The sequence below is a fragment of the Hypanus sabinus genome, chromosome 9 (assembly GCF_030144855.1).
Source record: "Hypanus sabinus isolate sHypSab1 chromosome 9, sHypSab1.hap1, whole genome shotgun sequence".
Lineage (NCBI taxonomy): Eukaryota > Metazoa > Chordata > Chondrichthyes > Myliobatiformes > Dasyatidae > Hypanus > Hypanus sabinus.
The window spans coordinates 132,519,902-132,632,632 of NC_082714.1; the positions used below are offsets into that span (position 1 = coordinate 132,519,902).

Genomic DNA, 112,731 nt, shown 5'->3' on the forward strand with positions numbered 1-112,731 from the left:
GGAAGGGATACAGACAGGGGGTTTGGACAGGAACAATCCAGCAGCCAGAGGCTGAATCCTGAAGCTATTTATGAAGCCAGCCCAAATGAAAATTAGTTGCCTCAACAGAAACAGGGGAAACCCAGAAAATCTGGAATAAGGAACTTGGACCGGACCGTGAACCGGAATGCAGATTTCACGGACCAGACCATGACAGAGAAATGCAGATCTCTGGTGTTAAATAAAGGAAAATTCATGGAAAAGCTCGTATAAAACCTGTCTGATCATTATATATCAGTTGGGTAGAAACTCCTCTAATCATTTGGCCATGATGGAGGTAAATGACCTATAATCTACATTAAGAACAGATATTGGTCTAAATAACCCGCATTCCATTTTATCCTTGCCTTCTTTCGGTATAGCTGAGATTATCGCTTCCTTCCAACTGGGTGGCCTTTGTGCCTTTTTTAGAGCCCAGTCCAGTGTGGGGAGTAAAGCAGGAATTAACTCATTTTAAAATTCTTTGTACCCATATACCCATTTGATCCTGGTGACTTGCTTAATTTAATCCTACTAATTGCAGCTTTTAATTCAACTTCAGTTATGTCAGCAGGCATCGTTCTATTTTGTTCTTCGCTTAAAGTGGGTAACTCTAGAGATTTCAAGAAGGTGTCAATTTGGGTTATGCTTCCCCCGGAACTTTGGAATATAGCGTTTTGTAAAACACTTCAAAAGCTTCTTGAATTTCACTTAGCTTATTTTTTATCATTTTCGTTCTTGGGTCCCTAATTTTATGAACTGTATTTTCTGCTGTCTTTTTTTTCAGTTTCCATGCCAGTATTTTCATAGATTTCGATCCACTTTCATAATGTCTCTGTTTCAGAAATATTAAGTTTTTCCTGATTTCTTGTGTAGCCAAATTATTTAGTTCATTCCTAATTCTTTTAATTTCCCCTTATGTATCCTGTGCCTAATTCAACTTGTGTTTTTTCTCTAGTTCCTTCAGCCTATTTTGTAATTCCTCTAATTCCTCTAACCAACATCCTCAAAAAGTGTATTAACTTTCTTATGTAAAGATTTTGTTTCATAGGTTTTTCTATTGGAAGAGTCTAAGTTTGGTTGTATTTGTAAATTTAAGTCTCCCCCACAAATCAGGAGACCTTCTGTTTCTGTTACCATATTAGTAATTTTCTGAAAGAAACCAATATCACTTCCTGGGGGTGCATATATATTCAATAGAGTAACTGAATTGCTGTCTATATTCCCCCTTACCAGAATATATCTGCCCTCTTTATCTCCCATTTTGAATACTTTTTCAAAATTTAGCTTGCTTGAGATAAGAATAGCAACTCCTCTCCTATGTCCTGATTTATATGAGGAGAAAAACAGATTAGTGAAGCCCATTCTCTTTAGTTTTTTATGCTCATTATCACTTAAATGAGTTTCCTGTAAATATACTCCATGGACATGTTCTTTTTTTCATTTTGGATAAAATTCTCTTACATTTTTTTGGATTTAATAGCCCATTTACATTAAAAGAAATGAATTTTACCTTGTCCTTAGCCATCTGTAATTATCTGTCAATGTATCACTGAAATTAGAATAAAACTTAATCGATCTACTACCTGAACAAATAAGAACCAAGAAACACAAATAATAACAAAAATGGCAATGAACGTGTGACTTCAAGGCTGAAGTCTCTAGTAAATGACCCTGTGTTGAGCTGGAGGAAATGTCTAGCTGTGGGGGATAACCCCTCCTACTTGTGAGTTGAGGGCCCCTATTGCAGTATTCATAAAAGTCAGTGAACAAATCCATTATACTGAAAAGATTTCCCTGTGTACTCCTCCTATATATACATATATATACGCACACAAACATATATCTATATATATATATACATACACACACACATACACATACGCATGCGCTCACACACATATATATACATACATACACCCACACACACATTACATACATACACATATATATACTCTCATTTTGGTGGGGAAAAAGGAATAAGTGAGCGAATAAAGAATAACAACTAAGTAATATAAAATCCACATTATAATAAGTATTTCTCGAGATAGGCATATCAACGTGTACTTTTGCTTCCATTTAGCTTCTCAATATTTTTAAAGTTAGCCAAACCTTATGGCTATTCTGAAGTGGGTGAGGACTGTCTTTGGGAAATTCCTGGTCTCTTCCTGATATATTTCTCTTGGCCTCCTCCCATCTCCTGCCTTCTCGATTCTTGCACTATTTCCCAAGCGGAGTGGGATAATTCCTCAGTCAGGCTTTCCCTCGTTTTGGTCAAGCTGACGGGCAACCCTCTGGCCTTCATGTCGGTAGTCGCCTCTTCCACTAGCTGGTACAACTGCGTCCCATTGTCATAAAACACTCGAAGTTTAGCAGGGTACGGAGTTTGAAATCTAATCTTATTTTGCTTTAGTACTCACTTTACTTCGGAGTATTCTTTGCATTTCTGGAGGACCGCAGGGGGGTTAATCTTGGTCGAAATATATTAATTTATCCTCTAAAAACACTGTCTTCTTACCCCAGGCCCTTCGTAGAATCTCCGCCTTGGTGCTGTACCGAAGGAATTTAATTATTATTGACCGGGCTTTCTATCCTGGGTAGGTTTCAGAACGAACGTGCAGTGCCCTCTTTCGACTTCCAGCTCCATAGCTGGGGGAAGATCCAGTGCGTCCCGCAGTAACTTTCCGACAAACTCCGTCATAGACAAGCCCTCCGCTCCTTCGGGTAAGTTATAGATTCTGATATTTTTCCGCCATGATCTTCCCTCCAGGTCAAGCAGTTTACCTTCTTGGTGATTTAATATTTTTACTGTCTTACTCAGTATCCGTTCCCCTTTTTGAACGCGATCTTCCACCTTCTCAATTCGAGTCTCTGCCAGCGCTATTTTTTGATTGACGCTGGTGAGCTCTGACTTAATATCATGGAGCTGCTGCTTTATATCTTTCTGGACCTCCATTATTTCTTTCAGGATTTCAAAGATATTCACCACTTCGCCTGAACGAGGCCCAGTGTCCACCTCGCTAGCACATGGTCGGGTAGGAGAGCCGCTCGCTGCACTCCTCTCGGACGCAGGCTCCGCAGTGTCACTTTTTTATTTCCAATCTTTTTCCCCATTTTTGCCCCTCTTTTCAGTTCAAATATTTTTCAAAAAATATTATATTTGAAGGGTTAACGGGGCTTAATACGCGTTTTTCCGGAGGAGCTAGTGACTTAAGCTGCCATTCTCGACAATGACGTCACTGGAAAACCTCTTTCACCAGTTCTATCCATCAATGCTAGATGTTCAAGCTTCCCTTTCCTCAGTGCATGTCCCAGAAATTACGGCTGCCATTCCCTGATTGATGATATCAGCTCTCTTCTTATTTCAGCTTTTTGCAACACTTCCTCATTTGTTCTCTGTCCTTCCACTATATTTTCATTATTCTTCTCAAAAGACACATTTCTACAGCTTTAAGTCTTCCCTTATTTTGCTTTGATATTGTTCAACATTCACTCCATATGTTAGTGTGGAATGAATGTAGGACTGCAACACTGAGTTTCTTGCCAATAGAAATTATGTTATTCTTTAGTATCTTGTTCAAACGCTCAAACATGCATTTAGCAATCCCAATCCTTCCCCTAATTTCAACATCAGCTCTGTCATCAAATGTTATCATGCTCCTTAAATAATTGAACTTCCACGTTTGTCTAATTTTTCATTGCCTGCTTTTAGTTTGCATTTCTGTATTTCTTTCTTCTTTGTGACAACCATACATCTGACCTTCTTGTAGTTGATTGTCAATCCTCTCTTTGCACTTACTTCAATGACTTTATCTAGTATTTCCTGAAGCTTCTCTTTAGAAGTAGCTATCAGCACTGTGTCATCTGTGTATTATAGGTTGTTCAGATTGTATCCACTAATTATCATGCCTGGAATACTGCTGATTTCTTTTAGAACCTTCTCACTATAAAGGTTGAACAGGCTGGGTGAAAGAAATCAACTCTGTCTTACTCCCCTCTTCACCTGGACAAAATCACTTGTTTCATTTTCAACTTTCATTCCAGCTCATTGTTCCCAATACAAATTTCTGATGATCCTGATATCTTTCCCATCAATGTCCATCTGTGTAAGCTCTTCACAAGGTGATAAAGTGTTCTAACCTTATCAAAAGCTTTGGTATAGTACATGAAACTAAGGTATAGGTCTTTTTGGACCTCTGTGGTGAGCTTATAAATCATTCTAAGGATGATTTCATGTTCCACTATCTTCAGTGAATTTGCACTGCTCTTGTGTGATCTCCAGCTTCATGCTTTTCTTGCTCTCATCATCATGAATCATAGCAGGACTTTCACAACATGAATCATCAAACTAATTATATGGTGTAACTTGCATAATTGTGCGGGGGAAATACCTGAGGAAATGAGCAAGTCAGTATTTATTGCATTACCAAAAAAAACCTAGATCAATTAATTGTGTAAGTTACATCACACAATTAGTTTGATGAGTCACGTTATGAAAGTCCTGTTATGAATCATCATAATAAGAGAAAGAAAAAAGGCATTATGTATATTGTAAATAGATTATTTGATTAAAAATTATTTGTTGTTTACATAATTCATTGCAGATTATTCTTAAAAGTACATGAATGGCATATGTCATCATGCCACTACACATAAGTGCCCACTTTGCTAAAGTAAAAATGATTCGAGTACGCATTATTCCCAGCAAGATTTTTAACAAAACTGTGGCTATTTATACTTAATGACATTCTATACTTGGATTAATGTTGAAAGGTAGACTGGTAACAATGAAATGTTCTGATGCAATAACATTGCTGCCAATAAAGATTGTGATAAACATGCACAGCTTCCAATGTCTACAAAACGTAATGGTCTACAGATACCTACAATTAGTAGTGGATGTCAACCCAATCCATCACAGGAAAGACACTGAGCACATCTGCAAGGATTTCTGTCACAAAAATGCAATATTCATCATCAAAGACCCATCAAAGACCTTTCTTCTTGCTGCTGCCACCAAGAAGAACATACAGGAGCCTTAGATCACCCACCACCATGTTTAGGAACAGTTATTATCTTTCAACATACATGTTCTGAAACCAACATGAATAACTTTACTCACCTCAATACTGATTGCACAAGCAATGGACTCATTGTTAGAGACTATAGAACTCTTGTTCTCAAGGGCATTTATTATTACTATTTGTTTTTATTTTGTATTTGCAGTTTACCTTCTTTTTCCTTATTGGTTGTTTGCCCATCTTTGTGAGTAGTTTTTCATTGATTCTATTGTTTTCTTTGTATATGCTGTGTATGCCTGCAAGAAAATAAATCTCAGGGTGTATGGTGACATATATGTACTTTGATAATAAATTTACTTTCAACTTTCAAGTTGACCTTTGAACTTTGGTTTCCAGTTCATCAACATCTAAACTGGCAAAAAAAATTGTATCCATCTGGTGTAAGGCAGCACAGTTGCACTCTTAATTGAATACCATCACCTCTAAAGTTGCAGCTTTTTCTGGTTGCAAAGAGTTAGCTTTTGTTCTATATTTGGGATCACACTCTAAAAAGGAGCTGAATTTGTCATTATCACAGAAAATTCCAGAAGGTTGGAATCTACTTTCATTGGAAAGATAAAAAACTTGAAATGTTTACACTTGCTTCTGCAATCCTCTGCCAAAAGATTAACAAATATTTAAATTGTCATTTTTTTCCACAGACAGCTGTATTAAAATAAGTTTCTTCAGCAAATTTTTCCATAAAATAGGAATCAGTAGATTTATCAGTGACAAGCAAGCTAGTAGCAACTGCACAGATACTAATTAAGGTACTAATTTTAATTACATTTTTTACATTGGTTGTAATTTAGAGTGAACCCCTTTGAAATCGAGTGGGACTAAACCTTCCTACTTGGTAATTACTGTCAGCAGGGCTGACTTAGGTCTTTGGAACTAGTACAGAAATGGGAGACTTTTGTCAGCATGCAGAGTAATTTACACAGTGTCCAATTTCATAGAATCTCATCTGTAAAGAACACTAAATAGGGAACTTGACGAGTGGGTGAACATGGTGCTGTGTTTGTACTTTAAAGAAAAATTAATGTTGAATTATTAAGAAGCACCAGTGGTGAAAATCCAAATTGAGAATTTGAAAAGCTGTGAGGAAGTAATAAAAGTATAATCTCACTGCAAATTGAGTGGTGAATACTGCAGCGTTTTTTCCGCTTTAAGACTGATAAAAAGGGCTCTCTCTAAAGTGTAATTCAAAGCAATATAATACTCAGTATGTTAGAATAAGATTTGTAACTGGACTAAATTATAAATAGCCATTCAGAGACCATTATTACTAATTCACCACACTTAATGACTGACATGGCATGGTAACTGAAGTATTTTAACTATAGTACGTAGAGGTCGGTGGAGTCCACTGTAATGCTCAACAGCCATATTTATAGCAGGTTTTCTAATCTCAATAAACTTTTACATTTGATTAAGTACTGTAGATCCAATGGATAGGGTTAGGAAAGTGGGATGATGGATGACAAACAACCTGTTGGAGAAACACAATGGAACAAAAAGTGTCTGAGTGAGGAAAGGGATAGTCAATATTTTGGGTTGGAACATCACAATTTGTTTCCTCCTAGAGATACTATTCCATCTGAATTCTTCAGAACATTGTTTGTTCCTCCAGATTCCAGCAATCTCTTGTATCTCCAGGACTTTGAGTAAGATAGCAACAAGGATGCAGAAGGTACTGTTGGGGGAACTTCAGCCCTTGCACTTGTCCAGCAAGTACACGGTTCTTTTTTTTCTTTTTTATTAAGTACACGGTTCTTGAAGCTGGAGTGAATGAAAGTTAGGAAGGTTACAAGATTGACCACTGTGCAATGGTATTCGGGATCAATCATGTTGATGGAATAAAAAGAATGCTATAGTGATAAGGGATGGTATGGTTAATGACACTAACACAAGTGTGTGTCCCAAATGCTGTGCTGCCTGCCCTGTGCAAGGAGTAAAGATATATCCTCCATGATGGAAAGGAGCTTGGATTTGATGGACAATGATCCAATTGGCATGGTCATTGTAGGAGTGAACCGCACTGTTGTAACAAAGAAATAGGTTTTTATGAATAAGGCCAGCTAAGGATTATTCTAGAGTTATGATGTTATCGATAACATAATAATTGATTAATTAAAATAGATCCACTTATAAGGAGATGCCCTTCCTTTCCGGTCCTGAAGAAGGGCCTTGGCCCAAAACATCAACTGTTTATTCATTTCCATAGATGCTGCCTGACCTACTGAGTTCCTCCAGCATTTTGTGTGTGTTGCTGTGGATTTCCAGCATCTGCCAGAATTTCTCATGTTTATGATAAGGAGATAAAACCTATTAATAATTTAAGTTCAAATGATAGCATAAGGCCAATGTAGGACATTCTAATTCCAGCCATCTCCTATATTAAAACATTGTTAAAGATATATATCCCTGTCATTTACTGCACAGATCTGTTTTGTTAATATTCTTGCTCGTTGTTTATTCATGGATCCACCCTTCAGCACTGTGACAAAAGGGAAATACTTGACTGTCTAGAATTTGTGCTCAGAAACTTTCCAAACAGATATCAGTACTTAATATTCAATGGGGTTCTGCTGGTTGTGATGCACCATCATTGTAAATATGTAATTCTGCAAAGTTACCTGACTCCATTCAAAATATTAAAGTATGTGATTATAGCCATTGAAACTATAGCTAACCATTTATTGGTATCTTTCTGTTGAAAAGGTATAAAGCATTCTGTCAGAAGAGTGAGATTCTCTTGGACTCTCATGGAGGTTTACAGAGCAACTAAAGATCCTTACATTTCTCAGTTACAGCTTCTGAGTGGCTCGGTCTCAGTCACAACAATCAGTACTACACAGGTAATAATCTCTCTCTAGCTATTTGCACATGATAGAAAGTTGAATGAACACTTCAAAGATAGATAGATATTTATATTGATCCCAAAGGAAATCACAGCATTAAGAGTGCACAGCTATACAAATATTTATAGAGAAGTAAGAAAGAATAAAAAAAGTTACCTTAAAAATAAGATGCATAAGATCTAAAAGTCAAAAATGACAAGATTTACAAGTTCACACTGATAAGATGGTAGTGCAAGAATTACCCCACTACTATACAGTAATGGGTGCACATTCACACCATCCAGATAAAAAGTGATAATTTTATTGAACAGTATTGTACAGGGTGCTCATGAATGCAGGATGTGATAAACAGAGCTAAACAAACCTTAAACAGAGGTTAACAACAGTCTAACAGGAGGAGGTTATCACTTCCCCATATAGGTTAACTCATTATAGAGCCTATGGTCGAGGGCAAGAATGATCTCATTTAGTGCTCTTTGGAGTAGCGCAGTTGTCTTAGTCTATTACTGAAAGTGTTCCTCTGTTCACTCAAGGTGGTGTGCAGAGGGTGAGAAACATTGTCCAGAATTGGCGAGCTTTTCCAGAGGGCCTTTTGTCCTACCACAGCCTCGATATGTTCAGTTGGTAAAGACTGGCGTGGGAGAAGTAGGTTTCTACTCATGGGGGAGGGGAGTATTGGTGGCATGTACTGACGAAAAATGAAGAGGCTAAGTTCAGTTCAACTTCACTTGAAATGGGCTGGGATCAGTGTCCTGGCAGATTGAACAACAGCTGTTGATGATGCTTTAGGGTAAGGAATAGTGGGCCGAGGGTTCAACTAAGTGCTAATTTAGAAAGTTAAAGAGAAAAGATGGGCTAATGAAATTGGTAATGAATGTGACAGGAGGGGTCAGTGTACAAATATAAGAGCCTCCCTGAACAGAATGCTAGAGCACAGAAAATAGAAAAAGACTAAATTAAAGGCTCATTGTATGACTTGGTACCAAATTCATAGCAATAAAGATGAACAGATATGGCAGGCATGATTTAACAGCCACGTTGGAAGCATGATTAAAAGGCGAAGAACAAAACATTTCAAGAGAATTGTTACGACTGACTAAAACAGAGCCACATGGAAGCTGTAACTGGGAAATATAAAAGTCTTGATTCACAAAGCAAACTTCCGAGCGAGAGAGAGAGAGAGAGTGTCCAGAAAAATCCATGATAATCCAACTTTCTTGACACAGTGTTGTATACTTCTGCAACACAACAATAAAAATAAACAATTAACTACAGTTTCAAATACTCTAATCACCTACTTTTAACTTTAACCATACGACCATAAGACATCGGAGCAGAATTAGGCCATTTGGCCCATCGAGTCTGCTGCACCATTTCCTCATGTCTGATCCATTTTCCCTCTCAACTCTAATCTCCTGCCTTCTCCCCCTATCCTTTCATGCCCTAACCAGCCAAGAATCTATGAATCTCTGCCTTAAGTATACATAAAGGCTTGGCCTTCACTGCTGCCTGTGGCAATTAATTCCATAGATTTACCATTCTCCGGCTAAAGAAATTCTTCCTCATCTCTCTTTTAAATGTCACTGATCTATTTTGAAGCTATGTCCTCTGGTCTTAGATATTCACACCATAGGAACCTTTCCACAGCTGCTCTATTGAGGCCTGTCACCATTCAACAGGTTTCAATGAGGTTACCGCTCATTCTCCAAAATCCAGTGAATACAGGCCCAGAGCCATCAAACACTCTTTATGTGAAAATACATTTAATCATGGAATCATTTTTGTGAACCTCCTTTGAACCCTCTCCAGTTTCAGCACATCTTTTCTAAGATAAGGGACCCAAAACTACTCATAATACTCCAAGTGAGGCCTCACCAGTGCTTTATGAAGTTTTAATATTACATCCTTGCTCTTATATTCTAGTAGTTTTGAAATGAATGCTAACATCACATTTGCCTTCCTCATCACAGAGTCAGCCTGCAAATTAGCCTTTAGGGAACCGTGCTTAAGTGCTCTCAAATCCCTTTGTGCCTCAGATTTTCGTATTTTCTCTCCCATTTAGGAAATAGTTAACCCTTTCATTTCTTCTACCAAAGTGCATGACCATACAATTCCTGACACTGTATTGCATCTAACATTTCTTTGCCCATTCACCTAATCTAACCAAGTCCTCCGTAGCCTCCCTGTTTCCTCAAAATTAGTTTTTTGAATATAGTCATGAGGATTTACAGAATTACATATTTACAATGGTAGTACATTCTAACTAGTAGAATTGGGGTGGCCTGCATGTAATCAGCACCAAGCAGAACTGAATGTAACTAGACTATTTCAAATTAGTGTTTTATGTTCTGTGTTTATTGCTCATTTCTTTTGTAACCGTTTGCATGGTTTGTTTTTTCTTGCACTTGGGGAGGATGAGCTTGATATTTATTCCTTGAATGGGTTCCATGATTGTCTTTGTTTCATGGCTGTCTGTGGGGAAATCGAATCTCAGGGTCACATACCGCATACAAATTTTGCATGATGTCTGTTCCAAAACCCAGACACCCAATTATGCCCCTTTTGTTAGTGTAATACAACTAAGTAGAAGGCTAAGTGACAAACAGCTCTGTCCTGAACTCTGCCTTAAGAGGCAGAGGTATACCTTTACCAATGTGCTAGTAGCAGGGACATTCTTTTACTCTTTCCCTAGGTAGTTTCAATGGGACACAATCAAATTCCCACAGCCAGCGATTGGTTTCACTAGCCACAGTCGAAAGACAAATTGTGCAGAGGTTTTATTTCCTGAAGAGAGGTTTACATTTTTAATCCATAATCATGCGATCCATAATTTCATAACCCCAGAATGATCCCTAACAATACATGGGTACAGGAGTAGGAGCATCATATGATAATCACATGTATAAATTTTGATGTTCTTTAACAAATGAGGATAAACTTGCTAAAGAAGGATTGTAGCAAAAGTTCACCAGAGAGGTTCCTGGGATAGTAGCCTGCATATTTTTAGAGATTTATTTAAACTAGGCCTTCATTTTCTGAATGTAACAGATGAGGGGTCTGATTGTACTTGCAGCCAGATTTGTTCATAACACAAAGACAGGAGGGAAAGAAAGTTGTGAAGAGAAAACAAAAAGTATGCTGGCTCAGAGATACATGGAAATAGGTGCGTGGAATTGATGAGTAAAGTTTAAAATTAGAAAGAATTTTTCCTCTTAGGTAGGAAGTACAGAGAGAAAAAAAAACCCCAAAATTTATCTAACTGGAGAAAGCAAACTAAATATTACTACACAGAGATTGTTTCCACTTATGAGAGGATAATGTTTCAGAAGAAAGGGCTGTTGATTCAAGAGAGATGAAAATGATTTCTCTTTTTCAGAGGGTTGTGAATCTTGGGAATTTTACCTTTCAATATATCTTAGACCGGGGGTCGGCAACCCGCGGCTCCGGAGCCACATGTGGCTCTTTTACGTCTGTGCTGTGGCTCCCTGTTACTTTGGGAAATAATTGGTCAGTATTTAATTAAAATGTATTTTATGTTAGTTTGTTAGTTTTTGAAATGTAATTCTAAATTTGAAGATTATGGTGATCTTGTACAATCTAAATAAGACGTTGTGGCGACCCATTTCCTGACACATCCGAACCGGCTCACAATTAGCCTGCGTTCAGGCTAAGGGAGATAGCCTACGGGGGTTTGTGAGTACGTGTCTTTTGCAGCATCCGCGCCCATGGGGGGCGGGTTGAGGGAGGCTTAAAAGCAAGGCTGTTTAGTTCGAATAAAGCTATCTTTGACTGCAGTTTACTGACTGCGTGTAGCACACCGCTACAACGTGTTTTTATCGCTGGCTGTCCAGAGTGGAGGTGCTGAAACGCTGTGTCGCGTGTCTGGAAGAAGTGAAAACTTTCCTGGGCAGCAAAGGGCCCACCTTTCCTGAGCTGGAACAGCCAGAGTGGCTGGAAAAGCTACACTTCATGGTAGACATGACAGCGCACCTGAACACGCTGAACACAGCTCTTCAGGGGTAAGGACGTACAGCCCTGCACATGTTGGAGGATGTTTTGGCATTCGAGCGCAAGTTGACGTTGCTTGCCAGAGATTTACAGAAAGGCACATTGATTCACTTCCCCAATTTGAGAGAGTTCAAACAAGGTCATGACATGATGAATTCGGAGTATTTACATTCTGCAATCATCGCAATGCAAACATCATTTGGGAAACGCTTCTGTGAGTTCAGAGAGGAAAAAAACACATTATCCTTCCCGGTCACTCCCCTAAGCATCGATCCATCCCTACTGAATACGACTGCATTGTCAGGTGTGAGTCAACCTGACCAAGTATGATAAATATTTTAATTGCCTATTATTTTACGTATATTCATATGTTTTCATTGTTCAGTGAAATAGTCCTTTTATTTTTCAGGTTGACAGCTGGCTGACGTTATTTTTGGTTTGCTGCTGGCGGCAAATTTAAGTTTGGCGTTTTTCATAAATACAAGAAGGACTCAAATAGACGTTGAGTATTTTACCTAAAAGTAACCTTCAACCCAACGTCTATTTTTCGGAGTTCAAAATGTTTTTGTTGCATGCAGAAATGTAATTTCGTTTTCTCTGCAGGAGTTCATCAATTTCATAAATGCAACACATTATAGTTTGTTTATACATAGCATAAAGGCAAAACAAAACGTTGTATGCAGTGTTATTTCATTTTAAATGTCAAACGGGTTTTGCGGCTCCCAGTGTTTTCTTTTCTGTGGGAAACGGGTCCAAGTGGCTCTTTCAGTGGTAAAGGTTGCTGACCCCTGTCTTAGACAAATGTTTATACAAAGTTATAAAATCATTTAGAGTATTATATCAACATACACATAAATGGGTAATATATTAGGGTCAGACTATCATATTGATGCCCAAAAGGTATTTATTTTTGTTAATCCAAAACATAAATTATTTACTATAGATATAGATATATCAAACTATTTCTATATTCTAATATATTGCTTGCACACATGATTTGATATTCTATGTTATTTAGCATTATTATTATTATTATTATATAAAACAATTTAAATAATGAACAGAAAAAATAATGGAGCTAATGAAAAAAAGATTTCACTTGAAAGCTTGAAGTTTCTTCATCCAATGTACAGGTTTTCAATACTCAAAATACATTTCCATAATCCTTTAATATATTTTGTTTTCACATTTAGATATTTTAGAGAATTCTTACACAGTTCACCATCTTTCACTACATTACAATTTTATATAGCACTGTAAATGCTAATATCACTTCAAAGCATATATTATTCATTAACAGCATTGTCAAAATCTGCTTTTTTGTGTAAATGGTGTTCTCAACAGGCTTTTGCTGACATAGTGATGTTGACTGTACGTATTGAGTCCTCAACCACTAACTGAACAGCACATTTTTCCTCATCACAGTAAATAAAAATAAAAAGTACGACTTGTTCTAAAAAGAAAAAAATGTACAGTACAAAATCTTATTTAATGTTTGGCTATGTTGTTGGGAAGTTAAAAAAAATCAAATACTTATGGCAATTTAGTTTTGGTAGAACTTTTCAGCCAATACATTGTCAGCTGGCAAATCTGACACCAGACTAAATGGTAATTATCCTGCCTGCTGGGTGAACGGATATTTACAATGTAGTGAGTTCTTACTCATCCCACACTTGTACCTCAATATCTCCAAAGCATAAATTAGTATCTCTATTCAAGTAATCTTGGCAAATCTTTTCCCAAAAGGGAGTAAGTAAACAGCCATGTACACAAGGCATTTATGTTCATTTGCTTGATTATAATGAGTTCTATGAATTATTTCAATTATTTCATGCTTTGTTTCAATGGTGAATTTCAAGAAGCCCATGGAAATCAAACATACCTTGTTAAACTTAAAGTCCCAGTGAAAACCTTAATCAGATAATCCTATTTAAATATTATAAGCAGCTACCTGCATATTTGGAAGAGATTCTCTACACGTACTGAAATCTGCTCAGCTAAGCTTCAACTTTAACTTGCCTAATTTAAAATTCTTTGTCACCTGAACCCTGTGTGCTACTTACATTAAACTTCTTTCCTTCCCACTCTTATTCCTATATGTTCGTTAAAATCCATAAATAAAATAGCATATAAAAATCAATATTTAAATAGCTTGAATAAAATCATAATTGAATATTTTACTGATAAATATACATCTTCTCTCATACTGCTTTCATTGTATTACCAATTGTAAAAAATGATAATAACTGGTCAATGAATGACTTCAGTTTATAAAGCTTTTTCCAAGACCTCAGGACAGCCCAAATTTTTTTACAACCAATTAAGTTGTTAAGAACTATATTCCGTGATGTGATATAGGAAAATGTACAATTTGCCAAAAGCAAGGAATAATTAAAGAAATAATTAAAATAATATGCAGTGACCATATTTTCCATTCAGTTCAATAGTGTGACACATATCTTCTGAACTGGTATTCCAAATACATTCTCTTTTTGATACAATTGTAACCCATAAATATGTCTTTAGATACCTCAATTTTATTAATACTTTGTGTCAATTTACTTAAAAATGCAATCAAATGGAGGATTTTTTGAGAGAAAACAAGGAGGTAGATTCAAATATGGATTTAAACATTCTCTTTAAAATGGCAGTGTGAACAAAAAAGAGTAAATCCATTCCCTAGATGTTAAAAATGTATACTTTTCAGTGTTGTACTTATTCAGACTGTTGACAAACCATGCTTAATTCTTTTCCCTTTTCCTTGAGAATTACTTGACAAAAGCAGTAAAAATATGGCTGGACAATAAAGAGAAAGCAGCACACTGCTGATCTAGGAACATCAACGTCAGCAGGCAGATGCACTGCAGGGGGCTGCCTCGGTGAGTGGCATTTGAACTTGTCAGGTGTTCCAATTAAATGCAGCATTTTGTAAATCACACAGATTATTTGTAATGTAAAATTAAATGACACATGCTAGAGAACTGACATTGCAAGGAGTTCTGAGTGATAGTTATTCATTTAGCACAGTAAAATATGAATTATTTACTGTTATTTTGTGCTGTATTTGATCTTTATGTTAATGAAGAGCTCTTTTGAAATAGTTTTTTCACCAACATATGTCATTGGTGCACAGCAATAGTTAGGAGTTGTGTTAAACATGCTCTTTGAAGTTCACTTTGCAGTGACTGTAATTGTCTGAAGACCTTTGTAACTTCCCTATTTTAAATATTAAAGAAGTCAAAAGCATTTGGAAGCATCTTTGATTAATTTCCTTTCCATACATAATGTACCCACAGAAACGGTATAGCTTAAAAAACCTTTAGGAATAAAATTATATACATTTTAGCCCCTGCACATATTATTGCAACTGAGGGCAACGCATCATGCATCATAGAGCAGCTGGTCGACATACTTGAGTGTTTGCTCTGCACAGTCTGCCATCCAATTCAGGTGTATTGGTCATGGGTCACAAGGGGAGTAGGGGAAAAAAACAGGCAAGTGATAAGGAATCAGTTGGTAGGAAGATTATGTCAAGGTATTGGGGATTATGACTGAAAGGAAGAGTATTAAGGATTGTGCTAGGATGCATTAGAAAGACAGTTACCACTTGGAGTAAGTTTTTATGCTAAATTGAACAACTCACAACTGATTCCCAGATCTAGGTCTTCTGATCTGGGACCCATTCAGATAGGTATTCTTTAACATGACAAATCATATATTTTATATACTGTAGGTTGTGGAAGCCTACTTTGAAGGGTCTCGGTCCCGAACATCAACTGCTTATTCCCCTCCATAGATGCTGCCTGAACTGCTGTGTTCCTCCAGCACTTGGCGTGCATTATTCTGTGTGCTTTTTATGGGGCACATGTATACCAACGCAGTTCATGAAATTGGCATCTAGCCATGCAATGCATCCAATTGGATATGACTGCTTCAGTCAAATACTTTTACATTTAACAAATCATTTGTTAAGTGCATGGATGACTTGGAAGGAAAATGTTGAATTTTGTTGACTATACAGTGAGCCAAGGCCAATCAGTTCTTATGAGAAAAAGGTTCAAAATGTGGCATTCATAAATTTAGACTGTTCTTGTGCCAAATGCAGCATGCTAAAGTTCCATGGCATGCTTTTGAATTCCGGTATGTGTTGGCTTGGGCTATTCAGCCTTAAATTTATAACGAAACATAACATCTTTTTCAGGCTGCAGCATTCCAAATCCATATCTGGAAGTGTCAAAGGCTGGAATTTTTGTTTTTGGATCAGAAAGTTCAAAATCAAAGCAGCTTAGCATTAGGAAAACAAACCTGCAAAATGAAAAGAAAAACTGATTTCAGTTACGTTCAATAAGTTATCCAATTAACAATGCAGCTACTAAGAACACATTGACTATTTTGATATAATTTCCCATGCAACTTTGTCACTGGAAAAAAAACCAGAGTGAACAATTAATATTACCAACATACATTGTACTTTCTGATGTTCACCCAGTCTCCTACCAAGATGTCCGTAGACCAGAAGAACATAAGATAAAGGAACAGAATTAGGCCATTCAACCCATCGAGTCTGATCCACCATTCCATCAAGGCTGATCCTGGATCCCAATCAACCCCATACACCTACTTTCTCGCCTCATCCTTTGATGCCCTGACTGATCAGTATACTATCAACTTCCATTTAAAAATACCCACTGACTTGAATCCACTGCAGTCTGCTGCAGACCATTCTACAAATTCACTCTTCTCTGGCAAAAAAAATTCCTCCTTACCTCTGTTCTAAAAGATTGCCCATCAGTAGATTTCAATGAGCTCTCCCTACATTCTTCCATATTCCAGTGAGTACAGACTCAAAGCTGCAAAACACTCCTCATATATTAACCCCTTCATTCCGAGAATCATCTTTGTGAACCTCCTCTGGACTCTCTCCAATGACAACACATCTTTTCTGAGATATGGGACCCAAAATTGTTGACAATACTTCAAGTGCAGCCTGAATAGTGTCTTATAAAGTCTCAGTGTTATCCCTTTGAAATAAATGCCAAAATTGCATTTTCTTTCTTTGCCACAGACTCAGCCTGTAGCTTAACCTTCTGGAAGTCTTGCACAAGGACTCTGAAGTCCCTCTACAGCTTTGTTGTTTGAAACTTCTTCTCACTTTGACAATAGTCCACAATATTGTTCCTTTTACCAAAATGCATTTCCCAACGCTGTATTCCACTGCCGCTTTTTTGTCCTTTCTTCCAATTTGTCCAAGTCCTGCTGCAATTGCATTGCTTCCTCAGCACTACCTACCCCTTCACCTATCTCTGTGTCATCTGCAAATGTTGCCACAAAGCCATTAATTCCATTATCTACATTGTTGACAAACACTGTGAAAAGTAGTATCCCAATATTGATCCTTGAGGAACACCACTAGTCACTGGCAGCCAACCAGAAAAGGCCCCTTTATTCCACTCACAACTTCCTGCCTGTCAGCCATTCTTCTACCTACGCCAATATCTTTCCTGTATCACCATTGGATTTTATCATGTTAAGCAGCCTCATGTGTGGCACCTTATCAAGTGCCTTCTGAAAATCTATGTAAATGACATCCACTGCCGCACCTTTGTCCAGACTACTTGTTACATCCTTAAAGAACTGTAACAGATTAGTCAGGCAAGATTTGCCTTTACAGAAACCGTGCTGACTGACTTATTTTATCATTAGTCTCCAAGTACCCCAAACTTCATCCTTAACAATAGACTCCAACACGTTCCCAACCACTGAGGTTAGGCTAGCTGGCCATAATTCCCTTTCTCTTGGTTTCCTCCCTTCTTAATGATTGGTGTAGCATTTGTAATCTTCCAGTCCTCCGGGACCATGCCAGAATCAAGTGATTCTTGAAAGATAATAACCAATTCATCTGTTATCTCTTCAGCAACCTCCTTCAAGACTCTGGGATGTAGTACCTCTGGTCCAGGTGACTTACCACCTTCAGACCTTTGAGTTTGTCTAGCACTTTTTCCTTTCTAATAACAATGTCACTCACACTCATGGATGGCTGGCACTCTTGGACCTCTAGCACACTGCTGGTGTCTTTCACAGTGAAGGCAGATGCAAAGTACTCAGTAAGTTCACCTGCTATTTCTTTGCCCCTCATTACTACCTCACCAGCATAATTTTCCAGTGGTCGAACATCAACTCTCACCTCTGTTTTACTCTTCATATAACTGAAAAAACTTTTAGTATCCTGCTTTATATTATTGGTTAATTTGCCCTCATATTTCATCTTTTCCTTTCTTAAAGCTTTTTTAGTTGCCCCTTGTTGGATTTTAAAAGCTTCCCAATCATCCAACTTCCCACTCACTTTTGCTACCATATATGCCCCCTTCCCTTAGCTTTTTTGCAGTCCTTAACTTCCTTTGTCAGCCACAGTTGCCTGCCCCTGCCATTTGAGAACCTCATCCTCTGTGGTACATATCTATCCTTTGCCTTGTGAACTATTATCAGAAACTTCAGCCATCTCTGCTCTGTTGTCATCCTTGACAGTATCCTCCTCCAAGTTACCTGGGCAAGCTCCTCTCTCTTGCCTCTGCAATTCTTTTTTTCATTGTGATACTGATGCATGTTGCTTATACTTCACCCCCTCAAACTGCAGTATGAGTTCAATCATATTACGATCACTGCCTCCTAAGGGCTCCTTTATGTTAAGCTCCCTCATAAGACCTGGGTTATTACACAACTTGCAATCTAATGTAGAGGGGGTTTCTTCTTTTCCTTTGTTACTGTGTATGTAATCAAAATGGCTTCTTTGTTTTGTTAAAAGTAGGAATGCTTTTTTGTTGCGAGAGAGTACTAGAAGCTTGTTTGGGTTAAAATTTACTGACAACGAGAATTGTATTCCTTTGTAAACCAATTGGGATTAATGTTATTCTTTCTTCTGAGTCTGTAAGCTATTGTTGGCGGGCTTTTGGGGAGATCAGCGTGAGGGGTTGAGAGAGAGAAGACGCGATGCTGTAAACTGGGCGAGGAACGGACGCCAAGCAGGGGTCCAAGGCCAGGAGGTACTCCGAGGAGAGGAGACGATGATAGATGTGCTTGGTTGACCACTTCGGATGGTCCTAAGCTGTGAGTCGAGGAGTTCGGAGGGGATCGAATGGTGGCCAGAAGACTTCAGTAATTGAGCTCCAACGGTTGTGCACGAAGAGGTTTGGACTTTGATAAGTTTGGCGCCTTTTCTTTATTTTTTTTCCTTCATATATACTGTATCGTTATTAATCACTTAGTTATAGTAACCTATATAAATTGTACTCATTTAATCGCATATGGTGTACTGTCTGTTTTTGGGCGAGGCGGGGACATCACACAGCATCCACACCAGCTGATTACCCAGTTTGGCGGGGCCGAAGGCTGCTCCCCCTGGATGAGAACAAGCTGAGCGAGCCAGAGGCGACTAAGATAGCCTCTAGCACAAGCAGCTCTAAAAAGCTATCTTGCAGGCATTCAGTGAATTCCCTCTCTTACAATCTGACACAATCTGATTTTCCCAATCCCCATCCCTATCTATAATTAAATGTCTTGAGGAAGTTCCAGCATTTATCAGGAACATAAGGCATTCTTATCTAAAATAGGTAATGATCCCCTCAGTACGATAAACAACAAAGCAATTCTAACTTGCCTCTGTTATTAGTCACCTGACTGTGCTTTTGAAGGCTATGGACAATAATGTTTATGATGCTGAGTCGCTAAAGTCACTCTATAATAGCAACAGTAGAAATTTTACAAGTCATAAAGCAGTATCTGTAACAGAGATCAGTCAATGCTTTTGATCAGTGACCCTCAAAATTACATGTGGAGGGAAGAGTGGAGACGTTAAAGCAGAGCTGGGAGGAGGATGAATAAGAAGTAAAACAAAAGATGATATGGAGATCAGTTAGAACAAATTAGATGAGAAGAAGCCTGAAAACTGACGTAAAAAGGGCATTAAAAATAGGGTGGGAAAGGAATATCGCAGGATAATTTCAAACTATGGAAGAGAGTTAGAAAACTCAATAAAAAACACAAATTGCCGGCAGAATTCAGCAAGCCAGACAACATCGATGGGAGGAGGTATTGACGACGTTTCAGGCCGAAACCCTTCATCAGGAGTGAAGTAACATGGGATAGTCGAGGGGGGATAAGAAGAGGGGGGAGGGATGAAGTAGAGAGCTGGGAAGTGATAGGCTGGAGGGAAATGGGCTGGGGGAAGGTGGTGAATTATGGGAAATAAAAGAGAAAGAAAGGTAGGGCTGGGGGGCGATTATAGTGAAGGGGGAAAAGAGAGAGAAAGAGAACCAGACAAAAATGAACCAGACAGAGGAACTCACCGACCTCCGTTGATACTCCTGCCCCCCTCTTACCCCATCCCTATCTATAATTTTAGTCTGGTTCTCTTTCTCTCTCTTTTCCCCCCTCACTATAATCGCCCCCCAGCCCTACCTTTCTTTCTCTTTTATTTCCCATAATTCTCCACCTTTCCCCAGCCCATTTCCCTCCAGCCTATCACTTCCCAGCTCTCTACTTCATCCCCCCACCCACTTCTTATCCCCTCTCGACCATCCCGTGTTACTTCACTCCTGATGAAGGGTTTTGGCCCGAAACGTCGTCACTACCTCCTCCCATAGATGCTGTCTGGCCTGCTGAGCTCTGCCAGCATTTTGTGTTTTTTATTTATTTCCAGCATCTCCAGATTCACTCATGTTGCCTTAGAAAACTCAATGATCATTCTGGAAGTTTGCAAAGCACCTAGACAGAATATAGGATGTTGCTCTTCTAGATTCCATCGGGCAGTGGAGGAAACTGCAGATAGACAGGTCAGTGCTAAGATTTGTAATTCCAAAGACTAATTGAAAATAAAACACAGTAGCTGAGGATAACATGCCTACTTTGTTTACTTTAGTTAGGTGCACAATATGACATGGACGCGTAATGATGTTGCCATTCATGTACTTCTTACTTATGAATTATGTAAACAAACAAAGAATGCTTAATCTTACAGTATATTTATAATATTACTCAAATATTGCTGAAATATTAAATACACAACATTCAGAACAAGGATGAGATTAAGACCTAAGCTGCATGCAGCAGGATACTGAGGATCTCTCCTACGAACTAAACACGAATGCCCTGCAAAGTGATCTGAGTTTGATTTCTCTAATATAAAGGAGAGCACATTGTAAACATAAAATGCAGTGGACTAGACTGAATGAAGTGCTGCCGAACTGCCACTTCCTCTGGAATGATTGTTTTGGCCCTTGAATGGTGGGAAGTGAACGTGTGAATAGACAAAATGATGCATTTCCTCTAGTTGCATGGGATGTTTCATTTTCCCACATCTGAAGCTTTATTCATTTTCTGCTACAGTGTAGGAATGAATTCACTGAGTGACCAATGCGTTTTCAAGAGAATTCTGAAAAAAGTAATTGAGCTTGGAATCACACAAAAGCATCTTGAGATAGGATCACTCAATGTTACGGAGCTGCTAACTTCCTTGACATGCTAAATCCAACAGTTGGCTTGATCTTGCTTTATAGTATTATATAGTGGAAATTCTCAAATTTCAGTGATTGTCGTGCTTTTTGAGGGAAACATGAGATTGGGTACATATGTAGTACATCTATTAAACACTTACATTTTTAGGCTGTTTATAGCAAAGTGCCGCCCAATGCAAACGTTAGATCCAGCCCCCCAAGGCAAATTGTAGTGCTTCAACTGCTTCCCACTCTTGAGGAAATTAGTTTTCTTTGTTCCATCCTGGTGCAAAAACCGGTCATATTTAAATTTCTGTAAATTCAAAAAGAAAATTTTGTTGAATTTCACTTATTTTTGAGTGAAGTGCAGTAATAAGACCACATCACAAAGATGAACTGATTGCTTATTAAGAACAAATGGGTACTTGAATCTACAGTATTGTCTCTGAAACTAAAACTTTTGTGTGATATATCTGATCAGTAATTCATTGTCCTTTTCCCACCACAAGATGCTTGCAAATTGACAGACAGGATATTATGAATATGACGATAACATTAGAGGAGGACAGTGTATCACACCTGAATGGTCTTAGAACAGGGAAGCATTGTAGGGACTTAGCTTCTTCAAATCCAGCATCTTTATCACCTTGAAGGACAGTGATATCAATTACATGGAAACACTCTCAGCTCTAAGCTCCCCACCAATCATACAATTTGGAAAATCACTTCTGGAATACCCTTCGAGACAGTACAGTAGGAATAGCTTTGTCACACTAAATAAACAACATCCAAAAAGATTAATAAAAAACTGTGTAAGCTTACAGATTGAAAAGACTGGAACAAAAGTAGTTTCTAACAAAAATTGGAAGTGTAAAATAGTGCAACTACCTTGAGTAATGTGTGAAAATAATATTTAATGCAGACAAGCACAGGCAATGAGATCTGAGATTTAGCGAGGAGAATCAAAACTGGGGACATAATATCAATAGAAGTGGATTCCTAACAGAACCCAACATTCTTCTCACATGACAGGTAAGAAGATCATGCAGTGTCAGAATCAGGTTTAATATCACCAGCATATGTCATGAAATGTGTTACCTTCGCAGCCGCTGTACAATGCAATAAATAATAATATAGACAGGACACCAGGAATAATCCCCCCACTTTTGCTTGATATGATGGGCTGTATATGTTCCTTTGGGAACACTTAATATCAAATGTGCAGTATTGCTTCTGTCCTGTAAACACTTGGGTCCAAAGGTCACCAGACTTGATGCAAACTCACAACCTTCTGATGTAGACAGAATAATATTACCAGCTGTCCCATGACTGCCACAAACAGCGTCACCAAGCTTGTCGTTAAGCAGATAAGAATTAATCAGATTGCTTGAATTAAATTATGCAAAGTGATGAGTAAATACAGAAACCCATCAAAAGGCAAAAGACTTTGACTCTGGGTAAAAGGAGAGTTTGAATGGAACTTAGTAAGCGATGTGACTGAAGGACAAGAAAACTAGCATGAAAAGTTATATTTTCTAGATGACTGATGGGCTGTAATAATTTTTATTCGAGCTCTGTAAGCTATGGTTTACTTACCATGATTATGAAATGTTATTTCTTCCATTTTTGATTCCATTCCTTACAAAATTTATTAGAGGTAATTTTAACCTGGCCTAACAGATTGCTTCCAAATTGGTTTTGAGTTAAATCTGATCTTAAAAACCTGTTTGAATTTACTTAAGGCCAGATACAAAAATGACTGTGCTGTCATTTAACAACACATGATTCTTTCCTTGGAAGCTAAATGCACAGAAACAAAATACCTTGATTAACGGGCAGAGCAGTGAATTATTAATGATGAGGTATCAGTTGTACTTCTAACTCTACACTGCAGCAAAAGACTGAGGAGGCTTTGGCAGCAAGTGTAATTAGCTACTTTTTATGAATAATTAAATCACAGCTGGCTGTCACTTGGCTTTGGCCATGAATTTCAAACTCAAAAAGTGAGATATTATGAGAAATAGTTTAAGGCAGTGCTGCTGTTCTCAGGAATAAAACATCTGCTTCAGTCTGCAGTGATATATCACCCTGATTGAAGCAAAATGGCGCTTGGGCTGGCCTGGTGAGTGTCCCTCCATTGGCAGGAAGGTCCCAGATGATCAGAAATAACAGAACTAATTACAGCACTATATGTGATCCTGGTGAAAATGTGACTTCTTCCTTGTGGAACATGTATTTGACTTCCTTGTAAAAGAAGGCAAGGTATAATGATTTTCAAGAAGATTAGATTGTTCTGACAGTCTTTCCATATGACCCCCTCATTAAGGAAGACAAGTGTAGAATTGTCACGGGAACAATGGCTTCCAACCATATTCCATATTGACAAATACACATAGGGCTGTAGATGAGTAAGATTCAGGAATTTCCTGTGCACAGTCTCAAAGAATTCACTATCATCAATACAATTGCAATTGTTTAAGAGGAAAGCCAACCAGCATCTTCTCAGAGAAACTCAAGCCAAAGGTACATAAATATGGACCTGGGAACAGACTTCAGGAAATGGATAGGAATGTGTCTTTGTTTATGACCACACAATGAAGTATCAGTTATACATCGTACTTCCTTTCTGATAATTGATCAGAATGCTCAATTCCATTGACTTCAAAGGAACCAAATCCACGAAGGAGCAACAACAGTGAGCTGACACTTTAGCACCTTTTCTAACGCTGGCAAGCATAAAGCTGAGGTCTTTGGTCATCAGTCAGTATCCATCCTGAAGTCAGAGCACCCTTTGAGGGAAACTGAGCCAGGGTAATTGAATGCAAACACTTATAACTGGAGCAGGTGAATTATTTTCAACTTAATCCTGACAATCCTAATTTCAATCAGCTGATTTAAGCAGGTGAAAATTTAAAACCAATAGGGATCTTAATTAAGTATGATATATGCGTTAGATGTTGAAGGTAATTTTAAATCTCATCTATACAAGAAGGCATTTGTATATTCCTCATTGGATTGAACCAGGTCAGTTTTTGTGTCAGACCTAGACTTCACAAGGAGCAATTAGGTTTTCCTTGTGGCTGAGTGGTCCCAGTCTCCACGCACTCCCAACCTCCAGTTTCATCCATATCGTAGATTAACTCAGGAATCTCTCTTGTGCATCTGGTGATCCTGTGTTGCCCTGTTATCCAAATCCCAGGAGCCTCTCACATCAGTTATCCGCATGGATTAAACCAGTAATACGATAGTGTTAATGAGACCTGATGCATTAAAGGATAAAACCCATACATCCATCTACAATGGTCAGACTGTGAAGACAGTTGTCATTTCCTCACATGTGATCAAAAGCCATTTCCTAAACAATCCTTTAGTTTCAGTCACTTTTTATGATACTAAATTCATAACTCTGAATTTACTGATGAACGGAAAATAGTTATCAGCTGATATAGCAGGACTTGAATTCATAACAGATTATTAGTCCATATCTCCGCGTCTAACTATTAAGCATCATGACCCAACACACAATACTGAATTGAATGCTGTTGTTTCATTAGATTGCCAAATGCTACAGTAGGGTTTGAACCAACAATCTCTGCACTAATATATATCAATTGAACCATGTTAAATTTTATTTAAAGCAACCTGCAATGTAATTATACTAAGTATGATTAAATCATGTTTGGATTTTGATTTAACTGCAATCACAGTCAGGAATCATGAATATAGCTGTATTTGTGTCACTTTTTATAATGCAGGTTTATAATAATAAAATAACACTTTTTATAAAGTGTACTGCGAGAAGGTAACTGACCTCATGCTCTTCATAGATTTCGGGGTCCGTCTGGGGACTTAAATAAGGAAAGAGGCACAGTCTGTCTCCCATTCGGAGGTGATACTTTCTGCCATCTGCAAGCTGCAATGACATATTCTGAAGAACTTCTCTAGTAATAAATGGCGCTGCTGTCAGTCGTAGAGTCTCATTTAAAACACTATCTGTGAACAAAGGGAGTAGCATTTCTGTTAAATTAGATCAACCAATCCACCTAGATTGTCCACTGGTCAATTTACATTTTAATTCTCTAGTGAACAACATTTGCAACCAACAGTTTTGTAATTGTATTCCTCTTGGCACAAATTCTTTGGTTCAGAGACTTGGTCTGAAAAAAAAAATGAATGAACCGCTTACATTTATCTGGTGGGAGATTTCAACACATAATCTGTAGAACCAGTATTAATAAAGTTTTATCCTCTTCATGAGTGTAATGTCTTTGGGATTTTGGGATGATCAGAAAGAAACCTGCCCAAACTTCCCAACTTCACTTCTTTTATTAGATTTTCAGCCAATACAGAGAAAATAATTTAAATTAATGATAACGCAAGGGAGTCTGTAGGTCCTGGAAATCTGAAGCAACACATGCAAACTGGAGGAACAGCAGGTCAAACAGTATCTATGAAAAAATCAACAGCTGACATTTCAGGCTGAGACCCTTTATCCTGAACTGTGATTTATTCTCAATTAATGATCTTCACTAAATCAAATCCAAATCATTCAGCTGAAAGGACTTTGTACTAAGTCATTGAATCACTTGGACATTTGTTTAGTTTAGATAAGAATTTAGACACAATCAAATATTAATCATAACTTGACCAGGCACTATCTCAAAAGATAGCTACTCTCACATTTGCCTAAGGAGGTCTTTACATTAATGTTTTATGATGCTTGACTTTCACACTGAATCAGAATCAGAATTAGGTTATCAGAGACGTATGTTGTGAAATTTGTTGTTTTATGGCAACAGTACAGTGCAAAAAATAAAATGTCACTACAAGTCAGAATAACAAATAAATGTAGTACAAATGAAGAATAATGAAGTAGTGTTCATGGGTGGATGAAATGTTCTGAAATCTGATGGCAGAGGGGAAGCAACCATTCCTAATGTTAAGTGTGAGTCTGCACCTTCACTCTGACCATAGTAATGAGAAGAGGGCATGCCCCAGGTGGTGACAGTTCTTATTAATGGACGCCAGCCTCTTGAGGGACTGCCTTCAATGGTCTTCAGTGGCCGGGTGGTGGTGGCATGTGCCACTGAAGGAGCGGGCTGAGTCTACAACCACCTGCAGCCTCTTTTGATCCTCTGCATTGGAGCTTCCATACCAGGAAGCTTTGCAACCAGTCAGAATGCTCACCATGGCGCATCTGTAGAAATCTGCTACAGTCTTTGGTGACATATCCAATCTCCTCAAACTCCTAATGAAGTTTAACTGCTGCTATGCCTTCTTCATGATTGTGCCAATGTGTCTGGCCCAGGATAGGTTAAGAGAAAACTATACTGCTTCGTACTCAAAGAATGTTATTGCACGGAAAACAAATATGAAATTATTTCCCTAACATAATTATGCAAATTTGATTACAATTAGAAACTCAAAATGTATAAAATAATAATGCAACAATGGAATAAAAACTCTATAGATTCCAAAGCAGGAAGGAAAGGTAATCATTAAAATTCAAAGGACATTTGTCCACTGAATTATAGTTTTAGTTGGAGCTTAATGATAAACATTTGTTAGCATATGCATGTGAACTACTGGATTATGAATAAAGAAAACTGTACCTAAAATAGGTGTATTGTTGAGTGCATCTTGGCTAACAATGGGTATTGTCAGGTTAAAAAAGATTTTCTTCATTTCCTCCTGGACTGCATGCTTTGCTTCTGGGTGCTTTAGCAGGAATAGTAGTAGCCAAAATGCTGCAGGCCCATAATTACCCTAAAAAAATCAAAGCAAACGAATGATATTATATCTTTTGACAAGAAAGGCTTTATTAATCAACTGATTCAGTACATGTGTCAATGTCAACTGCTGATGGCTATATTGGACTTCCAATGCACAAATTTATGAGTCTTTGTTGCCAAGATCCTTGATAGAAAGAAAACTTGCAGTGATCCAAACACAGGAAATAATGATACGTCTATGTGTCCTGAGGTAGATAGCAGCTGAAGGGTTCCATATACAGTCTACTGGCTATTTGATTACATAATGTAAAAGATTCTTTCTTTTAAAGAAGATTAAAATTTGTGATGAAAAGGTCAGATTTCTATAATTACATCTTCCAAAAATAATACTTTTGACAATGGCATCATAGTACGTGCAGCTGTCCACAGACGAATTATTATTGCCCGATGTGTACCAGTATCCAGAATGTGAGTTGAGTTGACAGCCTTTTGACTCCAAGATGGATGTAGGACTAACAGAGCCACAACTGATACAAGGGGTAGGAACATGCATTGGCAACAATTCTGACAACAAAAGGATGCTAAATACAGAATGATGCAATACGTGGACTAGAACATTTTTAGGACATCATTAATAACTTTCATATGTTCACCATTTTACACAGATAATCACAGTATTATTTATAGTCAGCTCATATGATTGTGAGTGCTTAATGCAGCTTCGAAGTAAATTTACTTTTCATTGAAAGCAAACTGCACCATAATATGATCTATATATTATGCTTCCTTTTATACCTGGTCCATTAGAATACTGTTGATGTAAAGTTTTGTCCCAATAAATTAGAATTTGCAAATCTTTAAGCTTTTAAATAGTACATTGGATTGAATCAAGCTGAATGATTTTGTTACTAAAAATGTCACAGGAAATAGGTAAGATTGAGATGCTTCGCTTTCATTTTCAATTCATTATCAGATTAGACTGAAAACCAACTCACCACTCAAAATATGTACTGTTACTTGTTCTTTATAGTTTTAACTGAAATAACTATAAAAGGAATTTTAACTAAAATCATTTATTCTCCTAGAAATTGGAAGTGCATACAGTTATCTTAATTTTCAGAAACTTACTAAATTATTCTTTCTCATAGCTTACCATTGACAACAATTAGTCATATTTCAATGACTATTGACAGGGACACTCTTTATTACTTTTAACAAAACTTCTTCCAAAGGATTCTTCTCATACAAAATGATTGAGATATATAGTGCACACTTTTCATTGTAAGTATATTGGAAATTCATGGAAGCCTTAGAAATGTAGTCATTATAGTTAGTCTTTTTTTGAATGGGGATGGTGGGTAGTGGCATTGGTTTGGGCAAGTCTATTAATTTCAAATAAATATAAACATTTTGGTATAATGAGAAAAGCTGAAGTCTTCTTTTCCCTCCCCATCCTTGGAATCTGAATCAAAAACCTTATGCAGTGTCATTTGAGTCTCCCATCATTGTTAAAGTAGGCATGTTTGATGTTCCTGACTCCTACTATGAAGAAATGCAAGCTAATCAGTACCTGTTGAATTTCCATAAAATTCTCTCAGTTACTCATTAGACTTTTAATGAAAGAAGACTCAAAAGCTTAGTGCATAGTTAATCTAAACATTGGTAGATTAAGAAATCACTTATAAAAATAAAATTATTTATAGAAATGTAAAAACATACTTAATTTATACAGTGAGTCTCAAGATGGCTCAAGATATGCCACAGACAATTACGTGCTTGGGAGGTAAGTTTGGTTGCTGTTGTAATTAGGGAAAGATGACAGCAAGAAGTGACAAATGGTACTAAAATAAATAGACAGTGAATCTACTTTTAATGATGTTGGCTTAGGCAAATGTAATGTTAGCATTCATTTTGAGAGAATTAGAATGTAAAAGCAAGGTTATAACATTGAGGGTTTATAAGACATTGGTCACACGACACTTGGAGTACTGTGAGCAGTTTTAGGCCCCTTGTCTAAGAAAGAATGTGCTGGTATTAAAAGCGTCCAGATGGGGTTCACAAGCAAGATTCCTGGAATTAAAGGGTTAACACATGAGAAACATTTGATGGCTCTAAGCCTGTAAGCATTGGAGTTTAGAAGAGTGAAGGGGGATCTCATTGAAAATATCAAATATTGAAAGACCTAGATATAGTGGATGTGGGGAGGATGTTTCCTATTGTGGATGAATATAGAATCAGAGGGCACAGCCTTAGAATACAAAGACGTCCTATTAGAACAGAGATGAGGAGGAGTTTCTTTAGCTAGAGGGTGGTGGATCTGTGGAATTCATTGCCACAGATGGTTGTAGAGGCCATGTCATTTGATAAACTTAAAACAGAGATTTGTAGGTTCTTGATCAGTAAGAGTGTCAAATGTTATGGGGGGAAGGCAGGAGAACCAGAATAAGACAGGCAATAAATAAGCCATGATGGAATGACAGAGCAGATTCGCTGGGCCAAATGGCTTAATTCTACTTCAATTGTATGTCTCAAGGCCTTATAAATATTAGCAAAAAGTATTCTGACCCCCCCCCCCCCACCACCACCACATGCTCTCCTGCACCCTCCCTTTCTTAAAATAATGTTTTGAAGTATTTCCCATTCATTTGGGGGAGGGATGTAATGCTGAGGCTTTATGAAGCCGCACTTGGAGTATTGTGAGCAGTTTTCGGCCCCATATTTAAGAAAGGATGTTCTGGCATTGGTGATTTCCAGATCAGGTTCACAGGAATTTTTCCAGAAATGAAAGGGTTAACATATTGCCTTTTTAGTAGCACAATTAACATATTAATGGTACACTTGGGCCAGGGGCAATGCTTAACAGCAACTGGAAATGGATGAAATGTGAATATTTATTGAATAAACAAAAACAACAGACTAAAGCAACTGTAAATGCGGAGTAGAGATTGTAGCTTTTGTGATTGCATATGTAGCTGTTTACAAAGCATAATAGAACAACAAATGTTGCAATTTACTTCTGAGTTGAGAACTTCTTTCACAGAATTGTTTAATAAAACAGCCCACTTATAACAATGTAGAGAGAATATAACCTATGAAGAGTTTTATGTTTCTTCTTATACAGGGAATATCCAGCTGAAGAAAGACAAAAGGGATTTATCTTTTATTCCATTTTTTGTTTTTATTACTACTATGGCCCTGTACTTCCTTCAAATTCACAGGGAATGGATATGTTACCTAACAAGAAAAAAATGAAGTTTGACCTTGGTTTGCATATTTTTATGTGCCAAAATGGAAACAATAATTCAAATCCTAAACACATGCATCTAGAGGAAGTGTGAATGCATAATGCTTATAATAACAGACAACTGTCATTTACAATATGTGAATACAACTGATTGTTTTATCAGCTGAGAATTCAGCACCATGGTCAAGGGCACACAAATCTATTTCAAAACTTCAAGATTTCACCTGTTCGTAATTGTTCTCCAAAAGAAAATCAGTTTTGCAGTTTATTACATGGATGTAGGAAGCAGGATTATAAAGAAAATGTTCCCCCATTTGATTAGATCACGACATAAATAAAATACCATTGAGGAGCCATTGATGGGATTTGTTAAAGCACAAGTACAGAGCAAAGGAGGAATTGCTTGAAGATTACTAATTGATTTTTCTTTTACAAATGCTCTCCAAGAATCTTTACCACCCCCCCCCAACTTTTGAACTGTAGTGAATTTTACAGAAATCAATGATTAACATTATATAAATGACAAAATAAATTTGACTAGAATGGCCAGTTAATCTGTTTTATGTTTTGTCATAGCTCAGTTTAAAGAGGTTGGCCAGGATGACAAAATAAAGCTCCACTCTCTTATCAGCCAAACAAGATGTGTTGTGATGGCTGCAGCTGATTAGAAACCCAAGTACCAATGGGAATTCGTTAACATCATCAAAAACATAATTTCCTTCTCAGCTTGGATGATAATCTAAAAAGGTTTCGTGCTTACTTAGACTTTAACACTTGTCTTTCAATTTATACCCATCTGGTCCCTTTTATTTTTGTTCTATTTGGCCACATAATATTTTAAGCATCTGAATTTGTTACTTGTGAATCAGTTTAGTGAAATTGTGTGCCTCTAGTGACTCTCTTAGTTTGAATTGCAAGAATGCAGTTAAGTGTTAGAATGATAACTAAATATTTTATCATTTGATGTAATAAATATCTGGAGAAAGAAAGAATACTTCAAGTTTAAAAATTGAGCCTTTCAGTACAGATCATTGGTTGTCAAGACATTCAATCAGAGGATTAGTGGATGATCATCCTATTGATCAATAATTTAGGCTACTAGAAAGTGAAATGTCACACTGATAACATTGTCTATTAACACCTACCTTATTACTTAAAGTGTGGTGCTAAAGTATGGTCATAGCATAGAGTCCACAATTAAAAGATATGATTACCAGCAAAGAACAATCATGGCCAGGGAAAGACCATGATCGCCCACATCATACAGCATGGCATACAATCAATGAACAAATCAAATAAATGTACAAACTAGCAAAAACAGATGTATTTATTTTTATGAAATTACCCAAAATTATTTTATTACATGAAAAATTTTATGGAATGGTTGAACAAGTTAGGCCTTTATTCTTTGGAGCGTAGAAGGTTGAGGGGGGACTTGATAGAGGTATTTAAAATTATGAGGGGGATAGATAGAGTTGATGTGGATAGGCTTTTTCCATTGAGAGTAGGGGAGATTCAAACAAGAGGACATGAGTTGAGAGTTGGGGGCAAAAGTTTAAGGGTAACATGAGGGGGGATTTTTTTACTCAGAGAGTGGTAGCTGTCTGGAACGAGCTTCTAGTAGAAGTGGTAGAGGCAGGTTCGGTATTGTCATTTAAAGTAAAATTGGATAGGTATATGGACAGGAAAGGAATGGAGGGTTATGGGCTGAGTGCGGCTCAGTGGGACCAGGTGAGAGTAAGCGTTCGGCATGGACTAGAAGGGCCGAGATGGCCTGTTTCCATGGTTATATGGTTATATGTTTCCATGTTATATGGTTATATGGAATACATATTTTTAAAAATGGCAAGGTTTTGGGTGTTAATGGTGGTTAGAGTGTGAGCATTTTTTACAGAAGCACTCTCCAGTGATGTAGTTATAGATTGTCAGTTAACTTTTCAGTATGCACAAATACTTAGCTCTATCAATAGAGATATTCTTACACATGAGAGTTGCTAACATCATCTGTCCTCTCAGATAGACATTAATGTTCTTAAGGCACTAAGCAATGAAAAATGGGGAAGTTCCCCGACAGACTTGGCAAATGATTCCCCGTGCAAATCATCTAATTATGTATCTCATTTACATTTTGTATAACATGTGTTAGAACAATAGTTTTTCAAATGGTAGGAAGTGTATTGGATCATCCACCGGGAGGAGGAAGATGAAAAAGTAGTGGATAAAGAAGGAACAAATTGAGATAGATCTATTTTGCCTGCTCCATCTGTGAGGGACTTATTCCCTTAAACAGTAATATCACATCTTTCCTTTCCACTTTCATTGTCTGTTTTAGTGCTAACTTGGCCAAATTATGAAAAATCACTGCAAAGTATATTAATAAGTAAAATTAAATTAGACTATGTATGAAAGCTAGCTAACTCCCCATATACCTACCCTTATTTGAAATGCCCCTATGTCTTACTTCTGACTTTGATACTAGTCTATTGCATGCCTGCGTCAAGGCTGATGACCATGAGTGGAACAGACTGCTGATGGCTTTGATATACGACCTTGAGCAATCCAGAAGGCACCGTTTCACATTGCTCCATTATACCATGTGCACGGAGCTTCAGGCTGGTTTTCTAGCAGCAACAAGGGCACAGGCAAAGCAGCAAGGGTGGAACATGTACACTGTACGCAGCAGCTAGATACCTCAGCACCCCTTTTATCTGTTGAAGGTCAAATTAAGTCGGCTGCTGTGAGACTCTGCGTACTACACTGCACATTGTAGCCCATTGCCACTATACAAGCAGCCTGCACTTTGACTTTGGATGGTTCCTTCAGTGGAATCTGTGCGCAGTTGGGAATCGCTGCTTTATTGTTGGGTCTAGAAGTGATCCCACAGCCACTTCAGAAGTTATCAGATTATTTCTCCAGTGTCTTTAACAGACATATCCTATTCTCCCTCAATATATATGCCTGAAATAATCATGAAACGGAAGAATGATAGGAGGGAAATCTTTAAAGGCAAAAATAGTTAAGGATCATTTTACACTATAGGGGGATAACAGTGCACTCCATTGTAACAGATATACTATTATCATATTTAAAAGAGCATTGGCTCCAGGCTGTTCTGTGCTTTTCATACGTACAGCCAAGGAACAATTTACAATATCACACAAGGTCTTTTTGTGTGCCAGGAAACAGAATCCAGCAGCCTGTGACACTGCATCACTTCCAATGCAGATGAATATCAGGAATCTATTTTAAGGCATGGGCATGATGATCGGTGTGATTGCACTTTAGACACCACAGCATCTCTAACTCCATAACATTGAACTATTTTGGTCTGAATACAAAGCCCATAATAGAAACTATTATCATAATGTGCAAGGTTTTTGTATCAAGGGAGGAAGTGACATGCTGCAAATTTCAGCTATAAAAGGACAACTCAGAAATTGTACAACCCCAGAGAAATGTAAGCAATTAATCTTAATCTTACACTCACAAAGAATTCATCAAATGCAATCATTAGATTTGCATACAGGTGATATTGATGAGATCAGATTCATTTTAAGCCAAATGTTTTTAAAGATTATTTCTTTCTGGCCATTTATATAGAAATGCAAATATTTGTTTGCTCATCTCAGTATAAATTCAGAATGAGCGGTTGGAAGCAATTTTCAATTGAACTGACCTGTTTAAAACAGTCACAGTTCGTCTGATTTCTGAGTAAATGAACTTGGTCAAATGAACAAGATGACAGATTTCTATTTTGATTTGATTTGATGTCTTATAATAGATTAGACACACAGAAAGTAGGTTTCCACCCATTGGAAGAGCTCAATATATTTGTGTAGTAATCCTCTCTGTATGGCCTTCAGACTGATCTTAACTTATTTGAAGTGTTAATGAGAAGTTGAAAAGGCAAAGAGATGAATATAGAATACAGGCTAATAAAGTATTCATAGGTGAGATGTACTTTGATAAATACAAACTCAACAGCACAAATACTCTCCTTATCACACCAAATCCATCTAACACCTGTTTATGCTAATTATAATTTTTATTCTCCTCACATTGATTACTTCCCCATATTCTACCACTCACCTACACAACAGAAGCAATTTGCAATGGCCAGTTAACCTGACAATCCACACATCTTTGTGATATGGGAAGAAACCTGAGCATCTACAGTAATCCCACATAGTCACAGGGACTCCAACATACAAACCTGACATAGATAGCACCCAAGGTCAAGATTGACCCCAGGTTGTTGAAAATACAAACCAGTAGTTCTATTAGCTCTACTGGCTGCACCACTATTCTTAAGTACTTAAAAAAATAATTAATTTTATAAACATGCTAAACTGATTGCAATGAACAATGGCTTAACATTTTCACAGGTTTGATAACCCCTTACAAGTTAACGGGGATCCAGTTCTTACAATCAGCTAATCCTGGTGTGCAGCTGAGTGGCCAGAGACAAACTGCATACTAACCCTCCATTCAATACATCAGAAAGGTGTAATTAGGTGGTTTCTTTCTATGGAATGATTAATTACAGGTAAGCTCTAGCAATGCAACAGAAGTTATAAAATACTACTGATGGGTAAAGATACGATTTTGGAATAATAATATGTATTTAAATATAAGCATAGGCTTGCAGCAATGGAAGGTGTTCCATTCAGTGGGTTGCAAATACTCCTTACCTGTGTGGCCCACAGCTGTAGTACCATTACTCGGGCCTGCATATCCTTGTGTAGACCTAACTTCTGTAGGTGGCTGCAGTAACTTTGAATCCAGCTGCTTCTGTTCACTCTTGAGTTTAAATTCTCCACAGACAACAGTTGCCAAAGATGCTCTTTTACTAAGTTAGCTTCTTTCTTTTCATCTAGCAAAAGGAATATCTGTTTAATAACATGTTGTAATTTGTGATAATTGAAAATCATTTTATCACAATGTCCAAAAATAACAGGTAAGTTTATCAAAGAGACAAAGAGAGACTGCAGGTACTGGCATTCTGGATAACACCCCAAAAATGCTGGAGGTACTCAGTGAGTCAGGCAGCCTCTATGAAGGGGAATAAACAATCTATGTTTCAGGCTGAGATCCTTCATCAGGACTGGAAAGGAAGGTTGCAGAAGCTAGAAGAAAGGGAGATACACAAGCTGACAGGGAATAGGTGAAAGGTTTATCATATCTGTGATATTTGAAATTCTATTTTTATTTGTTTTATTTAATTTTTTTCCTTAAATATTATTTCATTCATGATGTGCTCACCTGCAGATAACATGGAGCGGACTATTTTCATCAAGAGTTGGTCTAGTCTCTTGTATATATTATAGACTTCTGATGAATTAATTTTATCTTTACTTTTGGATGTTTGTTGGTAATCTTGTGCAGCTTCATTCCCATACAGTGTGAGATATCCTGCCCTAATTAAACAACAAAAAATAACATTACATCCGATGGTGATAATGACAAATGTGGACTGCTGACATTAATTTTAACACTCTTTCCTAAATTATTTAAATCTACTTAGGAATCGATGGAAAACATTTTGTTTTCAAATAATGTTCCTCATCTGCAATGCCACTTATTTCTTGTTGTTCATAAATCCAAGTGCATTTTCAAAGCCTTCCATATAGGAATATATGTTCTGGTTATTACAACTCAATTTTCAACATGGGTAGAATAGTCAGTTGGAATTTTGACAGAAACCTCAATTTACTTGAAATTATGATTAAACTGGAACGGTGGTTATTCTAAGTGGTCAGATAAAGCTCTTGAAGAAAAGGAGCAGAACTTATTACATTCTTATAATCACCAGTTATACATTGCCGCATATCATGATTTACAATTTAATAATCTTATTTATATAAAGAGAGCCTTTCAGGAAGAGTCCTTCAATATTGGCAAGTAGTCAGCATTTAACAAAGTGATTCATGTTTTCGGGACTGTGATGTAATCCCTCAGTTTAGTGAAGATTATGGGATAAGGATTCTCATTTGTTTACTTTACTGTCTTTCACAACAATTGTTCAGAAATTTTGACTGAAGGCTAACAATGCAGCCCTCAGAGGAGACCTATCATTTCTACTTTAGTTGCACAAAGAAAAAAGACAAGCAGGGAAATGTACTTGGTTCCCATTTTTACACTCATCCAAGTCATAGGCACCTTGGTACAGCAAAGGAAAACTCTCTTTAGCGGAACAGTATTGTCCTGGCCAATATCTATTTCTCAAGCAACATCACGGATTGAGGCAGCAGTGTTCAGGCCCCAGAACGGATCGGGGGGACCGAACTCGATGTCTGGACAGAGACCTACGTGTTGTACCGAACTGGAGAGGGCCAATCGAAGCGGTGGGCTCCAGGCCACCTGAGTACATCAATGATTGAACCCGATGTTTGAACATTGATTTTGGCAGCGGGCCAGATTGAAAAGGTCAGGGTGTCAGGGCCCAAGCTGCGCAATGGCTGGTTCAGATCACTGCTCGCTGAACTATGGGATTCTCTTTATGGACTTTAGTTCAGAGTGCTATTTGCTTGGGTGATGTGCTTTTTTTTCTTTCTCTGCACATTGGGTATTCGACAGTCTTTATTAAAAATATATATATGATTCCTTTTGAGTTTCTTTGTTTCATGGCTGCCCGTAGGAAGTGAATCTCAAGGTTGCATAATGTATACACACTTTGATAATAAATGTACTTTGATCTTTGAACTTTAAAGCTGATCATCATCAAATCACCTTTTGAAATGACTAATTGATTGCTACTTTTTTATATTACAACATCAGAAAATACTTTGTCAGGTGCACTTCATGACATCATTTGTTTTTTTTAGCCTCACATGAGATGTAGTCGAAGCAGTGAGATTGCCTGGAAGCTAAGCCTTCAGGCAAACTTCATCAATGTGAGCATTGTGAGCAGCTGCCAAGTTTATTAGAGCCCTGATTTTCTCTGTTTTTCAAGAGGATGTCATAAATCACAAAAAGATAGCATTTTAAAAGATCAAAATTGCATGATAAACCCATGGCTCAATGTACTTATGATGAAGTTACAAATAGGGTCAGAGCAAAATTACAATGAAGTCTATATAATTTATCAGATTGGCATTTGAAGGAAGCTTTTCAAATGTAAAATGCAGTGACAAATTTATTGTTCTCTCATATATGTGAGCAGGAGAAAACTTAGCTGCAGGCAGACACTTACAATATTTAGCTTTTAACATATTCATCTGATACTGATGAACATCTAGTTTCCTCAGCAAAGTCCTAGTTTAAATGTAGAACTTATGTTATCAATCACTCAACAGTTAATGCATTTTATTAGTAATTTTAGATTTGTATCTTACATACTGATTAATTTCTAAACATTAGAAGATAGAACATAAGCTATTAGCATATTTTATCATTACTAAATATTCAATAAAGTTCTTTAAAATTATTTAATATTCACAAATCTATTTCAGTCCTTGCTGGTAACTAATGGGCTACACATTCAGATTTAAGAGTGACATCCACATCAGCTATAATATAGCTCCTGAGTACAATAAGATGGACTCGTGACTTCATAATCTACCCAATCTTATCGTCTACCTGCTCTGTATTTTCTCTGTAATTACGGTTATTGTTTTTATCTTTTACTCCTTCAATGCACTGTCTAATGAATGCAAAACAAGCTTTTCCAAACATGCAGCAATAATAGACCAATTTCAGATCCAATTCTAAGGAGACAGCTGATTAAAACACTACCTGAACATTGTACCATAACAGAAGTTGAATAGTCCTTCCTGCTTCCAGGTGTATGTTCTGTCATTTTCATCTGTTAGCAACAATGTTTTAAGATTAGATAGCATTGCATCTGTGAGTGAAGAAAGGTTTTTTCCTTGGAGATGCCTGCCATAACAAAAACATGCAACATTAGCCGTCAAAATAATAGCTGGCAAAAATGCCTGGCTCCCCTTTCCAGTCATGTTACCATATTCTCCCTGGTTCCCATTTTATGCTGTCAATGTTATAAATATTATAATGTTATAAATGCTATGATCTCTCTCTTCTCTTATCCAACTCTGTTGAGATCTTCCACTTCTCCATCACAAGCTTTGATCCCTTATACTTATAAGTTATCAGCCCATCTCAGATGTTCTTTCATCTTCAAGGTCTTTGAACATGATGTCATTTCCCACCATGACTGCCATCCCTTTGAGAAATCAACATTCCATAAAAGTCCGTATCTTAATGTTACATTGAATTTATTCTCCCACCAAGTTGCCAAGGCAAACCAAAGTGACTTTCTATATGATAGTGATTAATTTAAATTATTCCTCTTTGGCCTGGAAATGGAATCATTTAAGCTCTTCTTTTTACTGTGCCAACTCCATACAGCATAAAAGAAACTACTTAATGCATCTTGGATTTCAACAGGGAATAGCCTTGCTGGGTTAATAACACAGGAGACTTTGTGGATGCTTGAAATCCAGAGTAACACACAAAATGCTGGAGGAATTCAGCACTTCAGGCAGCATGTATGGAGAGGAATAAAGAGTTGATGTTTCAGGCTGAGACCCTTCATTGGGTCCTGCATATGACACTGACACAAGGTGTAGAACTTTTGTTCTCTAGGGCAAGTTGGCAAATTGGATCTAAAATTGGCATGGTAATTGAAAGCAAATGGTGACGGTGGAGGGCTGCTTTTGTGATTGGAAATGTGAATGTGACAAGTGATCAGTACTGGGACCCTTACCGTGTGTTCCATACATAGAACATTGAACATTACAGCACAGTACAGGTTCTTCAGCCCATGATATTATGCTGCCCCTTTAATCCTACATGAAGATCAATCTGATAGTTCCCTCCTCATAGCGCTCCATTTATCCTATCCTTAGTAGGCCACGTGCCTGTCTAAGAGTTTCTTAAATGCCCCTAATGCACCTGCCTCTGCTACCACCCTTGGAAGGGCTTTCCATGCACTCACCACTCCTTGTATAAAGAACTTACCTCTGAAATCCCCCCAGTCACCATAATATTATGCCCCTCATACACATTAGAGATCTGTACGTGAATATAGGAGGCATGATTAGAAAGTCTGCATACAAAGTGTATTTGAAGTGAAGAGGATAGCTGAGGCTATAAGATGAAACTGATCAGTTGTTAAGGTGAACAGATGGAATCTAATTCCAAAAAAGATGGGGTGACACTTTTTAGGAGGACCAATTGGTGCACAAAATATATAATGAATGGACAGGCTTTAGGAAAACTTGAGGAACAGATGACCTTGGTATAGAAAACCAAAGATCCCAGAAGATGACAGAAAATTCAGATAAGGCATTGAAGAAAGCATACAGGGTACTCGTCTCCTTTAACCAGTGTTTAGAGGCCAGAAAGGTTATTGTACAAATTTATAAAATGTTAGGCCACAACTAGACAATTGTGTGCAACACTCATAGCAAGAAAGATGTAGTTGCATTGGATATGGTGCAGAGGAGGTTCACCAGAATGTTGCTTGGATGTACTGTTTCGCTTTTGAGGAGAGACTGGATTGCTGATCTTGTTTTTCAAGAAGAAGAAGAAGAAGAAGAAGAAGAAGAAGCTGAAAGAGGATTGTTAGGGTAATAGCCAAAACACTTTCACCATAACAGAAGCATTTAAAACTGGAGTGCACATATTTAAGGGGCAAGGAAGGTTTAGAAGAGATCTGAGGAAGATGTTTCATCCTGATGCTGGTTGTAATCTGGAACCCATTGTATGAGTGGAAGGTGGAGGCAGGTATGCCAACAACATTTAATAAATATCTAATTGAGAACTTAAAGTGATAAACCAAGTGTTGGTAGATGGGATTAGTATACACAGATGGGTTGCAGCACTTGCTTCTCTGTGTATGATACCATAGCCCCATTGACTATGTGCAATTTACAGCCTTCCCTTTGTTAAAAGAAAGCATAATCATGGAGCAGGTCTACAAGAATATCAATATTTAACTATCTGCATCTGTCAACCTTAGCTTTTAATGCTCGGCATATGTCGTGTGCCCTTATTGGGTCTCAGACTTGTTGCAGCAGTACACCACAGATTCACACTGCAGTGATGAGTCAACAGCCTTAGGTTACTTGTGTCCAGGGACCTGAAATGTGCAGAAACTGAAGGGGGGGGGGGTGATTCTGAAGATGTATCCCCTGTTCATTTCTTTTTCCCTTCACAACCTTTTCTGCTGCTGTAGAGTGACTACTATAGAGGAAGTAATACTTAGCTGCTCCTCCAACCTAAAGGCATGAACAATGATTTCTCTAACTTCCAGTAATGCTTCCCCCGACCGTCCTTCTTTCTGATCACCCTCTCACCTCTTCTTCTCTTTACCTCCCTCCTCCGACTTTCCTTTCTTCTATGTTCCACTGTCATCTCCTTTCAGATTCGTTCTTCTTCAGCCCTTTACATTTTCCTCCTATAACACTCCCAACTTCATTCCCTCTCCCCCACCCATCCATTTTCCCACTCACATGCCACCTTGTACTCCTTGCCTTCCCCCTGCTCTCATATCCTGGCTTTTGCCCCCTTCCTTTCTGGTCCTAATCAACACTCTTGGCCTGAAATGTCAACTGCTTATTCATTCATGAACTTTGATCAAAGTACAAAATTCAAAGTAAAATTATTATCAATGCCCATATATGCCACTCTACAAAACCCTGAAATTCATTTTCTTGTGGACATACCTAGTAAATCCATAATAGAATCAATGAAAGACAGTACCAGCTTGGGCAATCAACCAGTGTGCAAAGGACAACAAACTGTGCAAATACAAAAAAAAACCAAATAAATAAAAAGAAATAAATATCGAGAACATGAGATGAAGAGTCCTTGAAAGTAAATCCATGTAAATGTTGTGGGAACATTTCAATAATGCGGTGATGAAGATGAGAGAAGTTGTTTCAAGACCCTGATGGCTAAAGGGTAGTAACTTTTCCCGAACCTGATGGTGTAAGTTCAGAGGCTCCTGTAACCTTATTCTTGATTGCAGCAGTGAGAAGAGTGCATGTCCTGGGTGTTTGGGTCCTTGGTGATGAATGCTGCTTTCCTGCAACAGCGCTCTATGTAGATGCGCTCAATGGTGGGGAGGATATTACCTTCTAATGGGCTGTACCACCACTTTGTGTAGGATTTTCCATTCAAGGACATTGGCGTTTGCATACCAGGATGTGATGTACCTGGTCGATATTCTCTCCACCACACATCTACAGAACTTTGTCAAAGCTTTAGATGTCATGCCGAGTCTTCACAAACTCCTAAGGAAGTAGAGATGCTGCCGTGCTTTCTTAGTAATTGCACTTATGCGCTGGGCCCAGGACAAGTCCTCCAAAATGGAAACAACAAGGAATTTAAAGTTGCTGATCCTCTCCGCCTCTGATCCTCTGATGAGAACTGGCGCATCAACCTCTGGTTTCCTCCTATTGAAGGAATCTGATAGGAAAGGACAGAAGGCCATGGAAGAAAGAAAAGGAGAGGGACACCTGAAGGAAGTGATAGGCAGGTAAGGAGATAAGGTGAGAGGGCAATGGAAATGAGGAATGGTGAAAGGGGGTGGGCATTGCTGGACGTTCGAGAAATCAATATATATGTCATCAGGTTGGAGGCTACCCAGGTGGACTATAAGCTGTTGCTCCTCCAACCTGAATGTGGTCCCTCCCATCAGATTCCTCCTTCTCCAGCCCTGTATCTCTTTCACCAATCAACTTTCCAGCTCTTTACTTCAGCTCTCCCCCTCCCCTCCAGGTTTCACCTTGTGGTTCTCCCTCCCCTCCCCCCTTTTCTTACGCTGACTCCTTATCTTTTTTTCCATCCTGATGAAGGGTCTTGGCCCGAAACATTGATTGTATTCCTTGGAATAGATGCTGCCTGGTTTGTTGAGTTCCTTCGGCATTTCATGTGTGCTGCTTGGATTTCCAACATCTGTAGATTTTCATTTGTTTGTGATTTCACTATAATCTTCCCTGTTTAGCTATGAACTCCATCTTAGTATAGAATGCAACTCTACTCAAATATGTAATGCACTGCTCTCTATCCATGTATATGTATAACATATAAACAGTATATTATCCAAAACAACTACGATATACACATCCACAGTATAGTAAATATTAAATTGTCTCATTCAGGCTTAAAGATTTACTTGCTATGGAGGATTTCTTATTTTTGCGGAATAACATCTTTCCTGATAAGGGGTATCACTCTGTTTGGCAGGTGAGAATTCTGGCTTTGAAGCAATCTCTTGTTCAGGGACATCCTCTGTAGTGGTTTTAGGAGTTGACTTTGGGACTACAGAAAGTGGTTCTGAAAGCACTGGACACCGTTCTTCGGAATGTGTTGGCATCCTGAATAGTGCATGGCAAACTTCACTGGACAATGTGGATCTCAATGTGCGTGTATAGTGTTTGACACTACCATTTCCTTTATCTTTTGGAAAACCACCTCACACTGCTTTGTTCATTGTGATTCCTTTGTGATCTGTAGTGATGAGTTCAAGGGGTGGACACTGTAGCGAGATTTGGCAGGAATCTGTTATAGTAACTGACAAATCCTATAAAGGACTGCAACCGTGAGAGATCCTTGAGATCGTGAACCGTGAACCATGAGAGAACCGTGGAGCATCTACCACTGCTTGAATTTTCTCAGCACATTTGTGTAATTCTTGTGGATCAATGGCATGACTACAGTAAGTGATGGTTGGCTTAAATAAGTTACACTTGTTGCATCATGCTCTGAGCCCATAATCTTCTAATATTTTTAACATTGTCTTAAGATCTTGGAAGTGCACCTCGCCATCTGTACCAGTAACAATGTCATCTTGGTTACTCTGAGGGCTTGGACAGCCTTCCAGCACCTGATCCTTCACTTTCTGCCAGAGTGCAGGTGCAGATGCTACTCCAACAATAAGCCTATTGTAACAATGAAGACCTTGGTGAGTGTTTATGGTGAGAAACACTTTAGAGTCTTCTTCCATCTCCAGGTAGCCCTCAGCTATCTCCACTTTGCTGAAGTGTTTTCCTCCAGAGAAGTTTGCAAAAATATCTTCTATCTTGGATAGAATGTATTGATCTACTTTCGGTGCTGGGTTGATAGTGACAGATTCTGACATATCCATTCTTCTTGGCTACTGGGACCTATGGACTCCACTCAACCTTGGAAAGAGTTCCTTCAGCCTCCATGCGATCTAGCTCACTGGCTGCCTATCATGGCTGCTATTAGGAATCGGATAGGTTTTAAAAAAGCTGGGGTGTGACATTTTCATTTAACACTATTTTACCCTTGATACGTCCGAGTTTTGTAATGCCATCTTGAATATCACTGCGACATCATCCAGCACCTTCCTTAATTTGCTTTCAGTAGACTATTGCAGGGGATATAGCATGCAACTGGCATATTGATCTCCAACATATTGTTGTTATCTCTGTTATTAACAACCTCACAATGCTGAACCCCTGTTTTTACCACATGCTAGCCTAAATGTGGCTTGTTGGTTGCTGTAGCTCACTTTTACAAATGCTATGCCCGCAGGAGTTATCTTTTCTCCAGTATAAGTTCTTAGCTGGATATCAGCAGGCTTCAGTTTAATATCTTTGAAATATTGCCCAAACTCATTTTATGGTATGACTGAAACAGCTGAAACAGGGTATCCAATTCCATTTCAATTAATTTGCTGCTCACTTCTGATGTAAGCCATATTGCTTATCTCATGTGGGATTTCACTTTGTAAATCTCAAGGCTACCTAGTCCTATGTCACTCTCATCATTATCAGATTTTTTATCAACAGAATGCAGATTAATGCTCTTTTTGAAACTTTAAGTTGACTTTTTATCTTTTTCTCTTCCCTCTGCAATCCATTTTCTTTATCTGCCTGACATGCTCTTTGTATGTATCCAACTTTGTTGCATTTTCTGCAAGTTTCGCCTTTAAACCTGCTTTTGTCTGGTGTATATGAGTCCCTGCCATAACGGTAACACAATTCATTCAGACACACCAGTTTCTGTTTCGACATTACAAGTTTGTTTAAACTCACTGCCATTCCTGACTGCAACTCAATTATGTCTCTATCTGCTGTTTCCATTGACACAGCTATTTCAACTGCTCTTTTAAATGTAAGTTATGCTTCAGTTTGGAGCTGTTTTTGAATGCTTTCTTGTAAGTTTCCACAAACTAAAACGATCCCTCAACTCTTTAGTGAACTGACAATGCACAGACAACATCAATTCAGGCACATATGCTGAAATGGAGCTCTTCTTTTTGATTCTACTTATGAATCCTAAAGTGTTCTGCAATCAACAATGATTTTGTTTCTAAATATTTTGTATTACATCAACAATATCAGCAAAGCTCATATCAGCTGATTTGGTTGGAGCAGTCAAATTTCTAAGCAAAATGTAGGCTGTTAAACCCAATTGTACTCAGCAAAACTGGCATCCACTTTTGATTGGCTATTCCATTTGCTTTAAAATACTAATTCATTCTCTTAGTATACAATATCCATTTATAACCATATAACCATATAACAATCGCAGCACGGAAACAGGCCATCTCGGCCCTCCTAGTCCGTGCCGAACTCTTAATCTCACCTAGTCCCACCTACCCGCACTCAGCCCATAACCCTCCACTCCTTTCCTGTCCATATACCTATCCAATTTTACCTTAAATGACACAACTGAACTGGCCTCTGCTACTTCTACCGGAAGCTCATTCCACACAGCTATCACTCTCTGAGTAAACAAATACCCCCTCGTGTTTCCCTTAAACTTCTGCCCCCTAACTCTCAAATCATGTCCTCTGGTTTGAATCTTCCCTACTCTCAATGGAAACAGCCTATTCACGTCAACTCTATCTATCCCTCTCAAAATTTTAAATACCTCGATCAAATCCCCCCTCAACCTTCTACACTCCAATGAATAGAGACCTAACTTGTTCAACCTTTCTCTGTAACTTAAGTGCTGAAACCCAGGTAACATCCTAGTAAATCGTCTCTGCACTCTCTCTAATTTATTGATATCTTTCCTATAATTCGGTGACCAGAACTGCACACAATATTCTAAATTTGGCCTTACCAATGCCTTGTACAATTTTAACATTACATCCCAACTTCTGTACTCAATGCTCTGATTTATAAAGGCCAGCATTCCAAAAGCCTTCTTCACCACCCTATCTACATGAGACTCCACCTTCAGGGAACTATGCACTGTTATTCCTAGATCTCTCTGTTCCACTGCATTCCTCAATGCCCTACCATTTACCCTGTATGTTCTATTTGGATTATTCCTGCCAAAATATAGAACCTCACACTTCTCAGCATTAAACTCCATCTGCCAACATTCAGCCCATTCTTCTAACCGGCATAAATCTCCCTGCAAGCTTTGAAAACCCACCTCATTATCCACAACACCACCTACCTTAGTATCATCGGCATACTTACTAATACAATTTACCACCCCATCATCCAGATCATTTATGTATATTACAAACAACATTGGGCCCAAAACAGATCCCTGAGGCACCCCGCTAGTCACCGGCCTCCATCCCGATAAACAATTATCCACCACTACTCTCTGACATCTCCCATCTAGCCACTGTTGAATCCATTTTATTACTCCAGCATTAATACCTAACGACTGAACCTTCTTAACTAACCCTCCATGTGGAACTTTGTCAAAGGCTTTGCTGAAGTCCATATAGACTACATCCACTGCCTTACCCTCGTCAACATTCCTCGTAACTTCTTCAAAAAATTCAATAAGATTTGTCAAACATGACCTTCCACGCACAAATCCATGCTGGCTACTCCTAATCAGATCCTGTATATCCAGATAATTATTAATACTATCTCTAAGAATACTTTCCATTAATTTACCCATCATTGATGTCAAACTGACAGGTCTATAATTGCTAGGCTTACTTCTAGAACCCTTTTTAAACAATGGAACCACATGAGCAATACGCCAATCCTCCGGCACAATCCCCGTTTCTAATGACATCTTAAAGATCTCTGTCAGAGCTCCTGCTATTTCTACACAAACTTCCCTCAAGGTCCTGGGGAATATCCTATCAGGACCTGGAGATTTATCCACTTTTAAATTTCTTAAAAGTGCCAGTACTTCCACCTCTTTAATTGTCATAGGTTCCATAACTTCCTTACTTGTTTCCCACACCTTACACAATTCAATATCCTTCTCCTTAGTGAATACCGAAGAGAAGAAATCGTTCAAAATCTCTCCCATCTCCCTCGGCTCCACACATAGCTGACCACTCTGATTCTCTAAGGGGCCAATTTTATCCCTCACTATCCTCTTGCTTTTAATATAACTGTAGAAACCTTTCGGATTTGCTTTCAGCTTATTTGCCAAACCAACCTCGTATCTTCTTTTAGCTTTTCTAATCTCTTTCTTAAGATTCCTTTTACATTCTTTATATTCCTCGAGCAATTCCTTTACTCCATGCTGCCTATATCTATTGTAGACATCCCTCTTTTTCCGAACCAAATTTCTAATCTCCCTTGAAAACCATGGTGCTTTCAAACCTTTAACCTTTCCTTTCAACCTAACAGGAACATAAAGATTCTGTACCCTCATAATTTCACCCTTAAATGACCTCCATTTCTCTATTACATCCTTCCCATAAAACAACTTGATCCAATCCACTCTCTCTAAATCCCTTCGCATCCCCTCAAAGTTAGCCTTTCTCCAATCAAAAATCTCAACTCTAGGTCCTGTCCTGTCCTTCTCCATAATTATATTGAACCTAATGCTATTGTGATCACTGGACCCGAAATGCTCCCCAACACATACATCTGTCAGCTGACCTATCGCATTCCCTAACAGGAGATCCAACACTGCCCCATCTCTTGTCGGTACTTCTATGTATTGTTGCAAAAAACTATCCTGCACACATTTCACAAACTCTAAACCATCCAGCCCTTTTACAGAATGAGCTTCCCAGTCTACGTGTGGAAAATTAAAATCTCCCACAATCACCACTTTGTGTTTACTACAAATATCAGCTATCTCCTTACACATTTGCTCTTCCAACTCACGCTCCCCATTAGGTGGCCTATAATACACTCCTATCAGTGTTACTACTCCTTTCCCATTCCTCAATCCCACCCAAATAGCCTCCCTAGAGGAGCTCTCTAATCTATCCTTCCAAAGCACCGCCGTAAGATTTTCTCGGACAAGCAATGCAACACCTCCTCCTCTGGCCCCTCCTACTCTATCACACCTGAAGCAACTAAATCCAGGAATATTTAGTAGCCAATCACACCCTTCCTGCAACCATGTTTCACTAATAGCTACAACATCATAATTTATCTCTTGTGCAATTGAACATGTCAATCTTTCTGATATTTTCTGCATTTTTTATTTTTTGATTATCACTGTTTATGAAGCTGTTTATAAACTCACTGTTTATAAACCTGTGAATTTGTCTGTTTTCTGACTATTTTTAATAAACTTGATCATCTCAGTCTCCTTTTCTAAATAGACACCTGATGGGCTTGTTTTAAAATCATAAATGTCTCACTGTGCTTTTATAAATTGGAATGTCTTCCTGAATTTGTACAGGTATTTAGTTGCCTCGAGTTCGTTTGGAACTTCCTCGTCACCACTTTTATGTATTGCAACTCCAAAACATAAAACTAATTGAAAGCAAAAAGACAGAGCCGGCAGTAACATGTCTAACTTTGTTTTTGCTCTAAGCGAGCTGTCAGGTATGATGTGGCAGCGTGATTACATATGCCATTCATATCCTATTGTATACTACTTGTAATAAATTATTAAAACAAATCAAGAGTGCCCAATCAAACAATCTATTTATAATATTATTCAACTATCACTGAAATATTAAATACACAACAGTTTCTCAGGAGGGAATTGATATTTTTCATCTCCAATCTCTTAAAGCACTTTACCACAAATGATTTAAGTGCTTCTGAATGGTAGTTATTAAGGCAGGTTACCATATTCTTCTTAGGCACTGGTGTAGCTGAAGGCTGGTTAAAACAGGTGGGTACCTCAGACTGTAGAGAGCTTAAAGATATTAGTGGAAAGTTCAACCACTTGATCAGCACAGACCTTTAGTATTTGGTCAGATACCCCTCTGGGCTGGATGCTTTTCATGGGTTTAACCTCCTGAAGGATGATACCAGGTCAGCCTCAGCGACTGAAATCACAGGGTCGACAGGGACTGTGGGAGTTCATGAGGTGTCTCCATGTTTTGGTGATGAAAAAGACACTGAGTTCACTTGGGAGCAAAACCTTTTTGTCACCTATGTTGCTCAGTTTCACTCTGTAGGTGATAGCTTTCAAACCCTGCCACAGCTAGTGAGCATCTTTCAGTAATTCAAGTTTGATCCAGAATTGCCATTTCACAAGTGCAATAGCTTTCTCGAGGCCGTATCTGGCTCTCTTTACTTGATCGCCCTACTTGAACACCACTGATCTGGCCCTCAGCAGACTGTGGATCTTATGGTTCACCCAGGGATTTTGGATGGGGAAGACTGAATGATTTTGTGGGTACATTCTTATCTGCGGCTGTTTTTATAAAGTCTGTTGCCACCACAGCAGATTTGTTCAGATTCTCTGTTGAGTCCCAGTTGATCACCTCAAAGCAATCTTTCTGCCTCCTGTCAGATCTCTTGTAAAATTTCTCCCTTCTCACCTCAAACCTATGCCCTCTATTTTTAGAATCCTCTATATTTGAGAAAATATATTCTGAATTGCTACTCTCTGTGCCCTTCATACGTGTGCAAGGGCATGATTTAACTTCCCTACTCTCCAGTGAGAGCAAATCCGAGTTTTAATACTTTTTAAATTATTTTAGTCTTTCTAAATAATTAATTGTATTTGAATGTTTTTATATTGTCAAGGAAATGCGGCTTTATCATTTATAAATCGGAAGAGCTTCAAAGAAAGGGCTTTTACAGGCCAGCCCAAATGACGTAATTACATCACTTGATTTGCTGCTTGAGGCTCTGCCTTTAGTGCAGGAAGCTCTTTATCTGCAGGATTACCTATCCTCATGTGGGCTAGGCAAATTAAAATTATCAGTGCAGTTCAGCAGGTGATGGGCACTATTCAGCAAAGTCCAGACTATTATGTAACCTTGTACGGAGGTTGCATAATCCATCAGTCCTATGAATGGCAATATGGGATTTGAAAAAAAAATACAAATAATTGTGGATTGCATTAATTTCTTAGAGGGTCCAGGTCAACCATTATAGCTGGATATATTTTTTAGCAGAGGGACTTGGAAGCAAGTTATAGAATATGTATAGGAAGCATGTTTACCTGAAAAAATGCCCTTGTCTTAAGCAATATAGACCTAGTTTCTGTATTTGAATTTGCAGGTTTGGGTGCAAAATGGCTCACAGAGTGTTTTCGAACATGTAAAGATTTAGATGTTTGTTTCTTTGCAATTACTTTCATTAGCAATGTAGTGGAAAGACATAGGTTTGAGAACAGAAATGGCCAGTAAAGTATTGGTTAAGTGTTGGTTAAAGGAATACGACAATAATTGACTGGTTGGACCATAGGCATTTTTACTATAGTCGAACATTGACTAGGGGCAATCACTCCTGTTTCTATTAGTTAGTCAATTCCCAATCCATGCCAAAATCTTACACCCAGTATGTCATTCAGTAACTTTAATGTGACACTTTATTAGATGCCATCTGGAAATCTAAATACCCTAAACTTACATTTTCTTCTTTATCAACCTTGTTCATTACATCCCCAGAAAAATCTACCAAGTATGTCAAATGTAATTTCCCTTTCATAAAGCCACATTGACTCTGCTTGATTTTGTATGATATTATAAATATCCTCCTGCTTAACAAGAGGTTTCGGCATTTTCCTGGTGATAGATGTTGGGCTAACTACCCTTCCTTCTCCTGCCTTTGCAGTCCTTGGATTGGTAACAACATCTGCTCCATGGTGTCCATCAGTACAGGTGCCCCACAGAGCTGTGTGCTTGGCAACTCTCCCCCTCACCCCTGCCCCACTCTACTAGCTTTACACTTTATGTGGATAACCACAATCTTCAATGCTGTATTCAGGTTTGCTATGACATTGCTGCCTTAGGCTGATTCAAGGGTGGTGATGAATCAGCATATAGGAGGGAGATTGAAAATCTGGCTGAGTGATGCCATAACAGCCTCTCACTCAATGTCAGCAAAACCAAGCAGATGATTATTGGCTTCAGGGGTTGGAAACAGGTGTGTATTTAAAATTTCAGTAGTATTTGAGTAATATTGTAAACATATTGTTTGAATAAGCATTCTTGCTCTTTAAATATTTAATTACAGGTTATATGTATAAATACATGAATTGGATACGCCATTACGCCACCACAGGATATGTATTTGTGAAGTAAGTACAAAGTTGGACCCGCATACCCAAACTCCAATATCTTTTGTTAAATTAGTTTAATGTTTTGACGTTACAAAACATAACTGAAGCCAGAGGTCAATGAGCCAGTCCTCATTGGAGGATCACAGGTCGAGAGGGTAAGCAACATTAAATTCCTCGGTGTTATTGGTTTAGAGGACCTGTGTGCAATTACAAAGAGAGCATGGCAGCACCTCTACTTCCTTAGGAGTTTGTGAATATTCGGAATGACCTCTAAAACATGGAAAAAACTTCTATATATGTGTAGTGGACAGAATATTGACTGGCTGCATCACTGCCTGGTATGAATGGAAAACCCTACAAAAAGTGGTCGATATGACTCAGTTCATCACAGGAAAGCCTTTCCACCACTGAGCGCATCTACATGAAACTGTAATGGTTGTTATTCTGTTATGGATTTATTGAGTATGCCCACAAGAAAATGAATCTCAGGGTTGCATATGGCAATATGTATGTACGTTGATAATATATTTACTTTCTACTTAGAACTCTGAGTCCTAAATAGAACCTGGGAATTTCAGCAGAATCCAACCCAACCAAGGCTTCAATTACCTCAGCAACTGCTTCTTTTAAAGATTTCTCAATGTTTAAATTCATAAAATACCAATGAGTTAGCTTTTCTCAATTTCAATTTATCAAATAGCTTCCTAGATTTTAATGACATTAACCTATGCTTTAGAAAATAAGTGTCAGAATAATTCTATGCCCAATAATTCTTTAAGAAATGAGTTGATACCTGCACTATTGAACAATTTCTCACAAAACAGCTTTTCCAAAGTACTCGCATTTAAATTAATGACTAAATCATTGCAGGGTTTTCAAAGTGCATCTGGTGATTTTGATACTGAATTGTTTTGGTTTTTGAGTCCTAGATGATTAACAGCCCATGTCTGAAGTGAGATTCCAGAAACTTGTGTTAAGGAATGGATGACTTACAGATATATTATCTTGACAAGACATATTTGAGAAGATAGGCTTCCCAACAGACTGCTAAATTTGAATGAGGATAACAATAATATAAAGCAGCCATGACAAGAAGCCATAATAGGTCAGGATGACAGAAACCACAAAATCAGCTGCAAGATATCGGCCCGAAACTTCCATTAACAACACAGCTAAGGCAAGAGCTAGAAACATTTGCACAGTTGCATTGCACAAAATTTATATTTTAATTTGTGAATACTAATTATCTAATGCTATGTGTCTGTGATATTGCTGCAAGTAAGTATTTCTGCATCTATGTACACGTGCACATGATAATGATAATGAACTCAAAACTAACTCAGATAGTTCTAACCTACTACATACTTTTTTTTATTTTATTTCAGTTTCAACATCTGCAATACTTGAATTAGTTGCTGTGTTTCTTCTTCTTCCCTCTTTATAAAGTAACACTTTTAATAGTGCAATTAGTCTTTAATAATTTGTGAATGTCGTATGCTCAGCAATGAACATTCACTGATAGTTTTGACAGGAGGGTCATTTGGAGGCCATGGCTTCAGTTTTACCAATGGTTTCAGTGGTATTTCCACTCTACAGACACTTTACTGCTTAAGGTCTTGTCAATCAGACTAGATGGGGGCTGGCTCCTTTTTGAAGATCACACCTGAGGACACATTTGAAGTGAGGATAGTTATAACCTGAAGGCAACTGCTTTTTGAGCAGCTTTTTTGGAAATTTTGGGCTAATGTTTTTTAAACATCTCTGCAAATTCCACATCAAGCATACAGGTACTTGACTGTCAGTATGTTCATGGTGAGCTAAAGGTTCTGTTTTTGTGCCATATGACACCATGACTCTAATTAATTATATATTAATAATATAGACTAATTTTTTTTATCTGAATCTTAACTCTTTGCGAAATCTCACACTGTCGAATAATTTATCTTTTAAATACACTTCAGATTGTATCTTAGTTCAATTCAGAATGCTTACATTTTCATCAAAGATTTCTCTTCATTTGGATCATAGTCAGGAAGCTGAACGTTGAACATTTTATCCATTAAAGTTAATGAGTATTTTGTAAAGTCCAACTTTGCACTGGATTCTGATACAACTGCATCGAATGAGTGAGGATCAAATAAGAAAGTCACGTATCGCCCTGCCATTCGGACCTGCGTGAAAAGAAAACATGATCAAGAATCCTGAGTTAGTAGGTACATAGAGAATGCTACAAAACTTAGACATGTGAATTTAAGTTTCATATAACACTCAAACAGTACTAAAGGCAAATCCATGACCTACCTTTACTTTCAATCCCACATTTGCTCATCTTTAAGTAAAGGAGAAAATGATCACTTGAAAATATTTACATAATATGAATAAAATTGATGTGACACATGTAAATCATTCTTTCTCCAAAATCTTTCATAGGCAGTTATTTTCTGCAAGCCACATTTCCTTTTTTCATGTTTTGTTCTGCTTTTGAGTTAAGTTCCCCCCCCCCCCCACAATATATCAAAAGACAGACCAATGGAAGAGCTCAGCAAGCTATGTTGTGCAGACAGAAGGTATCAACATTTTGGGTAAAGGAACTGCATCAGGAACCAGGTGAGATAGTGGGGTGGTGGTGGGGAACATAAACAAAACAAGATGCAAGACAGATAGATGGATGAGTGTGTGATGAAGAAGGACTGGGGAAGGGTTGGGCTCCCCCACTGAATTAATCCATTAGTTTTTTTGTTTTGTTTTACCATCTGAGGTCTCTTTCTTTTACTTTCTAATGAATGTTCATATATCCCCATTTAGAACTGAAAGCAGCCATGTTAATTTTCCAGATTATTGAGATTCAGGGCACAGAAGGAATAAATCTGAATCATTGTATTCATCATAGCTAACAAAGAATTTTTGAAGCTAGTTGCATTCCCCATCTCTTAGCATGTAGCTTCGTGGTACATCCAGTAACCATCCAAGTACATTTTAAGTAGCTCAGGTTCAGTCATTATAGCAGAGTAGGAAAGAAAATAACCAAATAGAGTTGCCTTTAATCTCAAAGTGTTGTTAACTACATATGCTTTTCTTTTGTTATGTTGATTTAGAGTGTATTGACGTGGAAATTAAAGATAATTTGGTTTTCCTTCAAATAATGCCATGCCACACTCTCAGTGCTCTATTGGTCTTAGCGTTGTCATTCGTGCAGAGTGGGCTGCACACTGTGACTACAGTGCTGATGGTGCAAATTAAGGCCCCCTTCTTCTGCACCTCCTTGACGGCTTCCTGAGAACTTATGTCATTATAAGGCCTTTTCTGCAGTTTCTAATTAATTTTTATGTAAATGAATTCATTTAAAGCTACATTCATCATTTAGAAATTTCAGTAAACTACAATAATGTGAGAAACAGAACCCTCTTCCCTGCTAACAAGTCAGAGGATTCTGTTCAGTTGAATGGGGCTACAGCAGATGCACAAACTATGGCTAGTGGAATAGTAAGGGTTTGGATACAAGGCGCATCTAACCTTCCCCCCCCCCCAACCCCCCAGGTCAGTACAAATAGATTACCTGGGATATGTTGCCACTGCACTTCAGCTAGTCAGGAGTTCCCTGCAAAACCAGCAGCTAAACTTTAGGGTAATATGACCTATTGTTTTGTCAACCAGGGGAAAGCTTTGTGCTGATAAATATACAGCAACCAAACACACTTACCAGCACAGTTTGAAGGAATACTTGTCAAGGGGAACTTTAACCTAAGATACTGTTCTGTTTTTGTAGGTAAAATGAGGTAAAAATGCTTTGGTTCTGAACATGCTATCAGAGGTTGATACATTCCTTGGGAATTTTAATGGTAAGCTTAAGAAAAGAAATTAATAACCCTCTCAATGTATGGGTGAAACTACTGGAATGTTGTTGGAAGCAACTGCGGGAGCATCATTTCCACATGTTTTATCCATTTAGCAGGATACTTTCAGTAGTCATTCACCTGATTCTTGCTTGAAACTTGAGAACTCAATGTTGAAAGTTGAAAATCAAATTTCAGGAAGGTCCTTAATGGGTGCATAACACCCCTAATGGACAAACACAGGCAGGATTGAGAAAGGCCCGCTGAAAAGGAACAGGGTTGCAAGGAAACAGATACTGTAAATTGCACAGGCTTCTGATGCAAAAGTTGAATCCAGTGATCCAAAAGGTAATGCACTAAATGCAGCAATGATGTAGCAACAACGTAGTCCATAACAAAAAGACACATTACTTGTAAGATTGCTGCTAGACTTAGAAGTAGCAAGATGCAGTCATTGTTATTTTGACACCAATGTTAGCCCAGACGTAATAATATTTGTAAAATTTAATCCTACCTGCAATAATCTAATGGGACCCTGAGGAAAACCTCAACCAAAATATCATTGCACGTCCCATCGTGATTTCTTCTTTGACATGTTTAATCCTGCGGTTTCCCCTTTCAAGTGTTTGATTCTTTGCACCACTAGAGGGCAGTGGGAGCTATTATCTTTTTGAAGTATGTTGACCAGCTTTGCAAAGTTTCAAACTAAAACAGTCTCACTAACAATAACAGCAATAGATCTTTATCAATGTCTTATTAAACAAAAATTTACATTTTGTGTGCACTTGCTTTTTCATAATTTTGCACATTAGTATGGTATAAATTAGTGCATGTTTATATTCAGGCGATTAAATATAACTAATTTATTTGCTTCACAGAAGTGGACTGGTTTGCATTTCATTTAGAAAATTAGAAGTGTTGTATATCTAAAAAGGCTATATATCCCAAGGCGATTGCATTTGAAGTCACTTTGAAATGACAATAGAAATAAAAGCAGTGCTCAGGTTCTTCCAAAAGCAACATTATATATCTGGAAGCAACAAGTATATCTGGGTTTGCACATATATGCTCAGAAATTGGGACCATTCTGCCTTATTTTTATTAAAATAGCGCATAAAAGATATTTGATGCCAGTTAAGCATAGTAAAAGTTGTTCCTGCTAAAATAGCAATAATTTTGAATATACCCAGAACACGTCTAAAAAAAAACTAGAAAAAAATCTGCGGATACTGGAAATCCAAACAGTACACACAAAATGCTGGTCAGGCAGCAACTATGGAAAAGAGTAAACAGTCAGTATTTCGGGCCGAGACTTCTCATTAGGACAGGACTTTGTCACAGATTATTCTAAAAACAATTAACCTCAGGCATCTGACTTTTGCTGGTGGTTATTTGCATAGGTATTGAAAGACTACCTGTTAATGTAGTGTGACTGCCATTGGACCTTTAATTTTGTGGCACATTAAAATGGCAGTTGTAAGGCCTGCGCAGAGATCCCAACGGGCATTGATGAAGTTTTCTGTTAAAGCATGTATCACTGAACTACATTTTGTGATTATTTTTCGGTAAATACAAATGGACATTATGTCATCTTTAGTGCACCAAAAAAGAATGAATTTCAATTTCTAGGCAATTGTTTGGACTCAAAATTAAAGGAAGCTTACTGTGAAAATGTCTCCATATTTTGTCTTCATCTTCAATAAAAACTTGGCAATATCTTTCCTAGACTCAAGAGCATGTCCCAGCCAGGGGATAAGGCCTTTATCTAGAGGTGGTTCACTTGGTAACCTAAAAGAACAATTAAAAGATTTAAGTGGCTAACAATTATTATTAGTGCTGTGAGCATGACTAAAAAGGATAATGGATGTGTGGCTTAAACAAAGAACCAACAGAAATAGATTAAAACGTGTATTAAATAATATCAGAATTGACAATCAATTTTAATATTTGCAACAACAGCTGGGTCACTTCAAAGTTCAAAGAAAATATATGTCACCATATATAAACCTGAGATACATTTTCTTGTGGTCAAATTCAACAGCTCCATAATAGAATAATAACCATAATAGAATCAATGAAAAACCGCACCAACTTGGGCATTCAAACAGTGTGCAAGAGACAATGATGCACCATCAATAACGCTCGGAGACGTGAGTTGAGAAAGGCAGTCAGCAGGGGGCGTGTCCAGACAGGTATATGTAGTTCACCACAGACAAACAAATCGCAAATGGAAAAAAAATTTAAATAAATAAGCAACAAATATCGAGAACATGAAGTGTCCTTGAAAGTGAGTCCATAGATTGTGGAAACATTTCAATGATGGGGCAAATAAGTTTTCCCCTTTGGTTCAAGAGCCTGATGGTTGAGGGGAAATAACTGTTCCTGACCCTGGTGATGTGAGCCTTGAGGCTCCTGTACCTTCCTCCTGATTGCAGCAGGAGCATATATTGATGCTATATGCTGACAATATTTTATTACTGATTAGTGACCCTCGTAATTCCTTACACCCACTAATGAAAACAATTCAATTATATTCTGAAGAGTCTGGTTATAAAATCAACTGCAGTAAATCTGAGGCTATGCCAGTTTCAAAATTGTGTTATTAAATTCAATATCTCAGTTTAATTTCAGATGGGTGCCAGTTGGAATGAAGTATCTAGGGGTCAAACTCAGTCAGAATTTGGATGAAATAATTACTTAAAATTATGAGCCATTATTGAGTAGGATAAGAAATAATCTGGATAAGTGGGGGGCACTGAGACTGTCACTCTGGGGTAAAGTCAATGTAGTTAAAATGGTCATAGCACCTCAGCTTAACTATCTTTCTATGGTGCTTCCTTTAAATATTTCAGATTTGATCTACAAGCAATACAAAAAAATTATTAGTGAATTTCTATGGGATAAGAAGAAGCCTAGAATTAAAATGAGTAAGATGTGTATGTCCAGGGACATGGGTGGGCTCAGTCTACCAGACGTCAGGGCATATAAATTATCCTTTGAAATGACCAAGTTAGCTAAACATTGGGACAGGGCTGATATTGATTTAGACTGGGTAGTTATAGACAGAGCTTGGCTGCACCACATTCTCCTGTTAACATTCTCTCACAACATATGGAAAACAAGACTAATCTAAATCCTATACTATTTCACTCAAGGAGTGTGTGGAGTACAATTCATAAAGCTTGTAAAATGTCACATTTAAATCAGTTATACTCCTCGCTCTGGAGTATAACCCTGCGATATGCATTGGGAAAAGAATGGTGTACTGGAAAGAATGGAAGATTAAAGGTGTAAAAACAATAGGTGATCTCTATGAGAATGGGATTTTTATGTCGTAGGTGGACTTGAAGAGGAAAGATAGCTTTGTAGATAAAGAGAATTTCTGGAAGTATTTACAAATAAGACATTATATATTCATATTCAAGAATGGTGGCCCACAAAGTAACCCTTTAACTGAATACTTTACACTACCACAGGAAGTTCATAAAGCATCAGTGTTTTATAAAATGTTCAAGCACTCTGTGGATGAACCGTATAACAATCTCAAAGCAGTATGGCAGAAGGATCTTGGAAGCGATATTGAAGATAATGAGTGGTCAAATATTTTATCAAATTTGGGTAGACATATTAAGGAAGCGAGAGGGAAATTTATTCAATATAAGGTAGTACAGATATTATTGGACACCAACTAGACTCTACAAAATGGGGATTGTTGATAATCATTTATGCTCAAAATGTAAAAATGAGTTGGGCACATATTTGCACATGATTTGGGAGTGTTCCATGGTTCGTCCATTTTGGTGTAAAGTTCTTGATTTGTTGGGGAATTGGTCAGGTCCTACACTGCCCTTGTGCCCACAGCTTTGTCTCCTGGGTGACAGGACAATGATACCCAATGTAAACAATGACAAATTTACTATTTTAAAGGTGGGTCTCATCACAGCTGCAAAAAGCTGGAAAAAGCTCTGATGTCCCACTGTGAGGGAATGGATTGAGTAAATGGTTAAGATTTCATCATATGAACACATGTTTGGAAGAATTAACAGTGAGGAAAAAGTGTAAGACGCATGGGATCAATTTTGGTTGTATGTTAATTTAAACTTAGAAGGAATTAAATGCTCGTCTACATTATTTGCAACCTCAGCTCCCATGGCTATATCTTCTCCATGGTGGTACACCCTTCTCCATCAATTAGCAACCCCTACCATGACACCTCTCAGAATTCTGTAAAGCTCCCTTAGCCAATCAAACAATTAAAGACATGAAGACAAGTAATAACTAGACAGGATGCACTGAAAACGATGAAAGCTATTTCCTCTAAAACATTGCTTTAGTAACTTCCAAACAATAATTTCAGTTTGTTCTTTTTTATTCTCTGCAATAACAATATTCCAAAGTCAAAGAATCATCTATTGAGAAACCCACAAAGACAAACTGTCTTGTAATGTTAAAACTAATGAAGCTAAACTGGTGATATGAAAGAACCATTCTAAGCATACTCAAACATACTTAAGCCAAGCATTCTTAAACTCATTTAAACAATAAACAAAACATATCCAAGAAAAACGAAGCGGTCAACAAAAATATATCATTTCTGGTTGCTTCTAACTCTAACCACAACTAAAAACTGAACTAAAGACAACACATGACTAGCAGCTACCATGCCCTAACCCAAAATAAATACACAGTTCAAAACAGAGTACAGACAGACAGAAAATAGATACAAGGCATCAACATTCTGAGTTCTTTTGTATTTATGGAGCCATCCTTTAACACTACAACAAAAGGGTATATTTTTGGTGTCTGGAGTTTGAAGTAAGGCTGTTAGAACAGGCACCTGTATTGATTATTCAAAGGGATTCTGCTAGTTGGGATATGCTGTCATTATTAATACTGTATGTAATTATGTAAACTTACCTGATGATATTCCAAATGGTAAAGTTAAGTCAGTAATTTTTAGCAATTGAAACTGTAGTTAATCATTGTTATATTTCTGTTGAAATTGAGGTTCTATTGGAGTCTAGGTGAATCCAGCTAGACTCACTCTCCTGAAGGTTTGTGGTCGGAACAAATATTTTTACATTTTCCAGTTACAGCATCCAAGTGACTTAGTTTCAGACAGTTACAACACAATTAATTCCAAAATGCAAATACAATGTTGTAGAAAATGTCATATCCACTTTCCAGGTCTGATTAATTTTGTTTAATTTAATTTGACATTGACTTAGAACATGCCGAGGCCTTATAAGGCATTGGTCAGACTGCACTTGGAGCATTGAGACCAGTTTTGGACCCCTTATCTAATGTGCTGGCTTGAAAACTAGTCTAGAGAGTTTCATGTGAATGTCAGGATTAATGTTTGCTGATTCTCTGTCTGTACTTGCTGAAGTTTAGAAGTTTAGAAGAATGAGGGAGGCTGTGTAAAAGGCACCTGGTTCACAAAATGTTTGATCATCAAAGATGTTTTAAGAATTACTTGAAGGTTTAAATCTTCAATAAGACAGATTCAATTTGATTCAATATGTGGTCATAGATAAGAGTTAAATTGGTGACCGAGGAGGAATACCCTGCCAAAACTATGGCAATCTGAGATTTAACTTTTGCGCTAAAATCCCCTCTTTTGTCATTTTCATAGAGTCATAGAGTACAGCACAGAAACAGGCTCCTTGGCCCATCTAGTCAATGCTGAAACCATTTAAACAGCCTACTCCCAATGACCTGCACTGGGACCACAGATCTCCATATCCCTGCTATCTATTGAAACTTCGCTTAAGCATTGAAATCAAGCTCGCATGAATCACTTGTGCTGGCAACTCATTTTGCACTCAATATCCATTGATTCACCAGAATTCAGGTACTATGTTCATTTAGAAATCTACAGAAATACTGCAGAAACTATTTCTTGTGGCAATGATAAGTGCACTAATATTAGAATCCAATGTTGGGACTTCATGATTGATTCACTCAAGCTGTCTCTTAAAATACTGCTTCGTGTTTCAATATATGTATCACTTATTTTCAGTGGGTAAATTCAAAGAAGGCATTTTAAAGCAGACAGAAATTAAAATGCTGTTCAAAATAGTGTTCTGGGAAATCAATGTTTGTCCTTCTCTGTCCTGGAAGTTTAGTCAAAGGCTTCTTCAGAATAAATATTTGGTTTTCTTGATGAATTTGGAAGAATTACATCAGATAGAAGATAGAAAATCTGAAAACACATACCACTAGGCTCAAGAACAGCTTCTGTCCTGAAGTTATAAGACTATTGAACAGTTCCCTTATAAAATATGACGGACTCTTTCTCTCTGAATCTACCTTGTTGTGACATTGCACCTTACTGTCTGCCTGCACTGTACTTCCCCTGCAACTGTAATACATTTTGCCCAATTTTCTTATACTACATCAATGTACTGATGTGGTGAAAGGATCAGTATGGCTGACATGCAAAATAAAGTTTGTGACTTTATCTCGGTGCATATGACAATAATAAACTAGTTACTACCTACCAATTACCAAGTTACCAGGATTAGTTGCTTACAGCTTCCCTGAGCAATCATGCAAAAACTCCAAAGTGACAAATAGTTATTCCGAATGATATTAGCATATACACAGTGATCTATCAGTATTTACTTATGGAATTCAGTTAAGTGGGACTAGTTTCCTGTAATGATTTTTCCTCACTAAATTCTCATCCAACAAATGAATGTTTATTGGCTTGAAAAGCAGTTAAAGGGAGTTCATTCATTAGGTCAGCCATGAAATGTGAATGATTGTGCAATTGAAGCTTTCTTTTGTTGATAGTGCAGGAAAAATCAAAATGTCAGGCTAGGATACTATTTCCAGTCATGACAGAATACATTTTCTTCCTTCCTGAAATACTTTCAAGTAGTTAAAATCATTGAAACATGGATCTCTTTTTAAGATTGGGAATTCGTGGAAACGAACTGCTTAATGATTCAATATATCCGTTAGTGATAACAGGAAATGCCACATATTAATATTTTGTAACATCTAAGTTAAGAGAACATACGTCATTTGTCAATAGACTAAAATAAGTTTGACCTCATGCTTTCTGATTAGCAAAACGTGCGACTTTCGGAGTGCGAGCTGCCATATCCTGAGGCAACACTGCAAGTGTTCTGGAGGAAAGCTGCCAAGAACCTGTTAACATTTTACCACAAAAATCCATTGGAAAAGATGCAGCTATTAAATTGCCGTTTGTGGGAGTTTTGCCATGTACGTGCAGAATGCTATGTTCCCCTAATAATAACGGTAATTACTGTGACATTATAAAAGGCACCAATAAAAAATACAGGAATTTTAATGCAAACATCAAAGAGTGACTGCATTTCCTACTGTACTTGTCATTAACCCTTCGGAGGCCACTTTCCTTTTGCAGACTTTACGACTACTACTATTTTAACTTCAATAAAGTTAAAATAGATTAAAATTAGTAAAACAAATTAAAATAGATTAAATTAAGTAACTAATTTTTGAGAGGGCTCCCTTCAAATTTACTTTTTTAAATAAAAAATACTTCATTCAATAAACACACTAGCCAAGTCAAGACATTCTATTTCCAATACATCAATATTACTAATGCTTCCCCTTTAAGTAATACACCCATGAAACATTTTGTCACATATAGCAAATGGACAGGATATAATCCGAAGCAAAACAAGAAATTTCAACTAGAAATATGTAATGAGCCTATTTAAATAGCAACACGATTACTAATTAAATTAGAACTAAGAGTATATTAATTCTGTTTTTTTTTTCCAAACATAAAAAACAGCTAATCAGATGTCAACAGGACCAAAGATTGATTGTGGATCTCAGGAACAGGAAGTCAGAAGAGCACACATTAGTTTGCAATGAGGTGGCATTGGCAGAAAGGGTGAGCAAGTTCCAGGGTATCAGCTTCTTCAAGAATCTGTTCTGTATCCAACACTGATGCAATCACGATAAAGGGACACTAGTGGTCTACTATGTTAAGAGTTTCAGGACTTTTGCTATGTCACCAAAGACTTTAGTAAATGTCTACAGATATATGGCAGAGAGCATCCTGACTGGCTGCAACACCAGCCTGGTATGAAGGTTTCAATGCACAGAATCACAAGAGGATACAAAGGATTGTAGACTTAACCAGATTCATCTTGGGTACAACCCTCCCTACCATTGAGGACATCTTCAACAGGCAATCCCTTAAGAAAATGGTGTCCATCATTAAGGATCCTCATCATCAGGGACCTACCCTCTTCTGGTTACTACCATCAGGGAAGAACACAGGAGCCTGATGACATAATACTCAACAATTTATGAACAACTTCTTCCTCTCCGCTATTGGATTTCTGAATGGTCCATGTACCCACAAACATTAGCTCATTATTCACTTTTTTGGCACTATTTACTTATTTTGTAACTTATAGGACTTCCATGTTTTTGTACTATACTGCTGCTGAACAACAACTTTTAAGTGATATTCAACAATGATAATAAATCTGATTCCGATTCTGTACTTTGTCCCTCTACAAACAGGGTCTCCTTTCATGCTGCTCACTTTTGGACATGTCAGTCCATGGCTTTCTCTATTGCCGTGATGAGGCCACACTGAGGTTGCACGAGCAACACTTTATATTCCATCTTGGTAGCCTCCAACCTGATGGCATGAACATCAATTTCTCAAACTTCCCCATTCCTCTTTCCCTCTTTCACCTTATCTCCTTACCTCCCTCTGATGCTTCATCCCCTTCCCATTCTTCAATGGCCCTCTGTCCTCTCCTATCAGATACCCTTTCTCCAACCCTTTATCTCTTTCACCAATCAACCTCCCAGCACTTTACTTCAACCCTACCCCTCTCCCAGTTTCACCTGTCACTGACTGCCTTGTACTTCTTCCTCTCCTCCACCACCTTCCTGCTCATCTCTTTTCTTCAGTCCTGATGAAGGGTCTCGGCCTGATTACTGACTGTTTAATCTTTTCCATAGGTGTTGCCTGGTCTGCTGAGTTCTCCAACATTTTGTGTGTAGTGCACTCTTCTCGTTGATATCTTAGATAAGTATGATTTTGTCGCATCGTGACCCTGATTTGTAAATTCGTGCTCCCTTGATGCAAGTTCGCCTTAAATTCATTAGGAACCTTATCCTACTAAAATTGTTCAACATCGCAGGAGCTGTTGAAAGTCGAAATCAACTCCACCTATTTGTTCATAAGTGGACTGATTAGTGAACGTCAATAAATGTTCAATAAGTGAACAATGACAAATCTTTACAGATTGATTAAAAAAATTCTGGAATAGGAATATGGAGGGAAAGAGACCTTTTTAAAAAAAAATTTCACATTTCAGGTTAGTGTAGTAGTTCACAATTTCCAGATGGGTTTCAATAAAAATCCATGTGGTATTCTGATACCACAGTAATGGCGTCTGGGGCAAAAGTGCCCTGGAATGCTTCTGGTGAGGTTCAAGTCATTCTCAAAAGCAAAGTAGTCGAAAACCAAATGACCAGGGACCTTTCACTCTTGATATCAAAGGCCCAATCCCTGGACCCAGCAGCACTCGAGATTTCTGCACCTTGCTCAAACCTCCAGTTACTGCACTGGTAAATGGTGCATTCACAGCATACAACAGAACATCAAAGGACAGTATAGCCATACCAATTAGATCAAAGTAAATTTATTGTGTGCATGTCACCATATACAAACTTGAGATTAATTTTCTTGAAGGCATTCACAGTAGGACAAAGAAATACTGTCAATGAAAAACTACATGCAAAGACAGGCAGACAACTAATGTGCAAAAAAAGACCAACTGTGCAAAAATGATTAATAAATTGATAGCTAGATCGATAAATAAATAAATAGTGCTGGAAACATGAGTTGTAGAGTCCTTGAAAGCTGAAGTTAAAAGTTAGAATTAGTTTTGTGTTGAGGTGAGTGAAGCTGTCGCCTGGTTCGGATATGGCCCAAGTGCAGAGTAAGAGACACTGAGCAGGTCGTTAGTTCACAGATTTTAATGCAAACAACGCTAAAAGGAAAAGGAAACAATAAACACTAGGCCAAACAGGGCCATTAACTAAAACTCTCAAATGGAAAATAAAGTCCACACTGTGGATGAAAAGAACAATGAAGAATAAAACGAATACCACTAGTCTTCAGAATCAGTTGACTTGATATTCCAATTTCTCAGGCAAGGCGAAAAGCAAGCAGGCAGCGAAGCATTGTTGTGTCCAAGTCATGATAAATACTATGATGGAATAATAGAGTTAAATACTATCACAATGAAATAATTTGCTGACACGTGCATAATCACGAGCGCAATTGCCATTCCTGCTGCGGCACCGAATCCTTGGTTGTGACAGAAGCTATTCACTCTTGTTCAGGCTACTAACTGTTCCAGACCTGGTGGTGTGGGAACTAAGGCTCCTGTACCTCCATCCCAATGGCAGCAACAAAGAGAGAGCACAGCCTGGATGATAGGTAGTACTTTTTTGTGGCAGCACTCCTTGTAGATGTGTTCAATATTGGGGACAGCTTTGCTGTGATAGACTGAGCTGTATGCATCACTTCTTGTAGGCTTTTCCATTCCTGGGCATTGGTGTTGCCATACCAGGTTACGATGCAACCAGTCAGGATACTTTCCACTGAAAATCTATGGAAGTTTATCAAAGTTTTAGATGACATGCCAAATCAGAATTATTGAGCAGGAATGAACACAGTGGAATTGTTGATGTTTATTGACTTAATATTTTGATGGATGATTATATGAAGCTTCTAATGGTATACTGGCAATAATAAATTGTCCGCCTCAGTTTTGTGCAATTCTTTAATTTGAAATTAATAAAATTCAAATTAATAAAGCTGCATCTTCTGGGTGATGCAGTTTCTTCCCACTTTTAAAAGACACATGGGTTAGAAGGTTAATTGGTCACATGGCTGTAATTGGGTAGCATAGGCTTGCTGGGCCAGAAGGACCTGTTACTGTGCTGAATCATTGTGAATAACAGCTTTTCCAAAGTAAATTGTGGCAAATGATCACTGCAAACAATAAAGAGGTAAGTGAAGGCGAAGCATATTCAAGAGGTGAGCCATGCTGGTGTGATGCAAAAGCGACACAGATGGAGTGAGTGAGTTGGAGAGGAAAAGTTGAGGCAGAGGAGATTTGATGCCTGTCCAACTAACCCGGGTGCGAGGTTGGATGACTGCAAGCATTGAACCTATTCGGAGAGGTCAAGATTGGTCTGGGCAGCAAAGTCTAGACCCTGAATTAATTGATGGGTGGCATGGTGTAGGCCCAGTGTGTTTCATTGCACCAGGGCCCAGGTCCTAATATACTGTTTGGACAATTTAAGCTCTAGTCCAGATAGACTGGAAAGGCAGGGTGTCAAGATCGGAGGCGAGAGTCGGGCTGATTTTGCTCACTCTCCCACAATATTAAAGGCACGGGGAGAAGGTTGGGGAATGGGACCAAGGAGGGAAAAAAAGGATAGCCATGATTGAACAGCCAAATAGCCTAATTCTACTCCTATGTCTTATGGCCTTATGATATTAACTTCTCTCTCCATGGCATTAAGGCTGTGAGACTACTCCCAGCAGCTGTGTTTCATGTCTGCAAGCTTCGTAGCGTTTTGCCCCACTAATATGACGAACTGATACTGAGGCTTTGGGCCTACTCCAGGCTGCTGCGGGAATTCGGATCTCAATTTGGTTTGGAATGCTGCTGCTCATTTCTATTTTTGCATGATCTGTGTCTTTTCTCTTTCTCTGTGCTTTGGGAGTTGGTCTTTATTTTATTTTAATTAAGTTCTTTTGGCTTCTTGCTTTGTGGCTGCCTGTAAGCAGACAAATCTCAAGGTTATATAATTTATACATTCTTTGATATAAGTGTACTTTAAATCTTTGCTTCTGGAAATAAATAAACTCAGCAGGTCAAGTAAAGAGAAGGCCAATGTATTGGACCCCTGCATCAAAACATTCAACACCTCTTTGCTCCAGTGATGATGCTTCACCTGCTGAGTTCCTCCCACAATTTGTGGATTGCTCGACTTTCTAGCATTCACATGGAAGATGCCCAGAGTCCACTCCCTACAATTCAAATGCAGTGGCCGGCTGCTGCAGTCCAAATTTGCACCTCCTTCTTGTCATTTAATAATCCTCTGAACAATTTCCATCTGGGATATAGGGAAAACAGATTAGATGACATCAAAAATTCCAACGATGCTTGTTAATCTGATTATTTACATCAGTATCAGTCTTATCCAATTCTGGCATAAGGTCACTGCTTTGAAACAGAAGCCAGATCCTATTTGATCTGCTTCACCATCCATATTTTCCCCACCCCCATTACTTTCCCACAACTGTACACACTCCTTGTGGCTCAGTGAGTTTAACTGATTTGGATTCCACGACTATTCTGTGAGGAGGAGCTACCCAAAGCAAAGATTTTGCTCTAGGCCATATCACTTGAGGCACTGTTGATGGAATATGCCATGGGTCATATTTATTGTTTTTATATAACTCAAAGTCAGAGATGCTTAAAAAGAATTTAACTAGGTTTAATTAATTCAAAAAGAAGTACAACTGAAGTCAGATACACACAGAAAAATACACTTCGATTAGCTTGTGGTCCACTACAGAATTTTTGATTCAAGTTCAGTAAGTCGTGATCTTCAACTTTATTTTCTTTTCAATGACCTAAAAGGTATTGTGGTTCTTCAATTTCAGACTTCAGATTTAGCCTGAAGGCCTGTTCAGTCTCACAAGTAAACTTTAGACTATATATGTTCATACACCCTAATTCTCATCTTGATTACAATTTATAGTTTTTGGAGTTCAAGCCTACTATTGGCAGAATCTCACTCTGCAATTAAACAAAATGACTTTGGCTGCAATCTCCCTTGTGAAACCAGTGAAACTATTCTGCAGCAAGTGGTTAACTATAAATATGTATTAGCAAAACTGACTGAGAAGAAGTGCCTTCAACCTGAAGTTAAATGACAATTTGAGGTTAAGCATATGTAATAAATCATTTTATTAATAATACAAATTAATGTATGTTATTGTATTATAGCTAATAATACAAAAATAGTTTTGCTTCATTAGTGAAATGACAAGGTGGAGAAATGCAATATAAGGCTAATTCATATGTTAATGGGAGCTGATTCTTCAAAAATGCATTTTAACTTCACTGTCAGTTATACTAAGTTCTGAGTGTTGCCCCTTTCAAAGTTCAAAGAACATTTATTCTCAAAATATATACACGTTGAAATTTGTCTTCTTGCACATAGCCACAAAATTAAGAAACACGATAGAATTCACAAAAAAAAGCCTACACCACAAAGACAGACACACTCAGTTTGCAAAAAAGAAAGAATAAATTGTGCAAACAAAACCAAACAATGCATGGACCATTAACCACAGAGTTGTTGAAAGTGATTCCACAGCCAGTGCTGCAGCCAGTCCGGGAGCCCAGTGGCCGCAAACCACAAACTTCAATGCTCAGGCAGGTAAAGCTGCATGGGGTAGTGAGCCACACACCAGTTCGTACTTTGCCTCAGCTCGTAGGCCTTAATCTTTTTTAAATCTGGCTCAGTGCTTAAATCAGCCAAACATTGGTTTGTCAACCTCTCCTGAGTCTCGGCCCTGGTGCTATAATCTGTACCAGAGTTTCGGTCCAGTTCAGCAACAACTACCTCATTCCTGAGAGTCCATTCAAAAATGCCAGCTGATACAGACGGTTCAAAAGCACATCGCCCAATAGGGAATTACAAGCTGCAGATTGCACTGATCAGAGCCTCAAAAAATATATATTTACTAGAATTAGTTTTGTTAGCTGCCTGCAAAGCACCTCCTTATCTTGGCAGCACCATCTTTGCGCACGCTTAGGGAGAAAGGTGCCCGTGCAGTTGAAGTAACAAAGATTGCATCGAAAGAAAAAAGTTAATGCTCAGTGACAGCCTCATCTAATCTACAGATATCTCAGCACAAAACTACCTAGCTAGTTAATGGCTGGTGAACTGTCTCACTGACAAATAACATGAACACTCTAATCTTTCTGTTTATCTTTTGGATCCTTTAAGCATCTTATACTATTTATAGTTATTTGATATCTTGCAGCTAGATTGCTTTTCACATCTACCCTTTCAACTAATGGGTATCAATTTTTTTCTAAAACTATTTCATATTTTCCACAAAAATAATTGAACTTCCATAATTTCCGATGGAATCACCAAATCACATATCTTGGAGGGAACGTTATTGACCCATTCTATTTCAGCTAGTCAATTATTTGCCACCTCTCCCCTGCCCCACCATTTCAGAGTAGGCTAATCAGAATTTCCATTTGATTACAACTTGTCGTTATTTTGACTTCTTAATGTAATGGTGGATTTTAAGAAATATTCAAGAAACAATCTTCAACAATCACAACAGTATTCCATTGTGCAAGATGTGGTCCCAACCACTGGAGTGCTTGCCCCTTGAGGCCCATTAATCCAATTCTGTCTCCAGCGACAATCTGCTGGAGAAACTCCATGAGACAAGTAGGATCTCTGGGGGGAATGAAATTGTCAACACTTTGGATCGAAACCCTGCATCAGGACTGAGATGGAGAGACAAGCTGGTCAGCATAGAGAGAAGAAGGGGAATGGCAAGAAAAGATTCTGAGGGAGGGTGGTAGACAGGCAGTTGTGCCGGGTAGGGGAAGGGGGGAGGAAAGAGAGAGAGAGAGAGATGGAGAACAGAGGCAAGGAGTGATTGTGAGAGGGGTAGAGAGAGAAAAAAGAAAAAGGGGAGGATAAATAAATAAACAAACAAATAAATAAAGAATGGGGTAAGAAGGGGAGGAGGGGCATTAACTGATGTTAGAGAAATCAATGTTCATGCTATCAGTTTGGAGGCTACCCAGGCTGAATATAAGGTGTTGCTCCTCCAACCTGAATGTGGTTTCATCTTGACAGTAGAGGAGGCCATGGATAGACGTATCAGAATGGGAATGGGACATGGAATTAAAATGTGTGGCCACTGGGAGATCCTGCTTTCTCTGGTGAACAGAGCGTAGGTGTTCAGCAAAACAGTCTCCCAGCCTGCATTGGGTCTCACCAATATATAGAAGGCCACACCGGGAACACTGCATGTCATATATCACACCAGCCGACTCACAGGTGAAGTGTCGCCTCACCTGGAAGGACTGTCTGGGGCCATCCTCCCTCACCACCACCAATTTAGGCCCCAGACAGTTCTTCTAGGGGAGGCAATACTCAGGTTGGAGAAACAACACCTTATATTCTGTCCGGATAGCCTCCAACCTGATGGTGTGAACATTGATTTCTTTAACTTACATTAATGCTCCCCTCCCCTTCTTACTCCATCCCTTATTTATTTATCTATCTATCTATCTCTTGCCCCCTTTTTTTCTTTTCTCTCTCTCTGCCCCTCTCACAATCACTCCTTGCCTGCTCTCTATCTCCTTCTGGTGCCCCCCCCTTTCTTTCTCCCCAGGCCTCCCATCCCATGATACTCCCTCTTCTCCAGCCTTGCATCCCTTTTGCCAATCAACTTTCGAGCTCTTAGCTTCATCCCTTCCCTCATGTCTTCTCCTATCATTTCGGATCTACCCTCCCCCTCCCACTTTCAAATCTCTTACTATCTCTTCTTTCAGTTAGTCCTGATGAAAGGTCTCAGCCTGAAATGTCGACTGTACTCCTTCCTATAGATGCTGCCTGACCTGCTGTGTTCCACCAGCATTTTGTGTGCGTGTGCGTGTGTGTGCGTGTGTGTGTGTGTGTGTGTGTGTGTGTGTGTGTGTGTGTGAGGTGAACAAGATTTGGAACTAGCTGGGGGATTGGGAGAGGCGTTTGAAAGCTGTGAGTGAGATGGGTGGGTGGAGCCAAGAGGAGAAAGGGGACAAAGATGGGTGAAGATGGCATGGGGGATAGGAAGGAAGGGGGAAAAGTACCTGGGGTAAGGGAGTAATAGGTGCAGAGAGTTGATCATACCAGGGAGACTCCACAATATCTATCCCAAATTTCCTGTTATAGATACTTCAGCTTCTTTTCCCAGTGCCTTCCCCTTCTCCTGAAGGTTCTGAAGCATCTTCTGCTGTTTGACTGGATACTTTTCCCAGACATTTCCCCTTCTCCTGAAAATCCTGAAGCATCTTCTGCTATCCCAATGGATACTTGAAGGTAACATCAAAGTACTCTTTACCTGTGAAGCCCTGGAGGCATTAGATGTTTTTCCACCTGAAACTGGCAGCACTCCAGGGTCTTCTTGGTGAAGAGGTCCCTGGTGAAGGGATTTTCCTCATTGAGGTCCCTCACTGTCACCCTGACAGTGTTGCACATCCCTCATGCTCCTACTGAGGAGCTTGTAACTGCGGCCATCCCAGTGGGAGTGAATTGGCTATAACAGATTGTGAGATGTTAGAGATTGGTTTACCAATCACCATCAGGATCCACCCCAACACCAGCAATAAAGCTTTCATCAGGCAGCCACTCGATCAAGCATTAAACCATTATCTTCTTTCTCCTTCAGAGCTCAGGTTTGCAGATAGATCCACCACGTAGGTCTGCCTTTGTGATTCCCACTCTGTGGAAGCGGCAGTAGGACCACCAGTTCTCCCCTGCCAAGGATGTGTCCCCCACAGAGATGATAACGCAGAAAACATGACACTTCTGCTCAAAGAGACTTGCAACCAAAGGGATTTCCCCTCAAGCAATCTCCTGCCCTGTTATTGTTGTTCATAGGAGTGGGAAGTGAGGATGATATAATGAGGGAAATTAAAATGGTTGAGTAACAGACTTGAGCACAGAGAAAGAATTGGACAAATTTAAATGAAGTAAAGAATAAAGGACATTATTTTAAAAAGCAGTGTATTTATTTTGTTCAAAGCATTGAATTACAATATAGTCTCTTCTGCTAACTGGATCCTTAAACCATTAAATGTCTGAATGCCAAAATGTTTGAAAAGTGGAGCAAATATTATATCAGACTAATAAGCACAGGGTAATAACAGAATCAACTGCTACCAGCAGTTTGTATTTCTTGTTTTGATTGGAGATAAAGCACAGCAATAGCCCTACCAGCACAACAAGCCTGCACTGCTGATTTCGATCTACGTGTCCAATGAACCTACTAACCTGTGCGTCTCTGGAATGCGGGAGGAAGCCGGAACACCCAGAGAAACCCACACGGACATAAGGACATAAAAGCTCCTTACAGAGAGTAATTGAATTGAACCCTGCTCCCTGGCGCTGAAATAGCATTACACAAACTACTATGCTACCATGCCATCCTAAATAATTCAATTCATTAAATACTTTCTTCCTCATATATTTTATTTTTTCTATTCTTATTACACAATTTTTAATGTCTTAACACAAATTTCTTTACCATCATTTTAGCAGAGGAGTTAACCTGAGATTTTTTTCAAACAATTACGGACACACTTAACCTCTCCGTCTTTCAGTCTTTGTCCCCTCCCCCCCCCCCCCCCCCACTTTAAGAAGACCTTTATCATCCAGGAACCAAAAATAACAAGATAACATACCTTAGTGACTGCCCCTCGGTGGCTCTGACACCTAACATCATGAACTGCTTCGAGAGGCTGGCCAGGCAAGCATTAAATCCAGGCTCATTGCAAACCTGAACTACTGCAATTCGCCTGCCACTGTAACATGTCTACATCGAATGCCATTTCCCTGGCCCTACACTCACCTCCTGGGCTTCTGGATAGTAAGAACACCTATGTAAGTCTATCATTTATTGACACAGCCCTCCCTTCCATGCTGTGATTCAGTACACACTCATCACCAAACTCTGGACCCTGGGAGACAACTCCTCCCTCTGCAACCGTCCTTGACTCCCTGACCAGCACCGTAATAAGTAAGTAGAGGCAGCAACACTTCTGCTATAATCATTTCAAAGATTGGTGCTCCACAAGGTTACACCCAAAGCACTCTACTGGACTCTCTGTACATCCAAGCCTGAGGCACGTATCGTTTGGCTTGAGGACAGCTTCTGTCATGCTGTTATCAGACTCTTTGATGGACCTCTTGTACAAATAGGTGGACACTTCACCTCACAATCTACCTGTTATGATCTTGCACTTTATTGCTTCCCTCACTGCACTTTCTCTGTAGCTTTTACATTATAATCTGCATTGTTATTGTTCTACCCTGTTCTACATCAAAGCACTGTATGATGATTCAATTTATATAAACAGTATACAGGCTTTTCACTGTACATGTGACAATAATAAACTAATAACAATGCCAATCCGTTCAATTGACAGGGATAGTTTCATTTGTTATTTTGTTTGAAACTTTAATGCCACATAAATACTCAGAAAATCTCTTTCTATGCTTTGTGCACAAAATTATGCATATTTTCATGGAAAAAATATATATTTTCATTTATGTATATTTTCATGGAAACTAGGGATTGCTCTGGTATACAAGATAAGGATTTGAATGTGAATGATGTTTGTCAAGCTCCTTCAAAATGGAGAAAACTTGGCTAATGCCAAATGATGCATGAATGCAGATTAGTGGATGACGGTCTAAGAGTGTTCCAGAAATTCTATCGTTTGCCAAAAAATATGGTAATTATTTTTGACTGAACAGGTATTTTTATAGTGTCAGCCTCTTTACAGATATTTTCTAGCTCTAACATTGTCATTTTCTACATGTCCATCGCCTAATGCCAGTGTTCTCACAATTCCTCTGCCACCTCCCACTAAACACTTCCCAGATTATAAACTTTCTATATTGACAGGCACCCCGACTCTCTTACTCTCTCAACTTCTGATATTCTTCAGAGAATTTCTTGTAGTCACCCATAACTATCTAATGACTAACTCCAATATCTCCCACAACGTACCAAAGGCACTGGAAGCTGTGTTTGTTCAACCAGTAAACACTGGATGATCTGTTACATGACTTGCATTTCACTTCACTGAATGAATAACACAATAGGAATTTCAAACTGTTTGTTTCACTTCTTGTGTTGTTTTATACCTGTAACCTTGTGAAAAGAATACCTTATGTTTTGTAAATGCCCGAAAGACTATGAAGATATTATATGCCACATGCAGTTGAAAACAGCACATAGACTCTACCTAGATAAATTCACATCTTATGTAACACGTATTTTAACTCCTTCAGTTTTTAGATGGATATCAATAAGGGCCAGGCTTATAAGGCTGGGTGTTTATTAGATATTACTGACAAATGACCTTCCCTAAAAAAAAGAAATAATATTGACTTAGTAAGGTTAAGCTGCATTGTTTTATAAAGTAGCACAGATAACGATTTCTCCTTAGTATCTTAAATTTAGAATATATTGAATCCATCTATTTCAAACAGTTAAGAAATTATAAAGCAAGACTGTTTCTCTGTAAGGTACCTATCACTAAATTAGAATCCTTCAAGTTGTTGAAAAGTTAATTTCAGATAGAAAGACGTCATGTCGCATTTCTTCACTTTCAATAACTACATATCATAAGTTTATGTTTGATTATCAGAAAATTCTGCAACAGCACATTATAAACCTTTTTTCTAATTCTTCAGTTTTTATGTCAGTTTACCATTTGACTTGTATTTTCATAGTAATTATAAATATGTATATAGGTTTAACCAAACCAGTTTAATGAGCTTATAAAAGAAATTATTGTTGAAATATGCAATAACAAATCTTTAAAGTCCACAGGAATGTACGTTCCGATGCAAGCATTTACTTATTTCTCAGAGATAAAGGAATAAAAGTATGAATTTAAAGTTACTTGTCTTACCTTTTTCTTCTCCGAATGTAATAGAGAATAATCAACAGAACAACTGCAATGCAAAACAAAATAAACCACTGCATGTTTTGATCCAGAAATGTTTTCTTCAATAACTCAGTGCTAATGGTAACTGTGCTCTGGGTGGAATGAGCTAAGCCACGGTCTGGTAACCAGTTTAATTCTAAACATTCATAGCAACAGGTCTGACTCGTCTTGTGACTTTCTGTCAAAGGAAGGCATGGTACACCACCAGACGTTTTATAATTGGATTCTTGAATTTCTAAATCAGGGCTGGCATCTTTCCACTTCTGGGGCCCACCCCTTTTTCAGTGGTCCTGTTGAGTATGAAGCTCTTCTAAGGTCCAAGACAAAATTTAGCCAACAACATTAGAATCCTCTTTAAAGTAACAGCATAAATGAACACTAGGTGGTTTAGAAATAAGACAAATAATTATATTTTGTTGCCTCTAGAAATCATTATGTATCAACCAGAGATTCTGCAATTCTATTTCAAGAATCGTATTAATAATAACATGAAGCAAAGTAGCATAATATTATCAATCACTGTTTGTTAATATCAGCAAATGAAAAAAATGGTTAGAATTATGGGGTATATCATTTAAATTTGTAGCATTTGTGCACAGACAGAAGTATTTTATTTGTGTGTGCCTGATTTCACTAATCAGTGAGCAGCCAGTTTAATACCATAATTTGTTAGTCAATAAGTATTAATACATTTTTATAGATGGGTCTGCTTTTACTAAGTTGATTAAGCTTTGGGCAGTGAAGCACAGACAAGATGCATATCCTTGGTACTTTAGTATCTAGTACTGGTATACTAACACTATTAATTCATTCCAGAAAAATAGCCATGAAGGAGTATTCAGATAACATTCTTCTAATTAATTGTGTTAGCTTAAATGTACTTAAATGCAGTGGAAATACTTTCTAGTGATATTAAATTGGAATTACTTAGATTTTAAAAGCACATTTTTATACTGGTATCATTAACTTTCAATAGTTGTGAAAATTTGTGAAAGTTAGACAGTCAGAAAAAATTTAGTGTCTGAATATTTTAACAAGTGCATAAACTTCGAGATGGAGCTTATTCAGACCCTCCCATGAACTGCCGCTTACGACCAGTAGGTGCAGCTAACAATCACCATATTGGAGTTGGCCACATTTAGGAGGCTGTAGCTGAAAAATGTGCATCTGGTGACTGCAAACTGTCAGAAGAGTTACAACCAAAGGGGCAAAGAAACTTGGGTCAATATATTTGAAATGGCAGAAAGTGCATTTCATTTATGACCCATTCAATAACTATAAACAGGGCGTAACATACAAAGGCCTACCTTCATTTAAAACCTAATATAAGTCTCCAATTTATTTCAAAGAACAGTAATAGTAATTAAAAAAACAGTAAAAGTAATTCATTTCCAGGCTCATTCAGAACTGAGGCAGTTGGTAAGAGGACAGTGTAATATCCTGGGGAAATTTCAGCAGTTTTCTTACATCATTGCTGATGCGGTTTTGCTTTACATTTGGCAATCCATGACTCCTGTGTGAATGAGATCATGTAGAAGTTGCAGTCTGTGTTTTTCCAACTCCATTTCGGCACAGTGACTCCATCATGAATATCAGGCAGGTCCAACCGAATGCAAAGGCAGCTTTTATGATATGTTAGGGCTGTGGGGTGCCAAGATAGGCATTAGCTAGATGAGACCCTATAAAGATTAAATATATTTAATAGTTTCATTTTATTAACGTCCATGTGAGTTTATGAATACCGTAAGGTTCAGAAGATTTTAACAGCTGCCTAAATATTTATTTCTCTCAGGTTTATTGTGAGGGTTCAGTGGTTTAAGTGACCTTATTACAATTTCCTCACGTCTCCTCCTCAATATTGCTGAGGCTGAATGTAGGTAGCTATCTGAATTTTGAAGTGCTCAATTCATTCAATAAATGTCACCCTACCGGTCAATTGCCACTTTAATTAACAACCCATTCCCACTAAAAGCCATCTCCTACAGATGCTCAAAGGAAGTTTGATGAAAATCACAAAACCCTTCAATTGAACATTTATGGACTCCTTAACATTCAAATCAACAATATTAATTAGCAAATATTACTATTAGTTCATTGGACAGTTAGAAATGAGGCTGCCATTTCCATTTACACCTCTCATTCTTGTTATTACTTACACTGTACTTGTTTAATAACATTTGTTTTCTGCACTGCAGGTATGCTGAGTTAATAAAGCTGTTTTTCAGCAGGTTCATGGTTATAACGTGTACATACATCGACAAACCACAGTTGCATTATTACAAGCTGCCTTTCAGAGCAAGTTATTATCAACTCCTCATCCACCCACCTACCTAACCCTCACCTGGCTTCACTTATCATCTATCACCTTGTACTCCTTTCCCTTCCAGTCCTTGTGAAAGGTCTTCACCTGCAATATCGACTCTTTACTCCTCTCCATAAGTGCTGCCTGACTTGCCGAGTCCCTCCAGCTTTTCGAGTGTATTACTGTAAGCTATTATCAAAGAGTTTTGCTTACATGATCATTAGCACAAAGCAACACTTCTTCTTTATCCTGTTCTTAAATAACTGCACAACTCACTGTGTTAATCTCTTTTGATTGCAAAATTAAAAATAATGATCTTATTCATGTTGACTGGATTGTACGGCACTCCCTAAGTAGTAATGAGAACAATGAAATCTAAACATTGCTTCAGAAGGCTTTAACTCCTCCTTCCCTTATAGCTTTTATTCTTATGTGATATGGGTATATCTGGCAAGGACAGGATTAATTACTAATAAACAAGTGCCCTTGAAAAGGAGGTGACATATTTGAATTGCTGCAGCCCAGTAATTGAAATATTTTGTTTTAGTTAAGGACTTGACTCAGCAACAACAAACAAATAGTTACATATTTTAATAACAGATTAGTGTTCAACTTTAGGGGGATCTGCAAGAAATTGAACTTTCCATTAACGGTGTCCCATTACAGTCCGGACAATGGAGCTTAGGGATTTCCAAGTGTTGTAGAAAAATCTTTTTTGTTGTTGATAGCTGATGTCAGACAGTTCAGCAATGATGTACTAGTGGGTGTGGGAATGAGGTTTATCGTGATGGATAAAAGCAGGAAACAAGTTGGCTGATATCCCCTGCAGGAAACTGGTTCATGCACATTGGTAAATCTGCACTCAGCTGTCATTTGTAGCATTCCATTATTTTCTTGGCATTCCTTGCAGGTAGATATGCTGAGTCATTCAATAATGAATATAACATTTGTCACGTACCCTGTGACTGGGTTATCAAACCAGCAGAAATGGAATAATACATTGGAGTCTGGTATCACTGTAACTATAAGTGTTTATTAGTAAACTAAGTAATACAGTATTATAAAATGCAAATATACATATAAAACAGGTTAGCAATGATATATACAGAAGTGTAGGAATAGGAATCAAAATCAAGCTCTGTTGAAGTCTAGGGGTAAATGAATAGTCTTTAGATGGTGCAGAGTTCAGTTCAGTTTAAGTCGAGGTAGTTGTTGTTGTACCATTGGAGAGAGAGAGCGAGCGAGAGGTGAGCAGCTGCAGCAGGCAAACCTTCCGTTGTCTACTTGTCCTGTTGTGGTCACCAACGGTGACCCCTCCGTACCAGGCCAGACTGTTCTTCAATGGTGAGCCTGTCACCCAGGCGAGGGTGGACACACACACAAGCCCCCACCGGTCTGCCTTTACACACTGTCAGCTTCTGATCGATTCCCCCACCCCCCCGAATTGATCCTCCAAACCCCCACTCTCCTGTGGGTACACAACGCTCTTTCAGTGCCCCGTGGTGTGTCTGCTTGTGTCTCAGCAGACTTGCTTTTATCTTTCCTGACGGGGTACCAGCCATCCATCAACTGTCCATCACCTGGCACCACCTTGCTGTCTCAGCAAGAAACTCAGAAACAGGCAAAGTGTCCTTGGAGCAAAAGTAAATAATCATCCATGGAGCCATAACTTTAAATCTTTGTCTCTCTCTCTCTCACACATCTGCACTGGGTGCCTCCCCCCTCCTCTTCTTCTCTCTCTCATTAGCAACACAAATAGTGTCCAAAAGCCAGACTCATTCTCCCGACATTTTAAAGTGGTTGTCCACAAAAAATATGAACCCTAGGGGTACATAACACATTACTCAAGTTTCCCACTCAGACTGTTACCATTGAGAGAGCTGGAAATTATAATTAAGGTGAACTTCAAGGAACTTCATTGTTCTCTTGAATAACATGCACCAACTCACTAGATATCATCCGATACCTGTCATTATTCAGCTTAAGCAGTGTATATATAAACAAAAGAGAAGCTGCAGATGGTGGAAATCCACAGAAACACACACAAAGTGCTGGAGAAGCTCAGCAGGTCACTGATGGAAAGGAATAAAGAGTCGATGTTTTGGGTTGAGACCCTTCATCATGCAGACTGCCTGATGAAGGGTCTTGGCCAAAATTAGTGACTCTTTATTTCTTTCCATTGATGCTGCTTGACCGGTTAAGTTCTTACAGTATTTTATGTGTGTTGCACCAGATGAATGCAGTCCATTGCAAGCAAATACATTAATAACATTAACAAACACAAAATGCTGGCAGAGCTCAGGAGGAGGTAGTGACAACATTTTGGACTGAAACCCTTTATCAGGAGTGAATCAACCTCCTCCCTTCATCTACCTTCTCCCATAGATGTTGTCTGGCCTGGTGAGTTCTGCCAGCATTTTGTGTTTTTTATTTATTTCCAGCATCTGCATACTCACTCATGTTGATGTTAATAACATTTAAAGGGCATAAGCAGGTATCTAGATAGGAAAGTTTTAGAGGGATATGGGTCAAATGAGAACAAATAGGACTAGTTTAGATGGATGTCTTGGTTGTTATAGACTATTTGGGCTGAAGCGTCGATTTCCATGCTGTATAACTCAATGACTCTTGAACTGTATGTTTTTGCTGCATGATTCTACAGAGCCAACTCTTCTTTGCCTGTAGCTCACAGACGAACTATTGACTCATAATCACCAGGACCCTCAAAGTATCCGCAATGTATGGGCTGTCCTGATGATCTGTCAGAATTGCCACCACCCTGCTCCCACTCTGATAATCCAACAAGCCTTCCATTTCACCTGAAGATAGTGAATGAATTCTACCCATCAGGTTGTGATATACAGGTTTCCAAGTACATCTTGATGGCCACTTTTGTGCGTGGTTGTTTCCAACTGCACAGAACAGAAGTATGCAGAACACATGTCTCACTCTCACCATGTGAGTTAGATAGGTAGATAGATAGATACTTTATTCATCCCCAAGGGGAAATTCAACATTTTTCCAGCGTCCCATACACTTATTATAGCAAAACTAATTACATACAGTATTTAACAGTATAAATATGATATGCATCTAAATTCACGCTCCCAAAAAGCATTAATAAATAGCATTTAAAAAGTTCTTAAACAGTTTACTAAAGTGCATTGAGTGGTAACTTAAGCTCAGTCCTAACCCCGGCACTTTAACATGTCTTGCCCCTGGTGGTTGAATTGTAGAGCCGAATGGCGTTGGGGAGTAATGATCTCTTCATCCTGTCTGAGGAGCATTGCATTGACAGCAACCTGCCGCTGAAGCTGCTTCTCTGTCTCTGGATGGTGCTGTGCAGAGGATGTTCAGGGTTTTCCATGATTGACCGTAGCCTACTCAGCGCCCTCTGCTCTGCCACCAATGTCATACTCTCCAGTTCTGTACCCACGACAGAGCCTGCCTTCCTTACTAGCTTATTAAGATGTGAGGCGTCCCTCTTCTTAATGCTGCCTCCCCAGCATGCCACCACAAAGAAGAGGGCGCTCTCCACAACTGACCGATAGAACATCTTCAGCATCTCACTACAAACATTGAATGACGCCAGCCTTCTGAGGAAGTACAGTTGACTCTGTGCTTTCCTGCACAGGGCATCTGTGTTGGCAGTCCAGTTTAGCTTCTCGTCTAACTGCACTCCCAGATACTTGTAGGTCTTAACCTGCTCCACATATTCTCCATTAATGATCACTGGCTCCATATGAGGCCTAGGTCTCCTAAAGTCCACCACCATCTCCTTGGTCTTGGTGATATTGAGACGCAGGTAGTTTGAGTTGATTACTTCTGTGGAATGTACATGCACCACAAAGATCTGAAAAAAAGATCTAATTGTCCTTGTTGAAGTTCACACTGAGCAGTTACACAACAGAGTATTCTGTGATCTCTGGACAGCTCCCAGGATTGGTGCACACTGAGTCAAACAATGACTGATGTGGGAAAATTATCAACTCAAAAAAAAGCTGACTTTGCTGTCTCTGAGATTGTGGTCTTCCAGCGTAAGCAAATGTTCCTGCCAGGTTCCAGATGCTTCTTGGTTCAAGATGATGCTGAACCGCGTCCTCTGCTCAAGTCACAGCTCAGTTTTAGTTTGTGTTTAGTGTCTTTTTTTTCCTGAGTTTGTAGAGATGGTTTTGGGGACAGAGGGGAGTTATAGGTTAGGACAGTGATGTGGCGTAATTAGAGGACAGGTCAGAATCTTAAGCATTCACTCTGTGACACAGACCAGCAAACCAGCATGGACAAAGTCTGGTAGCCACTCACCTCTCCCTCCAGGGTCAACAATTTGTTGGCAGGTTCCTGAGTCAGAATCCCATCTGGCAGGAGGAACAAGATTCAATGACTCATGGGTTAGCCAGACAGTGGTGAATCTCTGGAAATCTTTGCCACAGGCAGCTGTGGAGACCAAATCATTAGGTATATTTAAGGCAGGAGTTGATAGATTCCTGATTGGTCAGGGTATGAATGGATATGAGGAGAAGGCATGAGATTCGAGCTGAGAGGAAAATTGGATCTGCCATAATGAAAAGGCTGAGGAAACTCAACATGCCAAATGGCCTAACTCTGCTCCTATATCTTAAGGTCTTCTACAACATTGGTAACCAGAATCATTTCCCAGTAGAAATGTCAAGTACTAGAGGATACACAATGCTTAGGAGAGACAATGACACATAACAGCGACTCCTTTGTTTGCATCTTCAGAAACAGCTCTATTTCTATCTTTAATATCTCTATATTTCCCTTTCAATGTTCTTTTGAAGATGCTGACCTGGAGTTACACATTGACTTCAGTTCTTTGTGGGAATGGGATCCACTCTCAGGGTATCACCACTGGCTGTTATTTGATATGCCAAGGACGAAGCCTAGAAGATTAGTTGGTCTTTGGAGTTTCAGGATTTTGTGGCACTTGGAGGCAGGCAGACTCGAGGTTGGTGCCTCTGCAGGAAACCAGTGTGTCATGGGAGACAAAATATCTCTGGCTGTGTGCCCAGTAATCCGAGTTCTTTGGGCACAGAGAAAAGCAATGCAACGGAGTTTTAACATCATAACCCAGCCAGTTGTTTGTTATGTCTGCTCTCTCACTGTAAGATGGAGACACCTCTTTTTCCCTTATTAGGGAGAGAGAGCCTGTGGTATGTTGAATACCAGGTGAACAAGTAGTCTTTGGGGTACTGTAAGTCTGTGTCTTTTTTGATGCTTTGCTGCGTGCTTGAGTGCTTGGTGGGGTGCTGATGCTCTGTTTTGCTGGTGGGGGGGATCATTGCTTTGCTGTTGTTTACACATGGGAGGGGGAGCTGGGGGGGGGCTTTGGGGTTCTAACATTTAACTGTCATTCTTTCTTTGGGGCACTCCTGTTTTTGTGGATGGTTGTGAAGAAAAAGTATATTCCAGGATGTATATTGTTTACATCTCTCTGACATTAGAGGTACCTTTGCAACGTTTGAAACACAATAGCTTTAAAGTTGGGAGGGGAGTGATTTTAAAGATGTGCAGGGTAATTTTTAAGCACAGAGACCTTGAACATACTGTCAGAGGTAGAAGTGGTGGCAGGTATGATAGTGAAATTTAAGAGGCATCTAGACAGACATACAAGTTGGTAGGGTATGTAGACATATGGTGTTACCAGGTTCGGATACGGCCCAAGTGCAGAGTGAGAGACACTGAAGCAGGTCGATAGTTCACAAACTTTAATACGAACAGTGTCAAAGGAAAATAAAACAATAAACACTTGGCCAAACAGGGCCATTAAATAAAACTCTCAAAAGGAAAACAAAGCCTACACTGCAGCTGAAAAGAACATCTAAGTGTTAAGTGAATACCACTAGTCTTCAAAGTCAGTTGACTTGAGAGTCCAATATCTCAGGGGAGGACAATGCAAAACAGCAGCGAAGCATTGCTATGCACTGTCCAAGTCTCAATAAGCACTACAATGACAAGTATGGAGTTATATACTATCACCATTAAATAATAATTAGCTGACACCTTCAAATTCATAAGTGCAATTGCCGTATCTACTGCGTTGCTGAATCAGTGGTTGTGACAGGGCCCCCCTCTCTAGGTGCAGCCCCTGAGGTGTCACAGACCTGTGTCCACTGGAAGTCCCAGATCAGTGATTTGTCCAAGATGTCCTTCGCCAGAATCCAAGTGCGTTCTTCTGGGCCAAACCTTTCCCAGTCCACAAGGTACTGGACCTTACCACATACCCGGCGAGATGCCAGGAGGCGCCGCACTGTATAGACAAGAGAACCATCTACCAGGTGGGGAGGAGGGGGAGGTGGGGTGACTGGGGCCAGGGGAGAGGTAGTAACTGGCTTGAGCTGGGAAACATGGAATATTGGGTGGATCTTCAGTGATGCTGGTAGACACAGTCTATAGGACACCTTGTTGACCGCCTTTTCCACTACAAACAGTCCCACGCAGTGCTGTGTCAATTTCCGGTTCTCTCATTCCATCCCATCTCTACTGCAAGGGTATGGAATTTAACTGCATAGGCTCTCACTGTTCCTCTGCCTTGGCACAAATCCAAGAGTCGGAAGGCAGTCTCCTGACCCGGTACTTAAAGTTCAAAAACCCTCCTTAACTCCACCATGAAATGCCGGAATGACTGGGCCTGCAGGGTATTCTTGCTCCCTTAAGGCGTTGAACAGGCTGACTGGAGGTCTGTCAAGAAGATTCATCATGTACGTCAATTTTCATGCATCATCACCAAAATGACCAGGCTGGGCTTGGAATGTCAGCTGGCATTGGGTAATAAAATTCCTGCAACCATCAGGAGCACCAGAACATGTCTGGCGGTGGAATACAGGTTTCCCCCGCTATCTGAAAGTAAAGCATTCCTATGAACCCTTTTGTAAGCTGAAATGGCGTAAAGCAAAGGAAGAATTACCATTGACTTACATGGGAAAAATTTTTGAGCATTCCCAGACCCAAAAAATAACCTCCCAAATCATACCAAATAACACATAAAACCTAAAATAACACTAACAAACAGTAAAAATAAGAATGATGCCAACTAGAGACCACCTTGCTACTAGCAGAACCAACAGTAACTTTGGCAGCTTTCAAGTTTCTTTCTCTCTGCGTGTAAATAGTACGAATGGTGGACACACGCAAGTTGAACGCACGCACAATGTCTTTATTTTGTTCACCACAATCAAAACTCTTAATTATGTCCAGTTTTACGCTAACCGTAACACCCTTTCGAGCTCTCTTAGGCTTTTCTGATACTTTAGGATGCATTTTGCTAACGGATGCACAAAATAAATCGAGATAAGTCACAGATGCTCACAGACACAGTTCAAAGCTATGGCGGCTTGATGCGGAGATGCTGAGTGTAGTTCCAGAGGAATGCGCTTGGTGGCGCCACTCTCGCTGCTCGGGGTGCGCGCTGCTTCTGTACAGTAACAGCTCGCTGCAAAACAAACGCTGAACGTTAGTTTCACTTTTCGCCTTTTTCCGTAAAAGCGAAAATCCTCTTCTGATTTCTTTCGGTTAGCGAAAACAGGTACTAACGTAGGTCTTTTGTAAAACGAAGTTGCGTAAAGCAGACTTTTGAAAAGAGGGGGATACCTGTACTCGGTTCCTGAACGACCATGGGAGTTGGCTCTGGTCCGGGCACGGAAGTGGGAGCATTAGTAGCAGAGGTTGTCGGGGCAGCAGTAAAGGAGGACCTGTGAGATGCTGGAGTGGGACTGAGGCGGCCTGAAGCTGCTGAATTGAGCTGGTGAGAACGTTAATGGCTGTCAGTTGAGGCTGGCTGTTCACAGTAAGTACATGGACAGCGGCTGTGAGTGCAGAAATCGCAAGCACCTGAGTCTGATTGTCTGTGGTGAGCTGATGAACAGTTGCGGATAGGGATGATACTTGTTCCTCCAAGTAAGACTGGGCTTGTTGGCACGAGGTTACCTGCCTCATTGCCTCCGTAACCTCTCTGAGAAAAGATTCTATTGAATATAGCTTGTCTTCTACTTGACCAATGAATCTCATGGCCAAGGTCAACTGCTCTCTTTCTCTCTGCTGGGTCCATTTTTGTTGGTCGAGACTTGCTGTTACCAGGTTCGGATATAGCCCAAGTGCAGTGGGAGACACTGAAGCAGGTCAATAGTTCACAGACTTTAACATGAACAGTGTTAAAGGAAAATAAAACAATAAATGATAGGCCAAACAGGGCCAAAAACTAAAACTCTCAAAAGGAAAACAAAGCCAAAAGTGCAGTTGAAAATTACATCTAAATATTAAACCAATACCACGAGTCTTCAAAGTCAGTTGACTAGAAAGTCCAATATCTCTGGGGAGGCCGAATGTAAAACAGCAGCGAAGCGTTGCTATGCTCTGAGTAAGTCTCGACAAGCATTACAACGACAAGTTAAATACTATCAACATTAAATATTTCCTTGACCGCAAAAGCTTTCAAATTAAGCTAACCAGTATAAGTGTCTTTACTCAGACCAGATGAGGATGTGGTTACATTCAGACTGCTTCCCTTAGTAAGACATGTTATTTACATAGCTTCCTGAACTAAACGTTCATTTTTGAGTTGTTTCACAACAACTGGTTAACAGACAAACAAAGGAAAAGATTCAAACGTGCTGTGAATCTTCTGTGAAGGAATGCAACAACCCACTGCCTTGGGAGATCCTGACTCAAGATTACTCAGAGTTGAAAAGGAGAATAAATATTCTGGATGGTTTTAAGAAACGTTCACACTTTAGGAGAAGAGAGAAGCCCTTTTTAAATGGCAGGAGGTGATACCACTTAAATACCACTTTTAAATACCACTTCACAATCTACCTATCAGACAACCTCGGCCTCTTGTGCTGTAGACTGCTGCTCCCACATTTGCCTCATCGCTCATATCGCGGGATTGGACAGTACCTAGGCAAAATAAGAGATCATGTTCAATGAGTTTTCCATTTTCAGGCAAATCATGCCTTTTCCATTCCTTTCTCTCTCATTCTGATCTTCCAGGTCTTTGCAGACACATTCCGTTCCCAAGCAACACACACAGAGTGCTAAAGGATCTCAGGAGGTAAGGCAGCATTTTTGGAAATGAATAAGCAGTTGATACTTCAGGCCGAGACCCTTCTTCAGGACCAGAAAGGAAGGGGGAAGACACGAGAGTTAAAATTTTGGGGGAGAGGAAGGAGGATAGCTTGAAAGGGATAGATGAAGCCAGTTTGTTTGGAAAGAGATAGGGTTGGAGAGAATGAATCTGATAGGAGAGAAGAGTGGATCATAGGAGGAAGGAAGCCAGAGGGAGGTGGTAGACAGGTGATAAGAGATAAGAGGCCAGAGAGGGAATAGAAAAAGTGGGGGGGGGGGAGGGGGGAGGGAATATTTTTTAACCAGAAGGAGAAATTGATATTCATGCTACCAGGTTGGAGGCTACCCAGACAGAATATGAAGTGTTGCTCTACCACACTGGGAGTGTTCTCATCTTGGCACAAAAGAAGGCTATGCACCGATGTGTTGGAATGAAAAGAGGAATCGGAATTAAAATGTCTGGCTACTGAAAAGTTCTGCTTTTGGCGGATGGAACAGAGCTGTTCGACAAAGCTGTCCCGCAATTTACCACGGGTCTGAGCAATGTAGAGGAAACTGCATCGGGAGCACCAGGCACAAATGATTCCAGCAGATTTGCAGATGCATCAGCTGGAAGGACTGTTTGAGGTCCTGAATGGAGGTGAGAGAGGAGACGAATGGGCAGAACAACCACTTGGTCCTCTTGCAGGGATAAATGCCAGCTGGGAGATTAATGGGGAGGGACGAATGGACATGGGAATTGCGGAGGGAGCAATCCCTGCGGAGAGTAAAGAGAATCGGTGTGAGGTGGAGGTTATTGTCTGGTGCTCAGGGAGGAGTGGAATTGGGGTGGGGAGAGCTAAAGCTATGTTTAGTGGTAGGATCCCTTTGGAGGTAGCAGAATTTGTGGATGATAATGAGTTGGACGCAAAGGCTGACGGGGTGTTAGGCAAGGACAAGAGAAAGTTAGAGGCAGTGGGAAGACAGGGTGACTGCAGATGTTGGGGAAAAGGAGATGCAGGTGAGGGCAGCACCACTTCACCTGCAAATCTGTTGGGGTGGTCTACTTAGTCTGATGCTCCCAATGCTGCCTCCTTCATAAATTGCAGGACCACGTTTTAGAGCACCTCCGCTCCATCGACCAAAACCGGAATTTCCTATTCAGACAAGTTGATCCATGGCCTTAGGGCTGAGCGTGAAGGGGCAACACCTTATATTCCATCTGGATAGCCTCCAATCTGATGGTATGAATATTGGTTTTTCCTTCTGTTAAAAAATGTTTCCCTCCCCCTCCCCTCTTTTACTATTCCCCACTCTGGCCTCTTAGCTTTTCTCATCTCCCTATAACCACCCTCCTCCTTCTCTACCTCCTAAACTGCAGTCTCTTCTCCCATCAGATTCCTTCTGCTCCGACCCTTTATCTTTCCAACCCACCTATCACCTTCTAGGCATCTTCCTTGCCCTTAGCCCACCTTTTCTTTTCTGGCATCTTCCCCCCTTCCTTTTCAGTCCTGAAGAAAGGTCTAAGCCTGAAATATCAACTGTATATTCATTTCCATAGATGCTGCCTGACCTGCAGAGTTCCTCCAGCATCTTGTGTGTGTTGCTCTGGATTTACAGCCTCTGCAGATTTTCTCCTGTTTATACATTTCTTTCCTCAGCAGCCATCTCCCTGCCACCACATCAAGCACTTTCTTTATCCTCCCATAAAACCATAAGAATAGGAGCAGAATTGGGCTTTTCAGCCCATCAATTCAGCTTCACCATTCTATTATAGCTGACTTTATTACCCCTCTCAACCCCATTCTCTTGCCTTCTCCCTGTAACCTTTGACAGCCTTCTTACTAGTCAAGAACCAATCAGCTTTAAGTTTACCCAGATTTTTCCTCCATTCACATCTGCGGCAATGAATTCCACAGATTCACGAGTGTCTGGCTCGTACTCCATTGCTCTTTACCTGGTTCCCTCCCAATTATCCACACATTCCACCCACTAGGTGCCCAACCTTGTTGCTCAATTGTTTGCAACTTCTCACTATTCCTCCACTCATCCCCTTGTGTTCTTGCTAGATTTCATACTCTAAAGCCTTCCATTAACATCTCCCAGCCTCTGTCACAATCTCTGTTAACTTATATGTTTGCTGTGTTTGTCATATACTGCACCATGACTACAGAAAGCTAGTTCTCATGGCATTTATACCCTTGGTATGCATGCCAATGACAATAAACAAACTTGAAATTGAAATTGAACTTCTGGTATCTTTACACAGACTTCCCTCTATACATTCAGTCTTGATGCAGGCTCTCAAACAATAATGACAATTATTCCTTTGCCTCCACAAATGCTGCTAAACTCCTGAGTTTCCCAATTTGATTTTTTTAACGTTTATAACTAGATTTGGATTTCAAATTTATACAAATTGGTTTGGATTTACAGGAAGGAAGGATTTGTTTTCATGATGTAATTCTCTGAAGAACCTCAAAAATATGCTGCCAAAGCCTTAAGGAAATTGTGTCAACAGTTGTAAAATCTGTGCATTAACAATTCAATCAACCTCATTATATGAGTAACCTTTTCCTGAATAAGTCAGTGACATTGACCAATGAAATTTAGGCCTTGCATCTGTAAAATTCTTTACAATTAAAGTAATGAAGTTAGCCAATGACATTATAATTATACCAGCCCGTTCACCTCCCCCATCATCTCCATTCAGTGTTCTAAATAATAGTTCCAAGTCTATTGTATTCGGTACTCCCAATGCAGTCTCATTGGTGAGACCTGTCATAAATTGGTGGACAACTTCATCAAGAAACTCTGCTCTATCTGCCTAACGTAGAACTTCTTCTTGGTCAAACACTAATTACAATTCCCATTTCTGATCCAACATGTCAATCTACGGCATGATGAGGCTGCACTCAGGGTGGAGGAACAACATCTTGCATTTTGTCCAGGTACCTTTCAACCAATATCAATTTCTCCTTCTCATAAAAAATTACCTCCCCTCCCCCTTTCTTCTATTCCCCAGTCTGGCTTCTTACCTCTTCTTACATGCCCTGGCTCCCCTCCTCCTTTCCTTTCTCCTCTCTCCAAACCTTTGCCTTTCCCACACACTTGGCTTGACCTTTCACCTTCCAGTTAACCTCCTTTGCCTCTCTCCACCTTCTTATTCTGTCGTCGTCCCATTTCCTTTCCAATCTTGAAGAAGAATCTTGGCCTGAAATGTCGAAGGTTTGTTCATTTCTGTTGGTGCTGCCTGATTTGCCCATTTCCTCCAGTATATTGCTGTGGATTTCCAGCATCTGTTATAATTCTTGTCTCTGTTATTATATATTGTTTCATTCCCCTCTTCCCACACTCAGGAAATTGTATATGGAATTACAGGGAAATAATCCAATAAGTTTAGAATTTCCGTGTGCTCATCCCTGAATTAAATGACAATTTTGAAAAAGGCTGACTTGGGAAACTTTGTCTTCCTAAGGAAATGTTAGAAACTAATGCTGTAAGTAACAGAGCTGCTCCTTCTTTCTAACCCAGAAAACAGCAGATATGTTTTAAAAAATACAAAATGCTGGCAGAACTCAGCAGGCCAGACAGCATCTATGGGAGGAGGTAGTGACGAAGTTTCAGGCCGAAACTCTTCATCAGGAGTGACGTAACACGGGATGGTCGAGGGGGATAAGAAGTGGGGGGAGGGATAAAGTAGAGAGCTGGGAAGTGATAGGTTGGAGGGAAATGGGCTGGGGGGGGGGAGGTGGAGAATTATGGGAAATAAAAGAGAAAGAAAGGTAGGCCTGGGGGGAGAGATTATAGTGAGGGGGGGAAAAGAGAGAAAGAGAACCAGACTAAAATTATAGATAGGGATGGGGTAAGGAGGGGGCAGGGGTATCAATGGAGGTCAGTGAGTTGGATGTTCATGCCGGCAGGTAGGAGGCTACCTAGGTGGGAGATAAGGTATTGCTCCATCGACCTGCGTGTGGCCTCATCTTGACGGTAGAGGAGGCCATGAACAGACATATCGGAGTGGGAGTGGTCTGTGGAATTGAAGTGCGTGGCCACAGGGAGATCCCGCCACTGCTGGAGGACTGAGCGCCGGTGTTCAGCGAAACGGTCTCCCAGTCTGCGGCGGGTCTCCCCAATGTATAAATGGCCACATCGGGAGCACCGGATACAGCATATCACCCCAGTTGACTTGCAGGTGAAATGGTGCCTCACCTGAAAGGACTGTCTGGGGCCTGGGATGGTGGTGAGGGAAGAAGTGTGGGGGCAGGTGTAGCACTTCTCCCGTTTGCAGGGATGAGTGCCCGGAGGGAGGTCCGTGGAGAGGGATGGGGTGGGGGGGAATGAATGGACAAGGGAGTCGTGCAGGGAGCGATCCCTGCCAAAAGCCGAGAGTGGGGGGGAGGGGAAGATGTGGCTGGTGGTGGGATCATGTAGAAGGTGGTGGAAGTTACGGAGGATTATGTGTTGGATCTGTAGGCTGGTAGGGTGATAGGTGAGGACCAGGGGGACTCTATCCCTGGTGGGCTGGCAGGGGGATGGGTTGAGGGCAGAGGTGCGTGAAATACAGGAGACACGATGGAGGGAAGCCCCTTTCGTTAAAAAAGGAAGACATCTCCTTTGTCCTAGAATGAAAGGCCTCATCCTGAGAGCAGATGCGGCGGAGGCGGAGGAATTGAGAGAAAGGGATAGCATTTTTGCAGGAGACAGGGTGGGAGGAGGAATAGTCTAGGTAGCTTTGGGAGTTAGTAGGTTTGTAGTAGACATCGGTGGATAGGCTGTCTCCAGAGATAGAAACAGAAAGATCTAGAAAGGGGAGGGAGGTGTCAGAAATAGACCAGGTGAATTTGAGGGCAGGGTGAGAGTTGGAGGCGAAGTTAATAAAGTCGATGAGCTCAGCATGCGTGCAGGAAGCAGCACCGATGCAGTCGTCCATATAACGCAGGAAAAGAGGAGGACAGATACCGGTGTAGGCTTGGAAAAGAGCTTGGAAACCTTCCTGGTGGGGGATAAATGTAGATATGAACTGGACGTCTATGGTGAAAATGAGGCGGTGGGGGCCAGGGAACTTGAAATCTTTGAAGAGATGTAAAGCATGGGAAATATCACGGACATAGATAGGAAGGGATTGAACAAGGGGAGATAAAACAGAGTCGAGATAGGCAAAAATGAGTTCAGTGGGGCAGGGGCAAGCAGAGACAATGGGTCTGCCTGGACAGGCATGTTTGTGAATCTTAGGTAGGAGGTAGAAACGGGAAGTGCGGGGTGTGGGAACTATAAGTTTGGTGTCCGTGGATGGGAGATCTCCCAAGCTGATGAGATCGGAAATGGTTTGGGAGACAGTGGACTGGTGCTCCCTAGTGGGGTCATGGTCCAGGGGTAGATAAGAGGAGGTGTCAGCAAGTTGTGGTCCTGCCTCCGCTATGTACAGGTGGGTGTGCCAGATGACAACAGCACCCCCCTTATCAGCGGGTTTAATGGTAAGGTTGGGATTGTTGCGGAGGGAATGGAGAGCGGAGCGTTCAGAGGGGGTAAGGTTGGAATTGGAGCAAGGGGTGGTGAAGTCGAGACAGTTAATGTCCCGATGGCAATTAGAGATGAACAGATCCAGTGCGGGGAGCCCATGAGGAGGAGGAGGAGATATGTTTTAAACTTCTTTATTTACATTTTTGTCAGATTTTGAGCATGATTGCTCATTCTTGGTTCACCAAAACATTGAACTTCTTCTGCTGACACCAACAGTTTCAGGACCCATCCAAAGATACTGCTTTCCTGAACTTACTGACTTGCAAATTCTTGAAAGTTGATGGCCATTCCAGAAATCCTAATTTCTTCCATTATTCCATTCCTCACCCTACTGCCCCATCAATATGCTTCATCTTCCTCAGCTTGATCTGTTGTTCTCTTTACCTTTGTTGGACAAGAATATCTGCAGCTTATAAAACTTGATGCAGTCTGAAGCTCAGTTCGTGTTGCATTGTCTCCCTCTACTTAACTGGATGCAGCTCAATTAAATCACCCCATAATATTATTAGTTCTAGTATAACCTTTCAGCATATCTATGAAAAAAATTCTCAAAGATTATTACCGATTTTATGGACCACTATTTACTTGATTAAAATCTTGTATCATAGACACAGTTCACAATGTCAAAATTGTATTGCTAATTCTTGATTCCATTTCAGAAATTCCCATTGAGCTTTCTGTTGGTTACGTATCTAGTTTATATAATTAAGTACTGGAGGATCTTAAATCAGTAAAAAAAAAAGTTGATATGCATCAAGGTAGGACTTAGAATGGGAGAAGATATTCATTTGTTTTCTGTGTTCTTCTAAGTGCAGAAGGTTAAGGAGATGGTTGTTTTTGCTGAAGAGGCCTTATCTCAGGATAACATGATGAAGAAAATAGATGTTTCAGTTGGCAGATGAGCTACAGTACAAGTGGATAATTCTGACCTCATAACTGACTGTTATGGAGTAATTAAAGTTCTTCAACATTTTTGCAATTTAGCATCAGAGCAAAAGAATGAATTATGGGAATGGGCTGAAAATCGGAATGAAAGGGTTAATGAATGAGAACTGTTTGATGGCTCTGGGCCTGTACTCACTAGAAGATACAGGATTGAATGGCATTTCATAGAAACCTATTAAATATTGAAAGCCCCAGGTAGAGTGGACATGGAGAGGATGTTTATAGTAGTGGGAGAATTAAAATAGCCACAAAATCAAATGATGTCCCTTCAGAATTGAGATGAAAAGGAATTTATAACCATATAACAATTACAGCATGGAAACAGGCCACCTCGGCCCTTCTAGTCCATGCTGAACGCTTACTCTCACCTAGTACCACTGACCTGCACTCAGCCCATAACCCTCAAATTCCTTTCCTGTCCATTTACCTATCCAATTTTACATTAAATGACATTATCGAACCTGCCTCTACCACTTCTACTGGAAGTTCATTCTACACAGCTACCACTGATTAAAGAAGTTCCCCCTCGTGTTACTCCTAAACTTTTGCCCCCATAGAACACTACTGCACAGTACAGGCCCTTCAGCCCTCCATGTTGTGCTGACCCATATCAAGTCAAGTCAAGTCAAGTCACTTTTATTGTAATTTCGACCATAACTGCTGGTACAGTACATAGTAAAAATGAGACTATGTTTTTCAGGACCATGGTGTTACATGACACAGTACAAAAACTAGACTGAACTATGTAAAAAAACCACATAAAGCTATACTAGACTACAGACCTACACAGGACCTTATCCTTAAATCCTTAAATAATAATTAGATATAATCCTTAGAAAAAAGGTACTAAACCCACACTACCCCATAACTCTCCATTTTTCTTTCATCCATGTGCCTGTCCACGAGGCTCTTAAATACCCCTAATGTTATAGCCTCCACCACCATCCCTGGCAAGTCATTCCAGGCACTCACAATCCTCTGTGTAAGAAACTTACCCCTGATGTCTCCCCTAAACTTTCCTCCCTTAATTTTGTACATATGCCCTTGTTCAACCTTTCTCGGTAGCATAGGTGCTGAAATCCTCGTAACATTCTAGTAAATTTTCTCTGTACTCTCTCTATTTTGTTGACATCTTTCTTGTAATTCAGTGACCAGAACTGTACACAATACTCCAAATTTGGCCTTACCAATGCCTTGTACAATTTCAACATTACATCCCATCTCCTATACTCAATGCTCTGATTTATAAAGGCCAGCATACCAAAAGCTTTCTTCACCACCCTATCCACATGAGATTGCACCTTCAGGGAACCATGCACCATTATTCCTAGATCACTCTGTTCTACTGCATTCTTCAATGCCCTACCATTTACCATTTATGTCCTATTTGGATTAGTCCTACCAATATGTAGCACCTCACACTTACCAGCATTAAACTCCATCTGCCATCTTTCAGCCCATTCTTCTAACTGGCCTAAATCTCTCTTCAAGCTTTGAAAACCTACTTCATTATCCACAACGCCACCTATCTTAATATTGTCTGCATATTTACTAATCCAATTTATTACCCCATCATCCAGATCATTAATGTATATGACAAACAACATTGGACCCCATACAGGTGCCTGAGGCACACCACTAGTCACTGGCCTCCAACCTGACAAACAGTTATCTACCACTGCTCTCTGGCATCTCCCATCCAGCCACTGTTGAATCCATTTTACTACTTCAATATTAATACCTAACCATTGATGAAGTTTATCCTGATGCAAGTCATTATCCAGAATTTCCAAGGTTGAGAGCCAATGAAAAGGCATCAGCTGTCGACTTGTTGTGACAGTAGGCAAATTGGCGTTGATGCAAAGCAGCTCTCAGGCTGGAGTTCGTGTGTTTCATCACCAACCTCTTTAAGCACTTCATCAGAGTGGATGATGGTCATTGAGTAAGGTTACCACGTTCCTCTTGGTAACCTGACTCAAAGTGGCACAAGCATAATTGAAGCCTGCTTGAAGCAGGTGGGTACCTCAGACTGACAAAACAAGGAATTAAAGATATCAGTGAAAACTCCAGCCAGTAGATCAGCACAGGTCTTTAAGACCATGAGACATAGTACTTGACCAGGTACGTTGTCTGGGCTGGATGCTTTCCTTGGTTTCATCCTCCTGAAGAATGGTCTCATGTCAGCCTCAGAGATTGAAATCACAAGGTCGTCGGGGTCTGTAAGAGTTTGTGAAGGTGCTTCCAAATTTTGACGGTCAAAGAGAGCACAAAAGACTGCACTCATCTGGGAGTGAAACTTTGTCACCTATGTTGCTTGTTTTTTTTTTGTTAGAGTTAATAGCATTCAAGCCCTCCCACAACTGTCCAGCATCCTTCATTGATTTAAGTTTAGTTTGGAATTACCCTTGACATTTGAGATTGATTTCTGGAAGTCGTACCTTGACCTCTTGTATTTTACTTGGTCGCCAGACCTGAACACCATTCATCTGTACTTCAGCAGGTTGCAGAACTCCTGGTTCATCCAAGGCCATTGGTTAGGGAAGACTCTGAATGATTTTGTGGGGACACACTTGTCTGTGATTGTTTTTATAAAGTCTATGACAACCATGGCCTGTGGTGAATTCATTCAGATCCTCTGAGACCTTGAACACAGCCTTGAAGCAATCCTGTGGCTGCTTTTCTGCCTCACATGATCTCCTCTTTGTTGTCCTTACCTCTGGAGTGTTGCTCTTTAGCATCTGCCTGTATGCAGGAAGGAGGGCAGATGGATGATCAAAGTTCCCAAAGTGAGGTCTAGGGATCAAATGGTAGACATTCCTAATTGTAGTATAACACTGGTTGAGTATGTTGGGCCACCTTGTGCTGCAGATGACATGTTGATGATATTTGGGCAGAGATTTCTTTAAACAAACCTGGTTGAAGGTCCTGGCAATGATTTGAAAGGTGTTGGGGTAGGCTGATTCTTGTTTGCTGATCACGGCACTCAATACTTTGAGTGCCTGCTCAACACTGGCCTTTGGTAGTGTGTAAACTGCGGTCAGGATAACGGAGGCGAATTTGTATCTTGCTAAGTAGAATGGTCGGCACTTAATCATTAGATATTCCAGTTCAGGGGAACTAGAGTGTGACAAGACAGCCACATCTGAGCACCATGAAGAGTACTTCATCCTTCCTCCCTACCCACCTGATTTCCCTCTCACTTTGTCTCACCTGTCACCTTCCCGCTCGTACTCCTTCTTCTTTCCCACCTTGCTTCTGCCCCCTTCCTTTCCAGTCCTAAAGGAGGGCCTCAGCCCAAAACATTGGCTGTTCATTCCCCTCCAATAAATAGCAGGGGAATATTCGCCTATTGCCGCTTGACTTGACGAGTTCTTCCATTGTTTTGTATGTGTCGCTTGAGAAACTTGAAGGATTAGGCAATAAAATCAGATGAATGATGAATAGAACCAATTAAATGTTTCTTCAGAACCTAACGGAATCAATTTTATCTTGTACAGACAAAGGAGGAGGCCATTTGGCCCATTGTACCCATGTTGGCTCCTAAGGAGCAAGCCCATTAAACCCATTCACCTTTTACATATGTCCTTCTAACCCTACAAATTATTGCCTCTTATACATGCCTATCAATTCACATTTAAAATCATTTTTTGCCATTAACCTATAATAAAAAGTCATTTACAGGATGCAGATAACTCCAGGATGCAGGGGGAAACTGGAACACTTAGGGGAAACCAATGCAGTCATGGAGTGCAAGCTCTGGAACAATTAAGTCTGTGTCCCTGAAGCTATGGAGCAGCAGTAACTTTTGGGCCAATTCGAGGCCAAATGGCCTCTATTTGCATTCTATGACTGTCATTTTTTAAATTCTTTATCATTTTGATTCTGTATCATGTATGAATTATGTTAAGGGTGGGTATTACTAATAAGGTAAATTAGCTGTGCTTGAGATAATTCCTTGAAAGTGGCTGGTAGATGGCACAATGGTGTTTAGGTGAAAACGTTGTTCGCAGACTGGACGGGGAACGCTATGCACCCTGAAAAGATTACCTTTGACTTGACTAAACACATCTACAAATTAGCCTTATACATAAATGACAATTTATGCATTTAGAAGTGTATTCCTTTTAATTATAAACAGCTGGTATTCTTTAGTTTAAGAACAAACACTGGAAATATGCACTCTTGAAAAAGGATCTAATGGCATAACAAGCTGGAAGTGGAGGAGTCTTCTCCTGTACTATTTAATTTTGAACAACCACCATTTCAGTATTATAGTATTACTAAATAATAGATTAAAAATTCATCTAGCATTAGCTTCTTTTTCTTCTGTCTACAGCAATTTGTCTGTTTCCCCCCTCCATTATTCAAGATATTGCTGAGATTATACACTTAAACTGCAAATTAGTAATTTTATTAATTAAGTATAATCAAAATAATTTTGGATTGGAAAATGCATTATTTTCTTCAGTGTTGATAAGTTCTGTTTTGAGGGAATGCTACTGTTATGAAGGATGAACAGCTCTGATGGGCAGAAGGGTGCAGAGTTGCCCATGTCTCCCCCCCCCCCACCCCTTGGGAGAATCACTAACCGTTACGCTATGCTGCTAATGTGAGAGAGAGAGGGATGTAAGGGAAAACATGCTGGAACTGGAACATCTGCTACAGATAAGAGAAAGATAAAGCAAGGGAGAGAGACTTGTTGATTCACCATATTATGACTTCTGAAAGACTTATGGCTTGTTTATCTTGTACCATTCTGTTCATTAAAATTCCTCAGTGGACTGCAGGAGTGGGCTGGTTTGATGGACACAGCCATTCAAAATTGTTTGACAACTGAGACTCCGTGAGTCGGGATAAAAGTGAGGTCTGGGGAGATACCCCTCAGACACACTAGTGAGCACTGATTGAGTGTTGGAACCCACGGGAAGGTGTGGGGCATCGGAGACCGAACAAATGATCGGTCAGTTTAACTCACAGTGTTATAGCAGGGCCGGTGGGGGCTTGTGTGTGTGTCCACTCGTGCCAGAGTGACGAGTCCACCACAGAAGAACAGTCCAGCTGAAGGACAGACGGGTCATACCTGAATAGCCACAACAAAATGATGGATCAAGAACGTAAAGGAAGGTTTGCCTGCCTGTAGCTGTTACAGCTCGCTCTCTCTCTCTCTCTCTCTCCAATGATTACAACACAACAACCAACATCTACCTCAGCACGTATGAACTGAACTGAACTTTATCTTCACATATGACAATTTATTATCCCCTAGACGTCGATAGAGCTTGTTTATTATTGATTATTATTATTCCCACATTTTTAGGTTTATTATTACTAATGTGTATTATTTATATATTTGCATTATTGATATTGATTTGTGTATTTTACTAATAAACACTTTTGAATATAGTACCACCAGACTCCAACGGATTCTTCTATCTTTGCTGGTTGGACACCCAGTTACGGGGTACGTAACACTGCCCCTCCTCAAATTTGGCAATAAACATATCTGCATAAGTAAATTAAGCTGCTACAGATTTTTAATAGCAAGCCCTGTACTTTTTGTTAGAGGTGACATTACACATCTGTTTGGAAGAAAAATAGAGTTAATTTTTATTTTAAAAAGCTCTTGTCATTCCTAGGCTATAGAATCACAAGATTAAAAAAAAAGCTTCCTGAATCAGAATAGATACTGGATGTCGTGGTGAAGGACAAAATAAAACGTTGCCCCTGCTGTTACTTAAAGTAATGGGTATGACTTGCTTTTAAAGAAAGAGATTGAGAAGTTTTTTTTGATTAAGTTAGTCCAACTCTCATTGCCCACACCATTGCAAACTGTATTTGTGAACTCCATTAGAGAATCTGATTCTTTTGTAGATTCTTTTCGACTCCTTTTGGAAGCTTTGGACCTGTGCTCTTTTTATTAACACAGCTGTGATCATAAGTTTGGTATATAAAAGATGTGGTGCAGCAAATAATTGCAAGGTGCCTAAGATAACAATTTGGTTTGATAGTACCTTTGTAAAGAATTGAGTAGACTCGGATTGAAGACGAGGAGATATTGGCACTATTCATCCACTTAGCAGGTATGGCCAATCCTTCTGTGAGATCAAGGTGTTTGTAGGCCAATTACAATCTAAATTCTTGTTTCTTAAAATTATTTGTGCAATTTCATTATGCATCAGAAGTTGCAACATGATGATTAAGAGCAGGATACACAGCTGAATTTTATATTGCTTCATAACAGTCAAAAGGAAATAGTAGGAGAAATGGACCACAAAGCCCCTCAGGCTTGGCACCTCTTCAATATTATTGTAGCTTATCTCTACTTCTTTGCCAGGTCCCTATAACCTTTAATTTCAAGATTCTCATACATCAGTTTTTGAGAACACATGTGCATTCCAACAACAGCCTTCTGCACATTCAATAATAACAAGCCCTGGTTCACATCACAACTCAGGCAGCTTCATCGGGAAGAGGAGGAGATGTGCAAAAGACTGGACAAGATTCTGTACAAATGAGCCAGGAACACACAGACAAGGGCGATTAAAGCAGCAAAGAAGTGCTACATTGGAAAATTGCAAAACAGGTTTTCAGACAATGACCCAGTGTCAGTGTGGAAGGGGCTCCAAGAGATCACCAACTACAAGAAACCATTCCCTCAGGCTGTGGAGAACCATCAACTGGCTGACGATCTGAACAAGTTTTATTGTAGATTCCACACTTTCATTCCCCCCAGCCAAAACACAGACCTACCTGCAACCTCCGTCATCCATCACCCTGACATCTTAGTATCTGCTTTCTCACCCCACATTACAAAAACTGCTCCCCCTACCCCCCTTCACTTCAAATCCCTTGTACCTGCACTTAGGATTTGTGAGAGGGAGGTGAGTCAGCTGTTCCGGAGGCAGAAGACCAGGAAGGCTTCAGGCACAGATGGTGTGTCGCCCTCCTGCCTGAAGACCTGCGCTGATCAGCTGGCCCCCACCTACACACGGATCTTCAATTGATCACTGGAGCTGTGTGAAGTCCCTCATTGCTTCAAGCGCTCCATTGTCATTCCAGTCCCTAAGAAATCCACTATCAAGGGACTAAATGTATACAGGCCTGTTGCTTTGACATCTGTGGTCATGAAATCCTTTGAGAGACTAGTGTTGGCTCACCTGAAGGATATCATAGGCCCCCTGCAGTTTGCTTATCGGGCAAATAGGTCGGTGGATGATGCAGTCAATATGGGACTGCATTATATTCTCAACACCTTGACAACCCAGGAACTTCTGTGAGGGTCCTGGTTGTTGACTTCAGCTCAGCGTTTAACACCATCGTTCCAGAAATCCTCCACTCCAAGCTCACCCAGCTTACTGTCTCCCCCGCCATCTGTCAGTGGATCACAAGCTTCCTGACTGACAGGGTGCAGCAAGTGAGGCTGGGGAGCATTAACTCTAGCACCCGGACAGTCAGTACCAGGGATGTGTGCTCTCCCCATTGCTCTCCTCCCTTTACACTAATGACTGCAACTCAAAGGATCCATCTGTTAAACTCCTGAAGTTTGCAGACGACATAACTGTCATTGGCCTTATCCGAGATGGTGATGAGTGTGTGTACAGATAGGAGGTGGAACGGTTGGCCCTCTGGTGGGGCTAAATACGCTTAAGACTGTGGAGATGACAGTGGACTTCAGGAGGAGCCCCCAAATACTCCCCCCGACTCACTACACTCAATAGTATTGTGTCTGCTGTGAAGACCTTCAGATTCCTGTGTGTCACAATCTCCCAGGACCTGAAGTGGACACCCAACGTGGACACTCTTATCAAAAAGGCTCAGCAGAGGTTGTATTTCCTACATCAACTCAGGAAGTACAACCTGCCTCAGGAGATGCTGATTCAATTCTATTCAGGAACAATCCAGTCTGGTCTCTGTTCGTCCATCACAGTCTGGTTTGGATCAGCTACCAAACAAGACAAGAATAGACTTCAAAGAACCGTCAGGGCTGCGGAAAGGATTATTGGTGTGAAGCTGCCCTCAGTCCAGGACTTGTATGCATCTAGAGGCAGGAAGCGAGCAAGCAGCATTATTGTAGACCCATCACACCCCGGACATCACCTGTTCCAACTCCTTCCTTGTGGTAGGCGCTTTAGATCACCTTATGTCAGGACAAATAGGTACAAGAACAGTTTCTTTCCATATGCCATCAGTCTTATGAACACTTGAATTTTAGTCTGTTATAAATCAAGTCCACCTGTACATTCAATGAGGGGGACCTCATTGTATACAGTTTGTGATTATTTGCACTATTGTTCTGTTTATTTTTAATTCTGTACAGAGAGAGCTCAGGGAAACCGGCATCAAGTTCCCTGTATGTGTCCTCATACTTGGTGATAATAAAGGATTCTGATTCTGATCTTTTAAACTTTTACCTGAAAAAAAAACCCTATGCAGTCTTCAAAATCCTCTTGGGTAGAGAATTTCAGGGATTCATCATTCTCTGCCAGAAATTGCTCCAATGCCCCTCACTTTCGAATCACTGGCCTCCAATCTTGTAAGTACATCTGCTCATTTGAGATTCTCCCACATCTCAATATTTTCCCTGCCTTGCCCCCTAAGGATCTTCTATGTTTCAATAAGTTCACTTCTTGTTCATCTGAACTCCAAAGAACATGGATCTAATTTTTAAGCTTTTTCTGACTATAATGTTGTTATAAATGGCAATGTATCCATTGCTGTACTTGTGTAGATAAGCTAAGTAAACCACATCAGAATTGTTATCATATTTAATAAAATTCAACTATGCTCCTCTAGTAATTGAACATATAAATTTTCAGCCTGCATTGTATTGGGTTTAAGTGTTCATACCCTTACAGGGATCACCCTCCGATATTGATTTGCAACATAGCTGTTAAATAAAACTTATGAAAATAGTGCCGTAAATAAGTTCAGTAAATCAGCATTAATAGGGGATGAAAGGTAAACCTGATGGCCATTGCTCTGTGAGTTAAGTGAGTTAAAAATTATTATCTCAAAGTAAAGCATGAGTTCTGGCACACGCCATTTTGGAAAACCAGTTAGTCAAAGTACTGTGGTTTTGCTACTTGAGGCTATTAATGACATTCATATTGTAAGTGCAGAGCAAACATCATGATTTAAGAATTGCATCATCTGTTGGAAAAATAGATTAAGACAAATGTTAATCTACTTTTATTAGAATATATTGTAGGTTTTATCATGTGGTGTGCACACTCTATGCTGTGGCTAAATATGTGTAGTGTAGGCCCCCGTTAGTCTCAATAGACCATGGATTTGCACCTTGGAGTGCAAGCCTGGGCAAGGTTTTTTTTGTGTTACGGATTCAGCAACAATAAATATATAAGTGAGGCAGGGTTTTTTATAACAAATAGAACATTTATTAAGCACTGAAAAACAAACCCCCGAAAGTAAACAAACCACTAACGTAACCAGAAATCAGCTGCTGTGCGGCAGCTTAAACGGTTCTTAAAGGAATAAAGCGAAAACATTTCTTAAAGCGATGTTGCAAAAACAGTTCTTCAAAGTAGTACTGCAAAAATTCAAAATGCTTACAGTCCATTAAAGGAGAGACTTTTTAGATGATTTAAATTCTCTTTCACGTTGTGTTATTGCGGTTCCCGCTCGAACTATACTTTTCCTGGAGAATTTACGAAGATGAAAATGAAACGGCTTAAAGGCACTGACCTTTCCTTGACAAAACTGTACCCAACCCTTTCTGCTATTCACTGTGGTTAACACGAGCACAGCCAATGAATTCCTTCCGAATGAGGATCAAACAAGGTTGAACCTGTTTCACCGTCGAAATCAACTTTCCTCGATCTTTTAACTCCCGAACTCCGATCTTCACTCTCCACTGATTTTTAACTGGTAGTGTTATAAAGAAACTGCCGGCAATGACCTTTTAAACTTTAGGCATTAAATAAAACTCCATCTTTCAACCAAACTGCGTCATAATATTGGACCACGCCGTGGCATGGAGTCAAAATGGCAAATCCAGCCACAAACTGCCCCTCCTCACAGGGAGCGGTCCTCCTCTTATACCCTGTAAAAAAAACCTGTCACATGATCTCTACTGGTGGGAAAATGACATCACTCCACCATCACAAGCCCACTACCTTAAGTCCAGTATAGCTTCAACACCACTGTCACATGACAAGTACAAGATACCCACGGGTACGTAACATATGGAAGACCGGCAGTTGCCCAAGCTGCAATTCTCCCCTCTCCACATCACTAATGTTGACCAAGGGAAGGGCATTAGGACCCATACAGCTTGGCACCGATATCGTCGCAGAGCAATGTGTGGTTAAGTGCCTTGCTCAAGGACACACGCAGCCTCAGCCAAGGCTCGAACTAGCAACTTTCAGATAACTAGATGAACGCCTTAACCACTTGGCCTTGCACCAACACAGCTAAATATATTAATAATACAGAAGAGCAGGGCAGATATCCTATGTATACTGTGGTAAATGTCAATCTTTCAGCTGATGCAACTAAAAAGCAGATATTTGTGGACTTTTACTTATAACCATATAGCAATTACAGCACGGAAACAGGCCATCGCAACTCTTCTAGTCCATGCTGAACACCTACTCTCACCTAGTCCCAGTGGCCCGCACTCAGCCCATAACCTTCCATTCCTTTCCTGTCCATATACCTATCCAATTTTACTTTAAATTACAATAGCGAACCTGCCTCTACCACTTCTACTAGAAGCTCATTCCACACAGCTACCACTCTCTGAGTAAAGAAGTTCCCCCTCGTGTTACCCCTAAACTTTTGCCGCCTAACTCTCATGCCCTCTTGTTTGAATCTCCCCTACTCTCAATGGAAAAAGCCTATCAACTTGTGCAAGAGATTTTGTTATGATGGGTTATTTGTTGAGTTTGATATTTAGATATTTGTAACATTAATCACCTCAATATTTCTACATTTTATGAACGTGCAAACTGAAATGCAGTTCTTTCACGTTTATTGTGAAATAGTTTGTGCAGATTCTTGTTATTTCAGTGTATTTTGCACTTACTGATTTTTTTAATTTTGTGAATCTGTGGACTTCATTGCTACAGAGAGCTGTAGAAGCCAAGTCATTGGGTATATTTAAAGCAGAGGTTGATAGGCTCTTGATTATTAAGAGCAACAAATGTTGTGGGAGGTAGGTAGGAGATTGGAGTTGAGAGGATCAGCAATGATCAAATTCTGCTCCTATGTCTTGTAGACTTATGGTCTAATATACAAATGTCACTCCTTGTAAGCACTGTATATACTAAAAGCTATTAACTTGGATGGAAGTTATGTGGCATATATTTAAGTTTAGCATTAGCATAAATATTTTGTTTTTGTAGTTTATTTTAAATCATTAAAAGATATGATCTTTTGTAATAGTAACAGTGTTTGACGTCATAGGGAGGTTGTTTGTTCTTCTCTAGTCATTGCCTTGCTCTGCATGAAATAAACGTTACTCACAACATCGCAGCCCAGGCCTAAATGTTACGAGGAGCTGCTGCACACAAGTGTGGGTTAGTTTCTTCACCACCGAATTGGGAATGAAATAGAAAATCACAGGACTCTTAGTAACACCCTTCACTTCTGATCTTATAATTAAAATAAAGGTTATTGATAAAGACTCTGAAAGTGGTTGGGCTTACAGATTTGACCAGTTTAGATCAGTCCTCTCATCTGGGAAATTAGCCTGGTGAGTCTCTTCCATTGCAGTTATGTAGGGGGACCAAAATTGTCAGCAGAGGGCCATGAGTAACCTAAACCAAAATTGGCAGCATAGGCCTTGATTGCCAAAGTTCTTGTTCCTATACTATATGGTGCTATAACATTCTGTACAATTGCAGCAACACTTCCCTATATCTAAGCTCCAAAGCCTTTGCAAATGAATCATTATTGCATCCTACACTGAGGGATGAAACATAACTGATAAAAGAAGTAGAAGTTAATGAAATTCCTAATGGTACTGATTACTGGAATGATAACATTGTCATGACAAAGGCAAAACAAGATGGACCTGTATTCATTGGAGTATTGAAGAATGAGTAGTTATTTCACTGAAAGTTACAGGAGCTTAAGCCATCCAGTGGTGTTCTGGCATCCACACTGGACTTCGAGGTAAGTGGTTCCAGTTTGAATCTGGCCAGCTTCTTGCATGCTTCCCATCCATACTGTGTTGAGTGTCAAGCTAGCAACTTGGCCTCATAAAAAATAGGCAAATGCTAAAGAAACAGCAAAGTTGCCACGCGATGCATCACAAAACATGGAAAGGAACAACAACAATTGTAGATTAAGAGAGCATGACTTGGGAGATGGGGTGGTAGAATCTTCAATGAGGAGACACAGTTTCAAGGTAAGAGGCCATATTTTTAAAAACAGAACTATATAGAGATATCTTTGTGTAGAGAGTAGTAAATCTCTGGAATTCTGTTCCACAGAGAATTGTGGAGGCCAAATTATTAAAAGTATTTAAAGAAGAAGTAGAAAATATTTTGAAAGATAAGGGGATTGAGGGCTTCAGTCACAGTAGAAGAGAAGTAGAGATCTGGGGTTGATCAGCCAGTATGAGGGAGCAAGTGACCTGTTTCTGCTTCCATTGTTTTGTGTTCTTGTGACTTGTTGCTTGTTAGAATTCTTATCTCCGGTGCATAAAATACAAGTTGCTACACTCTCATTAATTTAATATCATTTCCTTCTTTCACTGACTGTTTTCATCAGTTCATTTGAGGTGGTTAAAATCTCTGGTGATGAAGATTCAATGCTTACAACTCATTTCAAAGTTGCTGACATCTCTTCCATATTTATTCCTCATGATGTTAGTGTACTCAATTATACATCATGGAAGCTACATACACTCCTTACCTTGATTATAATAACAACTACAAGCTGCTCAATCCATTCATTATAAAAGATCAGAAAGAGACCCAATTGATTTTTAGGGTTGTGTATTAATATTCAATCAGTGAGTTACTAGCACTGGAGGGTGTTTGTGGCTTGGGACAATAGTTAAATCATTTGGTCAGAACCTGCTAATGAACCTTGGGAGAACAGAATATAGCACCTTTGCCTAACATACTAAAGGAATGTAAAGGCTTCTAGTTTTGTTAAAGATTAAAAATGACCAAAAATGAAGCAATTCATTTCTGTTGTAAATTGTCACATATTGCAAATTGTAAAAGTGACTTAATGGATTGTGACGATCAATTGCTCTGGTGTGTGAGATCTGCTTACAGCCATACCCAACTCCAGAACTGTCGCAGCAGGGAAACAGAGTGCCACTTCAATTCAGTTCACCAGTGGGTACTTCAATTATTATAGGACTAGAATTCTTTCCAGAATTTAGTTAATGTTTTGATGTTAGTATTTAACTTAACTTTGGCATCATTTGGCATGATGTTTATTTTGCATTGTTAATATGAATACATTACTTGCTGATCTCAATTGCACTTTTAATTAGTTGGCTGGCTAGAACTGATTATTAACAGGAGGAAATGACTGAGGTCTTAAAAATTGACCTCATACAAGGGGTGATTGATAAGTTTGTGGAAAAAGGTAGAAGGGGTCTATTTTATAGAACCTAGCACATTTATTTTTCAACATAGTCCCCTCCTACATTTACAAACTTAGTCCAGCGGTCGTGGAGCATACGGATCTTGGACCTCCAGAAAGTGTCCACAGCGGGGGTGATTGACAGGTTCGTGGTCTATGGTAGAAGGAGATGAGTTATACAGCTCTCGTTACATGCACATGCAGTTCAACTCTTTGATTATGCAGAAAGTTTGAAGTTAATAACTCATCTCCTTCCACCTTAGGCCACAAACTTATCAATCACCCCTGCTGTGGACACCTTCTGGAGGTCCAAGATCCGTATGCTCCACGACCACTGGACTAAGTGTGTAAATGTAGGAGGGCACTATGTTAAAAAATAAATGTGCTGAGTTTCTAAAATTGACTTCCTACCTTAAGCTAGGAACTTATCAATCACCCCTCGTATATGCACACACAGAGTCCAACAATATAATGTTTCATGCTAAAATCTGAGTATCTGAGTATGAAACTCAGATTTTGGTGAGCAGAAGGTAACACAGCATTGAGAGTAAGAATATTTTTCTGGTACTTACCAGACTAATTCCGAAATATAAAGGCACTTCATGGCATCTCAGATTTATGGAATGCACACTTTGGAAATTGCAGGATTCATATTTTGTCTTGGACAACCACTTGCAAGACATGTTCCCATGCAGAGAATTGTAAGCACTCTGTTTCAGAGAATGAACAATAGCTGCTGTCACTATGGTCTATCCAGGCATATGAGACTTCCAATATTAACATGGTTCAGGAAGTGGTTGCACCACAGGCCAAGACCATGCTGGTATAGAGGGATGAGGTGACGTGGGGACTAGCATACAGTGTCATGGGGTGGCATAAGGAACGGACCCAAATGCAAGACACAGACACTGAAGTACTAGGGAGAGGACTAGGTGTATTGAGAAAGCAAGGGAAGTGGGGAAGAAACAACGCTGGACAAGACACAGGCCCTAGACAAGGCTAGGAGACAGAGCATGGGCTAGGACTAGACAAGGAAAGAGGGACCTGGATGAGGAACTTGGAACCTGGACAAAGACTCCAAGCCAGAGACTGGACAGGGACCCAGAACCTGGGTCTTGACTCTGGTGCGGACTCCAAATCCAAGCGAGGACTGGACGTGGCAAGGCAACAGGACTGGATGCGGGGGCAGGACGTGGGACTCCAGGGCTGGACAAAGACATGAAGCTCAGGCTACGACTTGGACTTGGACACGGACTGGAACCTCCACAGAGCCTTGGACATGGAGCACGGGAACGCTGAGCCGTGGACATGGAGCACGGGAATGCCCCTTGGGGACAGGACATAGGGCTGGGGCTTTACACAGAGTCAGAACCCCTCCTTAGGGACAGGACATAGGGCCAGGACTCATGCACAGACACTAAACACAGGGACACAAAGAGACAATTCCAAGTTCAACCATAGATAGTTCCTTCTGTTGGCGTGACAAGGCTCCAGTCTCACTCCGACGGCTGAACTTGACAGCGATGCAGGCGAGGACGCAGGCAAGGTTGCCAGCAGGGCTACAGGCCAGGCTTCAGAGGGAAGGAAGTGAACAGTCCAGCCTCAGGGTAACAGCAAAGGCTGCCTGATTTACCCAACAGAGGCAAAGACAGGAAGGGACAGATCCCACTGTAGGGTAACAGCAAGAACAGCCTGACTTACCCCACAAAGGCGAGGACAGGCTACCAACAAGACAAACCAGCAACCACAGTTGAACCCAGGGCCACTTATATTCCCGCCCCAATTTGAGAATCAGGTGTCTGTGATTAAGCCCAACTGAAACAACAGACAGCCAGAAGACCCGGAGTCCAGAATCCACGAACTGGACCGTGAACCAGAACGTGGACTTCACGGACCGGACCATGACACACAGCTGTAAAGGAACAGGCAAATAGTTTAGGAGACCCGCTAAAGTCAGATTTCTCAGTAGAATTCAGTTCTAAATACTGAAGATGCAAGTGTTCTCCTGATGAGTGTAGGAGGTGGCACAGGGAAGGACAGAGGAGAAGTTCAAGGGAACAATATTTGCCAAGGATTCTATACATAGGGGACCAGTGAGACATCTGTGCCCTTTGAAATGTAATTCCAGGATGATATGTTGCCTCCTTTTACTGCTATGTACATTAGTATCAATAAGTGCTTCAGAACATTTTGGATGAAGACTGTCAAGGGCCAAAAGAAATGGTCCATTTTGGTATCAATGATATGACTAACAAAAGAGCTAACAAAAATATTTTATGTCTGAAGCTACAGACATATTTTAAATGGGTTAGGAAAGAAATTAAGCAAGAACTCATATGATAGCAATCTCTGGATTACTGCCATCATTGTGCATCAGTGTATGTTGAAACTGGAGGGCAACGTAGATGGTGGTTGGAGACGTGATGTGGAGGTATGGTTTCAAATTCCTTCACATTGAGTTTCACTCTGATTAGACTGATCAAACTGGTTGCACTTTACAAGTGGGTTTTCTAATGCTGCCAAGTGGAATTTAAACTAGCTCAGCCAGTGGATTGGAAATTAAACATGCATGTAGCCTGTTACTAGTTCAAGGGAAAAGATAGGACAGTGAACTTCTGAAAAATGAAAAGGCATTAGGGGAATAATAGTGATGAAATTCAATTGATACAATATCCTGAGATGCTGTCAGTGCAAAGACTGCGTAAAGGTTACCAAGTACCAAAGCTGTAAAAGAAGAACTTCTCTTAGTAGAAGTGGTTATGTAGAAAGTGGTTAAGTGGAAATTGGTTTGGCAGGATAGGTGGGGTAAGGTTTGTTGTGTATTTAATATTTCAGTAATATTTGAGTAATCTTGTAAATATATTGTTTGATTAAGTATTCTTTGTTGTTTGAATAATTCATTATGGGTTATACATCTGTATGTAAAAGTACGTGAATGGTATATGTCATTACACCACCACATCATATGGGCATGCTTCATTAAAGTAAAGAACTAAGTAGACACTAGTTATCCATGGCTCTCCTATGTTTTCTTTTGATTTGTTTTTGGAGTGACAACACTTAACAGTGGCGATGATTAAGTTTTCAAACAAACTCAGGTTCGAAGCTCAGTGAGACATTAGAGATTTTTTTTTTAAGTGCAGCATGGTTTCCCTCAAGATGGAGGAAGAATAGAGTTTAAAAAAGGCAGGAAATAGATGAAATTCATGGGTTCATAAAGAGTGAATACTGGGTGATAATAATCATAAATTTTTCAAAAATCTGAAATGGCTGATTGCATCAGTAAGCTAGATGTACTCAATAACTAGAGTTTGCGTACTAAGTGAACTGGGCAGCATTTTAAAGCAAATGGAATAGCCAATGAGAAACAAGTGCCAGTTTTGTTCAGTGTAATAGGTGGAAGAGCATACAGTTTGCTTGGAAGCTTAACTGCTCCAACCAAACCAGCCAAAATGAGCTTTGCTGATATCATAAAAGTAATGCAGAAATGTTTAGACCCAAAACCATTGTTGATTGCTGAATGCTTTACGTTTCCTAAGACAAATCAAAAAGAAGGGGAGTCCATTTCAGCTTACGTTGCTGAAAAGAAGAAGTTGTTTAAGCATTATCAGTTCAGTAAATGACTTAATGATGCACTGAGAGATCATTAGTTTGTGCAATCTTTCAAGGAATCATTCAAAAATGGCTCGTAAGTGAAGCATAACTCACATTTAAAACAGCAGTTGAAAACGATATATGAAAGGAAAAATTAGGCAGAGATGCAAATGAGTTGCGGTCAGAAATAGAAGTGAGCCTGAACAAATTGCAGCATCTAAATGGAAACCTGACTGGCCAAATAAATTGTGTTACTGGGGCAGGTGCTCACATGCATGGATTTAAAGGCAAAAACTGCAGAAAATATAACAAGCTTGGACACATTCAAAGAGCATTTCAGGCAGACAAAATTGAAGATAAAAAGATAAAAAGTCAAGTTGTAGATTCAAAGAGAGCACTAATCTGCACACTGTTGCTGAAAAATCTGATGATGATGACAGTGACACCGATCTGGGGAGCATAAGGTTTATAATGTGAAAATTAACTGGAGATAACCAATATGACTTCCAGTGAATGGCAAATTCATTAAAGTGGAATTGAAGTCAGTTTTTTTTTTAAATCATTCCACAAAATTAGTTTGATTTTAAAGATAATAAACTGAAGTCTGCAGATTTCCAACTAAGAAATTATACTGAAGAAAATGTAACTCCTGTAGGAATGACATTCGATAAAGTGAAATACAACAACCAGCAAGCCACATTGGGCTTGTAAGTGATAAAACCAGGAGGGCCAGCATTGGGCAATGTGATTGCTGAGACAACTACAACTTCATTGGAGATTTATCCTCCATGCCACATCCTCTGCAAAAGAATTAACTGAAAGCGAATCTGGATGATGCTACAGTAGAGTTCAGGGATTGCACTGGAAAACTCAAGGGTAAAATAACGTTAAATGAAAATGCCACACCAAAGTCTTACAAAGCCTGTCCAAATGTGATAAAGTAGCCAGTGAGCTAGATTGCATGGAGGATGAAATAAATCTTTCCAAGGATGAGTATACATAGCCTATGGGAAAGGCCAGTGGTCACCGTAGCCAAGAAGAATAAGTCTGCTGAGTTCTATGGTTATCTTAAGGTCACCATCAACCCAGTACTGAAAGTAGGTCGATATCCTCTGTCCAGGATAGAGGATATCTTTGCAAATCTTTCTGGAGGGAATCACTTCAGCAAACTGGACTTAACTGAGGTCTACCTACAGATGGAGATGGAAGAAAAGTTCAAAGTGTTTCTCACCTTAAACACACACAAGGGCCTATAACAGGCTTATTTTTGGAGTAGCATCTGCACCTGCACACTGGCAGGAAGTGATGGGCCAGGTGCTGGAAGACTACCCAGGCACTCCGTGTTATCTGGATGACATCATTGTACCGGTAAGGATGACAAAGAACATCTCCAAAATCTGAAGCTTGTGTTAAAGATACTAGGAGAATATGGGCTCAGAGCGTAATGCTGTAAATATAAATTCCTTAAACCAAGCAACACTGACTGCGGTCACACCATGACGCATAAGAATTACACAAGTGTGCTGGAAAACCAGACCAGTGCTGGATGCTCCAAGGCCAAAGTAATTTTTGGAGTTACAAAACATAGCAGAGCTGGGAGAAGCTATTCAAAAAAACATATCTCTGTATGCGGAGTGGCAATTCAGACTCCAAATTGGCTCAGTGACAGAAAGCAGGGAGTAATGTTTACTGGATGATGTCTGTGCTGTGACTTGAGTTTACTATAAAGGGAGTTCCATATGACTCAGTACTCCACCTCTTGCCTTTTGTAATATGTATTAATGACCTGGCCTTAAATGCAGGGAGTAAGTTAAAAATTTTTGTAGACAAAATAAATCATCAGCCTTGTGGTTCACATGGAGAAACAAACCTTTGTACAGGAGAAAGATATAAATGGCCTGCTCAGCAGAGTGGATTTAATCTAAAAACGTTAGGTGCAGTAGTTAGGAGTCCAAGAATGAGAGGTGTGGAGGAATAAGGGATATTGTAATGTACATCCATACATTATCAAAAGTGGCAGGACTGATTAATAAGTTACTTAATAATATATATAATGCTTTCCTTTTTCAGTTAAGGCAAAGATCTGAAGAACATGGAGGCTATGCTAGGGTTTATTTTATATCAGATACCCCACAGCTTGGCTACTACTGTTGATAGTTTTGTTCAACATATTACAGAAAAGATTGCAGAGGGGATTTGAAGATATTGCTCAGACTGGTCAGAAAGGCTGAAGTAGTTTCCTTCGAATCATAGGACTCAAAAATTACAGCAGTACAGCACAGGAACAGCTCCTTTGACTCATTATGTTTGCACTGACCACGATGCTAATCTAACTAATTCCATCTGTCTGCATATGGTCTGCATTCCTCTATTCCCTGGCTGTCCACATGTCTATCTAAATACCTCTCAGAAACTGCTATCTGCCATCTCCCCGGCAATACTTTACAGGCATTTTCCACTTCATGTATTAAATAATTAACCCGCAAATAAAACATCAAATAATAATGCTTGGCACGGGTCCTTCAGCCCATGATGTTATACTGAACTTTTAATTACTCTAAGATCAATCTAATGCTTCCCTCTCACATAGCCTTTCATTTCTCCTTCATCCATGTGCCAACTGAAGAGTCTCTCAAATGTCCCTAATATGTATGTCTTCCCCTACAACCACCCCGGAAATGTGTTCTATTAACTTACCAAATTTTGTGTGTAAAAAAAAACCTCTGACATCTCCCCCATACTTTGCTCCAATCATCTTAAAATTATGCTCCCTCATCTGAACCATTTCTGCTCTAGAGAAAAGTCTCTAGTTATCCACTCAATTTATGCTCTTATCCTGTACAGCTCTATTAAGTCACCTTTTATCCTTCTTCGCTCCAAAGAGAAAAGTCCTAGCTTGCTCAATCAATCCTCATTAGACATGGCAGCATCCTGGTAAATCTTCTCTGTACCCTCTCTGAAGATTCCACGTCCTTCCTTTAACCAGGTAACCAGTAATGAACACAACACTCCAAATGTATTTGAACCAGAGTTTAATAGAACTGCAACATTACCTCATGGCTTTCGAAATGAAAACTTTGGCCAATGAAGGTCAGCTTACATGCATCTACTTAACTACCTTATCAAGTCATGAGACAACTTTGAGTGACCTATGAATGTGGACCCCAAGATCTCTCTGTTCCCCCTCACTGCTTAGTATCTTACCTTCAGCCTTGTACTCTGGCTTCAAGTTCAACCTCTATGTTGTAAAACTTCACACTTTTCTGATTGAACACCATCTGCCATTTCTCAGCCCAGCTCTGCATCCTATTACACA

General features: G+C 39.5%; 1 protein-coding gene across 2 annotated transcripts; it reads right to left on the reverse strand.

Moving 5' to 3' along the window:
* Window positions 1–14,471: 14,471 nt before the first annotated feature.
* On the reverse strand, window positions 14,472–74,687 carry ptgis (prostaglandin I2 (prostacyclin) synthase). 2 transcript variants are annotated; one of them, XM_059980596.1, is made up of 10 exons: window positions 74,390–74,687; window positions 56,270–56,393; window positions 52,765–52,943; window positions 38,149–38,292; window positions 35,677–35,831; window positions 35,106–35,287; window positions 27,051–27,204; window positions 25,250–25,431; window positions 21,600–21,751; window positions 14,472–16,255 (listed from the first exon to the last, which is right to left on the reverse strand). In XM_059980596.1, the coding sequence occupies exons 1-10, from the start codon at window positions 74,461–74,463 to the stop codon at window positions 16,108–16,110; spliced, it is 1,494 nt and encodes a 497-aa protein (XP_059836579.1). In that variant the 5' UTR covers window positions 74,464–74,687; the 3' UTR covers window positions 14,472–16,107. The 2 variants fall into 2 exon arrangements, with proteins under 2 accessions (XP_059836579.1, XP_059836581.1); XM_059980598.1 differs by lacking the exon at window positions 74,390–74,687 and adding an exon at window positions 72,149–72,597.
* Window positions 74,688–112,731: the final 38,044 nt, after the last annotated feature.

Bases quoted from the DNA above. Each gene is read 5' to 3' on its own strand.
- ptgis (XM_059980596.1), bottom strand. From the start codon at position 74,463: ATGCAGTGGTTTATTTTGTTTTGCATTGCAGTTGTTCTGTTGATTATT. The intron at 35,288-35,676 runs GTGAGCACATCA...TCCTTTTGCTAG, and splicing joins CCGCTCCATGTTATCTGCAG to ATGAAAAGAAAGAAGCTAAC. The intron at 25,432-27,050 runs GTACAGTTTTCT...CTTTGTTCACAG, and splicing joins CAACAATACACCTATTTTAG to ATAGTGTTTTAAATGAGACT.